Source organism: Benincasa hispida, chromosome 1, assembly GCF_027475165.1.
Source record: "Benincasa hispida cultivar pf3 chromosome 1, pf3_genome.v1.1, whole genome shotgun sequence".
Classification (NCBI taxonomy): domain Eukaryota; kingdom Viridiplantae; phylum Streptophyta; class Magnoliopsida; order Cucurbitales; family Cucurbitaceae; genus Benincasa; species Benincasa hispida.
Window position 1 is genome coordinate 47,110,347 of NC_143478.1, and position 144,179 is coordinate 47,254,525.

The 144,179-nt window shown below is 35.3% G+C and overlaps 4 protein-coding genes and 1 long non-coding RNA gene across 14 annotated transcripts in view; 2 read left to right on the forward strand and 3 right to left on the reverse strand.

The window, feature by feature from the left end:
• NBS1 (nijmegen breakage syndrome 1) overlaps positions 1 to 1,043 on the reverse strand; it is a 10,862-nt gene extending 9,819 nt beyond the window's left edge. For 4 of the 9 annotated variants that reach the window (XM_090310428.1, XM_090310424.1, XM_039051039.2 and 1 more), the window contains exons 1-2: positions 853 to 1,013; positions 660 to 713 (exon numbers count right to left, since the gene is read on the reverse strand). In XM_090310428.1, the coding sequence (XP_090166554.1) occupies positions 660 to 713; positions 853 to 889 (91 nt within the window). In that variant the 5' untranslated portion in view covers positions 890 to 1,013. Of the gene's footprint in view, positions 1 to 659; positions 714 to 852 lie in introns of all 9 variants that reach the window. The other 5 variants (XM_090310434.1, XM_090310433.1, XM_039051050.2 and 2 more) reach the window with 4 other exon arrangements.
• A 51,666-nt stretch (positions 1,044 to 52,709) lies between these two features.
• Positions 52,710 to 54,346, forward strand: LOC120086814 (uncharacterized). Its single transcript, XR_005484342.2, has 3 exons — positions 52,710 to 53,220; positions 53,314 to 53,383; positions 54,038 to 54,346. It is a non-coding gene; the product is annotated as an uncharacterized LOC120086814 (long non-coding RNA).
• A 1,703-nt stretch (positions 54,347 to 56,049) lies between these two features.
• LOC120090765 (uncharacterized) lies at positions 56,050 to 57,922 on the forward strand. 2 transcript variants are annotated; one of them, XM_039048482.2, is made up of 2 exons: positions 56,050 to 56,780; positions 57,693 to 57,922. In XM_039048482.2, the coding sequence occupies exons 1-2, from the start codon at positions 56,211 to 56,213 to the stop codon at positions 57,696 to 57,698; spliced, it is 576 nt and encodes a 191-aa protein (XP_038904410.1). In that variant the 5' UTR covers positions 56,050 to 56,210; the 3' UTR covers positions 57,699 to 57,922. The 2 variants fall into 2 exon arrangements, with proteins under 2 accessions (XP_038904410.1, XP_038904403.1); XM_039048475.2 differs by having other exon boundaries at positions 56,054 to 56,780; positions 57,672 to 57,922.
• Positions 57,923 to 60,610: 2,688 nt separating this feature from the next.
• LOC120074743 (ARM repeat superfamily protein) lies at positions 60,611 to 98,632 on the reverse strand. Its single transcript, XM_039027971.2, has 23 exons — positions 98,043 to 98,632; positions 97,878 to 97,950; positions 97,652 to 97,713; positions 90,832 to 90,973; positions 85,728 to 85,940; positions 85,523 to 85,589; positions 85,000 to 85,399; positions 72,318 to 72,465; positions 72,048 to 72,208; positions 71,730 to 71,829; positions 69,262 to 69,336; positions 68,988 to 69,122; positions 67,494 to 67,583; positions 66,754 to 66,936; positions 66,558 to 66,662; positions 65,187 to 65,345; positions 63,573 to 63,617; positions 63,234 to 63,455; positions 62,774 to 62,880; positions 62,618 to 62,671; positions 62,446 to 62,512; positions 62,106 to 62,345; positions 60,611 to 61,218 (listed from the first exon to the last, which is right to left on the reverse strand). Exons 1-22 carry the CDS (start codon positions 98,306 to 98,308, stop codon positions 62,184 to 62,186), a joined length of 3,036 nt encoding a protein of 1,011 aa, XP_038883899.1. The 5' UTR covers positions 98,309 to 98,632; the 3' UTR covers positions 60,611 to 61,218; positions 62,106 to 62,183.
• Positions 98,633 to 134,053: 35,421 nt separating this feature from the next.
• On the reverse strand, positions 134,054 to 137,019 carry APEM9 (3-phosphoinositide-dependent protein kinase-1). The gene is made up of 6 exons (XM_039041673.2): positions 136,703 to 137,019; positions 136,431 to 136,577; positions 136,063 to 136,140; positions 135,504 to 135,777; positions 134,596 to 134,957; positions 134,054 to 134,340 (listed from the first exon to the last, which is right to left on the reverse strand). The coding sequence occupies exons 1-6, from the start codon at positions 136,747 to 136,749 to the stop codon at positions 134,211 to 134,213; spliced, it is 1,038 nt and encodes a 345-aa protein (XP_038897601.1). The 5' UTR covers positions 136,750 to 137,019; the 3' UTR covers positions 134,054 to 134,210.
• Between the last annotated feature and the right edge of the window lie 7,160 nt (positions 137,020 to 144,179).

Consider the following 144,179-nt stretch of genomic DNA (forward strand, 5'->3'; position numbering starts at 1 on the left):
GAGTGGGATTGAAGACATCATGATTGAAAGGTACTCCCTTTTTCTCATGGCAAATGGCAAGTCTACCTATATACAAATTAACGTCTTCATACTCTAGTTTAGCTCATTTGGGGTGTACTCTCATTCCCAAAACTCTAATCATACCCTTGGACTTAAGCGTGTGGTGCTTGGAACTCTTGCTTTCTTGGACACACCTACAAAGGACACGGATTACTTGGGATCATTCGCTCAACAAGGTCATTAGGACACTCACCACTCAGTAGGGTTAGTAAGGCACAAAATAGGTTTGATAGAATCTCATGAGTACACTTTTTTTTTAAAAAAATAAACCAACCTCTTTCACTGAAAAAAAAATGAAAGAATACAGAGCGTACGAACGGTCTACTCAAGCAAAATAGTTCAGAAAAGAACTTTGAAGTTGAAACCCAAAGTGAAACTCTAATAAAGGCCAAACATCACTAGGTTCCTTATCCTTTAACACTCTTTAACACCTTTTGAGAACACTGAGTACACTTATACTGAGTGATTAAGTGATTAAGATTATAATCTAATCATACATATGTTTCTCAAATAATAATTATATGAAATAACAAAGACGGATGTAGCATTTAGAAGAAAAAGTAGTGGGTAAAATGTAAGTAGTAGCACAATCGAAGTACCTTTACGACCCACTTTATACTTTCCAGGTGCAAAAATGTAGAATTCCTCCTCGCCTGCAACATGCATTTGATTATATAAATAATCAAACCAAACAAAAACTGACGATTCTTTAAAAACTTATTTGATTACAAGATAAAGAAGACGACTTTTCAGAAGCAGAAGTAATTAGGAAATCATGAAAAATGAACGGACCTGAAAGAGGATCGACGGGGAAGAATCCCCAAACCATATTTTGTAGTGCTGTTTTTCTAATGTTTAACAATTGATGAGCAACAATTCCATGGAAGCAAGAGAAGACGAGAGCAGAAGAACAAAGAGGAAGGAATTCAGAATGATCAGTAAAAACCTGGTCGGTCTTTTTTTAAGCTGTGAACCGGGTTTTATACAGTGGGGAACGGGAGGGGGGCTGGGAATTTGGTTATTATCACAATTTAATAAATTAAGATATATATATACACACACATGTATATATAAACAATTTAAAATGTAATTAATAATTTAATTAACATCATTATATGACTGATAAACGCCCCTAAGGGTTTTCTTTGACTTGCTAACACATAGTTATGTCAGTTGAGTTCAACTCATTTTGGCACAATATGATTGGATTATGTTTGATTGTAATTTAATTACTATTAGTTTATATTTAACTTTTTTAGTGCAAGAATTATGCCAGTTGAACTATGTTTATTTTGGCCGTTTATATTTAACTATAATTCTTTATAAATATAGTATAAAAAACATATTGAAAAAATATCAATTTATACAATCTAAATATTAGGGGTTGTATCAATGTAAACCTTGAGCTTTTGTAAGTGTATCAATTTACACATTTCATTACGTTCCATTTGGGAAGACCTTGTATAAGACTTATAACTGTATCAATTAAACCTCAAAACTTTCATAAATGAATCGATTTAGACTATTAGTCAAAATTGTCTTTGAAAATCATAGATTGACCGATTATGTATGAGTGATTAGATGAAAATAATTAAGGGTGAAAAGAAGTTTAAGTACAAGCATACACTATCGATTGAAGTATTAAGTATTGGAGTATTCCAAGGGTCAAATTCCTCAAGACTAGTTACTCTTGATTTTATTAAGACATTGAACCAATGAAATCGAAGGTAAGCAAGTGTAAGAATAGTTGTGAATAGGTAGATTATTGATTTAAAAAAACAGTAAATAAGAATAGTTGAATAGGGGTATAATAATGTTTCAATCTATCGGACAATGTGCCTTGAGTAATGCAACCGCATCATACCATGTCAATGACTCAGTCATGGATAGAAAACTCCTCCTATTCGATATTGTATCAAGTTCCTTTAGAAACTCTAATCAGCTAATGCCTATATTTCTATGGTTAGCTAGATCTTGGATTAATTCACATGCAAATTCTTTATCCTATAGTGTCCGTTATTTCTAAGGCCACGTGACAATTCTATTTCTAGGCTCTTAGTCGCATATCCCTCTGTGACATCAGTTTATATCCTAACATTCTTATTATTAAGACTCAAGTAGATTGCTACATTAAATGGCCAATTTAACCTAACAATTTTTATCTTTTAAATTCAATAAAAGAAATGTTTAAATCAAGTGGTATGAAATATAGGCACTGCTCTAACCATAAAACCTAAGGGTATTCACATCATCGAACCCCTTAGAGAATTTAACTCATGATTATTATCAAATGATTAGATTTCATCAAATCAATAACCATGACTACAAGATGAATATTCAACAGAAAAAGAAGAAAGAAAAATAATTTTAAAAAATGCAATCATGAATTAAAATAATGCTAGAAACAAAATGAAGCCTTATGGCAACCTCTCGCTCTTCCAATCTTTCCTAGGATGATTCTCCTTTTTCGAGGATCAATCCTATCTCTCCACAAGTTTCACGGGGTAGGGATGTTTAGAGCCTTCGACCCCAAGGGAACTTTTGTTCTTAAAGCTTGCTGATTGGGAAGATGAGATTTTGACCCAAGAACGGCTGAATTTCTTGGATGGAGCATTGACGATTGAAAGAAAAGAGTTCTCATCCTTTTATTGGCCCAAATTGGTTGTAAGAGGGTCGAAATAGGTGCAATAGAGGTCTACCAAGCAATTTCTACACTGAAGAACACATTTCAGACCGTGAAAATAGCAATTGCAAATGACTGGGCAAAATTCTAGCTTTAGGATTTTGATGTGGTCACATTGATTCAGGCGATGTAGGTGCATCAACATAGTTCTTCAAATCAGTCAAAAGTTCCTAAAAAAAGTTCATAAAGTCAACCATTTTTTTTTAAAAAAAAAATCACTTTTAAGACCAAAAGATCCTTTATACAACCAGTTTATTCATTTAAGACCATTTATGGGGTAAAACACACATAAATGTCTATTTTTACTAAGTAAAATCATATAAATATCACCCTAAATTATGCATTTCATGACATGTATCAATTGCTCATGCATTTCTACATATATTTGAGAATTAAAATATGGATGATTTGTTGGGGTTGATGCCCTAAAGTCTCATATCCTGTAATTTGTAAATAGTTTGTATGAACTCTTGTGTTGTATAATATATGATATTTACATCACATCTTGCTTTTTGCTCAGTTGTATGTTTTATTTGCTTTACCATAAACCAACAAATATAAAATTTCTAGTTATCTATATGTAACTTAAGCATGTATGTGGTGACATACAAGTGGATCATGTTTTGAGTGATAACCAAAATGGTATGTAGTATATGGATATAGGAGGGAAACCTTATCTTGGTAACGCTACGGATGCGACCCGCTTTGTGGTATGGTCACAAGTGTTGTGACTTGTCACAGATGGTTTGATCTGATCATTCGTGTTAGAGACATACGAGCGAGGGCGTCCTATACAAAGAGTTTGTATAAGACCTAACCATAAAGTGTTAACATCTCGTTATATAACACCGTTCATGACAGAGACTTCACTTCACTAGGATGACCATAGGTAACATGACCTCAATCCTGAGTGAGTTGGAAACTCCTGCCATTGAGAGCGGTCCTTTGATTTGTATGGGTGCGAGTAGCCAGGTCGCCGATTTAAACCTACCATTTTGGGGATTCGTCTGATTTAGGAGCTGGGAACTCAACTACACAAGATGGAATTCACTCCTTCCCCGAAGCAAGGGTAAGTAGATAGATAGCTCCCTTAAGGGCTGATTCCAGGGCTTGAATGATGTGGCACCACACACCTTCTCTTTGCCCGAGAGATGTTCACACATAGTTGCACTATATTGTATTGTTCATTAGAGAAATCAGTGGTACTTAAGGAGTGAGATGTAATTATAGGGGCAAAATGGTAAATCTGCCCAGTTGTACTTACGAGCATCTGTGAAGGGTCATCGTACTCATGATTGGTTATATCCGATGGACACAGAAATTTATTTGTGGTAAGAAGAGTTCAGCAGTTGGTCTTTAGTGGAATGCCTGACAGTTAACGGATGGTAGATCTCTTGGCTAAAAAGTTTAATCAACTATTCACGGACCGTTCGTGCTTCAAGCCACAAGTCCATTAGGTCCCCTGGGTAGCTTGGATAAAGTCGAGAATCAATATTTGGGTTAATTTAAAATGTTCAAATTGACAAGAGGAAGTTCGATTATATATGATGTAATTGGACTGGTTAATTATATATGATATAATTGGCTAAATGTATGAGATACATTCTTTTGGAGGAAATTAGATATAAATATGATTTATATCAAGTAAAGGAGAAATTACTATAGTAGATATATGATATCAAACTATAAGGTAAGAATATAATATGATTATATTTATTAATTATTTAATTGGTAAATTATATGATGATTGGCCTAAAATTTCTCTCGGACGTGCGTTAGTGGGAGCAGTCGCTTAGGTTATGATAACCGAAGAATAAAATGAAAATTAGTTTCATTTTACAACGGTTCGAAAAAATTGGCATCAGTGTGGAAACGTAAACGATCGCATAGTTGAGAGCCTATACGATAGTCGCTCTACGCCTAAACGATTACACACCTCGCTCCTAAACGATCGCACTCTAGTCCTTAAATGATCGCTTAGCTTTCCTAAACGATCACATAGTGTGCCGTGCTTTTCTAAACGATCGTCCACCTTTTACTAAACGATCGCTTAGAAAAACCTAAACGATTGTGTAGCTTCTTCTAAACGGTAAGCATTTAGCTATACAATAGCTTCATTTTCTCTCCCACTTACTTATCGTCTACACGATTTATTCTTCCTTCTACCACTACCAAACTCACCAAATACCACACTTTGGATTCTCACTTCGAGAATACCAAGGGCTCCATTTCGGTGGTATCGTCTCCGCTGCTGTTCACTTGTTCGTGATAGGTCGTGTGCTGCAGACGACTTGTTTGTTGGGTGATAGAGATCACGTGAGGTCTTCTACTGCATCTGAGTTCCAAAGCTTGAAGAGCGTCTTAAACTGGTATGAAAACTCTTTCCCTTATTCTTTAGTGTTCAAAACATGCCGTTAATTACTATTTGTTTATATAACTGTATGTTAGAATGTATATGTTGTATTTCAGTCACGATGAAATCGGAAAGATCCGAATGCGCTTATGGATGCTCTTCGTTAAGAGATCCTTCAATTGGTATCAGAGCTAGGTTCTGATATTCCAATTTCATTGTTACAACGAATTACATATACATTCTTGGTGGATGCATGTCTGCTCTGTTTAATCGTTAAATTGTCGTGGATATGCGGATTAATGGATGTTTTCGTGGATATAAGCCTCAGTTTGATTTAATTCTTTACATTTGCGATTGTTTGTAAAGGCCCCTGCATTTTTGGGCATTAATAATCTTTATCGAGTCTGTAATTCAAAGTCTGTTCGAGTCTTGAGTCATTCGTAAAGAAGATTGGAGAAAGCGTTGTAGTTCTTCGAGGAAGGAGACGATCAAGGGTTGATCGCATCATGTAGATGATGGGGTACACGATCACTGAGTATCGGGTTGTGTAGATGATGGGATGCTCGCATACCGTTTAACACGCACGCGCATTAGACAATCGTTTATGTCAGCAAGCTTCATCGCTTAGTAACTGACTAAACGATCACTTAGTAAGCAAGGTAAATTTTTTACCTATCGCCGCGTTAAGTGATCGCATAGACGATCAGGCTTCGCAGCCTCATAGCGTCTACGCGATCATTTAGTTTATGCGTCTATCGTCTAGTGCGCTGGGCGATCGTCTACCTTTGACGTACTACACAATGGAGTCCTCCTGGTAGTTCAAGACCCGGTTCTCCTGTGAACCGGTTCGCTCAACGAAAAATGTAATAGATAAGGTTATTTCATTCCAGTTTTTGTAAAGGCTCATCCCGATCCATTAATCCTTTATTTATTACATGCGATGTATGTTTATAATTGGTCATGCATCATCTTTTTTGTGTAATTTTTATAATTTAGAGAAGCATGATTTAATATGTAAGAGCATGCTCATGCATTATATAATATAAGAGTTATATTTATGCATGCATAAAAAGCAATGACATGCATCATCTTTATATTATAATTGTTATAATATAAGGGTAAATGATAGTATGTTTGCTTGGTTATTACACTTTATATAAAAGTTATGTATAGTAATGACCAGACATTGCATGAAACATGACACATAGGTTACTTTATAATTTTTATAAACACCTTTGTTGTGCGCAATGGTTTTTTAGTTGTTTCTTTTTTAAAAGTTAAAAAGAAATTAGAACTGAAAGAAATAAGAAAGACATGCATGCTCATTTAGGTTTAATTCATGGTTTTAAAATGTTTAAAACTTTGATCACATAGACCTAAGATCATGGTTCTAATATGATTAGCAACCCTAAGGCTTTAATCTTTTAATCAGTTTAATAGGATTAAATTGGCTAATAAAAGGTTAAAGTTTAGCAAATCTATCTATAAGAGACCTTTTGTCCCAGGAGGGTTCTGTCTAGGCTGGGGTATTTAAGTTAAGAACTGTCCCTTAAAGTGTTTAAATGTGACTACTTGAACTTGTTCTTTTTTCATAGACAAACGTTGTTTATGAGCAGAGTTTAAAAAGACGACTTAGACTAAAATCAGTAGTTGGATTGTCTAGGTTAATGAACCCTAGGTAAAACATTCAGTGGGAGGTATTTGGGGCATAAGATGTTTCACTTAAACCTTTCACGTTTCTCCTAAATAGTCCACACCGTGAGATCTACCCTTGGCCTTAAGGAACCTTTGGCGTGTCCCCCTAACGGATGGTGTTTGAGTAGGTCAATATCAAGGTGGATGGAGAAAGTGTTCATAGAAAGTGGGGGCGGGAAGTGCGACAGCATATCCCTTGGTCTCCCTCGTTAGGTTGAATAAAGTTACTGCACATCGCCTCGAGGCACCCTGGGAGTGTCCCCCGAAAGGATGGCAATTTTGCGCATTTCTTTATTTAATCTCCTATAAGAGGATAAGATAACTTAGTCTCTTGTCCTAATCTGCTTCTTCCCTACAGTTGGCTCATTAAGGCGGGACTTTGGCACCGAAAACGATGGGTCAAACTTACACGGAATTGTTAAAGGTTAACAGTTATGGACCGAAAAATGGTGGTTGTTAGGTTCAGTTCCAAGAGTTGGTTCTACCTAATGGTTGAGAATGTCTCATTCCATCGAAGGGGCAACCGATCACCCCATCGGTGACGTTTGTCTTGCCTCACTAGGGCATAATTGCAAAATAGAAATCTATAACTTAGGGTACTTGAAACTGTTTTGCAAAATTGATTGGTTTAAAAGTGGTTTAGCAAAATCTAATAAAGTTTTGTTCATATTTTAAGCAACAACTTTTTCAAAATGGAAACAGCCATGTTGGCTTTGTCTAGCACCGAAAACTAACTGGTGATAATTTTGCAACATGGAAACATATGATCACAACGATCCTAATCATCGAGGATCTCATGTTCACTCTCACGGAGGCCTGTCCTCCTATTCCAGCTCCAAATGCCGCTCAAAATGTTCGGAGGCATACAAGTGATGGACAAGGGCGAATGAGAAGGCCCGAGCCTACATCTTGACAAGTCTTTCTGAAGTCTTGTCCAAGAAACATGAGCCTATGGTCTCAGCGCGTGAGATCATGGAGTCTCTGTGGAGGATGTTTGGACAACCGTTTGAACAGCTTATGCATGAGGCTCTTAAATACATATTCAACTCCAAAATGCAAGAAAACACCACTGTTCGTGAACATGTGCTTAACATGATGGTCCACTTTAATGTGGCGGAGTTGAATGGGTCTACCATCGATGAGGGTAGCCAGGTTAGCATAATTCTGCATTCATTACCAGAGAGCTTCCTGCACTTTGTTAGCAATGTGATTCTTAACAAAGTGAAATATAACCTTACAACTCTCCTCAACGAGTTGCAAACATATCAATCTTTACTAAAAAGTAAGGAGAGGAAGAAGGGTGAGGCAAATGTTACTTCATCCTCTAAGACGTTCCATAAAGGTTCAACCTTAGGAACGAAGTCTACACCTTCCGCTTCTAACTCTGTCAAGGGAAAGAAGAAAAAGGGTGGTAAAAGAAAAGGGAAGGCGCCTGCTAACCCACCGCTTGTCGCCCCAAGGAGGCGTCCACCGGTTGAAAAGAAACAATGTTTCCACTGCAACCAAGATGGACACTGGAAGAGGAATTGTCCTTACTATCTGAAAGAGAAGAAAACAGCCAAGGCCGATAAAGGTAAATGTGATTTACTTGTTTTTGAAACTTGTTTAGTGGAGAATGATGATTCTGCCTGGATAATTGATGACGCCACTAACCACGCTTGTTCTTCTTTTTAGGGGATTAGATCTTGGTGACAGCTGGAGGCTGGTGAGATGACGATGCAAGTAGGCACCAGGCACGTCATCTCAGCTGTAGCAGTGGGCGGGCTCCAGTTAGCTTTACAGAATAGGTTTCTTATTTGGAATGATGTATATATTGTTTCCGAACTAAAAAAGAACCTCATTTCTGTAAAAGTGTTTATTGTAATATAAATATACTGTATCTTTTAATGTGGATAAAGCGTTTATTCATAAAGATAGTGTTTTTATTTACACAGTAAACCTGAAACCTAATTTATATGTGCTAAGGTCGTTAGCCATTCATTCCCTCCATAATACTGAATTGTTTAGAACGGTCGTAACTCAATCAAAACGTCAACGAATTTCTCCATAAGAAAATGCCCAACTTTGTCATCTACGTTTAGGGCACATCAATCCCAATAGGATTGAGAGATTGGTGAAGAATGGACTTCTAAGTGAGTTAGAAGAAAATTCTTTACCAATGTGCGAGTCTTGCCTTGAGGGTAAGATGACTAAACAATCTTTTACTGGAAAAGGTTATAGAGCCAAGCAGCCTCTTGAGTTAGTATATTCTGACCTTTGTGGTCCTATGAACGTGCGAGCCCGAGGTGGTTATGGGTATTTTATCAGTTTTACTGATGATTACTTCAGGTACGGGTATATTTATCTTATGCAATGGAAGTTTGAATCCTTTGAAAAGTTCAAAGAGTTTAAGGCTGAAGTTGAAAACGCATTGGATAAACGAATTAAAACACTTCAATCGAATCGTGGTGAAGAGTTTTTGGACTCGACATTTCAGAACTATTTGATAGAACATGGAATCGTTTCCCAACTCTCAACGCCGAGTACACCTTAGCAAAATGGTGTAGCGGAGAGGAGAAATAGGACCTTGTTGGACATGGTTCGCTCGATGATGAGTTACACTTCCTTACCGGACTTGTTTTGGGGTTTCGCAGTGGAGACTGCGATATACATGCTCAACTATGTTCCTTCCAAGAGTGTTGCAAGAACACCTCTAGAGTTGTAGAACGGGTGTAAAGCTAGTTTATGCCACTTCCGCATTTGGGGTTGCCCTACACATGTGCTTGAAGCTAATCCCAAGAAGTTGGAACCACGGTCGAGGTTATGCCTCTTTGTAGGCTACCCCGAAGGTACACAAGGGGGTTATTTTTATGATCTGACGGAAAAAAGGGTGTTTGTTTCAACAAACGCTAGTTTCCTAGAGGAGGATCATATAAGGGAGCACAGTCCACAAAGTAAAGTCGTGTTGCGTGAGCTTTTCTAATGAAACTACTGAAACTTCAACAAGAGTTGTTGAAGAGCCTACTACATCAGCAAGAGTTATTGATGGGAGTTCATCTAGTAGGTCGGTTCCACCTCAAGAGTTGAGGGAACCTCAACGTAATGGGAGGGTTGCAAACCCGCCCGTTTGCTGACTGGGTTTTACGGATATCCTTGCTATGGTAGCAGATGGCGACGTTGAGGATCCGTTGTCTTATCAGAAGGTAATAGAGGATGTTGACGGGGATGAATGGGTCAAGGCCATGGATCTTGAGATGGAGTCGATGTACTTCAACTCAATATGGGATCTTATAGATCAGCCTGATGGAGTAAGACCTATAGGTTGTAAATGGATCTACAAGCGTAAACGGGGTGCTGATAGGAAGATACAGACCTTCAAGGCTCGACTTGTGGCAAAGGGTTATACCCAGGTAGAGGGAGTCGACTATGAGGAGACTTTCTCGCCTGTTGCCATGTTAAAGTCGATCTGCATCATCCTGTTCATTGCAGCTTGTTATAATTATGAGATCTGGCAAATGGACGTCAAAACGACCTTTTTGAATGGCAATCTTGAGGAGACCATGGTGCAACCCGAGGGATTCATAGCCCATGGTCAAGAGCAAAAAGTTTGCAAACTAAATCAGTCCATTTATGGACTGAAACAAGTGTCTCGATCTTGGAATATATGATTTAATACTGCGATTAAGTCCTATGGCTTTGACCAAAATGTTGATGAACCTTGTGTCTATAAGAAGATCATCAAATCTTCAGTAGTCTTCTTAGTGTTGTACGTAGACGATATCCTACTCATTGGAAATGATGTAGGTTTACTGACTGCAATTAAGAACTGGCTAGCGACCCAATTCCAAATGAAAGATTTGGGAGAAGCTTCGTTTGTTCTTGGTATACAGATCTTTCGAGATCGTAAGAACAAAGTGCTAGCACTGTCTCAGGTATCGTACATTGACAAGATGTTGCTCAAGTACTCGATGTAGGACTCCAAGAGGGGCTTACTGCCGTTCAGGCATGGAGTCACTTTGTCTGAGGACATGTGTCTTAAGACGCCTCAAGAGGTTGAGAAGATGAGATCGATCCCATATGCGTCTGCCATTTGCAGTTTGATGTACGCGATGCTCTGTACTCATCCAGACATCTGCTACGTTGTGGGCATAGTCAGTAGGTATCAGTCTAACCTAGGCCAGGGTCATTAGATCGTAGTGAAAAACATTCTCAAGTATCTTTGGAGAACGAGGGGCTACATGCTCGTGTATGGTTCTAGAGATTTGATCCTTACTGGATACACGGATTCTGACTTTCAGACTGATAAGGACTCTTGCAAGTCCATATCAGGGTCAGTCTTTACTCTTAACGGAGGAGCTGTAGTGTGGCGAAACACTAAGTAGGGGTGTATCGCCGACTCCACTATGGAGGCAGAGTACGTAGCGGCTTGCGAATCTGCTAAGAAGGTCGTCTGGCTCAGGAAGTTCTTGAAAAAATTGGAAGTTGTTCCAGATATGTCTAGGCCATTACCCTCTATTGTGATAATAGTGAGGCAGTGGCAAACTCCAATGAGCCGAGGAGTCAAGGGCATGGCAAACACATAGAGCGGAAGTATCATCTGATCCGCGAGATAATGCATCGAGTGGACGTGATCGTCACGAAGATCGCTTCAGAGCACAATGTTGCTAACCCATTTATGAAGGCTTTCACGGCTACAGTATTTGAGGGTCACCTACCGAGCATAGGTCTACAGGATCGCCCGCGGCTGGACTAGGGCAAGTGGGAGATTTTCTTGTACTGGGCTTTTATGCCCTAGTTTATTGTTTTGTACTAATCTTATGTACACCCCACTTCGCTTTAGAAAAAGTGGGAGATTATTGGGGTTAATGCCCTAAAGTCTCGTGTCCTGTAGTTTATAAACAGTTTGTACGAACGCTTGTGTTGTATAATATATGATATTTACTTCACATCTTGTTTTTTGTTCAATTGCATGTTTTATTTGCTTTATCACAAACCAATAAACATAAAATCTCTGGTTATCTATATGTAACTTAAGCATGTATGTGGTGACATACAAGTGAATCATGTCTTGAGTGATAACCAAAATGGTCTGTAGTATATGGATATAGGAGGGAAACATTATCCTGGTAATGCTACGGATGCGACCCGCTTTGTGGAATGGTCACAAGTGTTGTGACTTGTCATAAATGGTCTGATCCTGATCATTCGTGTTGGGGACATACAAGCGGGGGCATCCTATACAAAGAGTTTGTATAAGACTTAACCACAAAGTGTTAACGTCTCGTTATATAACACCGTTCATGACAGAGACTTCACTTCACTAGGATGACCATAGGTAACATGACTTCAATCCTGAGTGAGTTGGGAACTCTTGCCATTGAGGGCAGTTCTTTGATTTGTATGGGTGCAAGTGGCCAGGTCGTCGATTCAAACCTACCATTTTGGGGATTCGTCTGATTTGGGAGCTGGAAACTCAGCTACACAAGATGAAATTCACTCCTTCCCCAAAGCGGGGTAAGTAGATAGATAACTCTCTTAAGGGCTGATTCCAGGACTTGAACGATGTGATGCCACACACTTTCTCTTGGCTCGAGAGGTGTTCACACATAGTTGGACTATGTTGTATTGTTCATTAGAGGAATCAGTGGTACTTAAGAAGTGAGATGTAACTACAGGAGCAAAATGGTAAATTGGCCCAACTGTACTTACGAGCATCTGTGAAGGGTCATCGTACTCATGATTGGTTAGATCCGATGAACATAGAAATATATTTGTGGTAAGAAGAGTTCAGCTGTTAGTCTTTAGTGGAATGTCTGACAATTAACAGATGGTGGATCTCGTGGTTAAAGAGTTTAGTCAGCTATTCACGGATTGTTGGAGCTTCGAGCCACAGGTCCATTAGGTCCCCTGGGTAGCTTGAATAAAGTCGAGAATCAGTATTTGGGTTAATTTGAAATGTTCAAATTGACAAGAGGAAGTTCGATTATATATGATATAATTGGACTGGTTAATTATATATGATATAATTGGCTAAATGTATGAGATACATTCTTTTAGAGGAAATTATATATAAATATGATTTATATCAAGTAGAGGAGAAATTACTATAGTAGATATGTGATATCAAACTATAGGGTAAGAATATAATATGATTATATTTATTAATTATTTAATTGGTTAATTATATGATAATTGGCCTAAAATTTCTCTCGGATACGCATTAGTAGGAGCAACCGCTTCGATTATAATAACCGAAGAATAAAATGAAAATTAGTTTCATTTTACAAGGGTTAAAAAAATTGACATCGGTGTGGAAACGTAAACAATCACATAGTCGAGAGCCTATACGATAGTCGCTCAACACCTAAACGATCGCATAACTTGCGCCTAAACGATCGCACGCTAGTCCGTAAACGATCGCTTAGCTTTCCTAAACGATCGCATAGCGTGCCGTGTTTTTCTAAACGATCATCCACCTTTTACTAAACGATCGCTTAATAAAACCTACACTATCGTGTATCTTCTTCTAAACGATAAACATTTAGCTATACGATAGCTTCCTTTTCTCTCCCACTTGCTTATCGTCTACACGATTTATTCTTCCTCCTACCTCTACCAAACTCATCAAAGACCACAGTTTGGATTCTCACTCCGAGAATACCAAGGACTCCATTTTGGTGGTGTCGTCCCCGCTGTTGTTCACTTGTTCGTGATAGATCGTGCTACTACAGACGACTTGTTTGTTGGGCGATAGAGATCGTGTAGAGGTCTTTCGCTGCATCTGAGTTCCAAAGCTTGAAGAGAGCGTCTTCAACTGGTATAAGAACTCTTTCCCTTATTTTTTAGTGTTCAAAGCATGCCGTTAATTACTGTTTATTTGCATAACTATATGTTAGAATGTATATATTATATTTTGGTCACATTGAAATCGGAAAGATCCGAATGCGTTCATGGATGCTCTTCGTTAAGAGATCTTTCATGATTTTTAAAGGTGATTGTAATGAAGGTTCTAAATTGATTTGTTTATGAAAATTTTGGAGTTTAATTAACTCAAATTATAAGTTTTACACGATATTGGTCAAATGAAATCTGGTGGAGGTGCAAATTAATACATTTACGAAAGTTCAATTTCTTAATGAATATAATTATTAAATCTTTAAAAGATTGCTCACCCTTCTCAATATGCCTTTGTTTTGGATTGACTTATTATAGACAATGCTCTAATCGGTTACAAACGTTTCAATGTGATTAATAACGTAAGAAAAAAGCAAGTTTGGCGGTGGCTCTCAAGATCGACGTCAACAAAGCCTATAATCGGGTAGTGTGGATCTCTATAAAAGAGGTGATGGTTAAATTAAGGTTCACTCAGCGATGGACTATGAATCATGTGGAATCTATTAGTTTTGCTGTTATAATGAATGATGTGTCAAAGGAAACTTTTAAATCTTCCCGTGAGTAATCGATTAGAAGCAAGTGACTTTATTGAAAACAAGAAAAGTCTTAGTCTAGTGCAAGTGCACATTGTTGATAAGTATTCGTCTCCCAAGGGAACGATTTTTCAACAAAATTCTTTAACAACAAAAAATTTCCTCAAAATGAAAATTTTAGTATCAAAAGAAATGGATCTAGATTTTAGTAATAATTTAATTTGAAAAAATAATAATGAGAAAATAGGGATTCAAACATGCTCATGCTTTTTTTTTAAAGTAAATGAAGCCTAATATGAAAACTTATAACTTATCTCAATTTCAATGCATTGGTGAGCCAGATTCAACACCAATTCGATATTCTAAGATGTATCTTTAAGAGGCTAAGAAGTATCTTGTTACTTAGACAATTAAAAATAGAGTCCCTTAGTTTTAAAGGTTTTGCCCTATGTCTAGGATAAAAAAAAAAAAAGAAAAAAAAGAAAAAAAGAAAAAAAAAAAGGTCATATTTCTAGGCTCTTTTCATAAATCACTTTTATGATAACCAAATTTCACCTAACCCTTTCAATATTAGATTTAATTTTAATATATAAATCTAGGTGATCATTCTAGACTAATAATGATGAAATGAAAATAAATAAAAGTGAACCAAGCTATGAATTGAGCCAAGTCACTTTGTTTTACATATTAGACCTTGGCTACTTTCTTTAAAGCATTCACATATTTGAATCCAAATATATATATATATATATAGCTCATGATGAAGGAAATAGAGAAAAAAATTGAGATGAGCAAATTTCATGATGAATAAAAAACAAATCTAAGTAAAAAATAAATTATTAAAACCCTAGCAATAAAATGAGATCTTAACTCAAATATCTACACCTTGTTCAATCTAACTTGCTTCCTCCTTTTTCAAGGGAAATCAAGTTGTAACAACCTAAATTTTGAAATGAGATCGGATCGAAAGGATGTGCAAAAAATTGGTGAAACCAACTATTAAATAAAATGACAAAGAGTTGAGATGAGTTAGAAAGAAGAACTTGAAATGAAAATTGATTTATTATATCTACTGATGTGAAATAGATTGGATATAAAGAAATTAAGTTACTGAAAAGTTAACATAAATGAATGAAATACATAAATCAAAATGAACTAAACTTAATACAATAAAGAACAAGATAAAAAAACTAGAAACTTGAAAAAGAAGGTGCATACTAGCCTTAGATCTATCTTGATTCAATCTTTGTTATGATGAATCAAGAAATGACAACCCCAACTTTCAAAGGTGATGGGATTTATGCAAGTATTACAACCCTAATCTTCAAGAACGGTAAGAAAAGTAACTAAAATGAAAAATAAAAGTGATTTTTTTGTGTTTTCTTGGAAGAATCCATGATGAATTGAGAGCTTTGGGAGCCTTTATATAGACCTAAAGAGATAATGGCTACTGCTGAAGATGTGGCTCATGGGTTGCCCTAATTTGCCATGATTGATGGAGAAAATCTCTTAAATCATGCCCCAAACCCAATCTAGAAATTCAATTTTGTTGTGGCTTATTGCTATAACAATTTTTTTTTATTAATATTGCAGCAATTTGGTTTCAATGATTTTTTTTGCATAAATATATACAAATTAAGAAATTTATTACCATTTTCAACTCTTTTTCACAATAAAGATTAACAATGTCATCTATGAATTATTTGCTATTTAAGCTTGATTTATCTATGCAAACGACAAAATATATATTCTTTTATATAAAAATACTTAGGTTTAGTAGCTAAATAATTCTAAAAAATGAGAATTATTAGAGGGCTTCACCAGGGTGATCTGTTGTCTTATCTCTTGCTCCTTTGTTCGAAGGGACTCTCCACTCACTTGATCGGAAAAGAATCTCTTTGTAGTATTTACAGTATCAACATTTCTAAGAATTGTCCTGTTATAGATCATCTTTTCTTTGTTGATGACAACCTATTTTTTTTCCAGGATTTTGAAAAATAATGTCTTATGTTGAAGGAGATTCTACATAACTACGAGAAGCCGTTCGATCAAGCCATTAACCTAAGCAGTCTATGTTCTTAGTTAGCGAGAATGTGAGTGGGGGAAAGCGAAAAACTTTGGAGGATTGGCTGAAAGTTAAGATAGTGAATTCTTTTAGGCTTTATCTTGGGCTCCATTCTCTTAATGGACGAGATAAAAGCCAGGTCTTCGAGGTGGTTAAAGAGTGGGTCTAGAAAACGATTTCATGGTTGAAGGCAGAAAATTTTGTCGGTTGGAGGGAAGGAGGTGCTTGTCAAGGAGATTTTCTAAGCAATTCCAAGCTACATCATGTGTTGCTTTAAACTTCTAGAGGGTCTTTGCAAGGATTTAGAGCGTCTGCATGCTCGGTTCTGTTTGGGGTTCCACTGAGAATGGGAAGAACATTCATTGGAGAAGCTAAAAGAAGCTTTGGGTTAACAAGGAAAAAGATGGTCTGGGCTTTAGGGATTTTAAAATATTCAATCAAGCAATTTGAGCAAAACACAATTGGAGGATCCTGAAAAATTCTAATAGCCTGCTAGCTAAAATTCTGAAGGGAATGTACTTTTGGGATAATGATTTCATGACGACTAAGGTATGGCATAACTTGTCTTACATATAGATGAGCATTTTGTGGGGGTGGGATCTGTTTAGTCAAGGCATGAGGTGGAAAATTGGTCAATGACAACCATATCTCTATTCAGAGCTAGAACCCTAATGATGGGAATTTCAAGCCATGCTACGTTGATGACATAGTTAAGAACAAAAAAAAAAGGGAAAAGTCATTACTCCTCAATGATGAAGGTCCTTGGAATGAGACTCTTATCAGGGAGATGAAGGTTCTCCCTTTGGAAGTGTGTGATATTATTAATGTCCCAACTGGCAAGAGAGCGAGAGGTGATGAAATTTTTTGGCACTTTGACAAAAAAGGACAATTCTCAGTCAAAAGTGTGTATCACTTGGGAGTTAGGTTAAATGGTTTGTATCTTCCATCTTCTTATAACTCTGTGTAGCATGCTAAGATCTGGATGACCTTGTAGGGGGTGAGGATCAGACCAGAAATTAAACTCTGTTGTTGGAGGATTTTTAATAACCTAATTCCTACTTTTTGCAGTTTACATTCCAAAGAGATCCTTTCTAACTCTCTTTGCAAATGTTGTGTAGATTCTATAAGTCGTATTTTAAGGGAGTGTGCATTTTTACGAAATTTAAGAGACTTATTTCTATCATCTTATGTTGGTTTATTTGATGTTAGTGGGGTGTTTTCTATCATCTTATGTTGGTTTATTTAATGTTAGTGAGAGGTTGGCTTTTTTAGCTTTGTGAGCTTTAATCATATCATATGTTTTGATGATAACAAACATTTATTTATTGAAGATTTTGGTGTTTTAAAGTATCAATAGTGTAGAGCTCGAAAAGACGATTTTCAATCCATTTTGAATCCACTCAAATCAAATATCAAATCAAGAAGTTGCAGAAGAGTTGAAAGAAAAATCCTATGTGGTGACTGTTGGGGTTGATACCCTAAATCTCGTAGGGTTCGTAGTTTGTAAATTTTGTATATGAGTTATTTATTTAATAAAATAAGATGTTATTTTATTTTACATTTAGTGTGCATTAACCCAATCTAATAAACTAAGATCCAAGGTTGTTTTATGCAACTTAAACATGTCTATAATTGACATATAGGTGGATCATGTTTAAGTAACAATCTAAATGGTTTGTAGTATATGGATAAGGTTGGGTACCTTATACTAGTGACACTATGGATACGACCCATTTTGTAATTGTTACAATAATTGTAAAGTATTACAAACGATCTATTTAGGATCGTTCATGTGAAAACATGTGAGTGTGGATATCCTATACAAAGAGTTTATACAAGATCGAACCGCGAAATGATTAGTCTCTCTTTAATATTTCACTAGAATGATCATAAGGTGACTTAGCCTTAATTTTGAGTGAGTTATAAACTCTTGTCTATGAGAGCGATCATATTTACTTACTTAATAAGCCTACCATTTTGGGAATTTGTCCGAGTAGGGAGCTGGGAACACAGCTACACAAGATGGAATTTACTCCTTATCATCTTGAGAAAAAGTAGATGAATTGCTCCCTTAAGATTTGATTTTGGGTCTTGAACAATGAGCCATCTCACCTTTTCATTGGCTAGAGAGTGGTCTAGTTTATAGTTGAACTATGACTAATTGTTCATTAGAGGGATCAGTGGTACTTAAGAAGTTAGATGTAACTACAGGGATAAAATAATAATTTGACCCAGCTACTGTTATGAACAATTTATGAAGGGTTGACTTACTATTGATTGGTTATATCCATGGACACATAAATATATATATATATATATATATATATAGTGAAGAGTGCAGTTGTCAGTCTTTAGTGAAGTGGTTGACAATTAATTAATGTTGATTAATTTAATTAAAGAGTTTAATTAATTAATCTTGTATCATTGGAGTAGGTTCATAAGATCCCTTGCTAGCTCCCTTGCTAGCTCCCTAAAGATAAAATAAGGAATAATTATATTGGATAATTTAAATTGCTCAAATTATTTAAGGGAATTAAAGGTATTAATTATATTAATGTGATAAATATAAAGTATAATATATATTATATATTGTAATATATAGTTAATTATAAATATGATTTATAATTAAAATTATATAATATATGAGAGATAAATATTGAAATAAAATTCTAGTATTATTTATATGAATGAGATTCATATAAAGATTGTAGGTAAAAATTAATATAAATAGAATTCATATTAAAACTATAGATTAAAAGAAAGATTTGCATTTTAATGCGATTAAAATGCATATTATATGATTGAATAATTAAGTTAGTTAATTAATCATTTATATTATATTATAATATAATATAATATCATTTTAGAACTCCCCATTACAGGGGAGTAATTCTTTCACATGGGCTGGGAACTAGAGTAACTTCCTCCCTCTTCTTCTTCATCTAAATCTGTATTAAAAATACAAAAGATAGAAGTTTAAAATTAATGTGAAAGACCAGAAGAAATTTCTCTAAAAAATCCTTCTAAAAAACTCTTTGCAATTTATCTTCCCTTCTCCCAGAAACTCAAAAAGAGCCCACACATCCTCATTCTTTGTCGGAGAATAGCAAGGTCATTGTGTGATGCTGTCCAATGTTTTGGCATTTGGTGTTTGAGAAAAGTTCTTGTAATCGTGGTTTCCGTTCGTGGTCTTGTGGAGAGGTTTTTCGTGAAGAAAGGTTTCTACAAGAACAAGGGTAAGTTCTTTGATTCATCTTCCCCTCATACTTATAGGATTTGAATGTTTATCCTATAACATAATTATATATCTTCTTTGTATTTTGATTGTTTTCAAAATTGAATGTCACTTGCACGACGTTCACACGCTTCCGCGAAGAATTCAATTTCTTCAATTAGTATCGGAGCTAGATCGTGCATTTGATTTACAATTCGTGAAAATCAAAGAAAAGCTGGGGGAAATTTTGCATTGTGAATCTCGAGTTTCGCAAATAGATATTTTGATTTTTGGCACCATAGTTACTGCTTTAATGTGATTAAAGTTGTAAAGGCCTGTTGTTTTGGGCATTTAAATTCCACTATCGAGTTTGTAAGTCTGTATCCTTGCATTTGGCAAGTGTTGTTGAAGATGTAGGGCAAGAGCGGAGTAATTTGAACGAAGATTGAAGCAGAGCATAACATTTTGTGTTGGAGCATAAGACACAACATAGCTATGTTGTGCTTTACGCCACGACACAGAAAGCCCAGCGTAGCTATGCTCGGCAAAAACATTGTAACACTAAAGCCTAGCATAGCAACACTGCGAGGAAGCATAACATTACACTACCGCAACAAAAGCCAGTGTAGCTATGCTCTCCAAAGCGCTACTATGCTCTGATGCCGAGGCGCGCACGTGCGACGGTTACCAGAATGTGGGTTCGAATGCTAGAGTCGGCAATTTTTAGCAGTTTTCTTCGTAATTTTATTATTTAATCTAATTTTAATTAATTAATTAATTAATTAAATTGAAATAATTTGATTATATTGATTTAATTAATTTTTAGGGTGCCAAATTTCGGTCTATTTTTCTATTTATTTAATTTTATGCATTTGATGTATGGTTAAATATCATATGTTGCATAATGTATGTCATATAGTTTTAAAATCTCACCTTAAGATAAACATTATGCATGCATCATATTTAATATAAGTGTTATAGTATATAGTTGCACGATCTTATAAGCATGCACATGCATCTTATTTAATATAAATGTTATATATATAGTTGCGTATCTAATTAAGCATATCCATGTATCAGACTTTAATATGAATGTTACATTGTATGATGGGTATGTTTTATTTTCATTAGTGATTAATATAATTGTTATATTATATGATGAAAATGGAAATGCATTGAGCATGTCATTACTTAGTAATATAATTGTTATGTTTAATTAATGTCATTAGATGCATGTTTTAATAATTAATTAATTTATAAAATTTATAAATTTAATGAAATAAATTAAAATCTATAATCAAGAGTTGCATGTAAACATAGCTCTTTATTAATTCTAAATGGTTTAAAATTAATTTAACTAAACTTATGTTAAAAGTATTTCTAATACAATTAGAAATAGGTTAATATTTTATTTTCCTTTTAATAGGATTAATTTGAAAGAATAAAGATTAAATTTATAAAATAGTTATCTATGAATGAGCTTTGTCTAAGCTAACATAAACTGAACACTCCTACTTGGAAACCGACCTAGAAGATGAATTAGACAAGTATTTTATAAGCATACAATACATGATTCAATTTATTAAAATGTTTAATAAATAGTAATCACATATTGTTAAACTATCCAATATAAGAGTTATATTGGGCTAATTAATAGAATTAGATAAATTATTAGCCAGATTTATCTAAGTAATGAACCCTAGATTTAAAACACTCAGTGAGAGGAAAAAGATGAATACGATATGTCAATTTATTTCCACATTCTCTCTAAAAGTTCATACCATGAGATCTATGCTCGGTATCGTGGCACCGTTTTGCTTATGTCCCCCTACAGAATGTGTTTACATAGGTCAATATCAAGGTGAATGGAGAAAATGTTTATAGTAAGTGGGAGAGGAACATGTGTCAACACGTCCCACGGTCTCCTTCATTGATTTGTAGTGAGATTTCATGCTCTGCCTCGTGGCATCATTTGCTTGTGTTCCCCTATAGAAGGTGTTTGCTTGAAATTTAGCTCAAGCTCCAGTAATGGATAAGATTGCTTTAGTTTTTTCCTCAATCGATTTTTTTCTTACAGTTGGCTCATCGAGGCGGAGCTCTAGAGTCTAAAATGAAGGGTCACACTTACAAGAAATTATTAAGCAAGTCAATAATTTCTTGATCGAATCAATGATGACTAATTATTATAGAAATAAGAGTTATTCTAGTGTAATAATCGGTTGAGAATGTCTCAATTTAGTGAAGGGGTGGACTGATCATCCTACGGTGGCTTTTATCCTAACTCACTAAAACATCATTGCAAAATTAGATATCACATAGGGTACATTAAAATTTACTAAACTTTATTGGTTTTAAAGGGTTATGTATGTAGGTAATATAAATAATTTGTTTGGTTTCAAAAATCTTCATAATGACTAGCGCTACAATTACTCTTCTCAGTGTCGATAAGTTAAATGGAGATATTTATACGACATGAAAAAAAAGATTAATATTGTACTCATCATTGATGACCTGAAATTTGTTTTACTTGAGGAGTGCCCTCAGGTCTTTGCTCCTAATGCATCTCGAAATATTCGGGATGCATACGAGAGGTGGATAAAGGCAAATGAAAAGGCCAGAGTATACATACTTGGCAACTTAACTGAAGTCTTGGCAAAGAAACATGAATCCATGGTCACTGCATGCGATAGATATTTGGACCGTTCTCACATATCAAGCATAATGCTCTGAAATTCATTTCCAATGCCCATATGAACAAAGGGACCTCAGTGCGAGAACACATTCTCAATGTGATGGTCCACTTCAAAATGGCTGAAATGAACGGGGTTGTCATTGATGAGGCTAGTCAAGTTAGCTTTATTCTGGAATCTCCGCAAGAGAGTTTCTTTCAGTTCCATAGTAATGCTATTATAAACAAGCTAAAACTACACCTTAACCACCCTTCTTAATGAGCTACAGGCTTATGAGTCTTTAATGAAAGTCAAGGGACAAAAAGGAGAGGCAAATGTTGTCACTTCATTTAAAAAGTTCCAAAGGGATTCAACCTCGGGACGAAGTCTGTGCGTTCTTCTTTTAGCACAAGAAATGGAAGAAGAAAAAAGGAGGTCAAGGGAATAAAGTTAACCCTGCTGCAGCCTAGAAGGGAAAGAAGGCCAAGCAAGGTAAATATAAATTACTAGTTTTGAAAACATGTTTAGTGGAGAAAAATGATTCAATCTGGAAAATTGATTCAGGGGCAACTAATTGCGTTTGCTTTTCTTTTCAGGGAATTAGTTCTTGGTAGCAACTCAAGACTGGCGAGATGACCATGCGGGTTGGAACAGAGCAGCTTGTCTCAGTAGTGGTAGTGGGAGGTGATGTGAATTCAACCATTGAACCATTGCATGTATCTAAAGAATCAATTACAAGAAGCAAGGCAAAGAAGATTCAAGATGCATTCGCATTCACAAGAACCGACAAATAATTTTGAGACCAAAGTTTTATATAATGTTAGTTTAATGAGTCAAGAAGAGAATGGCATGAAGATGTCATGAGAAAAGTCTTATAGTTTGGAAGATGATATGGTGGTAAAAAAAAAGTGTGCAGATTTTATGAAGAAAATCCTGTCAAGTGTGCACTACATGGGGAAATGTGATGTCAAACCTTATCAAACATTCAGATCTACTTTGCCGCCTTCTAGAGGAGATATTTAAGGCAATTTGAAGACTTTCTGCAATTCTAGGTTCTCATTTTGACTTATAATTTAGTATGCAATTAAGTTTCAAGTTCCTAGGTGTTATTTTCTACAATTTGCAATTAATTGTATTTGAATGAATTTTGAGTTTCTTGGTCTATCCACGACCATTTGGCCTATAAAATGACTTGTAATGCCCTTCAAAACTGAGATTATCCATAGTTAAAAAAGCTTGTACTTATTCAACCTTTTGGTGTTGTCTTTTTCTTTCAAATCTTGCGTTAGATTTGATGTTTAAATCAATTTATTAGATTAGTCTTGATCAAGCTAATTCTAGAGTGAGTTGCCTTAGGATCTAAGAGTGACCATCATAGATTCTAAATTCGATCTAAGTTAGCTTTCTTTGTGAGTGTTTACAAGGATCCTAGAAGGGCCTCTAGTCTTGCATTCAACAAGCATCACGGGCGCTTATCATTTGGTATCAGAGCATTTGTTCATTGTTCTTGGCCGACTTTAGAGGTGTTATCTTTACTTTATTTCAATTTATTTTTATTTCAATTTTTTTCTCCAAAGCAATTGCTTACATCTTGTACTACAAGACATATTACAACTTGTCTTGAAAAAAAAAAAAGAAGAAAAGAAATCAAAGATCCAAGACACATAAAAGTTTCTTGTCATTCATTTGAAAAAAACAGAATAGAGAAGTCCATATGATGGTTTGTTGAACAAGTACATATTTACTTTGAATGGGAAGAAGTTTATGTTAGGTTTTATATCCTAAAACTTGTGGTTTGTAAGCAATAAAACTTATTCTGAAAATTCAATAAGTTGTTATTGAATATATGAATTGCTTATTTCGTTTTAGAAATAAACCCAATAAACTAAAAGATCCATGACTATTACATGAGTACTTGAACTTTATGTGGAGACATAAAAGTGGATCAGGTTCAAATAAATAGTCAAAATGATCTGTAGTATATGAATGAGGTTGGGTGCCTTATTTTGGTAACACTATTGGATGCAGCCCACTCTGTAGTTGTTACAAAGAGTTGTAAAGTGCTACAGATGATGTGATCCTAATCGTACATGTTATGACATGAGAAGTGGGGGCGTCCTGTGCAATAGGTTTGTACAAGATCAGACCACGAAATTAATCACTCTTACTTTATAACACCATTTACTGTTTAAGATTGGCTATTTCAAAGCGATGACCTAGGTAACTTGACCTTAATCCTGAGCTAACTATGAACTCCTATTTATTCAGGATTATCCTTAGATTTGCATAGGTAAGAGTTGACTCAACACCGTCGGCTCAATAAACCTCCATTTCAGGGGTAAGACTGGGTAGATAGCTGGGGACATAGGGTGCAAGATGAAATTCACTCCTACCCACTTTTAAGGATAGTTGAGAGGTTGTTCCCTTAAGTGTTGACTCTGCATCTTGAACAAGAGGCCCCACCCTCTCATTGGCCCGAGAGGGACTTGGTTTGTTGATCGGATCATAAACCAATTGTTCATTAGAGGATCAGCAGGACTTAAGAAACAAAGGGTAATCTCGGGGGTAAAACAGACATTTGACCTAACCATTATTATGAACAACCTGTGAAGGGTTAACTTACTAATCATGGTTATATCGAGTGGACATAATATATCTACAGTGAGTGGAGTGCAATTATGAATTTTAGTGGAGTGACCCATTAGTTAACGAATGGGGGTTAATTTGGTGTAAAGAGTTTAGCCAATTAATCTTGGATCGTTGGAGCCCATGATCTGTAGGTTCACGTGGTCTCCCTACTAGCTCGTAAATGGATTAGCTTTAGAGAAGCGTGATAAGTTAATTTGAATGTTCAAATTAGAATTAAGGGAATTAGTAATTATATGTGATATAATTACGCGTTTAATTTTAGAACTAAGCGAAATTGGAGAATCAATTAATATTTAAATATGATTTAAATATTAAATTCATGAATAGAGATCATGATGGTGGAATTTGTGTAAAATTAATTTAATATTTGATATTAAATTAATTAGAATTAATTAAATAGTTTAATTAATTATTAATTATTAATTTTATTAGAAAATTAATTTATGAAATTATTTTGTAAAATTAATAATGTTTTCAATTTTTGAAATAAAATTGATTTTAGAAATCATTTTGAAATTAGAAAAATTGAAAAAAACACAAATTTGGAAAAGTTGGTTTTCTCCACTAAATTAACTAAGTAGTTCACACTAATCCCACTTGATTTCTTGATTCAAATCTCCAAGCATGAATTGCACCTCGTGCAACCTTCTTCTGTGCATGATTGGCTTTCAATAAATAGAGAATATTGAAGTAGAAATCGTTCATGCAAATTACTTGTACTTGCTGAAGTTGTGTTGAAAACTTAAGAGGTTGAAGAAGTGTTCTTCAAGTTTTTGCAGTGAGCTTCTTCTTCAAATTCCCTTCATTCAAGCTTATTTTTAGTCCCACAACTCAATCTAAGGCTCCAAGGGAATAGTAGGGAAGACCTTATGGTTCAACAAGATTTGGAGAAGATTTGCAGCTAAATTCGAGATTCAAAAGGTTCTACAAAGGTATGTTTTGAAACCTTCTTATTATTGTATGAGCATGCTTTATTTATAGCCAAATTAATGAATTAGAATGCTTATTGATCATTGTTGCTTCTGTTGCATACTGATATCTCCTACAGTTTACTTTGCTTCCATTATCTCCATATGAAGCACAATGCGATCAAGTGAAATTAGAAAAGAAAAGAAAAGAATTTGAGGATCAAGAGAGGAGAGAAGAAAGTAAATTAAAAGAGAAGAGCGAAAAAAAAAAAAAAGAGAAAAGTGAGGGGCAAAAGGTGACTGAAAACCAAGAGAGAAAAAGAGTGATTTTGGAGAAAAAGAAAGAGTGTGAGTTTGGTTATGAGAAAGGGGGAAGAGAGGAATATGTTTTCATTCGAAGCACCAAACTTTGTACTTATGTGCAAAGGAATATATTAGTAACTGAACCTAACTCTAATGATGGTTTGTCTAGTGCTTTTAAATCTCTTTTGCAGGAATTTAATGACGTGTTTTCACATGAAAATGCACCTACGGGCCTACCTCCTTTAAGAGGAATTGATTACAAAATTGACTTCATACACGGGGTAACACTTCTAAATATGGCGGCCTACAGGACCAATCCAATGGAGACCAAGGAAATTCAAAGGCAAGTGGAAGAACTCATGGATAAAGGTTATGTTTGAGAAAGCATGAGTCCTTGTTCGATTCCAGTCATTTTAGTACCCAAGAAAGATGGAACATGGAATATGTGTGTTGATTGTCGCCCTATCAACAAAATAACGATAAAGTATCGACATCATATTCCTAGATTGGCTGACATGCTAGATGAATTACATGGTGCAAACTTGTTTTCAAAAATTAATCTTAAAAGTGGTTACCATCAAATTCGAATGCATGTAGGAGATGAGTGGAAAACGGCTTTCAAAACAAAATTTGGTCTTTATGAGTGGCTTGTTATGCCATTTGGTCTTACTAATGCACCAAGTACTTTTATGAGGCTAATGAATTATGTTTTAAGAGAATACATTGGAAAATTTGTTGTGGTATACTTTGATGATATTCTTGTTTACTCTAAAAATTTGAATGAACATATTTTGTACGTCAAGAAAATTTTGCTTAAACTTAGAGAAGAAAAGCTTTATGCCAATTTCAAAAAGTGTAGTTTTTTTCTAAACCAAGTCAATTTCTTAGGATTCATTGTTGGAAAGGATGGGGTGAAAGTTGATGAAGGTCAAGGTTATTCAAGAGTGGCCAACACCCACCAATGCAACCGAGGTGAGATCTTTTCATGGTTTGGCTAGTTTTTTTTTGAGGTTTATTAAGGAGTTTAGTAGCATAGCCTCACTATTGAATGAACTTGTTAAAAAGAATGTGAAATTTGAATGGAAAGAAAAGCAAGAAAATGCATTCAATGAATTGAAAGATAAATTGACTAATGCACCTTGTCTTGCTTTACCTAACTTTGACCAATCTTTTGAAATTGAATGTGATGCAAGTGGGATAGGGATTGGAGCTGTTTTGATGCAAGAAAAGAGGCCAATCATGTTCTTTAGTGAGAAGCTAAATGGAGCACAACTTAGCTACCCCATATATGATAAGGAATTACATGCACATGTAAGGGCTTTGCAAGTTTGGCAACATTACTTGTGGCCAAAAGAGTTTGTCATCCACACAGATCATAAGAGCTTAAAGCACCTTAAAATCCAAACAAAGTTGAATAAGAGGCATGCTAAATGGGTAGAGTTCATTGAGACATTTCCATATGTCATTCATTACAAGAAAGGTAAGGATAATGTGGTGGCTGATGCATTATCAAGAAGGTATGCACTGTTTTCTTCCTTTACTGCAAAAATTCTTGATTTTAAATACATGATTGATTTGTACAAAGTAGAGATATCTGAATTTTATGATGTGTATATTCCATGTTTAGAAGGGAAAAACATGTATGATTATATTGTGTTTGATGAAATGATTTTTAAGAAAGGAAAACTTTGTGTTACTAAGTATTCCATTTGAGAGTTGCTAGTGAAGAAAGCTCATGGAGGAGGATTAATAGGGCATTTTGGGGAATTTAAAACATATAACATGTTGGCTGAACATTTTTATTGGTTGAAAATGAGAAAGGATGTGAATAAAGTGTGCAAACAATGTTTCAAATGTAAGGAGGCTAAGTCTAAGACACAATCACATGGTCTTTACACAGTCTATCACATAGAAAGATATCTCAATCGTGTAGGTGAAGTGTCTATCACATAGACTCTCAAGCAAATCGTGTAGTCTCTCAATCGTTCAACACCTTAGATACTGGAAAAAATAAAAACATATTTTATTTATCCAAATTGCCACAGATTAATTTTCCACTAAGGGTGGTTAGAGAGAAAAAAGGGTTTAATTATCAAATAATTAATAATTATAAATAAAACATGATAACCAGCTTACCATATTATATTCTAACCTATAGTTTTAATATTGCATCCTATACAATATATAAACCATAGTTATTTTTCTCTATTTTATGACATTTAATATAAATCATATTTATATTAAATTAATAACTATGAATCTTATTCATAGAAAATATATTTGAATTATATTCAAATATTTGTTCCTCCAATTAAACTATAATGTATCATATACATGAAGGACTCTTATACCTCTGAGCAGAAGCGAGATCGTTCCAAACTCATTGTGACAAAATTACCACATTCACAATCTAACAGACAAGTTATGTAATATACAACAAATTACCACCATGCTTTCAAACTTAAACAACAAGAGAACAAGAAATACGTACCAGTTGAAGAACCCTTCTTCATAGAAAACTCGTTCTCCTCTAAAGAATGCTCCTCTTGCTCTCGCTCGGAAAGTCCAAGCAAATCGTCCACCAAAAACCCGATCTTCTACCCATGAACAGCCTCCACACGAACATAGCAATGAGGAGGACACCACCACTTAGAACCCTTGGTATTCTCAGTGTGAGAATCCAGGAGGTGTGAGCTCTGTTGGATTTGGTAGAGGGCATGAGGAGGAGAAGATCGTATACCACGACCAAGCAAGTGGGAGATGGCTGAAGTCGATCATATAGACGATACTTGATCGTTTAGGAAGCGGTACACGATCGTTTAGTAAATAAGCAACAATTGTATAGACGATCGTTTCAGGCGCTCGAACGTTTAATAAAAAGCTAGACTATCGTTTAGGAAATCCTATGTGATCGTTTAGTAAATTGCGCACGTGTATACAATCGTTTAGAAACGTTGAGCTATCATATAGACTCTCGGTTTGCTATGCGATAGACAATATACACTACAATGTGAGAGATAGACTGGTCTTTTGCAAAATGAAAATGATTTTCATTTTATTCTTCAGTTATGAAAACTGAAAGCAACCTCCTACTATCACACGATTACGGAGAAAATGCCGGCACAATTATCCTATAATTGTCCAAAAATAAATAATAAATATAATCATATTATATTCATTAACCTATGCTTTAATATCACATCAAAGCAACATATGAACGATAGTCTTTTCTCCTCCACTAGATATAAATCATATTTATATCAATTTCCTCCAAATAATGTATTTCATACATAATGTCAATCATATTATATATAATTAACCAGTTCAATCATATCATATATAATCGAACTTTCTCTTGTCAATTTGAACACTTCAAACTGACCCAAAAATTGATTCTCAACTTGAATCCATTGAGCTACCAAGGGGACCTTATGGACCTATGACTCGAAGCTCCAACGGTACGTGAATAGCTGACTAAAACTCTTGAGCCACGAGATCCACCATCCGTTAACTGCCAGAACTTTCACTAAAAACCGACAGCTGCACTCTTCTCACCATAGATATATTTCTATATCCATCGGATATAACCAATCAACAGTACGATAACCATTCACAAATGCTCGTAAGTATTTACCGTAATGCCCCTGCAGTTACATCTAACTCTTTAAGTATCATTGATCCCTTTAATGAACAATACAACATAGTTCTACTATGTGTGGACACCTCTTGGGCCATGAAAAGGTGTGTGGTGCCACATCATTCAAGGCCCAAAATCAGCCTTAAGGGAGCAATCTATCTACTTACCCTTGATTCGAGGAAGGAGTGAATTCCATCTTGTGTAGCTAAGTTCCCAGCTCCCAAATTAGACGAATCCTCAAAGTGGTAGGTTTGAGTCGGTGATCTGGCCACTCGCACCCATGCAAATCAAAGGACCGCCCTCAAAGGCAAGAGTTCCCAACTCACATAGGATTGAGGTCATGTTACCTATGGTCATTCTAGTGAAGTGAAGTCTCTATCATGAACGACGTTATATAACGAGACTATTACACTTTGTGGTCCGGTCTTATACAAACTCCTTTGTATAGGACGCCCCCCCTCGCATGTCCCCACATGAATGATCAGGATCAGACCATCTGTAGCAAGTCACAACACTTGTAACTATTCTATAAAGAAGATCGCATCCATAGCATTACCAAGATAAGGTATCCCCTTATATCCATGTACTACAGACCACTTTGGTTATCATTTAAGACATGATCCACTTGTATGTCTCCACATACATGCTTAAGTTACAAACGACAACCAGGGATTTTAGTTTATTGGTTTGTGGTAAAGCAAATAAAACATCCAATGTTCATAGGCAAAAAGTGAAGAAAATATCATATATTATACATCACAAGCATTTGTTCAAAACTGTTTTTACAAACTACAGGACATGAGAGTTTAGGACATCATCCCCAACAATCTCTCATTTATCCTAAAGCGAGTGGGGTGTACAAACAACTAGTACAAAACAATAAACTAGGGCACTAAGGCCCAGTACAAAAATATCTCCCACTTGCCCTAGTCCAGCCACGGGCGGTCCCGTAGACCCATGCTCTGAAGGTGACCCTCAAACACTATAGTCATGAGAGCCTTCGTAAATGGGTCAGCAACGTTGTGCTCGGAAGTGATCTTTGTGATTATCATGTCCCCTCGATGCACTATCTCGCGGATGAGATGAGACTTCCGCTCTATGTGTTTGTCGCGCCTGTGACTCCTAGGCTCCTTGGAGTTCGCCACAGCACCACTATTGTCACAATAAAGGCTGATGGGCCTAGACATGTCTGGAACAACTTCCAGCTCTATCAGGAACTTTCTGAGCCAAACGACCTCCTTAGCAGCTTCACAAGCCGCTACATACTCGGTTTCCATCGTGGAGTCAGCGATGCACCCCTACTTAGTGCTTCGTCACACTATTGCTCATTCTTTAAGAGTAAAAACTACCCCTGAAATGGACTTCTGAGAATTCTTATCAATCTAAAAGCCAGAATTCGTGTATTTAGTAAGGATCAAATCCCTAGGTCCATACACAAGCATGTAGTCTCTCATTCTCCGAAGATACTTGAAGATGTTCTTAACTACGGTCCAGTGACCCTGGCTTGGGTTAGACTGATACCTATTGACTATTCCCACAACATAGCAGATGTATGGTCTAGTACAAAGTATCTCGTACATCAAATTGCCAACGACAGATGCATATGGGACCCGTCTCATCTATTCAACCTCTTGAGGCATCTTAGGATACATTTCCTTAGACAAAGTAACTCCAAGCCTGAATGACTGTAGGCCCCTCTTGGAGTTCTGCATCGAATACTTGAGCAACATTTTGTCAATGTACGATGCCTGAGATAGCACTAGAAATTTATTCTTACAATCCCGAAAGATCTGTATATCCAGAACAAACTAAGTCTCTCCCAAATCTTTCATTTGGAATTGGATCGCTAGTTATTTCTTAACTGTAGTCAGTAGTCCTACATCATTCCTTATGAGTAGGATATCGTCTACATACAACACTAGGAAAATTGCTGAACCGTTGACGATTTTCTTGTAGACACAAGGCTCATCAAATTTTTGGTCAAAGCCGTACGATTTGATCGCAGTATCAAACCGAATATTCCAAGATCGAGACGCCTGTTTCAGCCCATAAATGGACCGATTCAGTTTGCAAACTTTTTTCTTTTGACTTTGGGCAATGAATCCCTCGGGTTGCACCATATAAATGGTCTTCTCAAGATTTCCATTCAAAAAGGCCATCTTGACGTCCATTTGCCAAATCTCATACTCATAATAAGCGATGATGGATAGAAGGATACGAATCGACTTCAACATGGCAACAGGCGAGAAAGTCTCCTCATAATCGACTCCCTCCACCTGGGTATAACTCTTTTGCCACAAGTCGAGCCTTGAAGGTTTACACCTTCATATCGGTACCCCATTTTCTCTTGTAGATCCATTTGCAACCTATAGGTCTAATCCTATTAGGCTGATCTACAAGATCCCACACTGAGTTGAAGTACATCGACTTCATTTCGAGATCCATGGCTTTGATCCATTCATTCCGGTTAAAATTCTCCATTGCCTTCTGATAAGACAACAGATTCTCAACTTCGCCATCAGCTACCATAGCCCAGATTTTCGTGAAACCCATATAGCGAACAGGTGGATTCGCAACCCTCCCACTGCGTTGAGGTTCCCTTAACTCTTGAGGTGGAACTGACCAACCAGATGAACTATCATCAACAAATCTTGTTGATGAAGTAGGCCCTTCAATAACTCTTGCTGAAGTTTCAGTAGTTTCATTGGAAAGCTCACGTAACACGACTTTACTACGTTGATTGTGCTCCGTAATATGATCCTTCTCTAGGAAGGTAGCATTCGTGGAAACAAACACTCTATTTTTCGACGAGTCATAAAAGTAACGCCCTCGTGTACCTTTAGGTTAGCCTACGAGGCACAACCCCAACTGTGTTCCAATTTCTTTGGATTGGCCTCAAGCACATGTGCTGGGAAATCCCATATGCGGAAGTGATGTAAACTAGCTTTACGCTCGTTCTACAACTCTAGAGGTGTCATCGCAACACTCTTGGAAGGAACACAATTGAGTATATACACTGCAATCTCCACTACAAAACCCCAAAACGAGTCTGATAAGGAAGCGTAACTCATCATCGAACGAACCATATCCAACAAGGTTTTGTTTCTCCTCTCCGCTACACCATTCTACTAAGGTGTACCCGGTGCTAAAATTAGGAAACGATTCCATGTTCTATCAAATAGTCCTGGAACCCCGAATCCAAAAACTCTCCACCTCGATCTGATCGAAGTGTCTTAGTCCATCTATCCAATGTATTTCCAACTTCAGCCTTGAACTCTCTAAACTTTTCAAAGGATTCAGACTTCCGTTGCATCAAATAAACATACCCATACCTACAGTAATCATCAGTATAGGTGATGAAATACTCATAGCCTCCCCTGGCTCGCACATTCATTAGACCATAGAGGTCAGTATGTACTAACTCTAGAGGCTCTTTGGCTCGATAACCTTTTCCAGTAAAAGGTCTTTAATTCATCTTACCCTTAAGGCAAGATTCGCACACCGGCAAAGAATTTTCTTCTAACTCACTTAGAAGGCCATTCTTCACCAACCTCTCAATCACACTTGCTTATCGGCTGCACGATTAGTTCTTCTTCCTACCTCTACCAAACTCACCAAATACCACATTTTGGGTTCTCACTCCGAGAATACCAAGGGCTTTTTTCTGGTGGTGTCGTCCCCATTGCGTTCATTTGTTCGTAGTTGTTCTTGCTGCTGCAGTCGACGTATTTACTGGGCATTTGTTGATCGGGTAGAGGTCTTCCGTTGTGTTGAGTTCCAAAGCTTGAAGAGCGTCTTCAATTGGTATGAGACCTCTTTCCCATACATTTTAGTGTTCAAAGCATGCCGTTAATTACTGTATAATTGCATAACTGTATATTCGAATGTCTATGGTGTATTTCGGTCAAAGTGAAATTGGAAAGATCCAACGACGTTCATGGATGCTCTTCATTAAGAGATCCTTCAATTGGTATTAGAGCCAGGTTCTGATATTCTAATCTCATTGTTGCAACGAATTACATATACGTTCTTGGTGGGTGCATTTCTACTTTATTTAAATTCGTTAAATTGATGTGGATGTGCGGATTAATGGATGTTAGCCTTGGTTTGATTTAATTCTTTTACATTTGCAGTTGTTTGTAAAAGGTCCCTGCGTTTTTTTTAGGCATTAATAATCATTATCGAGTCTGTATTCAAAGTTTGTTTGAGTTTTAAGTCGTTCGTGAAGAAGATCGGAGCAAGCGTTGCGATTCTTTAAGGAAGGAGACGGTCCTCTAATGATCACTTAGTAATGCAAGGTAAATCGATGATCGAGTAAGCGATTCTCTTATTGAACCATCATAAAGACTCTCCGATCACAAAGTAACCTATGTGTCATGCTTCATGCAATGTCCGATCATTACTATACATAACTTTTATATAACTCGTAACAACCAAGCAAACATGCTATCATTCACCCTTATACTATAACAATTATAATATAAAGATGATGCATGTCAATGTTTTTTATGTATGCATAAATATAACTGTTATATTATATGATGCATGAGTATGCTCTTACATAATTAAATCATGCTTCTCTAAATTATAATAATTACAATAAAGAAATGATGCAAGATCATTGTATAACCTAAGGTGGGAATTACTATATGTGCATACCATATGACATATTATAAACATACATCGCATGTATCAAACTAAGGATTAATGGACTGAGATGAGTGTTTACAAAAAAAGGGGAATGAAATAACCCTATCTATTACATTTTTCATCGAGGGAACCAGTTCATAGGCAAATCGGGTCTTGAACCGCCAGGAGGACTCCATCGTGTAGTAAACACCGTAGGTAGACGATCGTCCAGCACACACTAGACGATAGAAGAAAAATTAAACGATCGCGTAGACGACAACGAGGCTGTGGAGCCTGATCGTCTATGCGATCGCTTAACGCGGCGATAGGTAAACGATTTACCTTGCATTACTAAGTGATCATTTAGTTAGTTACTAAGCGATGAAGTTTGCTGACCTAAACGATCGTCTAGTGCGCGCATGCGTTAAACGATACGCGAGCATTCCATCGTCTACACGACCTGATACTCAGCGATCGCGTACCCGATCATCGACAGACTTTGAATAAGAGGATCGTCTCAAAACTCAAACAGACTTTGAATACAACCTTTTATTGGAAAATTCACAAAGACTCACACATTGATAAAGACTCTTGAGGAAGAGAGAAAATTCTTTATCAGTGTTCGAGTCTTGCCTTGAAGGTAAGATGACTAAACAACCTTTTATTGGAAAAGGTTGTAGAGCCAAGGAGCCTCTTGAGTTAGTAAATTCTGACCTTTGTGGTCCTATGAATGTGCGAGTCCGACGTGGTTATGAGTATTTTATCAGTTTCACTGATGATTACTTCAAGTATGGGTATGTTTATCTTATGCAATGGAAGCCTGAATCCTTTGAAAAGTTCAAAGAGTTCAAGGCTAAAGTTGAAAACGCATTGGATAGACGGATTAAAACACTTCAATCAGATCGAGGTGGGGAGTTTTTGGACTCGATATTCCACGACTATTTGATAAAACATGGAATCGTTTTCCAACTCTTAGCGCCGGGTACACCTTAGCAGAATGGTGTAGCGGAAAGGAAAAATAAGACCTTGTTGGACATAGTTCGCTTGATGATGAGTTACGCTTCCTTACCGGACTCGTTTTGAGGTTTCATAGTAGAGACGGCGGTATATATACTCAACTGTGTTCCCTCTAAGAGTGTTACAAGAACACCTCTGAAGTTGTGGAACGGGCGTAAAGCTAGTTTACGTCACTTCTACATTTGGGGTTGCCCTGCACATGTGCTTGAGGCTAGTCCCAAGAAGTTGGAACCACGGTTGAGGTTATGCCTCTTTATAGGCTATCCCAAATGTACATGAGGGGGTTATTTTTATGATCCGACAGAAAATAGGGTGTTTGTTTCAACAAACGCTACTTTCCTAGAGGAGGATCATATAAGAGAGCACAGTCCACGAAGTAAAGTCACGTTGCATGAGCTTTCCAATGAAACTACTCAAACTTTAACAAGAGTTATTGAAAGGCCTACTACATCAGCAAGAGTTGTTGATGGAAGTTCATCTAGTAGGCCGGTTCCACCTCAAGAGTTGAGGGAACCTCGACGTGATAGGAGGGTTATGAACCCGCCCGTTTGCTATCTGGGTTTCACGAAAATCCTTGCTATGGTAGCAGATGTCGATGTTGAGGATCCGTTGTCTTATCAGAAGGCAATGAAGGATGTTGACCGGGATAAATGGGTCAAGGCCATGGATCTCGAGATAGAGTCGATGTACTTCAACTCAGTATGGGATCTTGTAGATCAGCCTGATGGGGTAAGACCTATAAGTTGTAAATGGATCTACAAGCGCAAACGGGGTGCTAATGGGAAGGTACAGGCCTTCAAGGCTCGACTTGTGGCAAAGGGTTATACCCAGGTACAGGGAGTCAACTATGAGGAGACTTTCTCGCCTATTGCCATGTTAAAGTCGATCCGCATCCTCCTGTCCTTTGCAGCTTATTATAATTAAGAGATCTGGAAAATGGACGTCAAGACGGCCTTTCTGAATGGCAATCTTGAGGAGACCATTTACATGGTGTAACTCAAGGGATTTATAGCCCAAGGTCAAGAGCAAAAGGTTTGCAAACTAAATTGGTCCATTTATGGGCTGAAACAGGCGTCTCGATCTTGGAACATACGGTTTGATACTGCGATCAAGTCATATGGCTTTGACCAAAACGTAGATGAACCTTGTGTCTACAAGAAGATCATCAACGCTTCATTAGTCTTCTTAGTGTTATATGTAGATGATATCCTACTCATTGGGAATGATGTAGGTCTACTGACTGCAGTTAAAAACTAGCTAGTGACCCAATTCCAAATGAAAGATTTAGGAGAGGCTTAGTTTGGTCTGGATATACAGATCTTTCAGGATTGTAAGAATAAACTGCTAGTGTTGTCTCAGGCATCGTACATTGACAAAATGTTGCTTAAGTACTCGATGCAGAACTCCAAAAGGGGCCTACAGTCGTTCAGGCTTGGAGTGACTTTGTCTAAGGAAATGTGTCCTAAGATGCCTCAAGAGGTTGAGGAGATGAGATGGGTCCCATATGCATCTGTCGTTGGCAGTTTGATGTACGGGATGCTCTATACTTGACCATACATCTGCTATGTTGTCGGAATAGTCAATAGGTATCAGTCTAACCCAGGCCAGGGTTACTAGACTGCAGTTAAGAACATCCTCAAGTATCTTCAGAGAACGAGGGACTACATGCTCGTGTATGGTTCTAGGGATTTGATCCTTACTGGATACACGAATGATGACTTTTAGACTGATAAAGACTCTCACAAGTCCACATCAGGGTCAGTCTTTACTCTTAATGGAGGAGCTGTAGTGTGACAAAGCACTAAACAGGGGTGCATCACCAACTCCACTATGGAGGCGGAGTACGTAGCGGCTTGCGAAGCTGCTAAGAAGGCCGTCTAGCTCAGGAAGTTCTTGACAGAACTGGAAGTTGTTCCAGATATGTCTAGGCCCATTACCCTATATTGTGGTAATAGTGAGGGAGTGGCGAATACCAAGGAGCCGAGGAGTCATAGGTGCGGCAAATACATATAGCGGAAGTATCATTTGATTCGCGAGATAGTGCACCGAGAGGACGTGATCGTCACGAAGATCGCTTCGGAGCACAATGTTGTTGACCCATTTACAAAGGCTCTAATGGCTACAGTGTTTGAGGTTCACCTACGGAGCATGGGTCTATAGTGTTTAAAGTTCACTTACGGGGGCGTCCTATACAAAGAGTTTGTATAAAACCTGACCACGAAGTGTTAACATCTCGTTATATAACACCGTTCATGACAGAGACTTCACTTCACTAGGATGACAATAGGTAATATGACCTCAATTCTGAGTGAGTTGGGAACTCCTACCATTGAAGGAAGTCCTTTGATTTGTATGGGTGCGAGTGGCCATGTCGCCGATTCAAACCTACCATTTTGGGGATTCATCTAATTTAGGAGATGGGAACTCAGCTACACAAGATGGAATTCACTCCTTCCCCAAGGCAGAGGCAAGTAGATAGATAGCTCCCTTAAGGGTTGATTCCAGAGTTTGAACGATGTGGCGCCAGACATCTTCTCTTGGCCCGAGAGGTGTTCACACATAGTTGGACTATGTTGTATTGTTCATTAGAGGAATCAATGGTACTTAAGGAGTGAGATGTAACTACAGGGTCAAAACGGTAATTTGGTCCAGCTGTATTTACGAGCATCTGTGAAGGATCATTGTACTCATGATTGGTTATATCTGATGGACACAGAAATATATCTATGGTAAGAAGAGTTCAGCTATTGGTCTTTAGTGGAATGCTTGATAGTTAATGGATGTTGGATCTCGTGGCTAAAGAGTTTAGTCAGCTATTCACGGACTATTGGAGCTTCGAGCCACAAGTCCATTAGGTCCCCTGGGTAGCTTGGATAAAGTCGAGAATCAGTATTTGGGTTAATTTGAAATGTTCAAATTGACAAGAGGTTCGATTATATATGATATAATTGGACTGGTTAATTATATATGATATAATTGGCTAAATGTATGAGATACATTATTTTGGAGGAAATTAGATATAAATATGATTTATATCAAGTAAAAGAGAAATTACTATAGTAGATATATGATATCAAACTATAGGGTAAAAATATAATATGATTATATTTATTAATAATTTAATTGTAACCTAAAAATTCTCTCAGACGTGCGTTAGTGGGAAAAACCTTGTTGGTTATTGTAACCGAAGAATAAAATGAAATTTCGTTTCATTCTTGCATCGATTCGAAAAGTTCGGAAAAATTTGGCATTGGTGTGGAAATGTAAATGATCGCATAAGTTGAGAGCCTATATGATAGTCGCTCAGCGCCTAAACGATCGCACGCTAGTTCCTAAATGATCGGATAGCTTTCCTAAACGATTGTATAGTGTATTGTGTTTGTTAAATGATCGTCTACTTTTTCCTAAATGATTGTTCAGTAAAACCTACACGATCATGTAGCTTCGTCTAAACGATAAGCATCAAGCTATACGATAGCTTCCTATTCTTTCCCACTTGCTTATCGGCTACACGATTAGTTCTTCCTCCTACATCTACCAAACTCACCAAAGACCACATTTTGGGTTCTCATTCCGAGAATACCAAGGGCTCCTTTCTGGTGGTGTCATCCCCACTATGTTTATTTGTTGGTGGTTGTTCGTGCTGCTGTAGCCGACGCATTTGCTGCGCGTTTGTTGATCAGGTGAAGGTCTTCCGCTGCGTTAAGTTCCAAAGCTTGAAAAACGTCTTCAACTGGTATAAGAACTCTTTCCCATACATTTTAGTGTTCAAAGCATGCCATTTATTACTGTATAATTGGATAACTGTATATTCGAATGTATATGGTGTATTTCGATCATGGTGAAATTGGAAAGATCCGACAACGCTCATGGATGCTCTTCGTTAAGCTGTTGGTCTTTAGTGGAATGTGTGACAGTTAACGGATGGTGGATCTCGTGGCTAAAGAGTTTAGTCAGTTATTCACGGACCATTGGAGCTTTGAGCCACAGGTCCATTATGTCCCCTGGGTAGTTTTGATAAAGTCGAGAATCAGTAACTAGGTTAATTTGAAATGTTCAAATTGACAAGAGAAAGTTCGATTATATATGATATAATTGGACTGGTTAATTATATATGATATAATTGGCTAAATGTATGAGATACATTATTTTGGAGGAAATTAGATATAAATATGATTTATATCAAGTAAAGGAGAAATTACTATAGTAAATATGTGATGTTAAACTATAGGGTAAAAATATAATATGATTATATTTATTAATAATTTAATTGTAACATAAAAATTCTCTCGGACGTGCGTTAGTGGGAAAAACCTCGTCGGTTATTGTAACCAAATAATAAAATGAAAATTTGTTTTCATTTTGCAAAGGTTCAAGAAAATCACAATTGGTGTGAAAACGTAACGATCGCCTAGCTTGAGAGCCTATACGATAGTCATTCATCGTCTAAACAATCGCACACTCGTTCCTAAACGATCGTATAGCTTTCCTAATAGATCGCATAGTGTGCTGCGTTTTCTAAACGATCATCTACCATTTATTAAACGATCGCTTAGTAGAACCTACACGATTATGTAGCTTCTTCTAAACGATAAGCACATAGCTATACGATAGCTCTTTCTCTCCCACCCTCTTATCGTCTACATAATTTGTTCTCTCCAAACTCTACCAAACTCACCAAAGACCACACTTTGGATTCTCACTCTAAGAATACCAAAGGTTACATTTGGTGGTGTCGTCCCCGCTGCTGTTTACATGTTTGTGACTGTTCGTGTTGCTGCCATTCGTGTAGACGATCGTGCTGCTGCAGTCGACTGGTTGGTTGAGCGATAGAGTGTGTGTAGCGGTTCTTTCGCTGCGTCTGAGTTCAACGTTTGAAGAGGGTCTTCAACTGGTATGAGAACTTTTTTCCTTGTTTTTTATTGTTCGAAGCATGCCGTTAATTAGTGTTAATTTGCATAACTATCTGTTAGAATGTATATGTTGTATTTTGGTCACGATGAAATCGGAAAGATCCGAACGCGCTCATGGATGCTCTTCATTAAGAGTTCCTTCAGTTCAAGACCCAGAATCAGCACTTAAGAGAACAACATCTCTACTATCCCTAAAAGCAGGTAGGAATGAATTTCATCTTGCACCCTATGTCCCCAGCTATCTATCCGGTCTTACTCCTCAAATGGGTGTTTATTGAGCCAGCACTGCTGAGCCAACCCTCACCTATGCAAATCTAAGGATAATTCCAAATGAACAGGAGTCCATAGTTAGCTCAGGATTAAGGTCAAGTTACCTAGGTCATCGCTTTGAAATAGTCAGTCTTAAACAATAAACAGTGCTATAAAGTAAGAGTGACTGATTTTGTGGTCCGATCTTGTACAAACCCTTTTGCACAAGGACACCCTCACTCCTCAAGTCCCAACATGAACGAATTAGGATCACTTCGTTTGTAGAACTTTACAACTCTTTTTAACAACTACAGAGCATGCCACATCCAATAATGTTACCAGAATAAGGTACCCAACCTTATTCATATACTATAGATTATTTTGACTATTTACTCGAACCTGATCCACCATTATGTCTCCATATAAAGTTCAAGTACTCATCCAATAGTCAAAGGACTTTTAGGTTTATTGGAATTCTATCAAGCAAAACATCTATTCAACAACACCTTATTGAATTTTCATAATAAGTTCTATTGTTTACAAACCACGAGTTTTAGGACATAAAGCCCAACAGTGTCCTAATTCTCTCGGAGTCTCATAGTTTGTAAACACTGTACACATTGTTATGAATAAAATAAGAGTTATTTTATTTTTGCATTTACTCATATACAATAAACAAAGATCCATGGTTATTGTATGAAAACTTAAGCATGTATATAAGATATACAAGTAGATCATGCCTTAAGTGATAACCTAAAAAGGTCTGTAGTATAAGGATTAAGAGGAATACCTGATCCTGGTGACACTACGGATATAGCCCGCTTTGTAAAGGTTTGCAAGTGTTATGAACTACTGCAGATGGTTTGATCCTAATAGTTCATGTGAAGACATGCGAGCGGGGGTGTCCTATAGTCTCTTTATAAGACTAAACCATGAGATAAATAGTCTTTTTATATAACATCGTTGATACTTGAGACTTACATCTCACCTAAACGACCATAGGTGATATGACCTTAATCCTGAGTGTTTTTTAAAATCCTGCCTTTGACGGCGATCCTTTGATTAGTATGGGTGAGAGTGGCCAGGTTGTCAACTCAACAAGCCTACCTTTTTGAGGATTTTTCTGATTTGGGAGTTAGGAACTCAGTTACACAAGATGGAATTCACTCCTTTCCCAAAGCAGGGGTAAGTTGATAGATTGCTCCCTTAAAGGCTAATTCCGGGTCTTAAACATAGTAGCCACATCTTCTCTTTGGAAGAGAGGACTCTGTCATAGTAGAACTATGATTTATTTTCATTAGAGGAATCAGTGGTACTTAAGGAGTTCGATGTAACAACAAGGGCACAACGGTAAATTGGCCCAGTTGTATTAACGAATGATCTGTGAAGGGTTATCGCACTGCTGATTGGTTCATATGGACACAAAATATATCTGTAGTAAGGAGAGTGCAGTTGTCAGTCTTTAGTGGAGTGACCGATAGTTAACGGATGGTGGATCTCGTGACTAAAGAGTTTAGTCAGTTATTCACGTAGCATTGGAGCTTCAAGCTACAGGTCCATAAGGTCCCCTTGGTAGCTCAATGGATTCAAGTTGAGAATCAGTTCTTGGGGTTGATTTGAAACATTCAAATTGACAAGAGAAAATTCAATTATATATGATATAATTGGTATGATGTATGAGATACATCAAGTGGAGGATTAATGTAAATATGATTTATATTAAGTACCATGAAAATAGAAAAAGAACTAAGGTTTATATGTTTCATGAAATGAAATATTAAAACTATAGGTTATAAATATAATATAGTAAGTTGGTTATCATATTTATTTATAATAATATTAATTATTTGATAATTATCTCTTTTTCTCTAATAACCAATTGAGTGGGAGGTTATTGGTGGTTTTATGGTAACCGTGAGATAAAAGAAAAAGTGTTTTCCTAAATTTAGCAGTTACTTGATTCGGAAAGAAACTCATGGCAATGCTATCAAGTGAAATGGTTTCACTAAACGATAGCTAATAGAGAGACTAAACGATCGTGGAGTGTCACTATACGATAGTTCACTAAGTTGGTCATAACTAAACGATCGCGTGGCATTGTCTATATGATAGACTGCCTTCTTCTACACAATTGAGCACATTGTTTATATGATAGATTGTGTCATTTCCCACTTGCTCAATCATCTACACGATTGTTGTTCCTCTAGTCTCTTCCTCTAACCAAGATCATACAAAGCCCACAACTCCTGGATTCTCACACCGAGAATACCAAGGTAACCATTGTGGTGGTGTCTTAACTCAACTCGATTGAGTTTGAGGTTTCTGGAGGTCGTTCATTGGGTTTGTGATCACTGGGTTTCTATTGATCGTGCTGTTGTTTCGGTCGTTGTGTTCGAGGGCTAAGGTGCTATTCTTGGACGAATTGGAGTGATCGAGGGAGTTTAAAGAATGAGTCTTCAAAGGTATGTATATTCTATCCCTTGATTATCTTGTCGGCCTGTTGTAATTTCTAGTTGTTACATGACCAGTTAGTTTCCGTTTGTTGACTATAATTGTTTGTGTTTAATTTTGAATGGAATCTGGAACAATCCTTCCACTGCTCATGAAATCCTCATGTCTGATTTCTTTCAATAACATAGCATACATCAAACTCCCAACTGCTGATACATATGGAATTCTTTTCATTTCCTCAATTTCTTGAGATGTCTTAGGACACTGTTCTTTTGACAGATGAATTCCATGTTTAAAAGGTAACATACCCTTTTTGGAATTTTACATGTTATATCTTGATAACATTTTGTCAATATAAGATGCTTGAGATAGTGTTAAGGTTTTGTTCTTTCAATTTCAAACAATCTGAATCCCAAGAACATATTGAGCATTTCCCAAATCTTTCATTTGAAATTGTGATGCTAACCATCTTTTTACGTCAGCAAGGTAACTTATCTCATTTCCAATGAGCAAGATATCATCAACATAAATTACCAAGAATGCTACAATATTGTTGACTATTTTCTTGTATACACAAGGTTTTTCAATATTCTGTTCAAAGCCATATTATCGCAATGTCAAATCTTATATTCTAGGATCTAGAAGCATGCTTCAACCCATAAATGGATCTTTTAAGCTTACAAACCTTTTGTTCTTAACCCTGTTCAATGAACCCTTCTGGTTGGGATATAAAAATACTTTCATCAAGATGGCCATTCAAAAAAGTTATCTTGACATCCATTTGCCATATTTCATAGTCATAATATACGGCAATGGATAAGAGTATTCTTATTGATTTTATCATGACAACAGGAGGGAAGGTTTCTTCATAGTCAACCCCTTTCCTTTGGGTAAAACCTTTTGCCACGAGTCTAGCTTTATAGGTTTGCACCCTGCCAGTTTGGTCTCTTTTCCTCTTGTAGATCCATTTACAACCTATAGTTTAACCTCATGTGGTTGATCTACAAGATCCAAACAGAATTGAAATACATGGACTCTATTTCTACGTCCATGACTTTTATCCATTGTTCCATATCAACATCTTCCATTGCTTTTATCCATTGTTCCATATCAACATCTTCCATTGCTTATTTAAAGGCCAATGGATCCTTTAGACCATCATCAAGTATGATGTCTTGAGTTTTTGTTAAACCCATATAGCGTTCAGGTTGATGAACAATCCTTCCATTAACGTCAAGGGATTCTCAACTCTTGGGAAGAATGTGATGGGGCAACAACCGTTGTTGATGGAGATTGATGACTTCTAATATGATTGATTTGTAGTACTTTGGTCATTTATTTCAATATTAGTTTACTGCGAGATTGACGACTTATAATATGATCTTCTTCCAGGACTGTAGCATTTGTCGAAACAAATACTTTATCTTCTTGAGGATCATAGAATAATCCTCCTTTTGTTTCTTTTGGGTATCCAACAAAGAGACATAATTTTGAACGTTGTTCTAATTTCTTAGGGTTTTGTACCAATACGTGTGCTAGACATCCCCAGACCCGAAAATAATGTAGACTACCTTTACGTCATTTTCATAACTCATACGGTGTTTCAGAAACACATTTTTAGGAAACCATGTTCAGAATATATACCGCAGTTTGTACTGCATACCCCCAAAAGGATTGAGGTAACTGAGCAAAACTCATAATTGATCGAACTATGTCTAGGTTCGGTTTCTCCTTTTTGCAACACCATTTTGTTGTGCTGTTCTAGGTGCTATGAGTTGGGATTGAATTCCATGATCTACTAAATAGTTCTGGAATTGTAAATCCATATACTCACCATCTAAATCTAATCGAAATGTTTTAATTCTTTTACCTAATAAGATTTCTGTTTCGATCTTGAATTCCCTGAACTTTTCGAGAGTTTCAAACTTGTGACTTATTACGTAAATATAGTCATATCGAGAATAGTCATCAACTGACAAAATATTCATATCCATCTCTCTTGTTCTTACATTCATCGGACCGCAGAGGTCTGAATGTATAAGTTCGAGGGGTTCTTTGGCACAAAGACCTTTTCCAGTAAAAGATCTTTTAATCATTTTTCCCTCAAGACATGACTCACAAGGAGGTAAAGAACTGTCTTTTAATAGATTTAGATGACCGTTTATAACTAATCTTTTAATCATGTTGAGATTTATGTGATCAAGTCTGAGATGCCAAAGATAGGCGTTAGAAGAAATTTTGAGTTTTTTATTTTGAGTTTTTTCCATTTTAAACATTTCTATATTTAAAATGGCTTTTGCTTCAATTGGTTTTAACACATACAAGTTATTTTCAAGTCTAGCAAAACAAATATGAACACCTTTTGAAAAAACAAACACTTCATTAGCTTCAAAAGATACTTTATACATATTTGCAAGTAGACATGAAATGGAGATTAAGTTTCTTTTCATCTTTGGTACATAATATACATTTCTTAACAAGATAAAAGAATCTCCAAAAAAAAAATTGACATCTTCCACTACTTCTGCTGAAATGATTCCCTTTGTTCCCACCTTGAAAGTCATTTCGTACTCTAAGAGTTGTTTCCAAGAACTCGTTTCCTGTAGAAAAGTGCAAACATGGTTAGTGGCTCCTGAATCTAATATCAAGGTCGAGTGAGAATTTTCCACTAAACATGTTTCAATTACAAGTAAATCTGATTTACCTTGATTTTCCTTTTTCGCTTTCTTCTCAGCCAAATACTTCAGGTAGTTCCGTTTCCAGTGCCCGCCTTTTCCACAATGGAAACATTTTCCTTTGGGAGCCTTGTTTTTCTTTACAGTGGGTTGTTTATCCCCTTTTTCCTTTTTCTTCATCTGTGCACTTTTGTCTTTAGATGAAGAAGGGACAAACTTCTTTTTGTCAACGGGTTTCATTCCTGACAAGGAACCCTTCAGAAATTTCTTTTATCATGAAACAACATTTGCTTCACTCTCTTTCAATTTCATCATTGACTGATAAGTCTGTAGTTCGTTTAATAAAGTAGTCAAATTGTAACTTATTTTATTCATTATGGCATTAGTACAGAAGGTGAGCTAGCTTTTCAGAAGGGACTCTAATATCATACTAACTTAACTAGTTTCGTCTATGGCAGCCCCGTGAGTTTTAGCGTCATTAAAACGAACCATCATGTCTAGAAAATGTTCCCTGACATTGGTTCCATCTTTCATTCGCGAGTTATATACATACTTTATAGCCTTGTGTCGAACAGAAGATGACGATTGCCCGAAACATATCCTATAATGATGCCATAATTTCACGGGTTATGGGCATGGGTTCATGTTTCTTGTTGAGCACATCGGATATGCTCGCTGAGATATAGGCTCCAGCCTTTTCATTCGCCCTTACCCACCGATCATAAGCATCTCGAATGCTCTGGTTTTCCATCGAACTGGAAATAGGAGGACATTCCTCCATTAACACAAACCTCAAATCATCAACTACTAATATTATGTTCGAATTTTATTTCCAGTTGAAATAACCCTCTCCATTAAGTTTGTCAAAAGCTAGAAGTTGTATTATTGAGTTTGACATGCTGAAAAATAAACAAATTCTATTAATAAAGTGTATCTAAATCCAAGTTTAGCAAAAACTAATAAAGTACCCATAGATCTTTATTTACTTGCAACGATAATATAGTGAGTTAGAATAAGTGCTATCCGAGGCAGTAAAATATTCCTTCACTAAAGCAAGACATTCTTAACTAAATACTGTGTCCAGAATAACACATATTCTGACAGTCATTTAGCTACCTTTTTTTGGTCAAGAACTTACTAACACTTAATAATTCTGTAAGTGTGACTTGCCATTTTCAGATCTTATATAATGGTATGAACATGCTCCCGAATTGGAAGACAATGTGCAAGACGAAACTATAAGACCCTATTCATTTTTGAAGCTTGGGTTGTTCCGAATCCTATGTTACGACCCTCCTAAGGGATTGCTGGTGTTAACGACTATCTAGTGCCACCTAAAAATGACAGCAGGCGCAATATAGGAATCTCACGGTTTAAACTAATAGAGAAGACCGCAGGATACGTTGACACAATTCCTTCATCCACTTACTTGAAGTATCTCATACCGAGAGTTTCATAAGCGCGTTCAGATCACTCCGATCTCACCGTGACCGAAATATAACAATATACATTCATCACATACAGTTATGTAAATAAATCTAATTATCGGCATGCTAAAAACAAACAAAATCATAAGGGATAGAGTTCCATACCAGTTAAAGACTATCTTCACACTCTGGAACTCCAACGCAGGGAAACCCTCCAAGAGATCTACCAACACCCGGCGGGAACATCGACTGTAACAACACGATCAACACGAACACGTACGCCGCAATGGGGATGACACCACCACTAATGAGCCCTAGGTATTCTCGAGTGAAAATCCAAAGGGTGGGCTTTGGTGAATTTGGTAGAGGATAGAGGAAACGAGTCATGTAGGAGATAAGCAAGTGGGAGAGTAAACAATGCTATTGTATAGCAGAAGTGTTTATCGCATAGAGGAGCTATACGATCGTGTAGGAAATGTTGAACGATCGTTTAGGAAAAACGTATACGATCGTTTAATTAAATTGCGAGGTGGACGATCGTTTAGGCGGAGAAGCAACTATCGTATAGGCTCTCGGGCGATCATTTTACGAAATCTTTTGGGTGGAAGAATGAATATCGATTGCATGATTCAAAATGAAAACCTTTTTCATTTTTAACCCATTAATTACCATAACCAACGCTGCCCACTACCCACGTCCGAACGTGGAAAAATGATTAATTATCATATAATAAATAAATAAATATTATATTATATCTATATCCTATAGTTTGATATCACATATCTACTATAGTATTTTCTCCTTTACTTGATATAAATCATATTTATATCTAATTTCCTCCAAAATAATATATCTCATACATTTTCCAATTATATCATATATAATTAACCAGTCCAATTATATCATATATAATCGAACTTCCTCTTGTCAATTTGAACATTTCAAATTAACCAAAATACTGGTTCTCGACTTTTATCCAAGCTACCCAGGGGACCTAATGGACATGTGGCTCGAAGCTCCAACAGTACGTGAATAGCCGACTAAACTCTTTAGTCACGAGATCCACCATCCGTTAACTGTCAGGCATTCCACTAAAGACCAACAGCTGAACTCTTCTTACCACAGATATATTTCTGTGTCCATCGGATACCTTCACAGATACTCATAAGTACAGCTGGGTCAATTTATCGTTTTGCCCCTATAGTTACATCTCACTCTTTAAGTACCACTGATTCCTCTAATGAACAATACAACATAGTACAACTATGTGTGAACACCTCTTAGGACAAGAGAAAGTGTGTGGTGCCACATCGTTCAAGCCCCGGAATTAGCTCTTAAGGGAGCCATCTATCTACTTACCCCTGCTTCAGGGAAGGAGTGAATTCCATCTTGTGTAGTTGAGTTCCCAACTCCCAAATCAGACGAATCCCTAAAATGGTAGGTTTAAATCAGCGACCTGGCTACTCACACCCATACAAATCAAAGGACCGCTCTCAATGGCAGGAGTTCCCAACTCACTCAGGATTGAGGTCATGTTACCTATGGTCATTCTAGTGAAGTGAAGTCTCTGTCATGAATGGTGTTGTATAACGAGACGTTAACACTTCGTAGTCAAGTCTTATACAAACTCTTTGTATAGAACGCCCTCGCTCGCATGTCTCTAACACGAATGATCAAGATCAGACCATCTGCGATAAGTCACAACACTTGTGACCATTCCACAAAGTGGGTCGCGTCCGTAGCGTTACCAGGATAAGGTTTCCCTTCTTTATCCATATACTACAGACCATTTTAGTTATCACTCAAGACATGATCCACTTGTATGTCACCACATACATGCTTGAGTCACATACATATAACCATGGATTTTATGTTTATTGGTTTATGGTAAAGTAAATAAAACAATTAACCGAGCAAAATACAAGATGTGAAGTAAATATCATATATTAATAATACAAGTGTTTGTATATATTGTTTACAAACTACAGGACACGAGACTTTAGGGCATCAACCCCAACATTACTATGAACTACTTTCCTCATTCACCTTGTTATTGACCCATGCAAATACTTTCTAAATGGAGTAGTCGAGGTAAAATCGACATGAAGCCAAGCATAGATCTTACAGTGTGAACTCTTGAGGACGTGAGAACTAAAACCGATATGTCGTATATATTATTAATCTCCCACTAAAGTGTTCTAAATGTTTGGGTATTCTTTAACTTAGGTTTTTTACGGCTAATTTTAAACAACCTAAGTCTATGTGTTTATTATCCAAGTATAACGTTTACATTTGGATTTAAACCTACGATGTCTAGGTTAAATCTAATTTTAAACCTCACACCGCTCACGCAAGCTCATAAAACTGGTTATCAATTCTCGTTATTTCAGTTATAATCCTCAGGTAGAAGATGTTACGTAAACCATCAACTTAAATATCTCCAACCTTAGATAGGATTGTGAACTGATTGAGTTTGTAACCAAATTTTATAAGATAACGACCTATTTTAACTATTAAAACAAGTTGTTAACCTAAGTGAGCATGCTTTTTATCTTTGTTATGAATTTTAATGTCTAATTCAATTTTATAACAACTTAGAAAAAATAGACATGTTAAACATCCATAACATATATCAAAGGTATTCAATTTTTAACATAACCTTTATATTAAAACAATTGAAACCCTATACATGCATACTATACATTATAACAATTTTATAACATACTTTAATGCATGTAAAATGCTTCCTATGGTGGGATTTTAATTCTACATGGCATATTTTATGCACATACAAGATTTATTTATTATAGCATACATCAAATGCATAAATAATTAAAGACAAAACTGATATAGTTTTTTTATTTTGGCATTTCCAAGCAAACAAAGGCCTAGCTATTACATAAATCAGCAAAATCAGCTTCAAAAACCTTCTAGACCGCTCAGACCGCCTTTGAACTGGGCAAAGCCCATCAAGTATCAGCAAGCACCCAACATCGAGTATGCTAATGTGCATCGAGTATGACATTAAGCATCATCGAACATCAAGTATTTCATAAAAAAATAACATCGAGTAGACGCCATCGACCTCGAATAGGGCATCATGCATCGATTATCGAGTATTTCATGAAATATCATCGAGTAAACGCATCGAGTACCATCGAGTATGGCATCGTGCATCGAGTATTTCATGAAATATCATCAAGTATTCCATCGAGCATCGAGTATCTGGCAAAAATTTGAATTTTCAGTTCCTGTTGCTTCAACATTCTTCACTTCTTTCTTCAATTACATCCTAATTGCAACTTTAATGACTCCAAACAAATTACAAACACTTAAGCACAAATTAAGGCCCATCAAACAAGAGCCAATTACAAAAGATACAACATAATTGAAAAAATTCAAATGCCAAAATACTGGAAAAACATATCAGTTCACCATTTCCATATAGTTTATGAAAAACATCCACCAAACTCAAATTAATGATAATTAAGTGCTTAAATCATGCTCTAATACCAACTGATGGAGTATATTAACATGTAGCGGAGAAAATAAGAATCAATAAGCACTCTAATTATACTTAATTTGAGTTTAAAACATGCTTCAAAGTAACTATTACAGAAGAGGGTTTGCTGAACACAATACCTTTGATGAATCCTCTTCAACACCAGCTGAGTTCCATGTAAATGTGCTTCAATCTACAAGTATACCACCACGAAGATCTTCTATACTATTCTCTTGCAAGGATTGTATGGTGGAAATACTAAATTGAGTTGGATTTTATGAAGATATGAAGAGGGTTTAGAGGGTTACGATTTCTGTAAAGTTCTTGAAGGAGTTCTTGAAAGCTTAATCTCAGTCCAGCACTTTAATTTATAAAGCTTTCATCATGCAAATTCATAGCTTGCATGAAGGCCAGCGTCTGGAGAGGGTGGGGCCCCGTTGTTCAAGACAAGGCATCAAAGCTTAAAAGAAAAACCCATCTGCTAACCCTAAATTGGGTAGAAGTGAATTCCATATTGCAAAGCTATATCCCCAGTTATTTACCCGGTCTTATCCCCAAAATGGAAGGCTTATTGAGCAGTGTTGTTGGACTACTCTCACTTATGCAGATCAAAGGATAATCCCGAATAAACAAGAGTTCATAGTTAGCTCAGGATTAAGATCGAGTTACCTTAGGTCATTGAGTTTGAGATGGTCAGTTTTAACATTAAACAGTTAGTATACAGAAAAGTGACTATTTCGAGGTCTGGTTTTATGCAAACTCATTGCACAAGATGCCCCTACTCAGATGTCTCTACATGAATGATTTTGGATCACATCATTTGTATCAGTATACAAAATGGGCCGCATTCAATAGTATCACCAGGATGAGGTACCCAATCTCATCCGTATACTTATAGACCATTTTGGCTACGTACTAAAACTTGATCCATTTTTATGTCACCACATCAAGTGAAAGTATTCATGTTATAGTCATGGATTCATTTATTGGTTTTTCATAAAATGATGCAATATCAATAATAATTTATTGAATAAAAAACTCAACAACATTTTTATTGATAAATAGAATATGTTAACAACATTTACGAACTGCGAGTTTAGGACATTCCCAACAGAAGTTAGGTAAGGTATTAGGTAAGATTGGTCGATTTTCTTGAAAATCTTGGTTACCCTTGAAGTTATGGCGTAATAATTGATTTGATGTCAATTTTGAGGTTGAATTGAAGTTTTGAAAAATCGGAGGTGTTGTCCAGCAAGTGTTGGAGCTTAATTTTGGTGATTTTTGGACCAACACATTGTGGGTAAAATTATTTGGAGATGTTAGAAATCATATGGATAATTTGTTGGTTGAACTTAGTTCTCAAGTGTTAATTTTAAATTTTATTCATGTTTTAGGATTGATTTTCGATTCAAGGATTCTACGGGAATCAGTTGTTTGGATCAAATTAAAGATAAGTGGTTTTACTACTGGAATGCTTTCGTGCCAGGATTTAAGTTCCTCAGTTTCAATTGGAAATAAGTAAATCCATGAGCATGTATTAGACCTCAAGAATATGATATATGTTGAATGATTCAGTTATGCGCATGTCAGAACCATGTAAAAAACTCCTTGCAATTTATCTTCTCTTCTCGCAAAAACTTAAAAGGAGCCCACACATCCTCATTCCTTACCAGAGAATAGCAAGGTCATTGCATGGTGGTGTCCAGTGTTTTGGCTTTGGTGTTCGGGAAGAGTTCCTGAGATCATGGTTTCCATACATGATCTCAATGAGAGGTTTTCGTGTAGAAAAGTTTTTACAAGGGTAAGTTCTTCTATTCCTCTTCTCCTCTGCAGAATTGCATGCTTATAGTATTTGAATGTTTATCCTGGGATATACTTATGTATATTCTTTTATATATTTTGATTGTTTTTAAAATTGAATGTCACTTGCACGACGTTCACACGTTTTTGCGAGGAATTCATTCCTTCAGAGACGATTTGGCACAATGGACCTATCACGTGACAATACAGGTTGAAAAGATAGTATACATGTGGTGAAACAATCAAATCAATTGGATGATTCAAATCATAACACATAGTGCTATCAAAATATCTCTTTTTAAAATTAAGAAGGAATAGAAAGATATTATTTTTTAAAAAAAATTAAAATTTGGCCCACAATCAAATTGATTTTTTGTGATGCCCCAAAGATTTATACATTGATTTATTAAATAAAAAAAAAAAGAAGAAGAAAAAGAAAATAAAAAAGGAAAAAAAGGAAAAAAAAGGGTTAATAGGTAAATTAAGGAAAAGATAAGGGGATTTAGGGTTGTAAATGAGGGTTTAGGAACCTCGGTTTGCATGCAAGAAAGAAAAAAAATTTCCTTTTTCTTTTTCTTTTCTTCTTCCTCCTTCCAGCCCTCACGTAGACTCCCCTTCATAGTGTTTTTCCACCGCCGCCTCCTCACGCCTCAGCACAACATGCCTCACCTTTGTCCATCATCCGCCGCTCAACCGTAGGTCTCAGTCATCCAGTCGCGCAAGGTTTCGTTTGCTTCCAGCCGTCGCGAAGAGTCGCGCTCGTCTTCGTCGTTGACCCGAAACGACAATTGAACAGCTGAAGTCGCAACTCGGAGCCGTGTCTCTTTCTCTCGCGGCACGCCGTCCTCTTCGTCGCCAGCCGTCGATTCTAATTGCTGTTGGATCGAGGTGATTCCGACCAATCTGTCTGTTGGGGTAAGTTTTAATTCCCTTTTTGGCAGCCCATCGTCATTTGAGATTCTTGGGCCTAAGCTAACCTTCACCCATGGAGTTTGTGGTTGGTTTCAGGAATGTGTGGCGGTGAAGGAAGTTTTCGAGCAGAGTAAGGGTTTGTTTTGGGTCAGTTCGTTATCTCGAGGTAAGTAGTTTACTGCCGGTTTTGCCCTAAGATCTTGATAAGCCTGCTGGTCAGAAGGAAAAATTCTTATGTCACTGTATGTATGAGTAAACTATGATAAAGTTTGATGTATAGGTAACTGTGCTGAAGTTTGATGTATGAGTAGACTATGGTAAAGTTTGATGTATGAGTAGACTGTGATAAAGTTTGATGTATGGGTAACTGTGATAAAGTTTGATGTATGGGTAACTGTGATAAAGTTCGATGCTGATTTATGGCCTTGATTGCATGCTTATGTCTGTCTGATATTTTAATGACTGTTAGTACCAGGATTCATGATTGCATGCTTATGTCCATATGATATTTTAGTGACTGTTAGTGTTACCATTGGGCTATGCACATCACATGTTGTGAGCCTTCGGGCCCACACCCTATACTTATGTACGGTGTCCTTTTTGGGACCACCACTTGTGTTTACGTTTGTGACCTTTGTGTCACTACTTATGAAAGCGTGCCTTTGGGTTCGCCCCTTATGCCTATGCCTATGCTTACGCCTATGATGCCCTTGTGCATTTTGGTCCAATGGAAAGACTAACAGATCATTGAGTGGGCCCAGTAGTGGGCCGCTTACTGAGTATACTTTTATACTCACCCTTTTCTTTTCCTATTTTTCAGGTAAGGGTAATGATAGACCGGCACATGACAAGAGAGATCCGTGACCTGGCCATTAGGACGACTTACTGCTTCCGCATTTAGTGTCATGTTTTGGAGTCTGGTTTAGGAGTTAGATATTTTAAACTCTCAAGCAATATTCATTAATTTTATTATTTGACTATTTAATTGTTTTTCATTTTAAAGTTGGGTTTAGGGGTACCCCGAACAGTAAATTTTTATTTTATTTTATTTTTTATTTAGTTTATTTATTATTATTTATTTATGTTTTCTTACCTTTGCTCATTTGGGCACTATTAAATAAAATTTCGGCTCTTTTATTTATTTGTTTAGGAAAAAAAATGTACGGTTAAGTCTATGCATGCATGAAGTAGCGTCCTAGAAATAAGTAGGAAAGTAGGGTCGTTACATTTTTTTTTTTAAAAAAAGTAGACTTCTGTTTTTCTCTCTCTATTTTTTATTTATTTATTTATTTATTTATTATTATTATTATTATTATTATTTCCTTTCAAATCTAAAGTCAAATTCTATTTAAATCTCATATTCTTTTCCCTTGCAAAAATCTCTCGATCTCCCACTCATTTTGAAAAATTCTCTTTAGTTTTCCATTGTTGATCATTCTTTCAAAGCTTAACATTCTTAAAATTATTTTGTGAGAGATTTATTTTTTAGAGAGAGATTATTTTGAATGCTTAAATTCATATATCTACACTTTTGAGAGGGCACCTTAGGATAGAGCATAGTGGTTAATTCTAAATCTATAAAAGGATTTGAGTGCAGGGGTTTAATCCTAGGTTCGAAAAAAGATTTATAGTGGTTTAATCTTGAACCCATTGAAAAATATCAAAATAGGTTGGGTCATAACCTGCAAAAGAATCGGTTGTGGTTTCACTTTTGAACCCATAAAAAGAGTGATAAATTGGTTTTGTTATCACTCTTAAGAGAATCCGTGCAGTAAAATACCCAAGAAAGAGTCTTAAGAGTGGAATACAGATTCCGAATCACTATAAAATTATTGGTATCATCTCTTTCTCTTTACTCTTTTTATAGTTGCACTTTATTTATTTTTGTCGCTAATTGATACATTAGATTAATTTTTTTTAATTTGGTTTTACATTTCTTGAAAGAGTCTTAATTTTTCAAGCAACCCTGTTCACCCTCTCTAGTGTTGTCATACAATCCTACAAGCTTCCTCCGTTAGAGTATTGGGAACTGGGAGAGATCTTTATGTTTGAATGAGGAGCTTGATTGTATTTTAACCATTCTATGGCGCTCGTAGAATTTTGAGATGAGATTTGTTTCAATAAAGGGGTCCATGTCGTCGACATTCTCAAAATCTCAATTGAGAAGCACTAGTGCCCTATTCAGGCTGTGTAGTCCCCCTCCCCTAACCTTACCATTATTTCTCGGTTCCTCCAGCTACTTATCTTCGGAAGACCACTCAACGTTGATGTATGTGTGGTCTTTTAAGGAGGACAGAGGAGGACTCAAGTGGATCATACATGATCATGAAGGGCGTACGCTCTTGAGTGGCTGAAATTTACCTATGGGTTGAAAGTGGTTAAGCTAGAAGGAGATGGTCTTAACCCCCATAAGTGGTTGAATCCAATGCATGTGAAGCCATCAATCTCATCAATGATGTGGATTCTAATTGTAGTTCATGTACTCTTTTGTTAGTACAAGGTAGGGGAATTCAAACTATAAGTCTCGTGGTCACTAACACGTTCATATGCCAAATGAGCCTCCCTGCGGCGTAGTCCATGTACTCTAAAAAAATCTTAAATTTAGTCCATGACTAGTTTATTTATTTATTGAGAATAGATTGACTTAATTACAATATGTGGGATGTGAGAATCGAATCTTTGACTTTGAGGTTAATAGTACAACCAGTATGTTAATTGAGTTATACTTATTTTGACATAGATCGACTAATGTTGAACAAATTCTAAAATATATGGACCAAATGGTACGTTAATTAAAAAAATCTATATAAAAAAAGAAAAACATTATAAAGTGGGATGAAAAAAAAAAAAAGAAGAATAAAATGTGAATCGTGATGGGGAATTGGTGAAAGGGAAGGGAAGGATAGAGAGAAAAGAAGAGATAGGACTGAGTCGAGAGAGAAAGAAACAAAGTCTTCTTCCCTATTTTCCTCATTTCTTCAAAACCTTCATCCATGGCGTCCCGTCTCTTTCTCCTCTTTCTCTTCACAATTTCCCTCTCAATTCCCTCTCATGCTCGCCCTTGCAAATCCCTCTTCCTTTCCTTTTCCCTTCTCCGTCACCCATCTCTCGATTCCCGCCATCCCTTTTCCCAGATGGCCATTATCGTCGACATTACTGAGTTCAAATCATCCTCCTTTTCCTCTTCCACCGATCCCCTTTTCCCCTCCCTCCCCGACGACTCCGACATCCTCCGCTTCGATCTCCCTCGCCCTAGGCCTGTTGCTGCTGCAACCCAAACCCACTCCCTTCAACACCTCCCTTACGACTTCACCTCTCTCCGTGATCGCACCAAGGATATCCTCAGCGTTGTTGTCGCTTTGCTCTTCGGCGTTGGCTGTGGCGCTCTCACTGCTGCCACTATGTATTTGGCTTACTCGTTGTTCGCTGGCCAATTTGGGAATCGCTCCTCCGTGTATGACGATCTTGGGGAGGAAGATGATCTTAGTGACGATAACAAGGAGAATATTAAGAAGATGGGTTACATCAAGATCCCTGACGACGTTGCCCCCGTTAAATCAGTGGTATAATCATTTATAGATATGTTCCGTAACCTTGGTTTGTTTCATCTTATAATCGAAAAATTATACTTAATGCTCGATTTCTGGATTGTAATTGTCTAAGTTTCGAACGCAACTTCTGCAATATTGTGTGAAAACTATGTGGTTAATTGTCATTTTCTTTGAAAAATGTGTTTGTAAACATTATGATTCCTTGTTGGATTTCAATTCCACGTTTCAATGTCTTGCATTTTACTTCCCATTGGATTTGGTAGAAGAGAGGAGAGTATATATAATAGGGCCACAGCCACAGGTTTTAAAGTTATTTTTTCTGGTTAAACTTTCATTTGGGATTTTCCAACTTGTAATGTAATGTAATGCTCACCTTTCCATTCCCTACTATTATGTTACTCGTCCTATTACTTTACTGGTTTAGGCCTTTAACATTTTGTTCATTGTTCCTTTTCCTATGGTTGAGAATAGCTCACTACTTTGTGCTTGTTCTATTTCACTTATTCCTCATTACTCTTACTAAGCTTATTTATTCAAAAAAAAAAAAAAAGATTTTGTGGTCAACGATTCGTGCTTTCTTATGGATCACGTGAAAGGAGAGAAACAATCACTGTTTCAATGAAAAGGAAAACTCTTTCAACAATTTTTTCAAATGTACATCTTCATGTAGTTCTTATGATCTTTCATCTCTTTTGACCCATTGAAGAAGTCTTTTGTAACTCCTTTGGTTTGGGCATATGCCCTTCTTTTGTAAATTTCATACATCAATGAAATTTGTTTCTTAAAACTTTTTGCTGTTGTGAAAATTGGGGGGGGGGAGGAGCAATCTCTATGCTATGATGCTTTTATGTTTCAAAGGATGGTATTTTACATATATATATTTTTTAATGTCAAATATTGTAGAGTTTGATGGTTGCCTCACAGGGTTAGACAACGTGCACGATGTGCGCAGCGGATATTTTAACTGGAGGATCCCTACTTAACAGTTGACTTGTGTTGGACTTCATCAGCCCTTTCCTTTATATATGTTCTCTTTTCAGTTCAACCTTTTTAATTAAATTCTTTTAGGCTATTTACAGGGACCTGTATTTTTAGAACCTCTCTAATGGGTTACTTATCCACAACATTGTTAATTTAAGGTTAATTTTTCCTCATGTGATGCCTTGAAACAAGTTTCATTTCATTTTGACTTTGTACTGCCTTATTATTATTATTGTTTCTTCATCTCTTAAAGTGAGAATTGTGTCGTTTAGGTGACGTATCTTTACCGATATTATATTACAGATGAATGCCCTTTTATGTTTCTTTATCAACATGTGGAGCAGTTGATGCTGGTTTGAGAAAAGACCCAACACCTTTACCAATAATTGTACGCTATCTCTAGGACTCAACTATTTTGTAGTTCATAGGTTTGGGGATAGGAGAATTCCAGAACAGATTAATTCCATGATAAACATATATTAGCTTATCATGTTCAATGAAATGACCAATCATCTGCCTGACTGCCTCATCATTAGAACTTTGCCTGTTTCTTTTTGCCTTTCTTTTTTGGCATCTTTCTTCCATTCAAACCATTGGTTTTTGTCTATTTCTTTGAAGTTATTTTATTTTCTATAGGAAGAATCATTGGACAAGACCCTTAAGTTTCTATCTGCGTAAACCATATTGTCATAGGGTTTCGCTCTCTTGTGTGGAATGAATGATATAAAGAGACAACCATCTTATGAAAATTAAGGTTTTTCTGTGAAGTAGCTTGCAGGAAGGTAATAATTATCACACAAGATAATATAGAAGCTAAGAACTTTGGCTGAGACATCCTTTCTTCTCGGTGTGTGTTGTGCAAACAAGACTTGTAAAGAGCAGGCAGTCATCTCCAGAATAGATGAGAAGTATCTCAGGTTTGTACCCAAAGATCTTAGAGAACAAAACAATATATTGAAAAGCCAAACCAACGACACAACATTTTCTCAACCTCACTTCTTTAAGGCCCTTACCCAAGTTGGTTCTTCAGCTTAGAGAAGCTTAAATAAGGAGGATATATTCCAAAAGAACCCAAGGTGGGTAGTTAGTTCCAAAGTGTATGCAGGGTTATATCTTTAAGTGGGGAAACTTTGGAATATATTTTTCTACACTGCCATTTTCCTGCCAGAAGTTGGTTATTTATGCTGAACAATTTTTAGACCTGCCAATTTCCTCCCTGTGGAATTGATGTGTGGTTGTTTTAAGTGCTTTCAGGTTGGTTATGACAAATGAAAATGCCATCGAATTGTGAGAACAGAGCTTTTCTATGGCTAAAAAGAAACCCAAGGAATTTTCAAGATAGAGTGAAGTTCTTAAGTTATTTTCATGATCTTACCTTTCATAAAAAAAAGGGTTCTTTTGTTTTCACGTTCTTCCAATTAACCTCGAGGAGGTGTTAGCTGAATGATTAGGTTCTCCTTTTTGATATTTCCCCCCTTGAAAAATATATATATTCATAGTTTCTTCATAAGAGGTTTCTCTCCTTTTAGTAAAGCTATAGTATTTGAAACTGGAAGTTTTGAAAGAGTTGATTTCCTAGTCCTTTGGGTGTAATTTTAAAATGGTTTATTTTTGTTTGGTTCAAAATTAATCCGGAATATGTATTCATCATTCAAAATTAGTTTTGATAGTATAAAAATTACTGTAAAACAAAATATTAAATTGATTTTGCAGTAATTTTAATTTGAAGGATTTTCTTTTTGAAATTAGGATTGAATGAGGTGTGAGGGGTGATAATATACAGTTCTGAGTCAAGGAAAAGATGCTTGCCTTGTGGATCACTGATGGGATTTTAATTCCTAGATGGATTTAGAAAGAGAGGGAAATTAAGGGGATGAAAAAGTAGTCAATAGGATTGGATTTGGATAAGATTATGATGACATTATTTGGGACAATTATTGACTTATTTGTTCGATTTTAAATGAATTTAGCGGCTCTGGTTGGTGGTTTAATCGGTTTGAGTTAAATGATTGGAAAGATTTCAAAAGAATTACCTCATTAGCCAAACAATTCCCTACCTAAATGGACTATGGATGACTATTCTAATACAGAACTTTCTTAACACAACTTTAATGTGGTAGCTTCTGAAATTTACCAACTCTTCTTTTGTTCAAAATGAATTAGTTCCTACCCAATATTTTTCAGAATGCAGCTTAGAGAACTTGAAGCACGGAGAGAGTATTAACATGTTTATTTCATATAACATGAAGTGAGTTTTTAATTGACAATTAACCATATGTTACAATTTTTTTAGTTTTCTAAAACTTGGATATTGATTATGCATATGTAAAAACAATCCTAAATCCTGTTGAAGGTGAATTCTTATCACTCCCTTAGAAGATGAGAGACATCTGTAACATCTAACTATTCCAAAGAAATACAGACAAGACTGATCTTCTACCTTTCTTTTAGGAAAGTTGATATTTTATTATCTTTTTAGTAGAACAATTACAAAGTGAGAGATTGAAGCTCCAATTTTCGGGAAGACTGTCATTTACCATTTACCAAATCTCACTTCTAGCTGATATTTTATTAATTAATTATTATTTAACAGTAAATCAATATAAAGTCCTTCACTCGACATATAATATTCCATGAATATTATAGGAGAGAATAAATACCTTTTTCATAGCTAACCTCAGCACAGATCAATTAATTTAGATATATATCGATAAATTCTCCCACCCTAAATGTTAAACAAAAAAACAAAAAGCCTTCTGTGTTGAGAAAATATTACTTATAAAAAAGGCATTTTACTATCTTACACTTCCACAAAAGACTCATCTAGCAAACCCATCAGAGCAAGACATTGAAGATGATTGTTCCACCCCAAAAAATCATAGCATCTCTATTTAGCCTTTAATATGAAGAGATCCATAATCATGTCTCATGATATGATATAAAGGAAACCCCTACATTTCTCATTCAAAGATTAGCATCTTGTGGTATCAGTAATATTAAAAAGAAATTCAATGATCTGAAAAATCAAATCAAATCAAACCCAAACCAACCAACTGAACTTCTTGCTGTTTTTGATCTTTGCTTCTCTCCTGCAGGGTGATTTCTTGTCCCTCTCTTCCTCTCATATTCTTTCATCTCAGTAAGCAAAGTGGCCAAAAAGGGAAAGAGAAAGTAGATCTATTACAAACTCAAACTATGATAATTTGTCTTTTGGAAGGTACAGTTGAGAACAAAACTTTCCGCTATGATAGTACTGTTTGACAAGAACTTTGAAAGTCTCCTCTGACGTCTATGCTTTCCATTTTTCTTCCTTCGCATTCAACAACTCCGCAAGCTATTTACAGAGTTTGTATTTTGAAGAGGGCTATATGTACAAACAAGCTTTCCGTACAAAACTGATAAATGAAGCCAACCCAATCAAATAAAATTAACATAGATTTACAAACCATCCAAAAATCTTTGAAACCACCTGCATGATAAATGATAACTCATAAACAGGAGAAACTAACCAGCAGAAAAGGCAGAACTCAGAAGAATGATTAGAGTGGTGTAATTTTAACTTTAGTTTATTTTGGTCATCGTGCTTTCAAAATGTCAATTTTAGTCCTTGTATTTTCAACTTTTGTTCATTTTAATCCTTGTACGGTTAAAAAGTGGCCAACCCTATTTTCAAAATTTTAATATAATTTTATATACAACAAAAATCCTTTGATACAAATTTCTAACCACATTTTACGAAACTTAGTAAATAAAGTATCATGCAAAAATTGTGATGGAAAGAAATGAGATAATAATGAAAATAAAGGGACCAAAATGATCACTTTTTAAAAGTACAGGATCGGAATAGATGTTTTGAAAGTACGTGGAGTAAAATGAACCAAAGTTAAAAATTTAAGACCAAAATAGACATTTTGAAAGTACAAAAACTAAAATGAACAAATACAAATAAAGGAATCAAAATAATATTTAAACATTTTTTTAGTTCAACAACACGTGAGAGTGGGAATACTAGAATCTTTGACTTCTTGATCGATGGCATATGTTTTAAGGTGTATTTGGTTTAACTTTAAAAACCAATCATTTCAGAAAAAAATCGAAGTATTTGCCAGCTACTTTTGAAATACTTTCAAAGTATATTTTAAACATACTTTATCAAAAGAATTTAAATAAAATTATTTTTTTTCAAAAACATTATATTCTCTAGTCAATCCAAACATATTCTTAACCAGTGAGTCATACTTAATTTATATTAAACTGAATCTACACTATCAATATCTAGAAAGAACCATTATTATTTGTTGGTAGTCAAACAATGATTATTGTCAGAAGGGCATTCAGAGATGTTGAAAAACTCACTCTTTTTGTGCAATTGAACAACTGGAGAGGTAAGAGCTCAACATGGAACTGTCAGAGCATCAATTGGAAGGAAAAAAATTAGGGCATCTTCAAAGCTTGTTTAAGTTGAGCAAATGCTGCTGGATGCATGCTACCAATGGCTGCATTAAAGGAATCTCCATGGAGCGCAGCACAAGTTTGAAGATTTCCACGTACAGAATCTTCTAGTGACAACTGATAGATAGGATCTGAAGCCTTGATCTTAACAGGACAACAAAAAATGCATAAGAAAAGACAACAAAAGAGCAACTACATATGTTTCATCTAATAATTTGACCACTAAAACTTAGAGGGTTATAACCTGTCGTCTACTGAGTTCCTTGCTTGGTATGGTTTCCACAGAATTGGTCGAGCTAGTATATTCATCACTAGCATAAAAATTATAAGAAGCGAACATTAGGAGTAGGAACTAGTACGCAAATATATTATTCAATAACAAAAAAAAGGCAAACCAAATCATCCGGTGAACACACCTGGACTCCTCTGTTTGGTCATCAACTCCACCCAAAATGACGGTGGTGCATACACTGGAACACAAAGTAATTAAACCATCAAAACCAAATGAAAGAAACCTCTACATTTATTCACATTGCAATCATGAATATAAGATTCAAAGTCAGATTATGTACCTCAAGATCTGATCAAGCTTATCAAGGACTTGGGGCAGTCTTAAAGTCAAAATTATGGAAAGTGCTAGGCCATACATTTTCTTTTGAATGGAGGATACATTGTCCACCTGTGACCAAATAAAAAACTTGAAAGGGTAATGCTGAGTCGTGATGCCAAACCTAAGGCATTCAAGAGGTGGGACCTGTCCCAACTCAACCTTTCCATCAGACCTTAGAATTTAGAACATGAATAGGCAGTAAAACGTATGCTTCAGTTTGAGCCTAATTCCTAAGTGTAACTTATCACACTCCCTGGCTCCTAATGATGCAACCAACCATCAAAGTAGTTTCAACCCTAAGAACTGTCAATGGAACTTTTATTCTGATTCAAAAAGTATCCATACAGGAGATTAACCCTCTAACTAACAACAAACTAAAACAATTACCAAACTAACACAAAGAAAGATATCCCGCTACTAACCTTGTCAAGCCACAAGTCAACCAAAGAAAGAAGAATATTTTCTTCAGTTTGGATTCCTTCTTTTTGGAGGAGCACTGTAAGGGATGGTTCAGTCATCAACTGGGCAAGATAGTTTGTATTCATCACCAGAACCCTTGCCAGGATGGCAGCTGAAGATGCTTTGACTGATGTCTTGGAAGGATCACATTCGTCTTTCCCACTTAAGCATATAACAATCAATTTCTAGCACCAATGGAAAAAAAGACACAAATTTAAAAGAGAACACAAGCATCTTGGAAAGCCTAAAATTACTACAAATGAAACAAAATGGAAGTTTCACAGAAAAGGTATTCAGCGTACTTGAAGAGTGCTGCCTATCATTGGAGGCACGACAATAGGAAAACACTGCAAAATAACAACAGTAAAATTTCAGAACTGTATAGATCAATAAGGGCTCTAAATCTTTGTACTGTAGAGAACAATTCAACATTTGAAAAAATTGATGATAATTTATTATCATATAGCCTTGCAAATACCTAATAAATGATTCTAACAGAATAAACAAATCATCCTTTGGAAAATAAATAAATAAATGAATTACCAAGTGAAAACATGAGGAACATCCTTCGAGCACAACTGAAAATATAATCATCTAACATAACACAGTGAAAACTATTCCTATTCAAGGGATACTATTTCAAAATTATTTCAATAGCACCTTTCTTTCCTCATGGAAGGTCCAAGAGTCATATGAGTCTGGAGAATTGACGGAGTCTGTCGTCACAGATGTGTGTAACATTTTTAGCTCACATCTGTTCCATGTGGCCTCTATATGATAGCACTGTTCAAAAAATTGGTAGTGTAGAAAAAGAGGGCTCCTTGATTTTTTTTATGTGCGGAAAAATAAATCTGATATTGGAACTCTAACATTATTTAGGGAGGTGGAAAGTCCTAGAGCTGATTGCCCAAGAAATGAGGAAAGATAATTCTGCCAAGACAGATAGTTAATGTGGCGGAAGGTGGAAAATTTTCAAGCAAATATAGAGATCCCCCTTGTCTTGTTGATTTTAGTTGCCTCCTAGAAACTGTCTTAGTTAATTCAAGAAGAAAGGATAAGAAAGGTTAAAGTTCACCAACTTCTACATAATCAAGGCCATTGAAGAATGTGAGAATCTTATAGTTCTATAATATATATATATATATGTTTTACATTCTCAGTTTCTTTTGACCTTCCAAACCAGAGAATCTTTGATATTCCAACGTTTCTTCTATTATGATTTGTTGGAAAATATTTTTGTAGTCTCCATAGGATTATAGGTTAGAAAGGGCTTCCTATCCTTCATAGCCCCCCTTTTATTTTCTCATTGGCAAATATATCACTAATCTTAATAAAAGGAAGCAACTTCTTAGAACAACAGTTTGTGTAGAAAATACTTAGCCAGGGTTAGAAAGAACCCCCTCCCAAAAACTAACCAATGGGCGCCTTCTAATATAGTCGCTTATAATGAGATGGCTGAAATTACAGAAGTTGGGTAGAAAATACAAAACAAACCAAACAAATTTCTTAAAGAGTTAGAACCTTGAGGATAAAAATCGGAAAAGAAAATTTTTTACAATTCAGTACCTGTAAAAGAAAGTAAGCATAATTCAAATTTAAAAAACCTCCCTAAATTTTGATGAACATAGGTTAAATATTTCAAAGAGAATTGCTATGTCTGAGATGTCTGGTAAAAGTTGAAGCTTCGAAGTGAATGACAATATCAAAATAAACTTCCACTAACTTGTCCATAGCTCAAGTGGTTAAGGCATATGCCTTTGACCAAGAGGCCAAATGTCCAAATCTTTCCACACAATATTCAACTTAACTAAAAAAAGTCTCCTCTTTCGTTGTCTAAATAAACCATCGGAATAATCAAAATTTTGTTAATATTGGTACTATTTCTTATCTTAAAAAATAAACATGCAAACTCATACCTGCACCAGAAGGTCAATAATTGGAAGAGTTGAAAGCAGTCCTTTATCATTGACATTGCCAACAATCGAATCAAGAATTCTGGCGATGCTAGTAGCATGCATGCTTAGAAATTCATTCCCCCCCAAAAGGATGTAAGTCTCAATTATGTTGATGGTAACCTGGTTTAAGACAATTTAAAATGATTAAGAAGAAAACGGTATACGGAACTAGTAGTTAGCACAAGGTAACAAACTGCAAACTTTCTTAACGGTCACTACCAATCAGTTAAAATTACTTTTATTCTAGCTCGCTCTCTCTCTCTCTCTCTCTCTTTGAAAGGAAACGAGCTCTTCATTGATTAAATGAAAATGCCAATATTAGTACAAGAGCAATGGATCAAGAGGTGCACCAAAGCATCTCAACTAGCTTCATGCTCTTTAGGAGCCTAATGTCCAACCCTTAAAAGTGACCTCAAGGTGAAAATGAGAACATTGCTATTCATTTATCTAGCAATCCCTTTCGCTTAAACAAATTCTTACAGACACTATCAATTTAACATGACCCCTGTGCAAGGATGACATGTACCAATCGAGAAATGGTCAAAATACAGTCACTATCATTTATTTATTATTATTATTATTATTTTCTTTTTAAAGGAAAATACTTTTCATTGATATAATGAAAGAGGCTAATGCTTAAAATACAAAATCACATGAAACCAGAAACAATAAGTACAAGATAATTAAACGCCTAGATTGAGAAAATAAAAACGTTTCAATTCAGATAAATATCTTGAATAGAAAAATTAGCAAATAATTTAGAAAGAGAACACCCGGACAAGACATTGATTCTTGCAACTTCAAACCAATCGAATTATGGAAGAGATTTATCATGGAAGACCCTCTGATTTCTTTCGAATCAAATTTCGGCTAGTAGAGCTATCAATTAGTTAAAAATACTGTCTAGCTCTTCTCAGGAGCTTGTGTCCAACTACTCAAAAGTCGCCTCATGTAGAAAATGAGAACATTGCTACTCATCTACCTTGTCATCCCTCAATTGAACAAATTCTGTACTGGATTGGCACCCACTGGCCATTCCAAGACCCAAAATGTCCCGAGGATAGGATCTACTTTGGTACATGGGACACAAAGGGTTGGAGTGCTGAAAGTGTCCGATGACTTCAGTAAATGAGTAAAACCAACAATTACTAACCATACATGGGAGGGGAGCATAGTACATTCGAACAAATTTCTTCTTAATTAAGAAGCTATTTCATTGAAAGAAATGAAACGTATCTAAAGCCTGCAAAAGCCATATCCTATTGAATTTAATAGAAGAAATAGAATATTACTATCCAACATAAATCTAAGCCATCAAAGAAAAAGCCTAACCTCCAAGTGATCAAAACTTCTCTCCATGATATCCACAAGTCGAGGAAAGTATGCTAGCAGAGAAGGAACCAATGAAGGAGCATGAGACACTGTAGCTTCCCACAACTGTACATAGTTTTCTTTTTAGCGGTGATAGAAGATCACAGAAATGTAAAAACAAATTAAAGAGAATTCTGTCGATGTGATAGACTAGTACCAGCAGGCTATCTTCTAGAAGATTGAGTTCATCTGGATGATTTATGTCAATGCTCCTATCCAAAATGGGCATTAACATGTTGTAGCAAACGGGTGATTGATAACCAAGTGCGACCACAAGATTCCGCAGAGCAATAAGAAGCTGAATCTGTAGGAGGCTTTCACCAGAAGATTCCTCCCAAACCTGGTTAGATGGACAGTAGGGGCAATCGACAAGAGACTAATTTAGACATACCGAAACAATCTGAAACTGTGAAGCTTGAATGAGGAAAGGGCATATCAAGATCAACTAAAGTCAATTTAACGACAACACACATCACTAATTTACATTTATGCGAAGAAAACCGTAGCTTTCATGAGATTACAAGACCAACAATGCATGGCTATGTGGTACAAGACCAAAACTAGTGACATGACTCAAGTGCAGAAAGGAGCCCATCATTCAAAATATAGCACGAAGACACGACTAACTGAAAAAAAATTATTTTACAGCTCTATTGATTATCTTGAACATCATTTTTAGTACACTTACCAATTTGGTTTACATATATATACACATGAATATATGTGTGCATGTGTGTGTGTGTGTATACACATATATATATTTATTTATTTATAATCCTTACCTAGTTTTCCCTGTTACATGGAAATTATTGGTACTTTTCAGTTCAACATGCAGATATGGAGGCAATTTCATCTTTTTAAATACTAGATACTTCAAAAAGTATATTTATACCTTACCTTCTGAAAAAATGATACCAACATATTCGAATATGGAATCACTTCACTGACACGGCCAATCAGAACTGATATTAAATTTAGAACTTGAACCTGAGGAAAGAGATGTATAATACAGAAGCGGTCAAACAAAAAGATACATTCAAAAATAGGAAATGACATCTGAATTATGCATAATCAGCACCTTTTATTTTAATTTTTTCGACCTCTTTTAAAGCAGAAGAAAGGACCAAAAAGGCAGACTCCAGTTACAAAAAATAAGAAGGGACTTCTACATATGAAAAATTAAATAATTGAATTCCTTCTTTGCATTCTTCGTAAAAATAAAAATAAAAAGAAGGAAAAAGAGAGAAAAGTCCATTCCTTTCAAGTCTATATAGGTCAAAAGACTCCTAAAGTAAAGGGCACAAGTATGTAATATCTCAGGTTCCAATACAATAATTAATGAAATGTGATAAGGCAAATCCTTCATAACTTTTTTTAGAGAAACACCCAACACAATAATTACGTCATGTACCAAACAGTGTCATTTATCACTGATAATGCACTTTTCAATCTTATCCAAAAAAAAAAAAAGAAGAAAAGAAGAAGAAGAAGAAGAAAAGATAATGCTTTTTTTTAATGGGATTTTTCAAAAAGCGACGGTTATAATGAACCAGCATATTTTTTATAAGGATGCATCAAAGCAAAAGCAACTAAAACAGGGCCAAAGTTTATAAAGAAAAGATAATGCTTTTTTAATGGGGCCAAAGTTCAAATCAGCAACAAAACTCCTTTGGACTAATGCTGTTAAGGCTTTGTGTACAGAATTATGATTGGAAAGAAATCAAAGGGTTTTCCACGACAAAGAGACTCCTTGGTTTGCTCGTTTCAAGACATCTAAACTGAATGCTTCCCCATGGTGTTCTCTATCCAAGGCCTTTGCAGATTATTCAATTCAAGATATATGTCTTAATTGGCGAGCCTTCATAAACCCGGACCTCTAAGTTGTCGCCCCCTGCTTATACGCCATTCTTCCACCATGCAGATTTGTTTGGTTTAGCGTTGGTCTTTGAGTTTCTTGTTCTCATTTGGATGTTTGTATTAAATTCCTTTGTTGGTTTTGCTGATTGTATCACTTTGTATTAGATGGGCCCTTAGCATTTGAGCCATGTTTTGATTTCCAGTTGAATTTTTGCTTCTGTTGTTCTCATGGAAAGTGATGAGGGTGCTATGGGGTGTCAACTTAGTTGAGATGTCCGGCTGCACTTCCTAATCCTAAAGTTTTTCTTTGCTAGTATCTTGTTGTACTTTGAGTATTAGTCTCATTTAATTAACTTAATGAAGAGGCTGGTTTCTTGTTTAAAAATAAAAATAAAAAACAACTAAAACTCTACCGTAAGTCCAAACAATAAACATTAAAAATGAAAAGCTAATAAAAAAAATGGAACATGTTAAAAGTGAACTTCAAATGCGAGGGTCTGAAACTGAACATATTTATAAAGTGCAGACCACTACCTTTGAATCAAACTCCTGAACTTCCTCTACCAATTTAATGCATGATTCCCAACACATGGGTAGAAGGTCAGTAAATTTTTCTTCTGAAAAGTTTGCATCTTCAACATGTAAACACAAGGACCGACAAGCTGCCAGCTAAGACAAGGAATGTATGTTTAACTTCATTGTTAGTAACAGAAGGATTGTGTCAAAATTAAAGAGAGAACAAGCAAGAAAAAAAGAGAAAATAAACAAGAAAAGTAATGTTACATAAATATGATAGTTTGAATTATACCTGAACAGACAAATCTTTATCCTGAAGCAGCCGGATCAAAGCACAATATACTTGTCGTTTTGTATCATCCTTAATCTATTATGAAGTAACAATGGTCAATTTCCGTCATCAATTAAAAATTGGAATATACTAGTATTGCAGAAAAAGCAAAATTATCTTGACAAACTGATAACCAAAGCCTTTGAAAGAGCTCATGCAGATAACATAACGGTTATATTGCTAAAGTTCCAAAAACTGAACATTTCAGTATTTTATCAAAATTTCTGTACCCTTTTTTCTTTTTGTGATATGTGAAATTTCTGAATAAACTACAATTTTGTATATTCTGCTTAACAACAAAGAGAATACATACAACGTTTTACATACTATCCTAAAAAAGAACGGGGGAAGGATATGGAGGAAAAAAGGTGGCAGACACATCTCGCTAGAGAGATCATCATGAATCAAGAGACAACATTCGAGCATCAAGTCTATAACCTATAATGCAACATGGAGATCTATCCATGTGGCAACGATCCAACTACCCCTTAGTCTTCAATGTAATTTTGTAAATCTCTATACTTTAACTTTGTTAATTTCTCACCCCTATGGGTAATAGGAGAAATAGAAAGAGTGATAGGGGACCCCTTGTCTAATTTTCCTAGAAGCAAAGATCCGTCATCTTGGTCTTCCATTGATAAAACTCAAATATAGCGGTTCTTAACACAACCTATTATCCAAGTAATATGTAATCCATCTAGAAGCAATATCCGTCATATTGGTCTTCTCAAGAAATATCCAATCGACACGGTCGAACGCTTTTTCCAAATCAAGTTTGAGAATCCAACCTTTTTTCTTCTAAGAATGATAATCTTTAACTACTTCATTTGCAATGAGAACCAGATCCATAATTTGTCTACACCCAATGAAGACAAATTGAGTTGGAGCAATAATGCTTGGCATCACCTTCTTTAATCTCTCAGCTAGAATTTTTGCAATAATCTCGTAGACAGAAGTAGTTAGGCTAACCCACCTGAAGTATTTAACAAAAACCACATCCTCCTTCTTTTGAATCAAAAGAATGAAGTTCTCCTTACCACAACATTTAACTGACCACTACCAATAAAATCCTCAAAAAGTTCAGAAAATTTTCTCGAGACAAATTCCAAAATTTGAGGAAAAATTCCACAGAAAAACCAACATGTTCCGAAGCTTTGTTATCACCAAAACCGGTGAAAGGAGTTAGAATTTTCATCACCCAACCGAATCTAGTTTAACTTACTTTTCTGAATTAGGTTTCTTTCATCCATACGACAGATATTCATCAATTCTGCTTTTGATGCTATTCTATTGTCCAATTCAAGAGTGGATAAACCAAGTCTCAGCTTTAGCATCACTTTTGGCAATCTCCTCTAGAAGACTTGTTTCCTTTTCTTCAAACTCAACATGCTAGGTTTTCAAAGCAACCTTTAAATTTCTCAATTTGAACTTATAACAAAACCAGCCCAACCTTGGAAGCTTCCCCCAATAAGAGCCCTTTTGATAACATTGCCACACTCTTTATTTAACAACCATCTATTGCAAAAATGAAAAGGAGAAGGCCCTCAATAAACTGTTCCAGCTTCAATAATAAGGGAAAATGATCTGAAAAAGTGTAACTTGTCTTGCCACTCTAGTATTTTGCCAACATGAGTTTGTTGCAAGTCCTTAATTCCTGATTCCTAACCCCAACAAGCTAGCACATTCTGTGTCATTCCCATTTTTCCAACAAGCTAGCACATTTAAGTAAAATCCATCTACTTGTGGAGTGTTCAACCTTGAGCAAGAAATTTAACTAATAACATGAAAGAACAGTCTTTGATTGTCCCACTGTTAGAGGATTTGGACAGAATTTTATACAGCCTTCAACTGGACTGTTGCTTCCCTAATTATACACACAGTTGCCTTCACTTATTGATTTGTTGGACACCTTTTAAAGCTGACAAAGATCATATCTGTGGCTTAGCATTATTTGTACTGTTTTGTTGAAGATATGGGATGAAAGGAATGATAGAATCTTCTGAGATAAGAACATGACGACAAAGAACATAAATAGACACTACATTCATAATGCATTTTTTTTGGTGCAAAGATACACCAGCTATATATAGTCATAATTTTCTTTCCTTATTGCAAATTGGAAACACCTTTTGTACACCCTCTGATTGGGTTCCTTTTGTATACCAATTGATTGAGCTTCTCATGTACCTTTAGATATCCTTGGATATTTCTTTTGATCAGTGGAAATTGTTTCTTATCCAAAGACAGAGAAAAAAAATGAAAAAAAAAAAAAAAAAAAAAAAGAAAGAACACAATATTATAGGAAAAACTTTAATATCAGTAGCACATTATAACAACAGGCATGCAACTTCGTGACCATTATAACACACACTGCGACTGGTTAAGAATCCCTCATACAAAATATATGAACGTATACATTAAGACAGTACCTCAGAAACCCATTGTCCCAATATTAGTGCAACTTTCCGACGGATTATACGCATGTTTGGATGATCATTGGAGATCTCGAGGGATAAAGCACCATTAAACCTAGGAATGAATATATAGGAGATAATATAATAAACTTTTCCATTATAGTGAAAATAGCGTAGAGGGATTGTAATCCTCTTTTATGATGCCCCTGATAATAGAGATCAGTAAATAAGTTGCACAATAGAAAGCAATTAGCGAACTGAACGGTCAAAAGAATAGAACAAAAAGAGATAAATAAATATAAAAGCATTATACAAAACAGAAAAAGCTTATACCAGTCTTTGAAGCTCAGGTAATTAGAAAGCTCATAATAAACATATGCAGCAGCACCATAAGCAGCATCTTTGAGAAGCAATGCCGGAGATATTTCAGTCACTAAACTTGAGCAACCATTCATTGCCTCTTGAAGGATAGAAACCACAACAGGACCAAGCAGCTATATGAAACATCAAGATCATATAACCACATATTTCACTTAGAAATAAATGAATACTACAAACAATTGAAGTATATATATGGCAAAAGTAAAAACAAATCTTGCATACCTGACTATGGTTTTCAAACAATACAATATATAAAGCTTCAGCACATGGTCGTAGTTTCTCTGTCCACAAAACCATATCCTGCTCATGATGAAAAGATTCGGGGTTTTGGTACCACTCCTCCAAGTCACTTGCTGTTAAAACAAAATACCTGCCAAAGTAAAAGAACGAGACTTACTTTCTTTACAAGTTGATAAGAACATAACCTTTTTTTTAGACGGAAACAAGCCTCTTCATTGAAATAATGAAATGAGACTAATGCTCAGAGTACAAGAGAGCCAAAGAGAAAAAAGGAACCTAAGGACAGGTATTTTACAAGTTGATAAAACATAATACCATATTAAGAAATAACAGTAAAAATAAAAAATAAAAAATAAAAAACAGTTCCTCTCAAATCAATGGCAGAATTATGCAAAGTTAAAAGTAAGGAAAGGCAGAAGCAAGAGAAATAACGAAACAACGTGGAGTCAAAGATTTTATTTTCAGAATAATACATCAAATGTGGGGATTGAAATTCTGGATTGACATTTGAACTATTGAACTCGAGGGTGTTTTGAAGCTACCGGTTGTCACTCTGGTGGATTCACCAGTATCTCTTCTAAAACCTTAAATATGATGGATCGTAGCTCAGCAACTATGGAAGTTAAAGGGATTTTTTGTGGATTTATTTCAGCAATAATTGAAATTAAGGATAGAAAGGTTGGGAGTGTGCCTTTTCTTTTTTTTTTTTTTTTCTTTTTTTTTTCTTTTTTTTTTTTTTGAAACAAGGACACGACACTTACATTAAGGAAATGACAAAGAGACTAATGCTCAAAGTTACAAATACCAAATACAAAAAAACATCAAACACAAAATAAACACAAAATAAAACAGAATATCTTAATTTCAAAGCAATGACAAGACTAATAAGGAAATATAAAGCATCCCAGCTGCAATAGATTCCTTGAATGGAGTAACCAGCAAACTTCACCACAGAGGATGTCAAACAAGCCGATTCAAATCTGACAAGACTAAAACAAAAAGAGTTCTGAAAAATGCATTGATTCCTCTTGAACCATAAATCTGATAAAAGAGCTTTTATAACATTGATCCATAAACAAAAGGCCTTTGAACTCATCCTTGGTCCTAACAGCAACTGAGTAATTATCTCTCAAGCTATTAGAGAAAACCCACTGAATTTAAATATCTCAATGAGAGCAAACCAAACAGAGTAGGAACACACAAATAATAGATGAACGAGAGATTCTCCTACCCTTAAGCAAAGAGGACAAACTAAAGGCATAACTCATAAAACATGATTGGGAAACTTTTTTCTGCAAAACATCCGATGAATTGAGGCTTCCATTCAGCATAATCCAGATCAAAATGTTAACCTTTCTGGGCTTTTTGATTTCCAGATTGCTGCACAAAGAGATTTATCCATAGGAGAAGAGGAAGTCAAATTCTTATAACATGATTCAACTGTAAAAAGCCCCGAGACTCCAAAGACCAGTTTTGATCATCTTCCCATGAAGTGATGGAAGCCAAAGAGGCATGATAATAAGTTCTGAAAATCACTAATTTCCTCATCTTTTAGAGCTCATCGAAAAATAATATTCCAAGAAGTAAAGCCATCCCAATGAGAGAATACCGACCCATCTTGATTAGAAGTGATGGAAAATAAACGTGGAAATCTATTTTTAAAGCTGCTTTCTTGGTTCCATGAATCTAAACAGAAACTTGTGCACAATCCATTTCCAAGTTTGCAATGAATTAAAGGTTCCATTCCCTTCCAAATCTTAGAAATACTCATCAATGGACTACGTAAGCTCAAATTGGTTTTTCCTGCCGTGTGCTGAAATCGCTTGATCCATGTATAATGATTATGACTTTCCGTCAAAAGGAATCTGGTTCTTAGAAATCTCCATCCCCACTTGGCTTGGCTACAAGGGCCAGATTTCTATTCTTGATTTACACCAAGGCCAAGACCACCATGAGATTTTGCTTTGGAAACTAAATTCCATCTTACCAGATTGATTAATATTGCATTCAACCTTTCCTTCCCAAATGAAATTTTGTAGTATACGATCAAGCTCCAAGCTAACTGAGCCCAGCATAAGGAAAATGAACATATAGTATAGAGGAATGCTGGACAAAACTGAGTTACGTAACGTCATCCTTCCTTCCCTGGAAAGTGTAAATCTTTTACATCTATCAACTTTTTTATGAATTTTATCTAACACCTGCTGCCAACAAGAATGCCTTTTTGGAAATCTGCCAAGCGGCATTCCAAGATATAGAAAAGGCAGCGTATCCATTTTGCAACTTCTTTTTTACTTGAAACAGAAATAAGACTTTCATTGAAATAATGAAATGAGTCTAATGCTCAGAGTACAAAAACAAAATATAGAACTAACAAGAAGCTAAAACTTGCTAGTACAAAAAGAGTAACATAAGACTAATCCAAGATTTAACTAATAGAAGAAGTGGATATAAATGCATTCCAATCTAAACATGTCTTGAATTGAGTAAACTGCAAAAGGTTTGGAAAAGGAGCACCATAAAAATCTTTGACTCGAGCATAATGATCAAGTCAGGAAATGGCTTGTCATGAAAAATGCGTTGATTCCTCTCAAACCATGATTCGAAAAGAATGGCTTTAAACGGCATTAACCCACAAAATTTGAGATTGAGCTTTTAAGGAAGGGCCCACTTGAGCTGAATCACGTTGGACTTGAAGTCATCACTCAATACCCATCGAGGATTAAACAATGAACAAAGCTTCCTCCAAAACTCTATAGAATAACAACCAAAGAAAAGATGCCAAGAGGCTCCATTATCTGTCAAACAGAGAGGACATACTGAAGGCAAAAGCGAGTGACTTGGGAGCTTCCTTTGAAGAGTCTTTGAACAATTAAGCGCTCCAAAAATCAAATCATAACACAAATGGTGATGTTAACTCTCCTTGGACAACTTAATTTCCACAGAGCTTCATACAACTTGTTATCCATGGGAAGAGATGCAACCAAATTCTTAAACAAAGAGTTTTGTTGAAACTAAGGGACTTAGGTGATCGTTTATAGTCCTGGGGTATAATAGTAATTTATTTTACCCTAGTTTTCTTTCTTTTTTTGTATTAAGGCTTGTTGGAGCCTATAAATAAGAACCCTCGTGTATCTTTCATATTATGTTAAAAATAATAAAAATGAGACTCTCTATCGTGGTTTTTTCTCTCTGTTCTAGAGTTTTTCACGTAAACCTTGTGTCTTCCATTTCTATCTTTTAACATGGTACTAGAGCATGGTGACGAAACTCTGGCCGTCGTTGACGAAAACCAACTGGCGCAGGATAACATTAGGTCTTCACCACCCCTTCTTCCGCCACCATCGTCGATGCAACCTCCGACCGCAGCCGCCACTGCTGTCCAAGTCGCCGTTGATCGGTATCTTCAATCCCTGCACATATGTCCGCTGCAACATCTGATTGGAAACCCTAGTGCGGCCACTTTCTTCCCCAATGCCACCACTGTTGATTTTGGTCTAGCCGTCGGTGTTGTTGAGTCTTTCGCCCACCACAGATGCAAGTCACCAGCCGCATATGATGTGCCGACTACGAGCTACGGTCCAACTCCTTAACAGCCACCAACCGCATACCTTCCTCCACCGAGATTTCTCTCCTGCGCCGCCGAGCTATATCTCCGGCAATGGTTCAACAACAATTGACGAATCTTCGAGTGAGTTTTCAACAACAAATCACTTCTCTTAAGGCAGCCCTAGGCACTTCCACAAACTTAAATTCAAGTATATTGGATTTAGACGTTCCTTCCGATAACCTCTTTCCCTGCTTTAACTACTACAAGCTATTTGTCTAGATCTTTGGGAAATTCCACAAGCTTAATTGCAGGAGAAATGTTAAATAGCCAGAACTATTTCTCCTGGTCTCAGTTTATTAAAATAGCTCTAATCACAGGTTTGGGTATCTAATTGGTGAGATACCTAGGCCTAGACTAGGGGACCCTTAAGAGCGCATTTGGAAAGGAGAAGACTCCTTGCTACAATCACTACTAATTAATAGTATGAAGCCTCAAATGGGGAAACCATTGTTGTATGCTGCAACTGCTCGAAATATCTGGGATGCAGTTCAGAAATTATATTCTAAGAAGTAAAATGCGTCTCGTCTTTACACTCTCCGTAAACAAGTTTACGAGTACAAACAGGGGACGATGGATGTCACTTCGTACTTTAATAAACTGTCCCTAATCTAGCAGGAGATGGACTTGTGTTGTGAATTATCTAGGATTGTCCTTGTGGAGGTGTCCAGTATTCCAAAATGGAGGAAGTAAATTGTGTATATGATTTCCTAGCTAGTTTGAACTCCAAATTCGATGTAGTGCGAGGCCGTATAATGGGACAGACCTATACTCTCTCTTATGGAAGTGTGTTCTGAGGTTCGCCTTGAGGAAGACGGATCCTGTGCTATGAACACCACAACTGTGTCTACTACTAATTCAGCTACTTTTAGTGTGAAATTATCTAGTAATGATGGTGACAAGAAAAATGAAAAATAGACTCCTGTGTGTGAACATTGCAAGAAACACTTGCATACAAAGGAACAGTACTGGAAATTACATGGTGGCCACCGAATGGCAGACGACACCCTCCGAATGACAAGTCCAATCCTAGTCGGGCTCTTGTGAGTAAATCTGCAAGTACTTCTCAGCCACAACCTTAGATAAATTGTCAAAATGACTACTATCTCTTCCCTTGGGACAATAGCTCAACCAGGTACATCACAATCCTCAAGTCTCCTAAGTATAAATGACAATAAACCATAGATACTTGATTCAGGGGATACAGATCATTTAACTGGATCGTCTAATAATTTTTTATCGTATCTTCTATGTGCTGGTAATGAAAAGATCAGAATTACAGATGGGTCTTTTTCTCCTATTGCGGGCAAGGGTCATATTTCTCCCTTCCATGGTTTAACTTTACTGAATGTATTGCATGTACCTAAAATATCTTACAATCTCTTATCTATTAGTAAGATAATCAGAGATCTCAATTGTCAAGTTGCCTTCTCACCGGATAATGTTTTCTTTCAGGACTTGAGCTCAAGGAGGACGATTGGCACATCCCGACACAGTAAGGAACTCTACTTCCTTGATGGTGTTGCTTCTTTTAGGAACAACTATAGGACTAGTTTGTTATCTTCTTATTTTTCAATTTTAGAAAAAGATTGTATGTTGTGACATTTTCGTCTTGGTCATCCAATATGAAATTTTTATTTCCTCGTTTATTCAATAAATCTGATGTCTCTTCTTTTAACTTGTGATGAGTGCATTCGTGCAAAACAACATAGACCTTTCCTTCTCAACCCTTACTCTTATTCATAGTGATGTCTGGGGTCTCTCTAGTGTTACCACTTCTTCAAGAAAGCGGTGGTTTGTGACCTTTATCGATGATCATACCCGTCTTACGTGGGTCTTTCTACTCACTAACAAATCAGAGGTTTCATCGATATTTCAACAATTTTACACTACTATTGAGGCTCAATTCAATACCAAAATTGTTATTCTTCGAAGTGACAATGGTCGTGAATTTTTGTCTTCTAAAGGCATTGTTTACCAAAGTTCGTGTTCCTATACCCCTCAACAGAATGGGGTGGTTGAAAGGAAAAATCGTCATTTTCTCGAGGTTGCCCGGTCTCACATGCTGTCTACTTCTCTTCCATCTTATTTGTGGGGAAACTGCATCTCACCTTATTAATTGAATGCCTTCCTAGGTCTTCCAACTCCAAACTTCTCTCGAATGCCTCAAGGAATTGTACCCGACCACAGCTTATTCATGATGTTCCTCTCCAGGTTTTTGAATGCTCTGTCTTTTTCCATAGTCATGGCCCTAACCAAACTAAGTTTACCCCTTATGCTCAGAAGTGTCTTCCTTGGGTATCCCCTTCACCAGCGAGGTTATAAATGTTTTCATCCTTCATCCTAAAAGTACTTCATCTCCATGGATGACACATTTCTTGAGGATAAACCCTTCTTCCCTGTTAGTCATCTTCAAGAGGAGAGTACTAGTGAAGAGACTAACTGGTCAACATCCTCAATCCCTATTGATCTTCCTAAACCTATCTTGAGTTCCCATGACACTGTTCTACCTACTAAACAAGTCTCTTGGCTAACATACTACACGAAGAATCTCATAAAGGAAATAGTGTCCCCTACTATTCAGCCGGCTCTTGTCCATGAATCTGAACCAACACAAGCTCAAGGTACTACTGAATGTGTCCCTAACAATAACATCTTATGTTTTGAGGATGATATTGTTGATGTAACTGAGAACTAGAAAATATCAGGATAGCTGACAGTGATGAGACTACAACAAGAACACAAGAGAATGAGACTTTATCTCAGGCTGAAAGATGTGATCAAAATCCTACCACAGGTGGGAAAGCATATGAGAAGTCAGACAAACCTAGGGATTATGATGTTTCTCTTGACATGCCCATTGCCTTGAGAAAGGGCACCAGGTCTTGCACTAAGTATCCTATGTATAGCTTTCTATCTTACAGTAATTCGTTTTCACTGCTAGTCTTGACACAGCAACAATACCAAAAAACATACAGGTGGATATGGAAATTCCTGAGTGGAAGACTGCCGTTATGGAAATGAGAGCTTTTGAAAAAAAAAATACGTGGGACCTTGTTGCTCTCCCAAAAGGGCACAAAACAATTGGATGCAAGTGGGTATTTACTTTGAAGTATAAATCTGGTGGAACTCTAGACAGGTACAAGACTAAATTTGTAGCGAAAAGGATTACTCAGACCTATGGGGTAGACTATTTAGAAACTCTCTCCAGTAGCGAAATTAAACACGAGTTAGGTTCTTCTCTCTGTTGCAATAATAAAGATTGGTCTCTCCACCAACTTGATGTGAAAAATGCTTTTCTAAATGGTGAATTAGAAGAAGAGGTGTATATGAGCCCTCCTCTAGGTTTTGAAGTTCAGTTTGATCATCAGGTGTGCAAGCTCAGGAAGTCTTTGTATGGTTTGAAACAGTCCCCAAGAGCTTGGTTTGACAGGTTTACTACCTTTGTTAAGTCCCAAGGGTTCACGCAGGGACACTCTGATCATACATTGTTCACAAAAATGTCAATGTCGGGGAAAATTGTTGTCCTAATCATATATGTGGATGATATTGTCTTGTCAGAAGATGATATTGTTGAGATCACCAGACTAGAAAAAGAAAATGGCAGATGAGTTTGAAATTAAAGACCTCGAGAATCTAAAGTATTTCCTTGGAATGGAAGTGGCCAGATCAAGGGAAGGGATCTCTGTCTCACAATGGGAATATACTCTTGACCTTTTAAAGAAAATAGACATGACTAGATGTAGACCTACTGACACTCCTATAGAATTCAATGCTAAACTGGGAGATTTTGTTAATAAAGTTCCTGTTGATAAAGAGAAGTATAAACGTCTAGTGGGAAAGCTAATTTAGTTATCACATACCATACCAAACATTTCCTATGCTATCACATAGTCAGTTAGTTTATGCAGGCATCTTATCAAAAACATATGGAAGCTGTGAGTCGAATTCTGAGATATTTGAAAAGCACTCCTGGTAAAGGTCTAATGTTCAGAAAAAACCGACAAAAAATGCATTGAGGCCTATACTGACTCTGATTGGACAGGATTAGTTATTGACAGAAAATCTACCTCGGGATATTGTACCTTTGTGTGGGGTAACCTGGTCACTTGGAGAAGTAAGAAGCAAAATGTTGTTGCTAGAAGCATTGTTGACGAATACAGAACTATGAGTTTGGGAATCTGTGAAGAAATCTGGTTGAAGAAAGTACTGTATGATCTTCATCAAGATGGTGTCTTACCGATGAAATTCTATTGTGATAATAAAGCGGCTATAAGCATAGCCAATAATCCAGCACAACATGATCGTACAAAATATGTGGAGATTGGTAGACACTTTATAAAAGAGAAACTGGAAAATGAGAGTATCTGTATTTCGTATATTCCATCAAATCAACAAGTTGTTGGTGTTCTCACTAAAGGGTTACTCAAACAAAATTTTGACTCATATGTTAGCAAGTTGGGTTTGATTGACATCTACGCCCCAACTTGAAGGGGAGTGTTGAAACTAAGAGACTTAGGTGATTGTTTATAGTCCTGGGGTATGACAGTAATTTATCTTACCCTAATTTTCTTTCCTTTTTTTGTATTAAGGCTTGTTGGAGCCTATAAATAAGAACCCTCGTGTATCTTTCATATTATGTTAAAATAAAAAGGAGATTCTCTATCATGGTTTTTTCTCCCTATTTTAGGATTTTCCACCTAAACCTTGTGTCTTCTATTTCTATCTTTTAACAAGTTCAAAGATTCCAAATTCCATCTTCTTGAATCTTGTCTATCACCACCCTTTGACCTTCTAAACAGTGTTTTTAAATGCGCAAAGCGCATTAAGATGCAATGGTCCTCTAGAGCCTAGGCGCAAGACACACAAAAAGGTGTGGGCTTTTTTTTGTGAGGTGCACTATATATAAAAATATTACATTACAAAGAGAAAGCATATTTGAAGTAAAAATATGGAAAAAAAAGAACCCAAACACAAGAAATTTTGCATTTAGGCTTAGTAAACTTGATTCTTTTAGTTAATAAAGAATGAAAACCCTTAAATATTACTACTTTTTAAAAATAATAAAAAAGCCTCAAGACCCAGGGTTTTGAACCTTAGGGTTTCACAAAAGGCGCGTGCCTAAGACATGCCTTATTTTGTGAGCCTCGCCTTTCCAAGGCAAGGCGCTAGACCTGCGTCTTGGGCCTAGGCGTGCACCCGAGAGGGCTTTTTAAAACATTGCTTCTAAAGATGCCAATAACCACATAAATTCCAGCACTTCATCTTCCTTAAAAAAATCTTCTAAAAGTGATCGACCATGATAGAGGATGTATTCAGCCAATTATCATGCCAAAATGAAATCCTATTACCATAGCCAAGTTCAAAAGAAGCAAGATAGTCTACATGTCAAGCTCGAGAGATGTTGATCCAAGGACTTCAAGGACTTCTTCCAAATTTACCCGAAGTATGCCAGTTATGAGAACCCATTCCATGAATACTCTTCACCATTTTGTAGTTTGCACCATACAGTTTCCTCCTAAAAAATAAATCTTTAGCCCCATTTTGCCAACAAAGCCAAGATCCTAGTTTTTAGTTCTCCAAAATTGAGGCCCCCATTCTGTTGATGCTTTGAGACCAAATCCCACTTAAACAAGTGGTAGATCTTGTTGAAGTTGACCCCGTCCCAGAAGAAATTCCTCATAGTCTTCTCTATTTCTGAAATTACCTTTATTGGCATAGCAAAAGAAGACAAATAGTAGATTGGGAGATTTGAAAGAACCGCCTTATTCAATGTAAGCCTTCCTCCACAAGACAAGTTAAAAAACTTCCATCTAATTTCTTCTGAATCTTGTCAATAATTGGTTGCCAAAAGGATACTTTTCTTGGATACCCTCCAAGAGGGAGCCCAAGATACACAAACAGTAAGTCTTACATTTCATATGAGAAGTTGTGACCAGCAATTTGCCTTCTTCAATATTCACTCACACAGTGCAGAATTTTCCCAGTTGACTTTTTGGCCTGAGCACCACTCAAATAGCCCAATGACTTTTATAAGAGCACACATTTCTTCATCATCTTTACAATACAGAAGCATGTCATCAGTGTATTGAAGGATGGAAACATGTACTTTACTCTTTCTCACTATAAAGCCTTCAAAGACCCCTTTCCCGTGAATAAGGCCAACAAATGTGCTCGACAATTCACTTACCGAGGAAAAGGAATGGGGAAAGAGGATCCCCTTGCCTAATTGCTAATGAAGTTGTGGAAGAGTACAAAATTAAAAAGAAGGGTTGGATATTGAAACTTGATTTGGAGAAAGCTTTTGACCGAGTAGATTGGAATTTCTTAGAAAAAGTGTTGAAATTAAAAGGTTTTACTGCCAAATGGATTCAATGGATCATGGGTTGCATGAAAAGTCCTAAGTTTTCAGTTTTTATCGATGGAAGACCATGTGGAAGAATTTTTGCTTCAAGATGGATTAGGCAGGGAGATGCCCTCTCCTCCTTCCTTTTCCTATTGGTTAGTGAATTATTAAGTATCCTCGTTGATGTAATACATGAGAAAGGTGAATACGAAGGTTTCTTGGTCGGCAAGAGCGAGGTTCATGTCTCAATCCTCCACTATGCTGATGATACTTTGATATTTTGTAAAGATGATGATAAAAGTTTGAAGGCCTTAATTAATGCTATTGAATTATTTCAGTGGTGTTCGGGGCATGAGGTTAATTGGAAAAAATCTACATTAGTTGGAGTGAACATTGAGGAGAATAGGGTGCTGGCCACTCCTTTTAGGTTGAATTGCAAATCAGAATCTTTACCATTTCTATATCTTGGTCCTCCTCTTGGAAGATATCCAAGAAAAGTATCTCTTTGGCAGCCGGTTATTGACAAAATCCAAAAGAAATTGAATAGATGGAGGTGCTTTAATTTCTCAAGGGGTGGAAAACTCACTTTGAATAAGGCAGCTCTCTTAAATATTCCAACTTATTTGCTATGCCTTCTAAAGTGATTTTGGAAATAGAAAAGATTATGAGAAACTTCTTTCGGGAAGGATCCGGTGGAAGTAAGATTAATCACCTTGTTAAATGGGAGATGGTTTCCAAACAGCAAAAACATGGAGGTCTTGGTTTTGGTGATCTAAAAAACTGAAATGTGGCTTTTTTGGCGAAATGGGGATGGCGGTTTATGCATGATAAAGAAGCTTATTGGTGTAAGGTAATAAAGAGTAATCATGGCAGCTTATTGGTGTAAGGTAATAAAGAGTATTCATGGGAGTGATCACTTTGAATGGCACACGGCTGGAAAAGAAGGAAGAAGCCTCAGAAGTCCTTGGATTACTATATCCCATGTCTGGCAACAAGTTGCAAGGTTTGCATCTTTCAATCTTGGCAATGGTTCTAGAATTTCTTTTTGGCATGACAATTGGTCGAACTCTTCTCCCTTGAGTGCTTTGTTTCCAAGATTATTCAGAATTACTCTGACCCATAATGGCTCAGTTTTCATCATTGGGATCTAATTACTTTATCATGGTCAATCAACTTTAGAAGATTGTTAAAAGATGAAGAGATATTAGATTTTCAGAATCTACTGCTACTATTAGAAGGGAAGAGGATAGTTGAAAGACATGACAGTAGATCTTGGCCTTTAAATGCTTCAGGTGTGTTTTAGGTGAAGCCATTATTCAAGCATTTGAACTCTTCCCGATGGATGGTAAGTTGCACAAAAACTTATGGCATTCAAAGCTTCTTCTTGGTGCTCCCTTTCCAGGAAATTCTCTGATTATTTAGTTCAAGATATTTGTCTTAATTGTAATGCTTTCATTCAATCTATGTAATCATGTCTTTATGACATTTAGTTTTCTATAAGTATTGTCATATTTTGTTTTGGGATGTAATGAGGGTGCTATGGGTGTGTCAACCTAGTTGAGATAGTCGAGTGCACCTGCTGATCCTTAGTTCAAGTTCAAGTTCTTGTTAGTTTGATTATTTCTTTGTAATTTGAGCATTGGTCTCTTTTCATTTTATCAATGAAAACTGTTATTTCCGTTTTTAAAATTTTAAAAAAGAAAACACGGATCTTGAGCTCTGATGTTTCTTCCCTTGTAACAAGAGCTTTGGGTATATCTTCATAAGACATCCTTTGATGGTTCCTAGTGTTTAGTCGTTGAAGTTCTTGGCTTTGGTCTGCTTACCCTTCTAGGTTTTTTATCATTCTTGTCCTGCTAATGAAAGGGCAAAAAAATTGTCTGTGAAAGTTTTGTTGGTTTGCAAAACGGCTTGAAGGTTTGGAGATTGTTGGAATCCATATTTGGTCTTGAGAAGTTTTCTGATGTTTGTTGCAACAAAATACCTTGTGGTTGATTTTGGACATGATATTGTTGGTTGGTGACCAATTCTTGATTTTCTTTGGAAGGTTTGAAAGTCACTGTCAATTTTCAGCGTTTGGTGGAAGCCTTATTCATCATTACATGAGATGTCTTCAATTGGTCAAAAGGGAAGAAAGAGTGCATATATCAAAGAAAGAAATGCTTTTACACCAACTCATAGTTTGAAAGACAATAAGATCGAAACAGCTATCAAAAGAGCTTCCCTTGTCGGTGAAGAGGTGTTTGTTTCTCTCATTCAATGTAATCCATAAGAAAGCACAAATCACAAGCATCCAAGCAACTTTCTTTTGCTTTGTGAAGGGATGGCCATTGAGAGTGTAAGTGAGGAAACCAATGGTGTCATTGGGGAGGGCAGTGTGCCAACCAAATGAAAGGAAGATTTCCTTCCAGGCGTTGATATTAGCAAAGTTCTTCATTCTTCAATTTTTGTAAATTTTCATGGCTAATCCTTTTATGGTTTGAATTTGCTGTTTCCATTTTTGTTTTTTTGTTTCTTGTTTCCTCCCTTTAAGAGTTTGTATCCCTAGAATATTTATTTCTTTTCATTACATCAGTGTGAAGTAGTTTCTTGTTAAAAAGAAATACATAAAGTCAAATGACATTTTAAATTACAGCCGACCTAACAATAAGTAAAACCACAATATTACAACCTTAAACCACAGATATTTGAGATTAATTTTGTATATTTACCTCCTAATTAATACACTACATAGGTGTACCACACGGTCTCCAGGCAGAAGAGAATTTAACACACCACCTACAGCACTGGATATGTTTTTCTTCATCTGCTCTACTGTCATCCCATTTTCATCCACCACCCGACCTGTAATGCTAGGTTTGTATTCCTTACATTCAAGAGTATTCTTTACCATTACCATACATTGTATCAAAAATTGCTCGAAGGACAACACATAAGGTTCAGGATCTGTTATTTTATTTAAGCAGAAATTGATGACAGGTGGAAGAACAGACTTGTCACCAAATGAATACGGATGCCTTGCTTGTAATGCAATCAAAACCTTCATCAATTTAATGCAAGCTCTCTTTATGAAGTCCCAAAATTTGGAATTTCTCTCTTGAAATGAAGAATCTACACATGAAGTTACAACGAACCATTCAACATTATATCCCAGTTAGACAAGAATCTGAATGGGCCTCAAAAGATCCATGCAGAACATAAAACTAGAGCAATTACACTGAAGAAGACACTCACAGAAAGGAAGAAATGACTGGAGAACATTCAACAGTGCAGGAGAAACTTCCTTGATTGGCTTGACTTCCTACAAGATTTTTTTTTTTTTTTAGAGAAATAATTTCATTGATTGATGAAATAATCATCAACTTCCTACAAGATAGCAATATCATTTTAACTTACCACAAGTGCATTGAACTAAAAAGAGAAGAGGAACATAACTTACCTGGACTGATTTTGCATCACTTGGAAATCCTGACACTATCAATTGGCGTATTATCTTTAAACAAAACAACCATCTCTCACAAGTCAAATAAAGTTCCTCGTGATTCAGCTCATTTGGGTTATAGCTCCCTGAAAGAGTAGAAAACCCATGTAATATCTTCTGCACATCACTCTGCCAGAGGTGCCATCCAAAATCGAAGAAATGCAATGATATCTGCCAAATTCTAAGAGTGAGACATAATTTCACTAAATGAGACAAATGTAAAAAATAACTTTCAAATTCTAAAGCATACAAGGGATAGAGTAAGAACTAATAAAATCCAATAATAGACATGATTAACTAATAGTAGATATAAGCACAAATCGAAGTCAACCACAAATAACAAAAAAAAAAAAAAATCCACAAAAGCCCCCACCAACTGAAAGTGAAGGCCAACCCACTCGACATACCATCTACCTCTCAACAACTTTCAACCATCTCCAAACAAAAGGCAGCTCATTTAGTCTCAACCAGGATAACCACACCCAAACCATTACAAAAGAAGGGCAATAAGCCCAAACCAAAGAAGTTACAAAAGATTTCTCCATGGTCAAAAGATAGGAAAGAGAATATGAGCTACAGAAAGAATCTCCTTCACTAACCCCTTTTTATTCCTTCCCCAGCCCCCTGTCATTCAAGAATAAGACATTCTTGAGGAAGGGACCGTGCTTCTGAAGAAGCATTCTTCCATCATAGTTAATGGTGCATTCTAGATTTCTCAATTCTCTAACATGTTGTACAGCTTGAAGGCCATGAAAGCAAAAAAGGACCACATCGATCACCACTTTGAAAAACAGCCATTAAAAGGGACTTCTTGGGGATTAGGCAAAGGAATAGGAAAATTCACTCTTCCAGCCCAATACTCTCAATCACTTTAATGCTCAACAGTGGACCTTTATATTCCAAGAATGCTGCTGTTTCCATCCCACCAGAAACTTGGCCTGATGAACCCCCCAGCCCAACTGAATTCCTCTTTCTTCTTTTCATCTGCCACCTATCCCAAATGGATAGACGGATGTCCTTTTCAGTAAGAGCCCACATTAGAAAATGAGAAAAATACCTTTTTGGTCCTGAGTTTTGGACAATAGGTGCTTTTAATCCTTGGAGTTTTAAATTGGCCATTTTGGTCCATAAGTTTTGAAGAATAGGTTAAAAGGTCCCTCATTTATATTTTAAAAGAAGAAGAAGAAGAAGAAGAAGAAGAAGAAGAACCTTTAAATTTAATTAAAAAGAAGTTATAGAGGTTGACGTGGCCCTATGACATGAAAAACTAAATTTTAATCTCTCATTCTTTCTCCCTCTCCTCTCCTCTCTGTCCATCCTCACTCTCTCTCTCTTGTTGTCTCTCCTCCATCTCTATTACTAGACTTTTAAAAAAAAAATCAAAACAATCACAATGAAAAACTCAAGTGTGCCCTCTCCCTCATCTAATCTCCAAATTGCTCAAACATGGGAAGTAGACATACTGTATTTCCATTTTTCTTCAAATTAAACCAAAACCCCAAATGGGTTTTCTCTTCGGCCAGAGTGAAATGAAGAAATTGTGATTTGAATGAATTCAATTTCATTAAACTAAATCAAATGAATTAAGAATGTGATTTAATATGAATGAAATGCATTTAATATCATTAAGCTTTGGAATGATATTTAAAATTTAATATAAATCTCTTTTTAATTAAGATTGTGATTTCATCTGTACATTTCGTCTTTAATGCATTTCCATTTTTCTTCAAATCCGACCCAATCCTACAATGAAATCGCAATCTCCTCTTGATTTGAAGCACTAAAAAGATGGAACCCCATACAGGTTTTCTCTTAGGCCGGAATTGGCTTATAGTCTGTGCGACAGAGAGAGATTCAATTGAAGGTTATTGTTGATCCATGTCAAAATTTCATTCCTGGAGATGAAGGAGATGGCACACCTAGATTTTCCATTATGATTGTTTTTATTAAAGAAAAAAGAAAATTGATAATGGAGATGGAGGAGAGATAACAGAGAGAAGATGAAGAGAGAGGAGAGGAGAGGAAGAAAGAAAGGGAAAGATTAAAACAATATTTTTTTCCATGTCATACCGCCACATCAACCTCTATAATTTTTATATTAAATTTAAAAGTTGTTTTTTTTTTCATAAAAGACTTTTTAAACCTATTCTTCAAACGTAAGGACCAAAATGGCCAATTTGAAACTTCAAGGATTAAATGCACCTATTGCCCGAAACTTAGGGACCAAGGTATTTTTCCCTTAAAAAATTTACCTAAATTATTAGCCATATCCTGAGGGGGAGAATGTTCCATGTTGCTCCCCAATATCTCTATACTATCGAGTAGTTGTCTTCTTCTTTGATATGAAACCTGTCTTTCTCCAGAGAGGATGACCTATTCCAACAAACGAAGGTAGCAGGCATTTCAGTTTCTTCAACTATTGGTATCAAATGAATCGGGAAATCAATCCCTCCACAATTAACAGAACACTTGATTAACATAAACCCATCAGAATTACTGATAGCCTTGAACATGATTTCCTTGCCTAACCTTGTATCATCATCACCTTCCTTCAGACCCCCACAATAAACTACCAAACAGGATACGAATTCCTTCGACCAAAGGTGAGGAACAACATCCATCACCTTAACCCAACCTCCCAGAAAAACCAATATCCTCCCCACCACAAATCTTTTCTAGTTTCAAGGAATTATCTCAACAGTGCACCCTTATAAAACCCTTCTTCCAAACTTGTTATAGCGTTTATATTAGTATAGTTGTAATATTGTAAATATCTTAGACTTATTTCTCTTTTTCACTTTCTATTACTTGGGTTACATTTGTACACTTGTCTATGTATCTCTTTAGTGAATGAAATAGATTATGGTTGTTCTTCCAAACCTTCAGTTTTTACATACTATTATAGCACTAGGTATTTTTCAACAATTACGGTTTGTCAACAATTAGGATTTTGTGAACCTTTAGGTTTGGGGTTAGGACCCTCTTGTTTCCATGTTCGATTGTGTGAACTTGTCCCTCTAAACTTATACCTGCTGCCACTAATGTCTATTTCCACCGCCATCTATCCCAAAAGGGAGCCCAATTACCAATCAGCTTAACCCTTAAATCCAGTCAGCATCTTACCAGGGCATGAAGCTCACACGTCGCCGCAAGTCCATGTCGTTTTCCCACGTACAAGCACATGAATCAGCTCGTTTAAAATCTTCCTCATGGTTTCTCTTTCTGAAAGTTTCAAAGGGTCTTCCATTCAAGATATTGATCGTAGTTGGGAGAGCTTTATAGTTCCTTTTTAAGTGGAAGTTTCAAAGGGTTTTCCATTCAAGATATTAATCGTAGCTGGAAGGTTAAACTGCAAAGCCGAACACGTGCCTATTCTTTACCTTGGTCTACCGTTGGGTGAATACCCTAAACAAGTTTGTTTCTACCAACCAATGATAGATAAAATTCATGCAACACTAGACAAATGGAGATTTAATTTGTCTAGAGGAGGGAGAGCTACTTTATGCAAATCAGTGTGACCCTACCTTCTTACATATTATATGTCTCTATTCTTAATGCCTGAAAACATCATCTCTATTCTGGAAAGAATCATGAGGAACTTCTTTTGGGAAGGACATAACAGAAGCAAGATCAATGATTAGGTGAAGTAGGAACTTGTCACAAGATCTCAAACAGATGGAAGTCTTGGTTTTGGGGGCCTTGAAGCAAAGAACTTGGCTCTCTTAGCTAAATAAGGATGGCGATACATTGAAGAAGAAAATTCATTTTGGAGTCAGGTTGTTAGAAGTATTCATGGAAAAGACTCCTTCAATTGGCACACGGCCGGTAAAGAAGGAAAAAGCTTGAAAAGTCCTTGGATAAGCATATCTAGAACTTGGTTGAAGATGGATGTATTGGCTACTTTTAAACTTGGAAATGGTAGCAAGATTGTCAACATTCTTGTGTGGATCATGATTTTGTAAGGCACTTTCGAAGACAGCCTGAGGCATGTCAACATTCTTGTGTGGATCATGATTTTTGGACACCTAAACTGCTCCTCAGTAATGCAATGGAAGCTTCCATCTAGCTGTTTGTGCCCCTCTATTTGTCCTGTGTAAACAGCATGGAGGAGATTTGCAGCATCTTTTTTTCACTTGCTCATACTCTGCACACTGCTGGTGGAAATTATTCTCTATCTTTAATATATCATGGGTGTTTGGAGAGGTTTTCAGCGACAATATACAGCAGCTATTAATAGGCCCACATTTAAAAGGGAGTTCTCAGCTGATTTGGTACAATGCGGTTAAGGCTTTGTTGGCTGATTTATGGTTTGATAGAAACTAAAGGGTGTTTCATGACAAGCTCCTTGAATGGTTGGGTGGGTTTGAAATTGCTGAGCGGAATGCTTCTTCTTGGTGCAGCTTATCCAAGCATTTTGAAGACTATTCTATTCAAGATTTTTGTTTAAATTGACATGCTTTTATTTCTCCAACTTAATATTTGTTTTGGTCGTACTGATTTGGACTGGATGTTGTTTTTGTTGTTTTTTTGCATTTGATTGAACAATTGTAGGATGTTTCATTTTATAGGCATGATGAGGATGCTAAAGAGGGTGTCCAACCTAGTTGAGATTCCAAGGTGCATCTCCTGATCCCTCCTTTTGTATTTTGAGTTTTGTCTCATTTCATTAATTCAATGAAGAGACTCGTTTTCTTTTTTAAAAAAAAAATAAAAAAAATAAAAAATAAAAAATAAAATATTGGAGCTTTTCTAACTCTAAGTGTTTTGTTTATTTTATGTTCATTGATGTTGTTACTTCTTGTTTCCTTTGTATCTAGGGGCATTAGTTGCTTGTCGTTCTCTGAATGAAAAGTGTGGTAAACTTTCCAAGAAAAGGAAAAGGAAAAAGGGGAAAAAAAAACTCTAAGATGAAATAATTCAATGAAAGACAAAGCAGCATCTTCGGAAAAGAACCTATGGGAAATGCCTACAAGATTCCTTAAATGGTTATTGACTAATAGAATTTATGTGCAAAGCTCAAAAGAGAGAGAGAGAGAGAGAATGAGAGAGAGACTGTTACTACCTCTGCAAAGTTTCTTTGGTCTGAAGTAAGTCGTTTGCTAGACAATTCTTTCAGAACTCGAAATAAAACCATAAGGATTCGGTGGCTTAAAAGAACATCTGCAGATTGAAGTTGTTGTATCAACACAGGGAAGAGGTCTGACCTGTGTTATTCATAATACTGTGCAAGTTAGCATGTAAGGACTATCATTTCTCATATGCATAAAAGAGCAGTTAGATTGGAGACAACGAGGATCAAAAAGACAAAAAAATATTTATATAACTAGATTGTTGGTACTTGTAGTAAAATTTAAAAATATATATATATAGAATGTCACGCAAAATTATGAACCAATTGACTTTTTTATTTAATATCTTTGAAGTACCCTTTCATTGGAAGAAAACAAAATAAGATAAGCTCCCGACCCGAGAGTTCTTTCAAGGATGTTACTAAAAAAACCTCCAGGTAGAGACAATAATAATATTTTTATTCAAATTTTAAAATTTTAAATAAAAAACCCTCCTCAAAAGCACCTTTCCCTGTTGACTATTCTTTAAGTAATAATCATGAATACAAAGGTCACATACTACAGTTTATCTGCGTTGAAAGTTTGTCTTCATAAGAAGCAATTTTATGAAATTTACATAGGGAATCAAGAGAAGGGGGAAGAGAAAGATTAGATAATGGCTCCCAACTAGAACAACTTAAATACTTCACAAACAAAATTTATCGTTTCAATGGGGACACATCAGGGACCAACCCCTCTTCACTTTAACAACTCTTGGCTTAAGCAAAGTTCTTACCCTCCTTTGCTCTAATAATGGTGTGGAGTAATCATCCCATGAGGGGTTGGAAATGGCACGGGTTGATGGCCAAATTAAAAGCTTTCAAACGAGAAGAGGTAAATTACAGACTAACACGTGGGTGTTCGACTTTGAAGAGAGCTTGAGGAGGATGAAATCACTAAATGGGCGTCATTACCTTAGCTCACAAGGTTGTGGTTCTTACAAATGGTTCAGATAGATGGATTTGGCTGAAGAATTCCTCTCCTGGGTACACGGTGAAGTCCAACAACCACTATCTAGGAATGGAAATAGCTTAAGAAAACAAAGATTTTCCTTTGGGATCTAAGACACAAGACAATCAACACCAATGACAGACTACAAAAAAGCTCCCTCACCAAAAAAATATCCCCTTTTATTTGTGTTTTTTGTTGGAGAAATTTAAAAACTCATAGCCCCCTTTTGATCACATTCTCCTTTGGCGTGCAATTTTGGATTGCAACTATTCCTTTGGCTAGTATACTATGGTGTGCATCAACATATGATAACTTGTAATACAAGTTATTGTATCTCTTTTTCCTAAAACAATTAAGAAAAATCATGGAAAATGTGACAGCTTGGAAAGAAGATCATGGAATTAATTATATTATGCGATCGCATGTGAACACAGTCTCGTAATCCAAAAGTTATAAAAAATCGTGCTTTGTGAATGCAGAAATCTATTCATGCGATCACAAAATGTCACCGCAAAAGAAAATTCCTAACACCAAAATTGGATTCGCATGGTAGGAATGCATAACTTCATGCGATAGAATGTGACATGACGCTTAGGGCGGTGGAGGTCAAATCAAAGACAAAGTTGATAGCCGACAAGAAAGCTTTATGGCAGAGCCAATGAACTTCTGACGCGGAGCAGGCGACGCATCAGGGTATAGAAATTAATGCACCTTGTCAGTTCAATCATCAGTGAGAGTAGAAGAAATTCCCTTTGACGCCTATAAATATGCACGAGATTTCCATACAAAGGGAGCCAAGTGTGAAGACATTAGAGGAAACTCTGCACAATTTCTCACTTCATAAACACTTCTCTTCGAGCCCTCATGAAATCTTGAGTGAGAGCTCAAGATTTCTTCTAGAAAACCAAGGGGAGACTTCACCTTCAGCACAATCTAGCAAAGCAGTCATCTATAAAGCCAGAAGGAGCAAAGAATTGTACCCCACGGCTTGATATTCTATCTCTATCTCTTTTTTCGATATTGTTGTCATTTACATTGTGTAAAACGTTGCAAAACTTCTTTTATCAATATGAATGCATATATAGTATTTTGTTCATCCATCTCTTCACCTACCATGAGCAACTAATTTCTTAATGGGTTGAGAAACATTGCAACTAACATAAACCAAGTAAAGCTTAATCGTGCGCTCAACTTGTTTTATGTATGCTTTATAAACTATTTGAATAAGTCGAAAGATTGTTCTAAATAGAATGAATCTAGGCTTGAAAGAGCAAAAGATTTGGACCTCATAAAACAAGAAGAGATTACCTTTAGGAATAAAGAGACATCTTTTGCATCAAACATTTATCACATGCATCCTAGAAATAGGATTTGGTGGCTAAATACATTGAGAAGTGTAGGTTCTGACTTTTGAGTGATTTGCTTGAACGCGTTATTTGTGTAATTACTTAGGAATTGTTAGTGAATATTTTTCTCAACTCTACTTTTATTCATTGGAAATCAAAATCTCTCCACATAGGCTGTTTTGCTTACAATTGTGATTACCATCGCATCCACCATTATTTTAGTGATAGAATAGGAACAAATTCATTGCGTACTTAACAAAATAACTCGCATAAAGATCGAAACAATCATTGTTAATGCATCAATAGAATGCAATCCCCGAGTTCGACCCTGGACTCACCAGGATTCTAGTTGGATTTATATTTGGGTCTAACTAGGTAAAACAATGCGTTTCTAAGGTATCACATAGTAATTAATCCATCGCATAACGAGAACGCATCAAACATACATGATTTTCTCTCCTATTTTCTGATGGGGCATCCTTTCAAAGCCCAAAAGATCTTGTGGACTCACTAGCCTAGTCAAACTTTTCTGTTGGACCCTTTGGTGGGAGAGAAACAATCGCATTTCAATGACAAAGCTAACCCCTATGAATATTTTTCGATTTGGTGCTCTATATTCTTTTTAATAAAAACAACAAATTTCATTAAGAAAAAATGAAAGAATACACAGACATACAAAACAACCAAGCTCACAAAAGGGAGCTCCCTCAGCAAGAAGGGGCTCTATGTAACAAAATGCCTGTAGCCAATAGGATAATTACAACAGTCCTTTAAAATCAAAACCCAAAGAGAAATGTGAAAACGAATGAGGGACCAGACATCCAAAGGATCCCTATCCACACCCCTAAACACTCTCCTATTCTGTTCGCCCCACAAAACCCATAAAATTGCACCCACCCTCGCACACCACAAAAAACAGCCTTTGCTCCCAAAAAGCGGATTGAGGAGGAATTCCTCGTTCATAGCATTGGTGTTCCTATGTCGAGCGATCATCACACCAAACGTTTGGAAGAAAGAATCCCAAACACGAACCACATACTCAACGCCAAAGAATATGGTCCAAGTCTTGCTCCGCCTTCCGACAGAGAATACAACAAAAGACCCAACAAGCAAAGGCATCTTCCTCACAAGTCTATCCATCGTGTTAACACGGTCATGAAAAACCTACTAAGTAAAGAATCTCACCTTCCTAGGGATCTTAATTCTCCAAAGAATCAAAAAGACCGAATCCCCCAAGGGAGGAGAATCAACCAAATATTGAAAGAAAGACTTAGATGTGAACCCTTCCGAAGGATTAGGGCTCCAAAATCTGATATCGCTTCTCCCTCTTCTAAACGATCGACTCTCGAGTAAAGAAAGAAGAGCAACCATGTCAGTTGCTTCCATATTGGAAAGAGGATGACAAAACACAAAGGAAAAAGAATAAGAGCTCTCAGACCACATGAGAAAATCGATAAAAAAATTGGTTTTTAAGAAATGACAAATGATACAAATGGGGGAACCAAATCTTCAAACTGTGTTGAAATTATTTTTGTAATACACTACAAATGGTTGGGAGATTTTTCCTTCCCTTTCGTAAATTTTAGTCATAAACGAAATACTTGTCTCTTACTAAGAAAAAAAATTTACAAACGAAGTTTGAGTTCAAGGCTTTGCTCCCTTTGAAAATTGATGGCACTCTAACCAAATCCTCTCTCTGTCGTGATCGAACACAAGCATTAGTCCACATAAATAGTTAGCGGATATCGGGGTGAGAACATTGAAATCACCAAAACAACCGGAAACCATACCTTCTTTATATCTGTACACCTTGGCTCCATCCCTTGGTTGATTGAATGCTTCGCTATTCTACAACACACTCTATTAAACAAGAGATTCTTCAAGGAAACTCTATGGAAGGAACAAACCATATGGGTGGAGAATACTATGAGGAAAGGAGTACTAGCGGAAGTGACAAAACCTTTTTTTCTTTTTTCTTTCTTTTTTTTAATATTAACAACTGCTTTCATTGAGAAAAAATGAAAGAATACAAGGGCATGCAAAAAAAATAAGCCCACAAACACCCACTGAAGAAAGAGTTTCCAACTAGGAAAGATAAGGCCTAGAGAATAATTACAAAAAGCCTTCGAAACCAAAGCCCATAGAGAAACATGAATCCTCACTAAATACCAAACCTCACTATGGTCTCTCTCCACACCTTACAACACTCTATTGTTCCTCTCCCCCCAACGATCCCACAACAATGCACACACCACACCCCCACTAACCGAAGAAAACAACCTTTCTCTTTGAAAGGCAGATGGAGGAGGAACTCCCCGATCGTCAACCGAACATCCCTCTATCGAGCAAGCATAAAGCCAAACTCCTGCAAGAAGCAATTCCAACCGGATCTCGCAAACTGACACTCCCACAGAAGATGATCCAGATTTTTCTTTACCTTTCGACAAATGATGCAACAAAAAGGACCCATTAACGAAGGCATCTTTCTCAAAATCCTATCCATTGTATCAAAACCCAGGAAAAGAACTTAACTTTTTTAAGAATATCTTTTCTTAAGAATTCAAAAGGCATACGAAAAGAGAGCTTACAAAAGAAGGAACCAAACTAAAAGAGGGGCCTCAATGAACCTCCAAGTGGGCCTTTCTATTTTTTTAAAAAAATATTTTCGCCTAGTAAGCAACACATCCTCTTGATCCAGAGTGTCTCCTAAACTACGCACTAAAGAGTCATCAGTTCATTGATGGGAAGAGTGGAATCAAAGAATTTTCAATGACAAAGAAAGATCCTTCAATAGTTTGTTTGAGCATACTATATGCTTAGCTCTCTCGTGGTGTAAATGCACTTCCTCATTATTTAATGAAAAACCAAACTATTATTGAGAAAAATGAGGGGGAAAGAGGGCAAGGGCTCTTTCCCTCCTTTAATGTGTTTCATACATCAATGAAATTTATTTCTTATCCAATAAAATAACGAAAACAAAACAAAACCAAAAAAGGGAAGAAAGATACAAAGAAATAACTTTCAAAAGCTAATCTAAGCTCCTTTTCCAGATTATTATTTATTAATGAGTCCTCTTTTTCTTTCTCAACAGATTCCCATAAATCAATGGAGAGGCAATTGATCCATAAGACTTTAGCCTTGTCTAGTAGCCGCCCAGGACTAGAGACATCAAAAAGAATGTATACTGTTTTCTGGGCACATACATCTCCTCATGAAACAGCCCAAAGACTTCCTCCAAAGTAGCTACTTAAAATTTGCAATGATTATATATTGGTTGATCAGGGTCCTCTCAGTGAGCCTTACAAAGACAAAAGACAGCAACTCAAAGAGAAAAATAGAAGCGAATTCCTCCTTTCGACTATATTATTTGATTGATTCCTATGAATGCATTACACTCCTTAGAGATAGCAACTTTCCAAAGATTTGTACAACACAAAGAAAGGAGTAACGGGCAGGGAAAATAAAAAATTAAAAAAGACTGCCATTTTCACTGTGCACCATTATCAAAATCTTGAAGCAAGAACAGCAGAGAGCAAATTCCACCTCTTTTTTTTCTTTTTCAATAAGAAACAAATTTCATTGATGTATGAAGAGGATATTCCATCTCTCAATCAAAAAATCTTCTTCTAAATATAAGAACAAAAAATCATTGCTTAAATCATGTTGACAACACTAAACTTATTGGATGAAATATTGTATAGCTTTGGGAATCCATGTGCAAGAGTGTGCCACCTTCCCCTAATGTGATCCAACCAAAAAAAGCGTACAAGAATTTGTGCCCAAATGGTGAGCACAAACCAAACAACTCTTTCACATTCGATAGAAAAGCATGCTAAAATTGTCTTCATCTCTAATATTAGTGTTGTGTGAATAAATTTGCAAGTTAGGAATACCGAAGCAAGAATTTCTAGAGCTGCACCAAGAACGAGATACTTACATACGAACCTTGCCCTAATATATGTGCTAATAATGATGCTTTTCATGTTTCCAGGGATAGTTGGGCTCCGATAGAACCCACCAAAGTAACTCCGTACAAATGGCAAGGAGACTTTAACAACAATTCTTCTAGCCAAATAACCAACGCCACTCACAATTCAAGAAATAATAATCATCAAGGATAAAACTTTCCTCCTAAGAAACTCATCTCTTGTTTCACATAGTTCACTGTGCGAGGAAGATTTCCAAGCTCCCTTCTTCCTCTAGAACCCTATTACCCTATCTTTCTTTCCTAGGCAACCAATACAAAATAAAACACAACCAACTACAATGTTTCTTTTTCATTGTGTTCGCAAACACTACAGCAGCCTAAACTCCATGCATCATTTGGTCATTATCAACAAAATCTTTTACTATAAGAAATTGACTAGCTACATGAATCAAACAAACTGCCTTAAAGTTAAAAACTTCAAATATAATAACAAAGGAGTTAGATGATCATTCAGCCACTTATCAGTAACATTACAGAGATAAATAATACCATTCCCTGGGATAGTCAATGCGGGCCATTTTAGAAATGATGACTGCCAAAATTGCTGCTATCTGTTGAGGGACAAACATAGATAACCCAGAGAACGAGAAAATACTTAGCACACTGAAACGTAAAAATAAAACATGTGAATGAAGCACTTTCGGTTTATGCATTGTTCTTTACTTTTCTTCCCCTTAAGCGAGAGACAAACAGGAGGGGAAATAATAACTCATACCTTGTAATCTGGTTCTCTCAAGTGGGATAAGAGCTTCTTCCTGATATGAGCCTTCTCATCATTGCTAATTCCACTGAAATTCATAAGCTAAGTACCATAAGAATGGGAAGATGCAAAACTAGTCAGAAAGAAAAGAAAAATGAAGAAAGGACTGGATGGGACGACCAGATATTCGGGATTGTGCGTCTACTATTAATCCTCCAATGTCGATTAATACTGTTCTTCAAATAAACAGATGCCATGAGACGAATATCAGCCTGAGAAACTAAATCCGGCGAAGTGATCAGTTCCAAGAGACAAGAGCAAAACCCAGACCGACTATCAGTGTCAGATAGAGCCTTCTCTGCTTGTTTACGAACACCCTCATCGCCACTCATTGAATTCATTAGCAGCGTGTACATCGCCGCCATATCTGAGCTTGACATTCCCATTTTCAGATTAAGCCTGAACTCTGACCTTGTTGCTCAAGAAAAATGTCCCATATGAAAGAGTTCCCCACTCAAAATTCGCCTCCGATGAACTTCGGTACTGTAATCGAATCACCTAGCAAATGCCAGCCATCGAAAGTATTAACTCAAATGCAACTTTTCTTCTGGCTTGATTTTGTCCTCCTCTGATGGCGATAATTGGTCGCGTTCTTGAGGGTTTTGGGCCAAAATTAATGTGAAAAGCTATAATTATAATACCCCTTCTCCAAATCCTGCTCCAAAACAGACTTTCTTCGACATAATTGTCGGGGGTTAATCTTGTTCTGTGTTTATAAGGTTTTTTTATCTTTTATTTTTTATTATTTTTGTTTCCAATATCAAGCACAGATATACATACGGCTATAAGATACGGATACGGCGATTCGTCAATTTTTAAAAAATAAAGATAAGAATGCGTCATTTTTTATATATTTTTTTAATATATATATATATTTCTAAAAAACGAGGATATCAATACGTTGAAGATACATTTTTTTAAAAAAAAATCTAGGATATAGATAAATTTAGCATACAAGTTAATTACAATAGCATAAAATATAATACAAATACTGAAATACAATACAAAAAAGCAACTTCTAAAATGTTGAATTACAATAGTTAATAAAATGCAATAAAAAAGTGATTCATATTGCAAAGAAGAAGAAGATTAGAGGGAGAAGTATGAAGATAAACGAATAACTTCTTCATTGAATTGTTGAAGATATCCAAATGGTTTATATTTTGGTGGACTTGGTGGGGACTCAAATGTGAAGATGGAGATTAGATGATTCTAGTCTAAGGTTTGGTCTGTTATTTTCTTTTTTTAGTTTTGGATTCGAGTAGTGAGCTTTTTAAATAGGTTGCCTAGATTAGATGAGTTGCTTGTCTTTTTTCTTAAAAAAAAATATGCGTAGAAATAGATACATCAAATCGCGTGTCAGATACGTATATGAGAAGTGTCTGGAAGTATCATAGTGTCTGATACAGATTCTTTGCCACACAAAAAGTATCTGTGCATAGGATCCAACCATTAAGCCCTCTATTTTCACCCCACATTTCTTATTGTTTAAAAATCGGAAACTAAATTTTGAAAATTAAAAAAATATATAGTTTTTAAAATTTTGTTTTTATTTTTTAAATTTGGTTAAGAATTCTATTATTGTATAAATCATTGTATGAAATGGTGATGAAATATACTTAATTTTTTAAAATAAAAAAATAAAAACACAAAATGGTACGAAACGGAGCCTAAATATTTTCTAATTTCATGAATATAAAATATAGAATTGACAATTAATGTTTTTATTTGTCAAAACAAACTTAATTCAATTGACATAATGTTTCTACTATTACTCTCACCCTTTTTATCCATAGAAATGGAGCTATGTCAGAATTAACGAATAGTCATTTAATTTTCATTCTTTTTTCTTTTGAGTAATTTCACACTTTGTTCGTGACTATAATTTATTCCGTTCAAATGTTTCAATCGTGAGTATTTTATCTTAACCATAAGCTTCCAAGCTTCCAAGTTTTGTAAATGTTAAAAGAAATAATAACAATAAGCTTTCAAGTTTTAAGCTACATATGTGGTTTAGTCCTTAATGTTGTGGTGGTTTTCCAATTTAGTCGTGGTTATTTTTGTGATTTTTCAATTTAGGTTCTATTGTATACAAGTGTGAACTTCGTAACGAATATTTTAAAATCTTTTGATCTAGTCTCTCATAATAGAGAAATGTTAAAATTGATGGTTAAATTGTTAATAAACTCATGATAATGTATTTTTTAAAAAATTACTTATTAAGCTTTCAAACACTACTCCAACCTATAAGTTATATAATTTGTTGTCCACTTTTCTAGTAATATTTTCAAAAACTAAATTAAGTCACAAAAACTTTTTTAATATAAAATTGAGCATCTTGATATCTAGAGAAAACCAGAAAGTATTAGTTCTTCAAAGCTGATCAAAACAAACGAACCAAGGGTATATACCCGTAAAAATGAATTCTAATATTAGGCATCTTTCGGTATTTTAATTATTATGGTGCATGTATATTTGTTTAGAAAAAAAAAATATTATGGAACATGTATGTTTGTTATTTAGCAAAGTGCCAAGAAAAAAATAAATGTTCAATTTTAATCTATAAAAACAAAAAACAAAAAAAAAAAAAGACCAAATTTTAATTTTAAAATAGCAAAAATAACCAATTCATAAAAATAAAAGTAAAGAAATTAGAAGAAGAAATAAAATGCAAAAATTGAGAGCCACGTCGATACAAAACCGAACCAAATAAAAACCAATTCATTGTTTTGGTCTTTATTGAACATCAATTTGGATCCCTAGTTTATATAATTGATTGGTTTGGTTATTAGTTACCAAACTGACTTTCACCCCTAAACTTAACTACAAATTGAAGTCTTCATTTAACGAAAGTGAAAAAAACCATAATTTTTTTTTATGAAAAATACATAAATTTAAAAAATGAGAAACTGAAAATGAAATAGAAACGAGATCTTAGAGATTGATGTTTCATAAATACATTATTATAACTTCATCTAAAACTTAAACTTTCGACTTCTTCTCCAGTCTACAGTTATTCTATTACTTTGGCATAGGAGGCTCTTTTTCATTGTAATTGTAGATACTTTATTCTCTAAATTATAAATTTATCATTGTTGTCACGTAATTTTGCCATCAACATAGTCCATCTATACCTTAACTAAAGTTGGATAGTTTTATTTATCATTATTTTTTAGTTTTGAGATAAATAAATGTCAAGCATATAAAAATAGGAGTAAAAGGGAATTGAAGAAGAGATGAGAGAAAAAAGATAGAGAATATAGAAGTATATGGTATTGATAGTTTATATTGATAGATTAAATTATAAAAAAAACAAAAAACAAAAAAACAAAATGTACTTGGACTTTATACTTTATGTTAAAAATACCTATGAACTATTTAAAATCTTAAAATACCCTTAAACATTCAAAATGAGTTTAAAAGTAACATTGTTATCGTTAGTTTTGGGTGGAAACCATTACAGTTTTGTGTCAAAAATACCCTCGAACTTTTAAAAGTTTAAAACATATCGTCAAACTAAAAAAAAAAAAAAAAAAAAGACAGAAAACTTTTACTATTAGTATATGAACATAAACAATTAGTACCTAGAGATGTCCATTCTCCCTACGAGTCAGATGCCCGCCTTGAACAAGACGAGATAGTGTTGGGGATGATGCCCTAAACTCTCGTGTCCTGACGTTTGTAAACACGGTTTTGCACAAATGCTTGTGATGTATAATATATGATATTTTTTTCACTACTAGTCTTTGAACATTGTTTGTTTTATTTGTTTTACCACAAACCAATAAACTAAAATCTTTGGTTATCATCATGTAACTTAAGCATGTATGTGGTGACATATAAGTGGATCATGTCTTAAGTGATAACCAAAATGGTCTGTAGTATATGGATATAGGAGGGAACCCTTATCCTGATAACGCTACGGATGCGGCCCGATTTGTAGAATAGTTACAAGTGTTGTGACTTGCTATAGATGATCTGATCCTGATCATTCATATGGGAATGTGCGAGCAAGGGGCGTCCTATACAGGCGTCCTATACAAAGAGTTTGTATAAGACTTGACCATGAAGTGTTAACATCTCGTTATATAACGTCGTTCATGACAGAGACTTCACTTCACTAAGATGACCATAGGTAACATGACCTAAATCCTGAGTGAGTTGGGAACTCCTACTTTTGAGGGTGGTCCTTTGATTTGCATGGGTGCAAGTGGGCAAATCGCTGACTCAAACATACCACTTTGGAGCTGGGAACCCAGCTACACAAGATGGAATTCACTCCTTTCCTAAAGCAGGGGTAAGTAGATAAATTGCTCCCTTAAGGGCTGATCTCGGGGCTTGAACGATGTGACGCTACACACCTTCTCATGGCCCGAGAAGTGTTCACACATAGTAGGACTATGTTTATGTTCATTAGAGGGATCAGTGGTACTTAAGGAGTTAGATGTAATTACAGGGGCAAAACGATAAATTGGCCCAGTTGTACTTACGAATATCTGTGAAGAGTTATCGTACTATTGATTGGTTATATCCGATGGACACATAAATATATCTGTGGTAAGGAGAGTTCAACTGTCAGTCTTTAGTGAAATGTCTGGCAGCTAACGGATGGCGGATCTCATGGCTAAAAAGTTTAGTCAGATATTCACGTACCGTTAGAGTTTCGAGCCATAGGTCCATAAGGTACCCTTGGTAGTTCAATGGATTCAAGTTGAGAATCAGTTTTTGGGTCAGTTTGAAATATTCAAATTGATAAGAGGGAGTTCGATTATATATGATATGATTGAATTGGTTAATTATATTTGATATAATTGACTTTATATATGAGATACATTAATTGGAGGAAAATGGATATAAATATGATTTATATCTATTGAAGGAGAAACACTAAGGTTTATATGTGATATTAAACTATAGGTTAATGAATGTAATATGATTATATTTATTATTTTATTAATTGGACAATTATGGGATAATTGGCCGCCATTTTCTCCGTAACCATGTGTTAGTGGGAAGTTTGATTCAGTTTTGTAACTGAAGAAGAAAATGAAAATTGTTTTCATTTTACAAAAGATCACGTAATTCACTCAAGAAAAGTGTATGATGCCTATCGTTTAGTAAACTGAGAGACTATATGATAGCTTGGATTTTTCGTCGAAGCCGTTTGCGTCTCAGCACTCCGGCGTCGCCCAGATTCGAGCCACGACTAGTTTTCCGTCATAGTTATTTGCGTCTCAGCACTCTAGCGTCGCTCAGATCCGATCTTGACCTCCCACGCTGAAGTCGCCCACATTCGTCGTCGCAAGTCTTTCCGCTGCCGCTCGCCGCGCCGTCTGCCAAGGCTGAAGCCAAATGACCCAGTCACGCCAATTGCGCCCCAATTCGCCACCGCCGGTTACCTCCAGTCACGCCGATCTAACGCCCCCGCCAACTCTGTTCGTCGTTGAAATCCGCCTGCATCACTGGACTTTTGTTTTAAGTAAGGGATTGATTAATTTTGGGCAAGACTTTGGTATGTCTTTGAGGGTTTGATTACCCATTTGGTTTTGGGTTAAAATTTGTTATCTCTTTATATTTGGAATTTAGATCCAAGATTGGAGTGCTTCATAGTGCGCAGCGGGCTGTTCAACGGATTCGAGTTCGTTCGACAAGTGTTTTGGTAAGTGTTGTGATCCTTGTTGTTGGTTGTTGGGCACCTATTGGTTATTGGACTAATTGAGAGTTTGGTTTTAGTACTTTGAAGGTTCTAAGTCGTCGTCCTTTGGGTTCTAAAATCTGCTAAAAGGAGATTTGGAGTTGAAATCTTGCGAGTGTTTGTTGATCAAGTTTCATTGGGTAAGTTCATTGGCGATCGCTGAATTAAATTTGTATGTATGGATCTTGGTTCCAAGGATTGAAAATTAGTGTTATGTTCTGTATTAGGGGACTTAATTCAGGAATTATTTGGTTGGAGATCATTAGCTTGGATTGATATCTGAATTTGACTTCGAGGTAAGTAATCTTACTACTGGAACTGCCCACGGGCCAGGCACTAGATGTATGCTAGTACGATAGATGAATAGTATGACAGAACAATGGCATGATAGACTGATAGTATAGTATAACCGATGCATGTTCTTGTATGAGGAACTCAAAGATTTATTTGTGCACGTAGATACTTGAATGTTAGCATGAGATGATATTGATTCCATGAGGTTGTATCTGATCTGTGGATATTGAGGCATATATGTATGTTGTAGAACCATGATGTTGAGGCGTATATGCATGTCATAGGACCATATTATGATAGTTATAATGTTGAGACTATGATAGTGATTTTACCGATTAGTTAGATGCCCACTAGATATTGTGTTTCCTTTGGGATTCATCAGATTATGTTTCCTTCGGGATTCACCAGGTTGTGTTTCCTTTGGGATTCACCAGATTTTGTTTCCTTCGGGATTCACTAGATTGTGTTTCCTTTGGGATTCACTAGAGGTAGTGGGCATATTTAGCTATAGTAGGATAGAAATCATTTTTTTTCCATGTATGTATGTGTCCCATGAGGACTAAGACAGTTTATATGTTCCACCAGAGGTAGGCATCTAGAGAACATAGATGCCTAACCTGACCCCAGTATTGGGGTTACTTATTGAGTATTTTATACTCATTCTTTCTCATGTTGTTATTCCAGGTAAAGGTAAAGATGCACCGGTGATGGACAAGCGAAATTCGTGATCGAGCCATTGGGATCAGTTTTATGCTTCCACTCATGAGACTTAGATTTCCTTTCATGTTTTGCTTAACTTTCAGTTTTGATATTTGAAACCTACTATTAAGAATTGTTTTCATACTTATTTATTAACAATTATGATTTATGGGTACTCTATTGTTGTTTTTAATATTTGCATTTAATAAGGGACTTTTAAACTTACCTCATTTATTTCACCATAAAAGGGTGTCGTTTTAAGTTCCATGCATGCGTATAGTAACGACCTAACTTAAGTCCTAGGGGGCCGGGTCGTTACAATATGATGCATATCTATCTGTTTGAATGTAAATGTGGTAATTCTGTCACAATGTCTTTGGAAAGATCCGCTTCCACCTAGAGGTACTCTTGTATAAGAGTCCTTTCAAATAGGTATGGGGAAGAGAGCCCTGAATAAGGACTGGACAAGAGAGCGGAAGAATTTTCTCCCTGTTGACTAAGAGGGGATAGGAACAAGTGTTACATTCCTTGTCCTCAGTCCGCCCCACCTCCATGGGTATAACACATACATACATATTCACATATGTACATAACACATACACATGATGATGATGATGATATATATATATATGCTAAATTTCATCTAAATTTTTCATACTTTAATACATTTCTAAAATATTTTAATATTTGTGACTTTCTTATTTTTAAGATCATAAATGTTGTAATATCTAAATTTGTAATACATAAATTGAAGGTTAGACTACAATATTGTAACATTAAAACTATAATTTTTAGAAATTGTGGGAAAGTTGTTAAAATAAATAAATTACATAAAAATTAAATGAAAAATTTTCCCTATAGGGAATTTTGGGGACGAGGATTGAAATAAGGAGCGAGGGTGGGCTTCCCCATCCCCGTCCCACCTGGCACACACATCTATTAATACTTCATTGTAAAAATAACTAAAAAACTTTCAAAAGTTACATTGAAACTCTTTAGCTTTAAACAAAGTTAAAAATGCTCTTATTGTTAGTGTAGTGGTTGATTGTTCGAAGTTTTTTTTTTTTTTTAATTTGAAACGAAGCACTTTTAAAACAAATATATACGTATCCTCTTTTTTTCATATAGATTCTTTTATTTGTCCATTTCCTACACCATTTTTTCCAACAACTATATATAAACTAGAACTTTGAGTTAAAACATACAATCTCACATAATTTCAAGTCATAATCTTCCTTTAAAACTTATCAAAACGATAAAGAGTCAAATACAAAAAATACGTATTTGACTATTAACACTCACTCAACTACTAACATATAACATTGTTAACACATTTAAATCTGAAGGTTCTTAGGTGCTTTCATTATTCTCTTTTTTCTTGTTATAAGACACCTGGACTAAAGTGGACAATATTTTTTGGTTTAGATAAAGAAATGTCAAATGGTTAATAAAAAGGGAGTAAGTGGATATTGAATAAGAGAGGAGGAAAAAGGGAAAATAGAGAAGTAAGAGGGTACTAATGGTTTGTGTTTTAGTTTTTTTTTTTTTTTTTTTTTTGTAAGTTCAGAGGCATTTTGGGTGTCGTATCGCGACTGGACCGAAAAGGAAGGGGGCTACGAACCTCCTACCAAGAGGCCAAGATTGCTTGCTAACTTTTAGCCACTTGTTAGAAGGAAGTGCACCTTTGATTGTTGGGCAGAATCATCAGGAAGGCAAAAATCAAGTTTACATAAAGCACTAACGGTTTCTATCCAAAATTAACATAACAACATTTTTAAATTTTTTTTTTTTTTGGGAAGTTAAGGTGTATTTTTTAAACTTCTGAAAGTTCAAGGGTATTTTTGATACAAAGCACAAAGTTTTAGGATCTTCTATAATTTAGCCTTGTTTATATACTAGCAATTAGGATACTTTTAAACTTCTTTTAAGTTGAAGGGTATTTTTGAAAATTTAGAAAGTTCATAAATATTTTTTTACATAAAACAGTAACAGTTTCCATCCATAACTAACGATAAGGGTATTTTTTTAAAAACTCATTTTGGAAGTTTTGTGGTATTTTTGAAAATTTTGAAAGTTCAAAAGTATTTTTGACATAAAATACAAAATCTAGTGGTATTTTGTATAATTTAGCCAATAAAAATGTTTTTTCTTTTGTTATTTACTTTTTACAATGGTTTAAAAAACTAAACCAAATTTTGAAAACCCAAAAAAGTAGTTTTAAAAAATTTTTGTTCTTGTTTTTTGTTTTTAGAATTTGACTGAAAATTCAACCATTGTAATTAAGAAATATGCAAATCATTGAAAAAATTAGGAAAAAAATAGGCTTAATTTTCAAAAATAAAAAACGAAATTGTTACCAAACAGAACCATAATGATTAGGTTTACTTTCTTTTATTCTATTTTTATTAATTACAACAAGATAGTTAACTTTTAGAAAAATACTCAGGTGCATCTTGATTTGCACTATCGTTTATACAACATACCCAAATTCTCTAACCATAGTTTGTCACATAATAAATTATTTTTGTTCTTATTTTTTAAACAAAAATATTTTTAAAATATTATATGTAGTTCTGGTGGAATGCATAAAGATGAATGCATTCATGTACCTAAGTATTAAACTAAAATCTATTGACTGTAGTAAGATTACATACCTATAATTAGGGGTGGAAACGGTTTGGTTCGATTTGGTTTTGGTGGTCAAATCGAACCAAACGAAATCGAATTTTCTAATACGTGAAACCGAGCCGAACCGATCATTGGCTCGAACCGAATCGTCGGTTTTAAATTCAATTTTGATATTTTTTTAAAAAAATCTATGTTATATTTTTTAATTAAAAATGGTTTGGTTCGGTTTGGTTTGATTTTAAATTCATCTTTACTCTTTATATATATATATATATATATATATATATATATATATATATATATATATATATATTAGTTAAAAACGGTTTGGTTCGGTTTCAAATTCGATTTTCAAAATTGAAACCGAACCGAACCAAATTAATTAAGTTTCAAAATTTCTTCAAACCGGACCGATCCGCATTTTTCGATTTCATTGAGTTTTCGGTTCGGTTCGGTTCGATTTTTAGAAATGGTTCGGTTTTTGCTGTTTGAATGACCACCCCTACCTATAATATTTTTTCGGTCAAATATCAATTTATCCCCTAGATTTTAGGGGTTGTATCAATTAAAATCATGAACTAATAATTGTATTAATTAAATCCTAAATTTTTGTAATGTATCAATTTGCCCTCATCTACATTTTATTTGACTAATATCATATGAAATTTATAATTTGAGTCAATCAAACTCTAAATTTTCATAGATCAATCAATTAAGACCCTTCATTATTATTACCTTTAAAAATCATCCATGCATTAAATTATTAAACGTGTGTAGACCTCTTTAAATGTCGATTTTATAAAACGGACGCTTAGAGTAAATGCATGGACGATTTTCAACGAAAATTATAACTAAGAGTTTACCATGATTAATTAATGAAAGTTTGGGGTTTAATTGATGCAGTTATAAGTTCACACAAAATTTTTTCGAATGAAACATAATGGAGAGTGTAAATGGATACATTTACAAAAGTTTATGGTTTAAATTGATACAACCAAATTTAAGGGTATAAATCGATATTTTTCATGTTTTTTATTACTTCAATAATATGTAAGGATGAATTTAAACTATTGACTTCATAGTTGCAATCATTATGTCATATCTATTTAAAATATGTTATGGCCACTTATAATAAGATTTAGGAACAGAAACCAATTTATACATCGAGCATATTTGAGAATGATTTTAAAATCGTGAAAAACACTTTTATTATAGAGAATTCGAAAAACAGACTGAGGATTTAATTGTCTGTGATTAAGTGATTTGCGCTACTGTTGGATGGGAGATGGCATGATACGTGTTGAAGTTATTTATGAGGTGAGATGAATGATAATACACATAAAATTGTCACCTAAGGTACTAGCACAAGTATCTATTGCTTCATCGAATAATATACAAAAGTATTTCAAAATCGAATCCATAGGAAAATTTTGCAAACATCAATTACAACAAGCATGCACGCTACAATATGTTAGCCTCGATATGATGGTAACTTAAAACGGATAAAAAGATGGTAGACTAGACGTTGAAATGTAAGTAGAATAGGAAGTGTAAAAGATAGGGATGATGGTGGAAGCAAAATGCAACTCATAACTCACCCCTACGTTGTGTTTGGTCACGATGCTTAACGAGCACATACCTTAACTCCTTAACTTCATGAATCTGAATGAGGATATTCTTATATAATGCTCTTTCAATACATTATGATGCAAAAGATGGATATCAATGTATGTCTAATTGATTCTTGATGATAAAATTAGCCCCAACTCTCCTATGCTTACAAATGGTTGGATTATGCCTAATGCAACCTAGCGATTAGGACTCACTCTTGCTCGCTTCGAGTATTTCCACACACATTTTAACATATTGGGCACAAATAGATCCATAAAAGATTATCCATGAATGGATAGTTCTTATGCTCTCAAAGCAAGAATGATCTAATTTTAAATACAATTAACTTATAGTTATCAATCACTTTAAAATCACTCTAAAACACGCTGTTAATCACTCAAAAATAATTTATTATTAAATTTTACACTTTTGAATGTAATTTCATGTCATCATAATTAATTATGAGGAATTAAAAACATGTTTCATGGTGATTTTAAAAATAACAAAAGTAATTTTAATCATTTTAGAATTACTCCAAAACATGTCTTAATGTTGGAGTCAATAAAACTTAAAAATTTCATAAATTGATAAATTATGATGATTCGCTATAATACTAGTTTAAAGACCATTAGCGCTATTTTCATGTGTAGGATTTATTTGAATGCAATAACAAACCTAAATTGGAGAGAAATGCTATGAGTAAAAGAGTAGATGGGTATTTGGTTTGTCTTTTCAAGTGTTTAATTTTGAAAATAATTCATAAAAATTGAAGTGTTTGGAGACCTTTCAAAATAGCGTATTTCAACTCTTTTTATCAAAAGAGTTTGAATAAAAATATTTTTCTAAAAAAATATTTTTTTTCTCAAGTCAATTCAAAGAAACTCTAAGTATTTTTATTTTTATTAATATGACTATATATTTTTCTTCCATCGCCTTGTCTTTCCTATTTTCTATACTCATAGAAATGATGATGTAACATCCCAAATTTTCAAGTAAATTTTTTTATTAAATTATCTTGAAATGTTTAAGCGTTATTTTGTTAAGTAGAGGCTAAAAATTTAATTTGTGGGGCAAGTTGATTAATTTAGGTGATATTTGTAAAGAACTGAAATTTTAATTCAATTGAAGTAAGAATTGGATTAATTTGTTTAGAGATTTTCAATTCACGAAGGAATTGAATTTTGTTTTGGAAGCCTAATTTAATTTGAAATTTGAGTTTGAAAAAGAGGAAAAAATATTTATTTTTGTATATTTTTATTTGGGATTTTGATTTTTGGAAGGGGAAAGGGAACACGAATATATATATATATATATATATATATATGTATGTATGTATGTGTGTGTAGTGTATGTGTGTATGTGTGTATGTGTGTATGTGTAACAACCCAAATTTGTACGCATACACTACAGAAAATTAAATGTTAAAATTTTATTTAAGTGGATGATAAATGTAATACCCTAACCCTAATTTAACCCTAATTTAGAAAGCAGGAAAATAAAATAAAAATAAAAAGAAAAAGAAAAAGAGAGAGAAGTGGAGTCCACGTGTCACAAGCGGTGAAGGCAACCCACGTACGAAAACTAGCGAGATTGGAAAGAGCGAGGTTGGAGAGAAAATTGGAGAGAGCGAGACTGGAGAGAAAATTGGAGAGAGCGAGAGTGGAGAGAGCGAGACTCTCAGCAAGAAAGATGGAGAGAGCGAGATTGGAGAGAAAATTGGAAAGAGCGAGAGTGGAGAGAGCGAGACTCTCAGCGAGAAAGCTGGAGAGAGCGAGATTGAAGAGAAAATTGGAGAGCGAGAGTGGAGAGAGCGAGATTTCTCAGCGAGAAAGCTGGAGAGAGCGAGATTCTGATAACAGAGAAAGCGAGATTGAAGAGAAAATTGGATAGCGAGAGTAGAGAGAGTGAGATTCCCAGCGAGAAAGCTGGAGAGAGCGAGATTTTGAGAACAGAGAGAGAGATTGAAGAGAAAATTGGAGAGCGAGAGTGGAGAGAGCGAGATTTCTCAGCGAGAAAGCTGGAGAGAGCGAGATTCTAAGAACATAGAGAGCGAGATTGAAGAGAAAATTGGAGAGCGAGATTTCTCAGCGAGAAAGCTGGAGAGAGCGAGATTCTAAGAACATAGAGAGCGAGATTGAAGAGAAAATTGGAGAGCGAGAGTGGAGAGAGCAAGATTTCCAACGAGAAAGCTGGAGAGAGCAAGATTCTGAGAACAGAGAGAGAAAGATTGAAGAGAAAATTGGAGAGCGAGTTTCCCAGCGAGAAAACTGGAGAGAGCGAGATTGAAGAGAAAATTGGAGAGTGAGAGTGGAGAGAGCAAGATTTCTCATCAAGAAAGCTGGAGAGAGCGAGATTGAAGAGAAAATTGGAGAGCGAGATTCCCAGCGAGAAAACTGGAGAGAGCGAGATTCTGAGAACAGAGAGAGAGAGATTGAAAAGAAAATTGGAGAGCGAGTTTCCCAGCAAGAAAGCTGAAAAGAGCGAGATTCTGAGAACAGAGAGAGGAGATTTGGACAGAAGCGTGGATTATGCGTTGAATTTGGCCATGATCTTATAAATTATACATGGAGAACCCTAAAATTGAATACAAACAAAGGTTGATGACGTAAGGGCAAACGTAAGCAAAAAATTAGGTATCTTATTAAGAGAAATTCTTAAACCTAAGTAATTTTAAAGAAGACATTTGTTGGATGAGTTGTCACACTGAGAAGAGCTGAAAACCACTATAAATAGGACCCTTTGTCTGAAGATTTAACTCATTCTCAAACAAATCTTAGTAACAAAGAATCGTGTGAAAGAGTAAGTGTGAGTGAGGAAATTCTGTGAGGTTAGAAGAGATAAAGCTCGAGTGAGGTGCTGCCCAAATTTCCTTCTAGTTTAAGAGGAAAAGCTCTACTGATTAAACCATAAGGAATAATAAGGAATAATTAGGATCGCAGTCAAGGTAAGTAGTTTATCTCACCTTCTCATTAAAGTATTTTATGGTAGTGTACCTTTGAAATGTTGCTTTATTATGTTCTTATTCTTATGTTGCATCACATGTTTAAAACAGATTTCTCTACAAGAGACCCCATGCATTATGTTTGTTCACGATTATGTTAAAATCAAGTTTTAATTAGGTATAGGTTATGCTTCTAGGGTTGATAGGGCATGTATGGTTGCACCCCTCTAAGCCCAATCTTACGTTATGTTTCTACTAGGGACTAGTAGGGTATGTATGGTTGTACCCCTCTAGTCCAACCTTACGTTTATGCTAATGGTTGATGTTGGATGCGACTCTGGCCCTACTGATTGCATGACCCACTAATCATCAGATGGGTTAGTTTTCGCTTAGGTTCTCATCTTCCTATCAGGGCGGAGAAAGTTACGTTGGAAGCATAACCGACCACCTTATGTTATTATAAGTTTATGTTTTGGGTCCCAATCATACGTTTTCATGATATGTTGCATGTGACTGTACATTTGGTCGCTACCTTAAGTGAGAACTACTTACTGAGTATATTATATACTCATCCAATTTTACAGACTTTGTATGTAAGAACACAACGTAGGTGGCAGAACTGGACATCACTCAAATGGCCAACCATCAAGCTCACTATTATAGGCATATACATTTTTGTATCACTATGCTAATGTTTTATGGATCCTGGTGTTTTGTAAAATAAATTTTTTTATATAGTTTTCTACCTAATTAATAAAATCTTAGATATGTTCTTTTGAGATTTTTACTAAAACTTATCTCATAATAGAAAAGTCTAAGCATGCATATTGTAGCAGTAAGACCATAATATGTAAGAATCCGGTCGTTACAGTATGTATGTATGTATGTAAACGAATTAAGTCTCTCTCTGCTACCTTGCGCAAGACCTCCCCCAGCTCTCATCTTTTCCTGTTTTGTGAAGAAACCTATGGAGCATAGACACCAATACTGATATGCGATACAAATACGATCGGATACGTCGATTCGTCAATTTCTAAAAAACTAAGATACGGATACATCTAAGGATACATCATTTTAAATTTTTGTTCACATATATAAATTTAACCATAAATAAAGATACTAAAATGTAATCTACCAAGTCCAAAACATAAGATACCAAATTAATAACCTAAAAATTAATCAATGAAATACATATTACAAAATTCTTAGTACAAACTAGAGAAACTTGAAACATTATCACTTTGTTCCTCCACAAAGTTCTTAATATAGACCAAATTAGTAACATAAAGATTAACATAAAAACTAGAAAATAGAGAAACTTGAAACACTTAAATCTTAAATCATTATAACATCATCATCATCAACATCATTATCACTTTCACCACCACCATGATCTCCCAAAACATCAGCCTCTAACTCTGGTTCATCTAAAGATAAATTGGCCACTTCCAACATACCAACATCTTCAAAAGAATCAAAACTATCTCCAGCAATGTCCCATGCTTTAGTCTCTCCTCTTGAATATTTTGGAGTACCCCTTCACAAAAGGCATAGATTGTTGTGAATATATACCAAATATTTTGCACGTTGAGGTGTCAACTTGCTCCTTTTGAGGGAGTTAATAAAAAAGTATGTGCTTCAATTTCTCTCACAACAGGAAGAGGAAGAAGGTTGCCTGAGTACTTTTAATGCAATGGGTTGAAGCATTGGGGCATAGACACCATGAGTGGCCTACTAACTTATAGGATCAATTATACATCTTTGAGATATGGAATCAGGGTTACTGAAATCTCTAGATTTGGTAGAAAAGTTTGTAAACTCTATGTTCACTTTTGCATGATCCCCAAGGTCACTAAAATATTTCTTAAAACACTTCATCCTCTCTCGAGATAGTTCGATATCTTGGTATGGGGCCATTCGATTAGAGGTCCTTAGAAGCCATTCTTCACTATAGTACCTAAATAGAAGTTTTAAAGAATGTTAAAACCCTGGTAATTAAGTACCTCGAATTCAAGGAGTGTGCTAAACAATGAATTGGAGTACTGTTTTTGTTCCATCGATCAATGAAAATTTTATACACCACGTCATAAAAAGAGGAAAAGTCACTAGATTCAGTTGGTTTCAATCCTTCATGCTTATAAATAGTTGTCTTCACCTTTACAATCATTTCATCCCACATATCATACACCAAATGTAAACAAGGTACATCTATATTACAAGCTCTAATCATGTCATAGATAGGTGTAGTGAAGGCAAGAATATAATCAATTTTTACCATAAGAAGTTAAACACCAAATCCTTCGCACGCCTTGCCTTTACCACATCATCTTCCCTATAATTTGCCCATTTATCACTGATGACCATGGCTTGTAAACTACCTTTAATAAGTTTAAACCTTTTAAGCATGATGATAATAGGTACAAAGCGTGTTTCAGTCACAAAAAGCAATTTTAGAAATACAAATTCATTAAATATGGCACGCCACATCGAATGATTCATAATAAAATTTTTCACAGACATGACCTCATTAGTAATATCAGAGATCCAACTACACTCCTTATACACAAATTGGTTGTTTTCAACATTCTTAGCAGCACATATATTCTTCAAAGCAAGGTTCTGAAGGAACTCTTAATCAAGAGTACCTTTGAGCGAAAGCGAGATCGTTCCAAACTCATTGTAACAGAATTAACGCATTCACAATCAAATAGACTAGTTATGCAATACACAACAAATTATAGGCATGCTTTGAACTTAAAAAAACATACCAGTTGAAGAACTCTTGTTCACCAAAATCTCACTCTCAAACAAGGACTGCTCCTCTTGCTTTCGCTGAGATTGTCCAAGAAAATCGTCCACCAAATCATCTACCCATGAACGGACACCACATGAACACAGTAGCAGGGAGGACACTACCACTTAGCACCCTCAGTATTCTCGGTGTAAGAATACAGGAGGTGTGGGCTCTATTGGATTTGGTAGAAGGAAGGAGGAAGAGAAGATCGTATACCACGACCAAGAAAGTGAGAGAAGGCAAGTGTCTGTCATATAGACGATGTTTGATCGTTTAGGTAAAGGTACACAATCGTTTAGTAAATGCTCGACCGTGTGATCATTTAGAAAAAAGCTAGACGATCATTTAGCAAAATCCTGTGCGATCGTTTAGTAAACTGTGCGCGTGTATACGATCGTTTAGAAACGTTGAGCTATCGTGTAGGCTCTCGGTTTGCTATACGATAGGCAGTATACACCAAATGTGAGCGAATGTCTGATCTCATGCAAAATGAAAACAATTTTCATTTTATCCTTCAGTTACGAAAACTGAATGCAACCTCCCACTATCATTCGGTTACGGAGAATTAGTCGGGTAACAATTATTCTATAATTGTCAAATTAAATAATAAATATAATCATATTATATTCATTAACCTATGGTTTAATATCATATCATATGCAATACATTAACCATAGTATTTTCTCCTCCACTAGATATAAATCATATTTATATCAATTTCCTCCAATTAATGTATCCCATACATTATGTCAACCATATCATATATAATTAACCAGTTCAATCATATCATATATAATCGAACTCCCTCTTGTCAATTTGAACATTTCAAACTAACCCAAAAACTGATTCTCAACTTGAATTCATTGAGCAACCAAGGGGACCTTATGAACCTATGGCTCGAAGCTCCAACAGTACGTGAATAGCTGACTAAACTCTTTAGCCACGAGATCCACCATCCATTAATTGCTAGGCATTCCACTAAAGACCGAAAATTGCACTCTTCTTACCACAGATATATTTCTGTGTCCATCGGATATAACCAATCAACAATATGATAACCCTTCACAGATGTTCGTAAGTACAGTTGGTCCAATTTACCATTTTACTCCTATAGTTACATCTAACTCCTTAAGTACCATTGACCCCTCTATTGAACAATACAACATAGTCCTATTATGTGTGGACACCTTTCGAGCCATGAGAAGGTGTGTGGTGCCACATCGTTCAAGCCTCGAGATCAGCCCTTAAGGGAGAAATCTATCTACTTACCCCTGCTTCGGGGAAGGAGTGAATTCCATCTTGTGTAGTTGAGTTCCCAGCTCCCAAATCAGATGAATCCCTAAGTGGTAGGTTTGAGTTGGCGATCTAGCCACTCGTACCCATGCAAAATCAAAGAACCGCCCTTAAAGGCAGGAGTTTCCAACTCAATCAGAATTGAGGTCATGCTACCTATGGTCATCCTAGTGAAGTGAAGTCTCTGTCATGAACGATGTTATATAACGAGACTATAACACTTCGTGGTTGGTCTTATACAAACTCTTTGTATAGAACGCCACCGCTCACATATCTCCACGTGAATGATAAGGATTAGACCATCTGTAGGAAGTCACAACACATGTAACTATTCTACAAAGTGGGCCGCATCCGTAGCGTTACCAAGATAAGGCTTCCCTCCTATATCCATATACTATAGACCATTTTGGTTATCACTTAAGGCATGATCCACCTGTATGTCTCCACATACATGCTTAAGTTACAAACGACAACCAGAGATCTTAGTTTATTCGTTTGTGGTAAATCAAATAAAACATCCAATGTTCATAGACAAAAGTGAAGAAAATATCATATATTAAACATCACAAGCGTTTGTACAAAACCGTGTTTACAAACTACAGGACCCAATGAGAGTTTAAGACATCATCCCTAATAGGTTCAAGGTATGCACTACACATGGTGTCCATACAATTGTGGGAAATTTTGATTCGATAATTTTTCCTGTGACTTTGTAATTAGAAGCATTGTCAGTTATCACTTGAATCACTTTCTCATGCCCAACTTCATTAATAAATTCTTTAATCAAATTTGCAATGAAATACTTGTCTTTAGTCTCGCTAGAAAAATCCACTGACTTTAGAACACATAGGTTGTCCTTCTAAAATTTCCATAAAATTAATCAAAGGCATCCTTTGTGAGTCACTTCATCCATCACTCACAATACTCTCCATCACTCACAATACTCACTTCTTTAGTACGCCATCTATCTCTAATTGGAATCAATAACCCGCTCAATATTTGTCTTTCCTTTCTGAAGAAGAGTCGTCCTCAACATATTATATCCAGGAGGCAAATATTCTAACAACAAATGATTTGTAGCATAAGCAAATGCTCCTCTAAAGTGTGGATTTCTCGCTAAATGAAATGGCAAACCAGCCGAATAAAACATTCTGGCAATTAGTGAATGTAATTGGTCTCGTGATGCATTGTTGAATGATTTTTCAATTGCATTTGTATCACTACTATTATACTTTCTTTTCTTCTCAAAGTCCAATTTGCTTGTAATAGGAGAACTACTGACATTAACACTAGCAATTGTTATGATCGGAGGCGATAAGGGAACATTCTTTGGACCTTTTCTTTCTAGCCGAGCCTTTACTTCTTCTTCCAATTTTTACATTTCACTCAAAATGAAAGAAGTGACTTTTAAACAAGGTTCAATTCCTTGACCACTTATCTTCAATAAATGAGCTTTAACCCATGTATAAGAGCTTCTCTTTGAAATATTACAAAGGTTACATTGCCAATAGAAATTTCCACACCCATCGCCTAATTTTTGAATTTTGATCACATATTTCTAAAGAGGTTTTGTATCATCTTCAACAATGGATGAGGATGAGTTTATGGAAGGATTTGATGATTGACTTTGGCTTGATGAAGATGCCATATTTGATGGTTTGTCATGTTATTTTACTAGTCTGTTCACTCCAAATCAACATAAATCTGCAGTCATTCTAAGAATAAAAAATATGGATTTCATGATAGAGAGCTATTCTAAGAATCAGAAATACAGGGGCAAGTAATTCCCTAAGAAGTTAGAACATGTAAACAAAAACAGAGCCAGAAGCTGAACGATAAACAAGAACTGAGAAGAAATGGAAATGGAAATTAAAATTTTAACTTACTACTATTAAAAATTAAAATTAAAAACCTAAAATCAAAGATTCAAAGAAAATGGAAATTTCAAAGATTGAAAATGAAAAGTTGAAAACTTAAGATAACAAAGAAATGGAAATCAAAATTTGAACAGAAGAACAAACGTTTACTTTCCGTTTTAGGTGTCGACGGTGAGCTGATGCCGAACGAACGAGCCTTGAAGAACGAACTGAAGAATGTAGAAACCTTAAAGAACAAACGAGCCTTGAAGAATGAACTGAAGAACGATAGGGAGCAGATGCTGAATGAACAATCCTTTAAGGTCACCGACGGAAGTCTGGTGTACTGTCGAACTAAAGATTGAAGAATGAACGAAGAATGAGGAAGAGTTGTGTTGTGTCGTCGTCATCGGTTGGGCTGAAGAAGAATGACTGAAGAAGTGAAGAAGAAGAATAACTGAAGAAGTGAAGAAGAAGAAGTGAAGACGAAGAATACGGCTGGGCTGAAGAAGAAGAATTGAATAATTATAATTTTAGTTTTAGGGTTTTCTACTTTTCTCTTTTAGTTTTTGATTTATTATAATATTATAAATTATAATTCAATAATTATATTAATAAATATGAAACTAAGTGGGTTATTTTAAGTTAATGGGCTATTGGGCTTAAAATTTAGCCCAAAATAAAGAAATTTTAGCTTGGCGTATCCCCTTTACGTATCTTGAAGGGAATACACGTATCCGAAATTAATTAAAAAAAATCAGATACTTCATTTCACGTATCATACATATATCTGCCACGTATCTAGACGTATCAGTATCAGATACGTATCTGATACTGATTCTCTGCACCTTTTGAAGTATCTGTGCTTCATAGGAAGAAACCCTCAATCGTTACTTCTCCTCTTGGTTTCAACCTCTCACTAGTTCAGTCAAATGCTATTGCTCGTCAGCTAGTAGACCAATCTCACATCATCCATCTCCCTCTCTCCGGCGGTTTGCTACCATACGACCATCGTCGCGCTAGTGTCGACAGACGATCATCTGCCTTTAGATGTATGTTCCAACCAGTCGTTCCCAGCCAGCGGTGAGGTATGCATGGATCTGGTCACTGTCGTCATCTGTCATGTAGATCTAGTCAATCGGAATTGACTGTCGATCGTCCTCTCTCAAATATGGCCGACATAGTCTTTTGTTTCACCACCATTGACCGTCACCGACTTTAGCCATGGGTTTTGGTTAGTGAGGTCTTCCGGTGAGTGTTTTGGTGAGTTTTTCATCATTTTCTTAAGGATCTTGGTTATTCATCAAGCTTTGGCCTAAACTTTGGTTCACCACTATGTTTTAGAAATTAGAATGTGATGTTGGAGTGTCAATTTTCGTTGTCCAGCAAGTGTAGAGGCTGTAGGGATGACTTTTGGTTCGTGTTGATTTGGAAAGTTATTGTCGTTTCAAATCTAACCGCACTTTAGGTAAGTTGTTTGATGACGTTGAGTTAAAATTGTGGTTGGAATTATGCCTGTTGGGGATGATGCCCTAAAGTCTCGTGTCATGTAGTTTGAACGAACGCTTCTGATGTATAATATATGATATTTACTTTACTCCTTGATTTTGCTCATTTGGATGTTTTATTTGCTTTACCATAAAACCAATAAACTTAAAATCCCTAGTTTTCTTTATGTAACTTAAGCATGTATGTGGTGACATACAAGTGGATCATGTCTTAAGTGATAACCAAAATGGTCTGTAATATATGGATATAGGAGGGAAACCTTATCCTGGTAACACTACGAATGTGGCCCGCTTTGTGGAATAGTTACAAGTGTTATGACTTGTCACATATGGTCTAATCCTGATCATTTATGTAGTGGACATGCGAGCGGGGGCGTCCTATACAAAGAGTTTGTATAAGACCTGACCACGAAGTGTTAACGTCTCGTTATATAATGTCGTTCATGATAGAGACTTCACTTCACTAGGATAACCATAGATAACATGACCTCAATCCTGAGTGAGTTGGAAACTTCTGCCATTGAGGGCGGTCCTTTGATTTGCATGGGTGCGAGTGGCCAGGCCGCCGACTCAAACCTACCACTTTGGGGATTCATTTGATTTAGGAGCTGGGAACTTAGCTACATAAGATGGAATTCACTCCTCCCCGAAGCATGGGTAAGTAGATAGATAGCTCCCTTAAGGGTTGATCCCATGACTTGAACGATATGGCGCCACACACCTTTTCATGGCCCAAGAGGTGTTCACACATAGTTGGACTATGTTGTATTGCTCGTTAGAGGGATGGGTGGTACTTAAGGAGTGAGATGTAACTACCGGGGCAAAACGGTAAATTGGCCCAGCTGTACTTACGAGCATATGTGAAGGGTTATCGTACTCATGATTGGTTATATCCGGTGGACACAGAAATATATCTGTAGTAAGAAGAGTTCAGCTATCGGTCTTTAGTGGAATGCCTGACAGTTAACGGATGGTGGATCTCGTGGCTAAAGAGTTCAGTCAGCTATTCACGTACTGTTGGAGCTTCAAGCCATAGGTCCATAAGGTTCCCTTGGTAGCTTGGATATAAGTTGGGAATCATTTTTTGGGTCAGTTTGAAATGTTCAAATTGACAAGAGGGAGTTCGATTATATATGATATAATTGGACTGGTTAATTGTATATGATATGATTGACTAAATGTATGAGATACATTAATTTGGAGAAAGTTGGATATAAATATGATTTATATCAAGTAGAGGAGAAAATACTATGGTTGATATATGATATCAAACTATAGGTTATGAATATAATATGATTATATTTATTAATTTCATAATTAGATGGTTATGAGATAATTGCCCCTCGTTTTCTCCGAAATCATGCGTTAGTGGGAAGTTCAATTCGGTTTTCGTAATTGAAGAATAAAATGAAAATGGTTTTCATTTTGCAATAGATACTCATAATTACTCATGGTGTGTTTGCAATCGATCGCATAATATTTGAGAGCCTATACGATAGCGCATTCTGTTTACTACACGATCACACACCTGCGTGCACTTTCTCTAAACGATCGCTTACCATTTTCTAGACGATCGCTTAGTGCCCAAGCCTAACTAAACGATCGTATAGACGATCGCTTTGCTTTTTCTACGCGATCGTGTAACTCGACTAAACGATCAAGCACCCCGACTATACGATAGTCTTTCACTTCTCCCACTTGCTTGATCTTTTGTACATGATAGTCTTTCCTCCTCACCTCTACCAAATCCGAACAAAGCCCACACTTTGGATTCTTACTCTGAGAATACTAAAGGCTCTGAGTGGTGGTATCGTCGTTGTTTCCTGGCGTTTGTGCTAAGCTGTTCGTGGTAGATGACGAGAGAGTTTCTAAACGATTGCCTGATGTTCTAGCGATAGGAATTTGTTTGCGGACAGAGTGAGATTTCAAGTGAAGAAAGCCTTCAACTGGTATGTTCTCTTGGTTTCTTGTTTATTCATCCTTTAAGCATGCCAGTAATTTAGTGTTGTTAATGCATATCTGTATGTCTGAATGTATATGTGGAAATTCTATCACAATGAATTGGAAAGATCCACTTCCACTCATAGGTACTCTTGTATAAGAGTTCATTCAATGCCCTGAAAGTGGAATGTAATTTTGGTTTATTTTGTAGGGGTTGACTCAAGTTTTTCACAAAAATTCTTTTGCTTGGATCAAATTCAAAGTAACTATCGGTTTGCTTTTGACTCAGTCGTCCCAACAGAATGTTAACGATAAAACCGTATGTTATTATAGAATGATATGGATTGATTCGATTACAATTCTATGACGTTGACTGTGGGTGTTCTGGTATTTTCATGATTATGTTGTTGTGAATCTGAAACATGATATTATATCTGTAATCTGCCATTTGAATGTTACGAATGTGTTTATATGACTATGATTATGATAAAAATTTATCGGTTGATCGATGCATGCTTAAATAGACGGTAATTGTTAGCCTTCTAATCGGGCGGTGTACTCTCTTTGACTATTTCGTGTTCCTTCAGGTTCACATCTTTGACTATTTTATGCACTTTTGGGTTCACACCTATGACTAACATGTGCTCACTTGGGATCGCACCTATGACTGATATGTGTTCCTTCGGGATACACACCTATGACTGATATGTGCTTCTTCGAGATTACGTGTACGATTGATATGTTATAGGATGTACACCGTTGCCTAGATAGAAATGTTAACATGATTACCTAGAGGGTCCAGTAGTAAGTCATTTACTGAGTATTTCATTCTCATTCTTCTTTGTTATGTTTTTCAAGTAAGGACAGGAACATACCAGCGAGTGACAAGCAGGACCTGTGATCGGTCTATATGGGGAAAGGAAATTGCTTCCGCTCAGTTTATGTTTTCAAATTATTTAAAAAAATTTCAGAACTCAATGTTGGTCAATTTTTTTTTACTGTTCGATTATTATTTTTCTTAGCTTTTTTAGGGCCTCAGATACAGTTTTTAATTAATTATTTATTTGTTAAATTTATGGATTGTTTTGGAAATTGTCTTACCGTTTTAGTAATTATTCTTTAGTGGTTAAAATGTTTGGGTTTTAAATGTGCATTTATGAGTAATGACTCTTATTAGTAGTCTTGAAAGGTCGGGTCATTACAATTGGTATCAGAGCCTAAGTTTTAGGTTCTGTAGATTGACTCACGATGTAAGTCACAGGTTATGTGTCCCTTATGGCCATTTATGGATCCTTCATCCTCGCCAGGTATGTTTCTTATTAAGATGTTCTAAAATTTTATGTGCATGACCTTGCCTGTTTTCATTAAAGGTAATATTAGACTGTTTCCTTGACTGAGAATTTAAAAGAGGCCGATTATAGATGTTAGGAAATGTCGCCACGCCAAAGTGCAAGAAGGGGTGGTCGAAAAGGAAGAACTGGTAAAAGGGATGGACGTCACTCACCCATTGAAGATGTTATTGAGAATGAAGGACAATATCTGTACACCCACCTCCTGGTGCACCCGTTACTCAAGCTGATCTTATTGCAATGACAGTCCAACTAGAAGAAAGATTTAGAAGTATAATGGAGGAGGTGTTAGCCTAATGGGCACCGCCTCAAAAGGTTTTTGCTCCCCAAGTCCATGTTCCACAGTAGAATTTGAAGGACCTGTTTGCCAAAACCAAGCACTTGAGGGATTTCAGAAAGTATAATCCCTGAACGTTTAATGGGTCACTGAAGGACCCTACCAAAGCTGAGTTATGACTGTCTTCTATAGAGGCAATCTGTTGGGCCAATATGACAACCTTGGGGGGTGAATAGTGTTAAATTTTTTCCTAAAGTATGCTCAATTTAATCTAATTAGATAATTTTTTAAATAAAATTAACAAAACCCTAATTGATACTAAATAAAGATATTGATAAAAAGGTATGTGAAAATATATTTAATCAATATCAATCAACAAGAGCAAAAAAAAAAAAAAAAAAAAAAAAAAAAAAATTAAATGCAAAGATAATTAAGAAATATTTAGAGAAGAAGACACCGTGATTTTTATAGTGGTTCAGTCAAACTCGATCTACATCCACTTTCTCAAACGCTTCTTAGGATTTCGATTAAACATTCTCCTTTGATTCTTTCTACGGATGAAAGTCGAACCACTACCTTTCTCCTTCTACGGGTCCAAGAGCGAACCCTATCTTTTCCACAGGTTAGGATCCAACTGCTACAATATTTTTTTAAGCTTTAAATCACACAATAAAACTCTTTAAAAAGGGTGGGTATACAAGTTTGAGCTCACACACTTTAATCTTGGCAATACAATAGAAATTTCTCTCATGAATAAGATGAAAAGAAAGAAAATTGGAAGTTTGTAGAGAGAGTAACAGTGGTGGTCTTTTTGCTAATTTTGAGGATTTTAAAATGTGAAAAGTTGAAACAATTTTGAGAAAGATGAAATATATATAAAAAAGAGAAAATGTGGTAAAAAAACAGATTTTGATTGGATTGATCAAAAAGTAAAATGAAAATGGGAGGATGAAAGTGATAATAAAAGAAAAAAGAAAATTAAAAAATATATATATAAGAAGTGTCGTGTAACGGTCATTTTTTTATTTAACATTTGACCGTTGGGTCAAATCCTTTTTTTTTATTTTTATTTTATATTATAAAATGATTCATAATTTGGTTCTTGTATTAAAAAAAATTAAATCTATTTGGATTTTTTTATTTAAGAAAACTAAAATTCACCAATTGCAAATTTAATACCCCATGTATCACTCACTCTATAGCTCCAAGTGACAATCTTTAATTGGTCCATTTTGATGATTAATTCGCCACATCATCATCTCAAGTATTTTTCTATTATGCTTCTTTTTGCTATATCTTCTTCATCCGAACTCTGATTTGGGTGGTTCAAAAGGTGTCAGAATCATTGTTCTGAGCTCTACGTTATAGATTATTCAAAATATTGAAAATTTTAGTAAACAAAATTAGGTTTGTTATCGTCAAAACATTAGTTAATTAATTAATTAAAAATAATTAATTTTAGATTAAGGGCCAAAAAGCCAACACAATCTTCTGTTATATTAAGTGCCCCGATGATCAAAAGGTACAATATGTTGTTTTCTTGCTTACTAATAATGCTGCAATCTGGTGGTAGTCTGTTGAAAGGATGATAGATGCCGAGATTGGATCAATAACATGGGAGCAGTTCAACGAGCGCTTCTACATAAAATATTTCGCTAGCTTGAGGAATGCTAAGCAGCAAGAATTTTTAGACCTGAAGCAAGGCATTTGATGGTTATAAATCATAGTTTTTTTTATGTTATTTAATATAAATCATATTTATATTAAATTTAATAACTATGAATTTTATTCATAGAAAATATATTTGAATCATATTCAAATATTAGTTCCTCCAATCAAATAATAATGTATCAAATACATTACATCAATTATATCATATATAATTGAACTAATTTAATTATATCATATATAATCAAATTTCCTCTTATTAATTTGAGCATTTCAAATTAATCCCAAAAATCGATTCTCAACTTGAACCCATTGAGCTACCAAGGGGACCTTATGAACCTGTAGCTTGAAGCTCCAGTGGTACATGAACAACTGATTAAACTCTTTAATCACATTATCCACCATCCTTTAACTGTTGGCCACTCCACTAAAGACCAACAGCTGCACTCTTCGCGTCATAGATATATTTCTGACCATTCACAAATCGCTCATAAGTACAACTAGGCTAAATTACCATTTCCCCCCTGTAGTTACATCTAACTTCTTAAGTACCATTGATCCCTCTAATGAATAATAGATCATAGTCCCACTATGACTAAACTCCTCTAGGGCCAAGAGAGGATGTGACACCACATTATTCAAGACTCGGAATCAGCCCTTAAGGGAGAATTTATCTATTTACTCTAACTTCGGAGAATGAGTGAATTCCATATTGTGTAGCTGAGTTCCCAGCTCCTTAATCAGACGAATCCCCAAAATGGTAGGCTTGTTGAGTCGGCGATCTGGTCACTCTCACTTATGCAAATCAAAGGACCGCCCTCATAGGTAGGAGTTCACAACTCACTCAGGATTAAGGTCATGTTATCTATGGTCATCCTAGTGAAATAAAAGTCTAAATTATGAACAGCGTTATATAAGACTAAACATTTTGTGGTCCGGCCTTATACAAACTCCTTTATATAGAATATCCCCGCTCGTATGTCTAATACATGAATGACCAGAATCAGACCATTTGTAGCACTTTACAACATTTGTAACACCTACAAAGTGGGTTATACTCGTAGTGTCACCAGGATAAGGTATCCAGCCTTATCCATATACTACAGACCATTTAGGTTATCACTTAAAACACGATCCACTTGTATGTCTCAACATATATGTTTAAGTTACAACAATAACCATGGATCTTAGTTTTTTGGTTTGTGGTTGATGCAATTAAAATATCAAATATTTCATAGACAATGTGAATAAAATATCATATATTATAAATCAAAAAATGTTTATTCATACAAGGGTTTACAAGCTACAAGACCTTACGAGATTTAGGGCATCAACCCCAATAAACCCTCCCACTACTTCAAGACATTCTCAACTCTTGAGAAGGATGTGAAGTACCAGTTTCATCAAACAACTCTTGTTGAAGAACTAGCTTGATCAACAACTTTTGTTGATTTACTTGTAGCTTCTGTGGTTATTTCGTTTAATACTAGCTTACTGCAAGGTTGATGATTCTTTATGTGATCATCCTCTAGGAATGTTGCATTTGTCAATACAAATACTTTATCTTCTTGAGGATCATAGAAACAACCACATTTTGTCTCTTTAGGATAGCCTACAAATATGCATATTTTTTAACGACGTTCCAATTTCTTTGGTTTTTGTACTAGTACATGTGCTGGACAACCCCAAATCTTGAAGTGACGTAAACTACTTTTACGTCATGTCCATAACTCATAAGGTGTTTCTGAAACACTTTTCGAGGGAACTATGTTCAAAATATATAGTGTTGTACTGCATATCCCCAAAAAGAATTTGTCAACTGAGCATAACTCATCATCGAATGAACCATGTCCAATAGGGTTCTATTTCTCCTTTCTGCTACACCATTCTGTTGAGGTGTACTAGGCACTGAGAATTGAGACTGAATTTTTTTGTTCTATCAAATAGTCCTGGAATTTTAAGTCCATATACTCACCATCTCGATATGATCAAAGTGTTTTAACATTTTTACCTAATTGGTTCTCAACTTCTGCCTTATATTCCTTGAACATTTCAAGTGTTTCGAACTTATGACGCATTAGGTAAATATAGCCATATCTAGAATAATCATCTATAAAGTTGATAAAATATTCATACCTTCATCTTGCTTTAACATTTATCAGACCGTAAAAGTCTGAATGTACCAGCTCTAAGGGTTCTTTGGCTCTAAGACCTTCTCTTGTAAAAGATCTTTTGGTCATTTTACCCTCAAGACAAGACTCACATGGTGGTAGAGAGTTATCTTCTAACTAATTTAGAAGTCCACTCTTAACCAATCTCCCAATCCTATTGAGGTTTATGTGCCTAGTCTTAAGTGCCAAAGATAGACATTTGGAGAAATTCTTCATTTCTTGTTTTGAGTTTCAGCTGTTTTAAACATCTCTATATTCAAAAAGAATTTTACCTCAGTTGGTTTAACACATACAAGTTATTTTCCAGTTTTGCAGAACATATTTTGATATCTTTCGATATGATGAACACCTCATTATTTTCAAAAGAGACTTTATAATTTTGTTCTAGCAAACATAAGATAGTATTAAATTCCTTTTCATAGAAGGAACGTAATAGACATTTTCTACGATAGCAAATGCAAGGGGAAAGATTTGATTATTACCATCTAGTGATGAGGTTGCTATACCAAACTTACACTTAAAAAATACACCATCAACAGATATGATAGGTCTATAATACTTCCACCCCTCGATTGATACACCAAAAGCCATGAAGCAAAGCTTGAAATGAACACTATCATCCATTTCTAAAGCAGTGTAGATACTTGTAAAAATACATAAAAACATTTATATTAGTGTGAATAGTAACAAAATTGTATAGATAAACAATGATAGATGTCTATCGCTATCTATCTAAGATAAACAGTGATAGACAACTATCCCTGTCTATTTAAGATAGACTGTGATAGACAATATCACTGATAAACAGTGATAATTATCTATCACTTTTACCTACGATAGAAAGTGAAATTTACTAAGGAAAATGGATCATACCTGGATTCATTTCATTCAACATTTCAAAAAAGCTTGAAATCAAGGTGTATGATTCAACTATATCACCTTTTAATATTTACTATGTGTTATTTTGCCCTCCAAGTTTTTTGATAACTTATATTAACTTCAAGTTTTGTACGAGTGATAGATTGTAGAAATATAAGCTATTATAGCCTTTTACTTAGAATTATGAGGGCTGATGAGCAGAATATGCGTTGATAATACTAAAAATTCATGTGGAAAAGTGAGCTTGCATCGACCAGTAGTGAAAATCCTTGCTAACCCTATATCATGTGTTACTCTGCGTCAAAATGTCTATTTTTGTTGCTATTGCAGGAATCGGTCGCATGCATTTATCCCAAACCATCGTAAAGTTGATTGCATGTGTTAATCTTCATGAAGATTAGTTCATCGCATGGAATGTTGCAGCCACAGAGTGATAACCGTGATAGAAGGTTGATCGCAAGGTGGGTGGAATGCGTTGATACTTTAGAAGAAATGATCATGAATGCATACCTTGGGAGTATAAAAAAGATAAGATGATGCTGACATTTCACCTACCGCGCAGAAGTGGCAGTGATTCAGAGCGGGACTACCAACGTTGTCGTTGTTTGAGCTCTATAAATAGAGCCTTGGAGCCCAACTTCAATCCATCCGAGTCTCTGCCTTAGGCAGATTCTTGTGATCACAGATGAGAGTGTGAACAAGACATTCTTTGAGAGTTCTTCATTCCCACAACCCTTTCCGAGTGACGATCGGAGCTTCGCCGGAGATAGAGCTCAAGAGAGACTTCTCCACCACCCATCCATGGCACCACCGGCAGCCTTGATGCACATCTGATGGAAGTAAGAGATTGCCTACATCTAGCCCTCCATCTCTCTTTTTATTTCTGTATTGTATCACATTTTGGCTTAAGACATTAATACATTTTGTAATCAATGTATCTCTTTAGTTCCTTCAGCACCATCTTCGTCATCGTCTTCTTTTTTATCATTGTTTACATTCATCATTTAGTTAAGTGTCGATTGCAAGAGTACTCAATCATGCGGTATAGAAGTATGACACATGTGGCAAACCATCGAGAAGTGTGTGTTGCGTGAGTATAGCGAGTCAATCCTCTTTGTTTAGTGCAAGGCTATTGCAATGCTTGTCTATGAGCTGAGTAGCTATAGCTAACTACCTGAGAGGGTAATTCACTAAGCAAAGTAAGCAGTGTTCCTAGAGATAGGAATAATCTTATGCTCAATGAAACTATTTGTTATAGAGATATAAGCATGCGACTGACCATCGAGAGGTGTGCAATGCATTAGTGTGGCGAGCTAGGATTACTCTTGCGACCAAGTATAATGATGCGGAAAATTTACCCCCTCCACAATTCTACTTCTCCATGCATCTTATTACACAATTCATAGTTGCTACATCTCTACCAATTCTCATAGTCAAACTTCCATTGCTCAATCTGTTTAGTTAGGAGTAGGAGTAGTGCATAACAATTTAATTTCTTTCTTTTTATTTACATTCACTACCTCAAACGCATTACTTCACAAACATCATTTAGTTACTAGTCCCTGTGTTCGATCTCGGATCATCCCGAGAAACTTATGTTCTCGTTATACTTGGTGAGAGAGCAAGAAAACTTGTGACAGGAACACATGGTCATCGCATACACAATTAACACATATTCCTTAGTTCAACGCATGACTATCATCACATAGAAATCAACGCATATCAAAAGATTACATTTTCCCTATCATCTACGAGCCTTATGGATAATGTCTCTAGGAATGGATTAATCAATAGACATGAACCTAAAATCATCTATCAAGCAATTGCCAATTACTGATGAAGCTTGCCTATGACAACTCTGAGTTGTGTTCAATGGACATTCATAGTCAGAAATGTACTTCCTAAGCATTCACAACTAATTTTTCTTATATCGAGACGCCTTAACATACCATTTGCAGCCTTCTTACAAACGTTTGAACTCGATAGAATTCGAATTTGATTTTGTAGTCCTAAACTAAAAATTATTCTTTGTTGCTTTTATCTAAAAACGCTTTGAAAGTACTTTTTTACTTTCAAATACATATTTTCCTTCAAATCACCATAAAAAAATATCTCTTATAACTTCATCATTTGAAGAAGAAGGAGAAGAACCTAAATATAACATTTTATCAGCATCATCACCTATACTACTAATAGCAGTAGAAGGTCTTTTCAAAGAACAAACACTTACATAAGCAACTAATGGATGTTTATTGATTGCATCTTTTGCCAAAGTCAGATACCAAAAAACATCTTTGTCCTTTTTTATTGGAACCATAGTTTGAATACTATTTTTACCAAAATCCAATAAAATTGACAAATCTACTAACCCATCCAATTGAATCTCTTCATATATCAAACAACTAAATCATTGAAGTCTATTCGGTCATCTACCAAAATTCCACCAACCTCATAATTCTCATAGAAGTGATAATTGAAGGAACCACTGAAGGTCCTTAAGTGGAAAGTGGGTTTGGACCCAAACCCAAAATTTATAGAACAATTAAGTTTACAGAAACAAACAGAACCATTATGCATTTAAGAAGAAAATGCAACATTCTAAAGAAAAATTAAGAATATAATAGGGAAGAGGAGACATACACTTGAAGATCGAATTCTTCACGTTTATTCTTCTCCAAAAATCACAAACTTGAAAAAACTTAATTTTCCAAATGGTCAACACCAAAATGGTTTCCCCTGTAGTGTGTGGGCTCTGGCTTATTTGGTGAGGGAGAAAATTAATTGATAGAAGAAGAGAGCTTGGGGAAGCTTGAGAATTGTCATAGAACTTTTCTGTAAAACTACCTTTAGGATGAAGAAGATTAATTGAACTCAACCCCACATCTCTAGTTTCCACTAATGTATAGAGAGAAAATGGGGAGGGAGTACTCCCTCCCTAAAGGTATTTTTCAAAAACTTAAAATTAATAAATAAAATTAATTTTAATAAAAACTTTTATATATATTTATATGATAACCACTTTATCATATAGTATATATTAAACTATATGTTATATCAAATATAACATATATCCTATAGTTTAATATTGTATCCAATATAATATAACGTGTAGTTCAATTCTCTCAACAACGATATTTAATATAAATTCCATTTATATGAATCCAATTCACATCATTAATATTTGAATCATATTCAAATATTTAATTTCTCTCAAATAAACTTTATATTATAATTTGTCAAATACATTATAGTAATTATATCATGTATAATTAAATTAAAATAATTATATCACATATAATTAATTCCCTCAATTAATTTGAACAATTCAAATTATCCAAAATTGATTCTCATAAATACCCTATTGAGCTACAAAGGGGACCTCTTGGACCTATAGCTTGAAGCTCCAACGATACATGAATAATTAAATAAACTCTTTAATTAAATTATTCACCAACCATAACTGTCGGGCATTCCACTAAAGACCAACAACTGCACTCTTCGTACTACATATATATTTTTGTGTCCATTGTATATAACTAGTCAACAGTACGATGAACCTTCACAAATTGCTCGTAAGTACAACTGGGCCAAAATTACTATTTTGCCCCTATAGTTACATCTAACTTCTTAAGTACCACTGATCCCTCTAATGAACAATAAATCATAGTCCAACTATGACTAAACCCTTCTCAGACCAGGAGAGGGTGTGACACCACATTGTTTAAGCCCCATAATCAGCTCTTAAGGGAGCAATTTATCTACTTACCCTAATGTTGGGGAAGGAGTGAATTCTTTCTTGTATAGATGTGTTTCCAGCTCTCAAATCAGACAAATCCCCAAAATGGTAGGTTTGTTGAGTCAACAATCTGGCCACTCTCACCCATACAAATCAAAGGACCGCCTTCATAGACAAGAATTCACAACTCACTCAGGATTCAGGTCATGTTACCTATGGTCATTCTGGTGAAATGTAAGTCTCTATTATGAACGACGTTATATAATAAGACTAAACATCAAATTCGTTTGTATAGAATATCTCCGCTCACGTGTCTCCACATGAATGATCAGGATCAGATCACTTGTAGCACTTTACAACAATTGTAACAACTACAAAACGGGTCATACTTGTAGTGTCACCAGGATAAGGTATTTAACCTTATCCATCTACTGCAAACCATATAGATTATCACTTAAACATCATCCACTCGTATGTCTCTAGATACATGTTAAAGCTACAAGATAACCTTGGATGTTAGTTTATTGGTTTGTGGATTAATACAACTAAATGTCAAATAAAACATCACATATTTTATTAGATAAATAAGATGTTTGTACAATACAATTACAAACTATAGGACCCTACGAGATTTAGGGCACCAACCCCAACAATCTCCTACTTGACCTAAAGCTAGTGGGATGTACAATATAAATGTCAAACTAATATATATAAAGTACACAAACAATAAACTAGGACATAACACGCCCAATACAAATCTCCTACTTGTCGTAGTCTAAACGTGGCGTCTCCCGTAGACCCATACTCTACAGGTGACCCTCAAACATTTTAGCCGTGAGAGTCTTTGTAAATGGATCAGTAACATTTGCTCCGAAGCTATCTGCGTGATGATCATGTCCCCTCAATGCACAATCTCTCGGATAAGATGATACTTCCGCTCTATGTACTTCCCTCGCTCTCTTGAATTAGCCACAACACCACTATTATCACAATAAAGAGTGATGGGCTTTGACATGTCTGGAACCACTTCCAAATCAGTCGGGAATTTCTTGAGCCATACAACTTCCTTAACAGCTTCATAAGCCGATACATACTCCACCTCCATGGTGGAGTCAGCAATGCACTCCTGCTTGGTGCTCCTCCAGACTACTATTCCTCCATTAAGAGTGAACACTGAACCTGGTGTGATCAGTCTGGAAATTGTATCCTATAAGGATCAGATCCTTAGAATCATACATGAGCATGTAGTCCCTCGTTCTCCGTAGATACTTGAGGATATTCTTAACGGCGGTCCAGTGATCATATCCTGGATTAGATGAAGAAGTAGAAGTGAGTTGCTGAGATGAAGAAAGATGAAGTCAATGGAGACAGATGAAGAAGAAGGAAGAAATCGAGGATCATATCCGCAAATTCAAATATGTATGGGGATAGTTTTGGAATTCCTAAAAAATTGAAAGTTGCTTTCCGTTGGTCCATTTTTTTGCTATAGTATGTAAATATTTTGCATATTTTTCCATTTTTTACAATTTTCCATTCATAAATATAATGTCAATTTAAATAATTATCTAAATTATAATACAATATCTGAATCTCTACCAAACACATATTTGAAAACATAAAATACAATCATGTTTTAATTGAATCCATTATTTTCAAACTTTTGTTTTCAGATTCCCTACCAAACAAACTCTTTTTTCTAAACCATAATATTATTATCCATAAACTTTACAACTCATCCAACATAAGTTTTTTAATACATTCTACATAGGTGAGATTGCTATACATGAGAGATAAACAATAAAATACAACATAATTAATTAATGAATTCATATTACCAACATGAGCATAACACAAAAGGGTCCGGTAGATGGATGACCCAAAATTAGGAAAGAAAATGAAATTTGCCCTAACTTTTGAAATTGAGGATTTTTGGCCCATTGCTGACGTCATATTCGAATGAAATTACCAATATGAAACCTCGCGTGACGTTCCAAGCAATGGCTCCACTTCATTGGACGTTCCAAGTAATGCTCCAATGCCATGATGACACCTCTGTAATAGTCTAATGATCTACGACAAATGGAGAAAGTAAAATGGAGAATGATCGATGCAAATGGAGTAGAAAAATTGAGAAGAAGAGGAAAAAAAGAAAATTAAGATATTCTTGTAACTTTTGCTGATGATTACACAAGCAAGAAGATAAAATTCAAGTTTGAAAAAGTGAGGCAAAAAACCAAATTGAGGTTTGAAATTAAATCTCTTAATCAACTATCTCTGGACTTACATAAAGTTTGTACTATCAACCTTAAAGTCAGGAATTCCTGATACTTCCATGCCATATGAAAGGTGATAAAGAATCCATGGACAATTTTTAAAGTTCCCAAGACAATAAAGTGAATAGATAAAAATCACCATCAACCAAATCAACCAATTCAAATTGATTCAATTCTGAAAATTTAATTGACCCAATTATATACAATTCTTGGTTTATTTTATCCAACTCCAAAACTTGTATGACTTTTTTTTTTTCCTCCCATGGATCTAAACCAATTATAGTGAAGTCTTTATCATGCTTTTGCACCTTGATAATTTATTTACAATCGTTTTCTACTTTTCTTAATAAAAATTTGAATTCTTAACCATTTCCTTCCTTTACAAAAAATAAATGAATCACTTTTTTAAAACTACCTTTCTTTAAATATGCAGTAATACTAGTTTTATAAACTTAATTTACTCAATCAAATAGTTATCAAACACGACATTTTTATCATCATATGCCCAATACACAATCTTCAAACAGTAAGCTCAGTAAGCTTTAACTTAATTTTATTCATCATCAGATTCTGCAGCACAATGAAGCAAAGGGAACAGAATTCCCATTTAAAGAAAAATGCTTGTAAATGCTGCTTTATATTAATTAACAGAAAACAAATATGGTTTTAAAAGAATTATGAGACTCCACGAGCTGCTCCAGAAAGGGGTTGAGCAATGGCTAAAGGGTTAACTTGATATGAAAATGCAAGCTGCCACAAGTCTACCACTGCTTTCTTCATGGACAAACCTTGTTTTTGAGCCATCCTAAGCATACGAAAAAAAAAAATGTCAATATTGTAATGTAATTTCACCTGTTAAAACTAAGCTCCTTGAGATTGTGAAGAATTAAAAGATACATAACATAGCATCATTGGTCCAATTATATGAACAATGTTGATCATCTTCTAAATTCGACATTTTTTTATATGACAGTCAAGAAAATGAAAAAATATTAGCTTGGATATGGCTAGTAGAAAGAGAGAGATCAGTAGTATGCTCTTTATTTGACAAGAAACATACCTCTTCAAAGTGGTTAGTTTCCTTCGCATCAGATAATAAATTAGAACTAGCAAACAGCTAAGCAAAATCCTACTGGTGGATATGACGAGACGAATATGTCCAAACTTCAATGTTATGGTACGGAACGGCCAAAACGATGATTTTGTAAGTTTATGTAGTCTTAGAACCGTTTCTCTGTTAGCACTCCCTCCATCTTGATGATATCCAAGGTCTAAGGCTGTTTTTGAAGCTCTTGCTACTTGAAGTCCTTCTGAAGAAGATAAATGTGTTTTATAGTCATCTTTAAACAAAGATGAAGAGGGTGATTGTGACAAACTGGCAGCTTTCCGAGACTCCTGGTTGTCTAGCCACCTCAACAGTACCTAGCCAAAGAGTTTTGAAGGAAAAGATATAGCCTTTAGTCACGGTTGACAATTCAATTTCCAAATCATAAACTTCTCTCTGAGAGTTTTTCAAACCCTTGTGAGGAAGGATTGATGCAACAGAGTACTGATAAAGATGGTAATTATACGATTAAATTAAATACTTCATCAGTCAAAATTCATTGGAGAATTTATTTGAGAAGCATTAACAAAGATGAAAAGTGCAGCAAACTGATGAATATTGATAAAATTATCAGAGTTAATATGAAGTTGTAGACATAGGAGATATAATATAAAAAAGAATAAAAAAATAAAATAAAATTCAAAACCATGCTGGATGCCCTAGAAAAAGGAAAATAGCTGGAACAATAGAGAAGAATAATAAATGTAACAAAGGATAAGCACAAGAACATGGCTAAGACATATTTCAGTTTCAATTCTTTGTAAATCAAAACCCCACTAATAGTAATAGACAACATTGGTGTCCAATCCAATATTAAGCTTTCTTAAATGGCTTTCAGTTGAACATGAAAAACAACTATATACCTGACGCTTTTCCTCAGGTAAAGCAGCTTTCTCAACCCAAGAAACAGCAAGATCCACATCCTTCAAACCTATCTCTATGAGCATCTTGAGGTAAACATGAACAATTTGGAGATATTCATCAACAGTCAACTGAGCCTGCCCATCAACATGTTCATCAATATTTCTTGAGCCAACAAGAACATATATTTCTTCATTCAATAAACTCCACTTGCTAAGGAACTCTTCTAGAATACATCGCATATCAGAAAGACCTTCCGAGATCTCGAAACATGCCCTAAGAAATTGAGCATAGTAAAATCAGCGATTAGAATATGCTCATAGCAATATGACTCACCCACAGTTAAAAACTTCATAGGACAATTACCTAACCCTACAACGTTTAACATCAGGAAAGTCAACAGTATTAATCTTTAGACTGACGACCACCAAGTTACTGATCTAGACCCACAAAGGTATGAGTTACACCTTGCCCTTTCCACCATTGGGCCAACACAATATACCTTAGCTATATATATATATAGACTAGTATGATATTATGTTTGAGAGTAGATGAGATTACCCAGTGAAAAGAACTAGATGAGGGATGGCTTCAATGGAGGGAAATGATACTTTGAGCTCATCCACTATACGTGATGTCCTGGAAGTACACAAGAGAATCGAATAATTTGTTTAATATACAATACAATAAACAGTATGAACTGTCTTTCCATTAAGCAATTAAGAAGATACTAATAACTTATAAGGTAAATGAGAAGACAATTTGAAATTAACATTGTAGTAATCAAGATTACCATCCCATCGCAATAAACATTACAGTTGATAATTATCACTTAAGAGTTTGATTAGTTTGATTTAATACGCAGCAGCCCTTCAAAACTAGCATATGTGATAGGTTAAAAATACGAAAGAAGTTATAATAAACACTACCTTCCATGTTCCCTCAAAGCTTGAACTAAAACCATACCAGCACATTCCATCATATCATTATCACAGATATTTTTGTCTTGAGAAATACGCTTCAAAACAGAGGAAGCTAGCCCTGCTGCTTCCTCGAACATGGCGGAGACAAGATAGCTGCAAAACCCATTGACGAATTACAGGTCAGGTGATAGTACATAAGGAATGAATGAATCAAACTGATATTCGACCACGTTTTTTGTTGTAAAAAAGAAGAAAAAACAGGAAATTAGATAAGAAACCTCTCAGAAAGCTCGATCTCTTTCCAAATTGCTTCTCCGCCATCCATGGTCGGTCACCGTCGGTTTGAAAGATTAAGAAACTGAATATGGAATTGCAATTGATGAAGATAACGTTACGTCGAGTAATTAAATCAATTGGTGGACTGGAGACATGAAATATAAAGAAGATCAACTGCCTTCCGAAGACGAACAGGAAATCTTGAATCGTCCGTGTAATCAAAATTTCTAGTATTGTTAGGGTTTGTTTATTCCCACTATAATTCATATTTCATAAATATCCTTTTAAATATTAGTGGACTTTACTCTCTCCAAACTTCGAAAGGATATTTTAAATAATTTCATTTATAATGTTTCTTTTATAAAAATATATATTTATCTCCAGTAATCGAAGCATAATTTAACAATAATTGACATGTATAATCTTTCTCTCAAACCGAGATTTCAAGATCCTTTATTCTCACTAGTTAAAACAAAATAATTTATACTGATGAAGTGAAACATCATTATTTAGCTAAAATGGAGTTGTATTGACAAATATATTACAAAAACAAAATTGAGCGATCACGCTCAATGATGTACGCGATCGTCCACCATGACGTCAACGATTGTCCATCATAATGTATGCGATCGCCCACCTTTTCTACATGCACAATAATTTTGTTTTTGTCGTATCTTTGTCGATATAATTCTATTTTACCTAAATGACCACTCATTTTCACACTTTTTTCAGGTTCTTTCTGATTATGCTTGTAAATTGAGCAAAATGCTAAATAATAATGAATATGGATGATACTATAACATTTAAACTTAGATAAAATTACTTTTGGAGTAATAAAGTCAAAGATTGTTTAAGTTTTTATTCAATTTACATGCATGGTTGGAAAGAATACGAAAAAACGTATGAAAACGAGTAGTCATTTAGTAAAAAGGAGTTGTATTGACGAAGATATGACCCAAACAAAATTGTAAAACCAAAACTGAGTGATCGATTGCATACACTGATGTCAGTGATCGCACACTTTTTCTACGCAAACGATAATTTTGTTTTTGTCATATCTTTGTCGGTACAACCCCGTTTTAACAAAATGACCACTTGTTTTCATACAATTTTTCACGTACTTTCCAACCATGCTTATAAAATAAGAAAAATATTAAAGCATCTTTAATTCTAAATGACTTTGAATTTTCGTTTTGTTGTTATCCTAAGAGAAGAACAAAAAAAAAAAAAATAGGTAACACAAGTGAAGGAGGCATTTAATATTGAGTGTAAAAGTTCACATGCCAAAAGGTCAATAACAAACAAGTTTTTAGAAAGAGATCAAATGTAGAATTTTTTTTTGCTTTTTGGATCATTTTGTACAATTTTATGAGGCAACCAACTACTATTGTGAAAGAGAGAGGGAGAGAAAGGAGAGGGATAGCTAATCTAAATAAAATAAAATGAAATGAAAAGAAATGATCATTTGAAATTATCACTAAATCCATAAATAATTTCTCTTTACCACCAAAGAAAAAAATTAATAAAAGCAAGAAAAACAATTTAAAATTATTTAAGATTCCTTTTCAAAGCGGTAAATTCTAAAATTGAACTTAAAAACGTTGAATAAAAGATTTTAATTAAAAATTTATTCTTCAACGCTTTTAAGAAATTTAATTTAGTTAACTCAAGGGACTAAACTTAATTCTAATTTTCTAGATTATAGTTTTTCTAAATTAGAATCCGCAATTGAAGAGTCCCATTAATTTAAAATTAATAGGCTGAAAGAGATTTAATGACATGATTTATCCAAAATTAGCTTAATCTTATAACGCAAGGTGTTACATACCGGTATAAATGTGGTGTTAGAAGTTTTCTCTGATAATAGCAAACTATAATGATAGAATGTTATCATTAGTGGACTTGTATAACAAACATACCGAATACTTGTGGTTGAAGTCTATCGTAAATTATCGATTTCTATCACCAATAGATTTGGAATAACAATACATGTATTGTGAATTTTCATCGTCCTTTTTTTTTTTCTCATAATTTCTTAGATGTTGTGAGTTGATGTATAATAATAGAAGTCTATCGTAATTATCACCAAGGACTCATTTGGATTGCAAACATTGTTTTATGGGATAATTAATGTTCGTTTGGATATGTGGTATAATTAATGTCTTGAAGTTAAAATGTGTGTTCAATTTACTAATTTTGTATATAGAAACAAAAATTAAATAATTATTTAATTAAATACAAGAGACCAATTATGGTTGTTATAAAATAAATTTAACATTATTTAATCATTAAAAATAAAAATAAATGAATACTCCTATATTAAACATTTATTAAACATAATTAAGTAATTTAAATTAATTACTAAAAATAGTTAAGTTATTATAAACTAATTAGAATATTGATAATCATCATAACAATAATAATTTATATTAAATAGTAAAGAATGCATTGAATATTAATGGTAAAGATATTACATTAAATTTATTAAATCTAAAAATATTTATATTTAATAATTAATAAAAATTAAAAGTAAAGAGTAATTGATATTAATTAATTAATTTATTAATTAAGCTATATTTTTTACTGATCATCTCTCAAACATAAAAATTTCACATTTTGCAGGGTATTAAAAAACCCATGTCAATTGAGTCTTGAAGTTCCCTAGATAATAATATCTTGGGTCTTAAAAACTAAATTCTATGAAACAAACAAGTATATTAAATGCTTGTTTGAAATCCTATAGGCAACCTGTAAAACAAACGGACCCTAGTAGGTTTCGAGTTTATATAGAATTCTATTGGTGACTATCATGGACAATGTTCTATTATTACATAATTCAATCAATAACTATCATGGTAATGATAAAAGTCAATAAATGATAGTCACTAATAGACTTCTATTAGTGGCTAGATGTATTCAATTAAAGTTTATAATGTTAGACATATACCACCGATAGAATTCAAACATTTTAGAACCACTCTAAAGACACTTTAAAAACATGCTTTTAATCATTAAAGACTAATTCAATATTAAAATTTATATTTTAAATGCAATTTTCATATCATCAAAATTAGTTTTGAAGAATTAAAAACATATTTTATTGTGATTTAAAAATGACAAATAATTTTAACCATTTCAAAATTACTCCCAAACATCCCTAAAGTGATAATGTTGTAAAAACGAAAAGGATTGAAACTCATTATTCTAAAATATCAAACGACAAGATTTAAATGCTATGTTTGAACTTTGTTTTACATATAAATATTAGATAATGTGATCATATTTATCAATTTTACATTCTAATTTACTTACACAATCCTCATTTTCCTCCACCAAAATGAGTATAGTTCAATTAATGTACTATATATGTCAAGATGAAGAGACCTATAGTTCGAATCTCTTGTTATTGTAATAAAAAATGCTCACTTTCCTCCTTTCATCTCTTATTTTCATCCACCTAGTTATAAGATAAAAGAGAACTCCGTAAATCATTTCGCTTGAATAGTTAAAGAGATTAGATTAATCTATATAATAAAATGTTAGATATAGTCATGAACAAATATAACTTTCCATTTGAAATTGAGGAACACAACAGAGCATAATAGGAACACAGATATGGAGAAAATATAGTATAATAATAAGAAATACAAGAAATATGAGAAATTATGCAAATAGAAAATATGAAAATGGAATTTGAAGTGGAACTTCTCACCAATGTTGTGTGTTATTTAAAACCACAAAATGTCACTATTTATAAACAATGTGGCAAGTATGATGTGGTTTAACATAGACACCAAGCATCAATAATTATAAGGCACATGGAGAACATGAAGATTGACACATAGATTTCCGGACACTAAACATTAGGCATCTATTTTTATAATATTTATAATACTCCCCCTTAGATGCCCATAAATATATATGAACTATATCTCATTAAAACTTTACGAGAAAAAATGTAATGGGAAAAAACCCCAATGAAGGAAAAAAAGTACATATTTCATATAATCTAATACTTCGAAAAGAATATAATATATTTGATCCCCCTCATGAAAACATCACTTAATATCTCTGAGGCGTTGCATTCCAATATTGTTTACCAATTTTTCAAGGTTGTGGTTGATAATGATTTTGTAAATAAGTCTACTGGAGGAACTCGAGTGAGGAGAACCTTGAGCGGAAGCGGATCAACCAAATTCCATTAATTATCGAACACAAAGTTTGCAGTAAACATACAAATAGATATGCATTTAAAATTAAATTACAACATGCTTTTAAAGGACAATGGGTTTTAAGAAACTTCACCTTTGAAGAACCTTTCTTCAAGAAATCCCTCGTACAAGCCACGGATGGAACTTCTTCCTCGCGGATCTCCTTCTTCACGCACGGACACCATCACTCGAGAATCCTCTGTATTCTCTTTGGGATTAAAAGATTCAAGCAAGAATTGTGGGTTTTGCTTGAATCCTTGAAAAAGGGAAAGGTGATGCAGAGGGAAGAATCTTTTCAGAGAACTTTTCTCTTATAGAATTTTTAAAGAAGATTACAACCAACTTGAATCCCATGTTAGTCATTGAGAAAATAAGGGGAGAGAGTTATAACTCCTTCCCTTTTATTAACTTTAATTAGATTAATAAAATAGAATATATATGATAACTACTTTATTATATACACTATATATGTTATATCAAATATAACATATAGCCTATAGTTTTATATTGCATCAAATACAACATAAACTATAGATTTTATTCTCTCTCAACTATAGATGGCATTTAATATAAATCACATTTATATTAAATCTACTTATATGAATCTCATCCATATAAATGATATTTGGATCATATCCAAATATTAAATTCCTCTCAATATAAATCATATTTATATTTAATTACAAAATCTCATTCATATACTTAGTATTTGAATCATATATTCAAATTTCTCTCATTTATAATGTATCAAATACATTATAATTATATCATATATAAGTAATTCCCTCAATTAATTTGAACACTTCAAATTAATCCAAATATTAAATCTCTGTTAAGCTACAGTGGGGATCTTATGGACCTGTAGATTGAAGCTCCAAAGTTACTCGAATAATTAACTAAACTCTTTAATTAAATTACCCAACATCTGTTAACTGTCGGTCACACCACTAAAAATCGACAGTTGCACTCTTCGTACTACAGATAAATTTTTGTGTCCATTAGATATAACCAATCGACAGTGCGATGACCCTTCACAAATTGCTCGTAAGTATAGCTGGCCCAAAATACCATTTTGCTTCTGTAGTTACATCTAACTCTTTAAGTACCACTGATTCCTCTAATGAACAATAAGTCATAGTCCCACTATGATCAAGTCCCTCTTGGGCCAGGAGAGGGTGTGGCCAATATGTTCAAGACTTGGAATCAGTCCTTAAAGGAGCAATTTATATACTTTCCCTTGCATCGGGGAAGGAGTGAATTCCGTCTTGTGTAGTTGAGTTCCCAACTCCCCAGCCAAACGAATCCCCAAAATGGTAGGCTTGTTGAGCTATCAATCTAACCACTCTCACCTATACATATCAAGGGATCGCCTTCATGAGTAGGAGTTCATAACTCATTTAGGATTCAGGTCATGCCATCTATGATCATCCTAGTGAAATGTAAGTCTTTTTTATTAACGGCGTTATATAAAGAGACTAATCATTTCGTGGTTCGATCTTATACAGACTCTTTGTATAGGATACCCCCGCTCACATGTCTCCACGTGAATGATAAAGATCAGATCATTTGTAGCACTTTACAACATTTGTAACACCTACAAAGCATGTCGTATCCATAGTGTTACTAGGATAAGGTACCCAACCTTATCCATCTACTACAAACCGTTTAGGTTATTATTTAAACAAGATCCACTTGTATGTCTCTACATACTTGTTTAGATTACATGAAATAACCTTGGATCTTAGTTTATTGAATTGAGTATATGCTTATAAAATAACACTTATTTTTATTAATAACAATATGTTTATACAGAATTTATAAACTATGAGATTACAAGGAGATTTAGGAACTATTCCCAACATCTACCATGTTATCCTTTGAACAAATTTGTTGTACAGTGATGTCACCATTTTCTTCAAGTTCATGAATTAGAAAAACTTGGGTGAAATATGTAGGATTGTATCAATAGCAGTGGAAGCACAAGGATCATCTAAGTATTCAAATTTACTAATTTTAGCAAAATATAAACCATGCTTTTGCAGAAAAAATGAGTTTCAAGACATATCTCTTGTAGAACTTCTTTAAAGCTCCTTCACCAGCTGCTATCTTCTCCAAATCATGTTGTAGACCATCTCAAGATCTTCCCCACCATTCTCTTGGTGCTCTAGATTGAGTTATGGGACTCAAAACAAGCTTGAATCAAGGGATGAAGGAGAAAAGCTCACTGCAGCAACCTTGTTGAAGAACCTTTCTTCAAACCGAATTTTCTCTAAAATTCTCTATGGATTGCATGCCCGATTTTCACTCCAATCTCTTCATTATATTGTAGATCAACATGCAAAGAGAAGAGTTGCATGAGTTGCAGCTCATGCTTGGAGAAGACAAGGCCAAGACATTGCTTCATGTGTGAGCTACTTAGGTGATGGATGATGGAAAAATCCTTTTTTCCATTTTGTGTGTTTTGTTTTCCAATTTTTTCAATTTGATCTAAGAATCAAAATTTGATTTTATAAATCTATTTTGATTTTAAAAATAAAATTTAATTAATTTCATAAATTAATTATTAAATAAAATTTAATTAATTTCATAAATTAATTATTAAATAAAATTTAATTAATTTAATATCAAATATTATATTAATTTTAACGCATATCTATCTTTATATATTTAAATCATATTTTAATATATAAATTCTCCTATTTCATTTAATTCTAAAATTAAACATATAATTATATCTCATATAATTACTAATTCCCTTAATTTTAATTTGAACGGTTCAAATTAACTTATCACACTATTCTAGATCTAGTTCGTTACAAGCTAGTAGGGGATCTCGCGGACCTACAGATCATGGATCCAACGATCCGAGATTAATTGGCTAAACTCATTTTAGACCAAATTAATCCCCATTCGTTAACTAATATGTCATCCCACTAAAGCCTTGCACTCCCCTCACTGTAGATATATTATGTCCACATGATTTAACCATAATCAGCAAGTCGACCCTTCACAGGTTGTTCGTAATAATGGCTGGGTCAAATATTTGTTTTACCTCCGAGATTACATCTTATTCCTCAAGTCCCTACTGATCCTCTAATGAACAACTGGTTTGTGATCCAATCACCAAACCAAACTTTCTCAGCCCAGTGAGAGGGTGGGGCCCCTTGTTTAAGACCTGGATTTAGTACTTGAGAGAACAACCTTTCTCCTATCCCTAAATCGGGTAGGCGTGAACTCCGTCTTGCACCTTATGTCCCCAACTATCTAT

What these genes read in the sequence shown, in the direction of transcription:
- LOC120090765 (XM_039048475.2), top strand. Translation starts at nt 56,211, where the DNA reads ATGGCGTCCCGTCTCTTTCTCCTCTTTCTCTTCACAATTTCCCTCTCA. An exon ending in TTGCCCCCGTTAAATCAGTG is followed by an intron (nt 56,781 to 57,671) that starts GTATAATCATTT and finishes CAAATATTGTAG; the next exon opens with AGTTTGATGGTTGCCTCACA.
- LOC120074743 (XM_039027971.2), bottom strand. Translation starts at nt 98,308, where the DNA reads ATGGGAATGTCAAGCTCAGATATGGCGGCGATGTACACGCTGCTAATG. An exon ending in CGCACAATCCCGAATATCTG is followed by an intron (nt 97,951 to 98,042) that starts GTCGTCCCATCC and finishes TATGAATTTCAG; the next exon opens with TGGAATTAGCAATGATGAGA. An exon ending in TTATTGACCTTCTGGTGCAG is followed by an intron (nt 63,618 to 65,186) that starts GTATGAGTTTGC and finishes GTTATTTTGCAG; the next exon opens with TGTTTTCCTATTGTCGTGCC.
- APEM9 (XM_039041673.2), bottom strand. Translation starts at nt 136,749, where the DNA reads ATGGATGGCGGAGAAGCAATTTGGAAAGAGATCGAGCTTTCTGAGAG. An exon ending in GCTTTGAGGGAACATGGAAG is followed by an intron (nt 136,141 to 136,430) that starts GTAGTGTTTATT and finishes GTGTACTTCCAG; the next exon opens with GACATCACGTATAGTGGATG. An exon ending in AAACTAACCACTTTGAAGAG is followed by an intron (nt 134,341 to 134,595) that starts GTATGTTTCTTG and finishes TCGTATGCTTAG; the next exon opens with GATGGCTCAAAAACAAGGTT.